This window comes from Rhyacophila brunnea, unplaced genomic scaffold (assembly GCF_057557595.1).
Source record: "Rhyacophila brunnea isolate RB1 unplaced genomic scaffold, BYU_Rbru_1.0 scaffold_14, whole genome shotgun sequence".
NCBI lineage: Eukaryota > Metazoa > Arthropoda > Insecta > Trichoptera > Rhyacophilidae > Rhyacophila > Rhyacophila brunnea.
The window spans coordinates 14808288-14952466 of NW_028232796.1; positions in this window are offsets into that span (position 1 = coordinate 14808288).

Genomic DNA, 144179 nt, shown 5'->3' on the forward strand with positions numbered 1-144179 from the left:
AAATTCGATCAATGTCCATTACTTATATAAAATTTTGGAGACAGCGCGTGGCTGTACTTCAGCTGAGGCATGGTCTAAAAAGATCGTGACTACACGACGCGCAGATTGTGTAAACGACGCGTGACGAACAAAACACAATTTGTCATAAAAATTCAACATGCGCCCATTTAATGTTATTTTTATTGTTATTTAAGTAATAATAATAATATATTCATTGACATATTTTGTTTTTCGAGTAAATACGTAACGGTTTTTAGTCATCTTTACACGATTTAAGAATATATTCCTCCGACGCCATCACAAAACAAATTGACGTGCTCACAGGTCGACTGTCGCTCTCCGATTGGCAACGCGTGTGATATTACGTCCCAGCTATTGTTGAAAATTATAGGCCGTTTCACTGTAGTATGCTCTTGTGAATTATTGAAAGGATCAACGATGAAGAAATAAAATTGTAATTTAAACAAGAGCGCCGAATAAAAGTGTTTTGGACATAATTAGAATCACTACGACTGACATGGTACAAAGCTTGGTTTCGCGTAAATCTTGATGGACAATATATTATAACAACAATATTATGATTAATTTGGCACATTAAACAATTTTTTCAGCTTTCAGAGGTCGTTCGCTTTTAGGACCGTTTCAGACGTTACACCTGTGTCGCGCTCGATATAATATAGGAGGCCTTTGTATTCGAATAAAGGGGCCTTTGTATTATGTTTATGAATTCCCCAGAGCTAATGAGTGAACGCGTGTCTGGTACTCTTTTCCGTCGGCCGCTACATTCTTGATACACTTGTTTTTATTACCGCAGCCAGTTTCATGTTCTAATTTATAACGCAAAATTATGCGTTGACTCATTAGCTCTGGGGCGTTCATAAACATAATACAAAGGCCCCTTTATTCGAATACAAAGGCCTCCTATATTATATCGAACGCGACACCGGTGTCCCGTCTGAAACGGGCCTTACTCTCGCACAGAGATTTATTTACAGATTTTTTCGACTTTTTCATTTTTGTAATTAATGCACAATGCTATTACAATATTCGATGATTCTGAAAAGGCTTTGATTCCACAAAAGATTTGATCGTGCATAACATTGAGCGCGATAAAATAAAACATTTTTAAATAAACCATTATATCTTTAGATACATACTGACATTGACTTATTTACATCACTGTGCCTATACCTTAAAACTATAGAAGCGTATAGGTATTTGATGAGTTGGCGTAATCTTGGCAATAACGAATAATAAGTTAGCTAAAGTATCGTTGAATTCAATCAAATTACCCAAGTAATTTAGATATCTCCGTTTTATATTATTTTTATGGGTGAAAGGGATTCGTTAAATTCAAATATACCCACACAGGTAGTACAAAGATTTACTCTTAAAATGTAAAAGTTAAAGCTCTGCAACCTGCAGTAATAGCAATAATTAAAGTATAATAGTGATAGGTAACTGATAACTAATTAAAATCAACGTAATCATTGGAATCGATTTAATTGAATTCAAATTAAGGGGGACATGCTCAGCGTAGGTCAAAATGGAGCTTTTATTGCATTTTAAAAGCATGATCCTGGACATTCCTTAAACGTTGTAGATAATCTATTTATATAATTTTAAAGCCTTATTATCCTTTATATTTATTTTAAACATTTGATGACTGTATAAAGCGCGTGTTCCGTTTTACGTTCACGGTCCGTTCACGGTTTTACGTTCCGTTTACGGTCAACATGGACCGTAAAAAAAAATCGGTTAGGTACATGTTCAAACACGCGCGTTAACATGATCTTACTCCCTACTTCAGTTTTAGTTTGTCAATTTATGAGTACGGCCGTATGTTGTAGCTTAACCACTGGGGAATGCCAAAAGAAATGGCGTATTTCAAAAAAACACTACCTTATTCTTAGGTAAACAATTGTTATAAAGCAATCATTATTCGTAGGATGTTAATCACATTTGAATGGTCAAAGACATAGCTTATAATTAGTATCTTTAGAATTATCTTTAAATGTGTTAATCTTGCCCATTTTTTGAATAATAAAATGCCTAATTCTTGTCAAATTTGAGATCACAGAGATTATCAATATAATTTTTTATCGTAAATATTTCACTATGATAATGTCGACATAAATTATACTAATGGTTTTATAAATGCGTTTAAAAATTAATAAATGTAAAACATCTTACCACCACTGCACATGTATGTACTGAAATATGACTATATTCTAAAACATTAGAGCGAGAGGTTTAAAAGAATACTATTTTATGTAATGAAAATACGTTATGCAGTCATCAAATGTTTAAATTAAATATAAAGGATAAAAAGGCTTCAAAATTTTATAAATAGATTATCTACAACGTTTAAGGAATGTCCAGGATCATGCTTTGAAAATACAATAAAAGCTCCATTTCGACCAACGCTGAGCATGTCCGCCCTAGTGGAATATTAATAATATTAGATTATACAAGTAAAATAAATGTGTTTGCTTATTTTTATTAAGGTCAGTAGTAATAATATTAATTTCCGTATACATTTTCATATATTTCTTTTGCATTAATAAAAGCGAAAAAGGCAAACAAAATTATGCCTTCTTACATATTGTTTCATTAAAGAAAAACTTTTCCTCGGCTATCTGTCTATTTTATTGCCTTTTTACGTAATTTCATTAAATTAATCTGATTTGAAACTCTGAAACAATGAGTTTCTTTTCCAATTATCTCCAATTTGAAACTTTTCGTGTTATCAAAATATAATATAATTCCAGAAGAAACTTTTTCATTGTTTCGAAAATATTTAATAACAATTACCGCGGTTTTTTATTGCCATTCTTAGAAGATAAAGAAATCTTCTCAATTTTAAAGTTTTTCGAATAACAGATAGAAAGCTTTTTATTTTTTAATTATTCCGTATTTCCAAGTAAAACTATTCTGCTTGTTAATTTTCACCCTTTTTACATAACGCTGTTTATACAAATGTATTATTAGTTTCAGTTTCGAACATTTTATGAAAACTTCTCTAATTTATAAAAAAATTTCAAAGATTTAACGGACGATGTCAATTATCCGATTTATTTATAAATGTATTTAATACCTACCGTCTTAATCATTTAAAAAAAATCAAAATACTCAAGCCTCACATTACTAAGTAGGTATACTAATTTAATTTTTATAAAACTTCTTTTTTGTCGCTAATTCTACGATACTTGAGATGTGTAAATACTTACAGCTAATTTATCTTATAGTTAGGATCGTCCTGACGATGACTTTACAGTCTCCAACCTATATAATAGACTTTTACAACGTAAATTCGCAGGGAATATAAAAACATTCGGAAATGGATTACCTTCTTGGTGAGGGTTTTGTAAAGAAGTTTTAAATCTCGAGTGTGAAAAAATATGGGATAAACTTCAGACCAATAATATTAAAGAGATAGGATATTGTTTGGCTATATGAAGGCGTTTTCATTGCGAATGACGCACATTAAAACTTCTATGAAACGTAATTGCGTTATACTATCAATTTATTAATCAGTACGGCTACTACATTTGAACGCAACATAGTTAAACAATATTTTCTACTAATAAATAAAAATATTTACCACAAACTATATATTTCAGCAACACGTATTTGCAGTGTTTGCCATAAGCGCATATTATGTCAAACTAATATTTACCAGCTTTACGTTCTGTAATCTAACTCCTTTATTCATATTGTCTTTTATCGTACTCTAACGCATATTGCGATGAGTATATGCGTGTCGAATGCTTTCTCACTCGCACATATATTGAAGAATATGTTATTTTCAATAATGATGGCTGTGCTGTGTCATAATATGCATTAAAATTTCTTGTGATTTACCCGACCATCTTAAAGTTATAAACCAATTACGATTTCAAACCAATGTAAATGACTTTTGCATTACTATCCTATTAATCTGTTATGTGTAAATTCGAGTCCAGATAATATAATGTAATAAGTATGTAATATTATACTCTTTTCAACTGAGCTTTAGTATGTTGCCAAAGGGCTTCCGTGTCTGCTCACCTACTCGAGTGTTTGTGACGTGTTGTACCAATCTGGTTACCCCTAAGATTCGGCGAAGACATCGATTCTCAAAGGTCAATAGTCAATACCTTTGAAGCTTAGTAAGATTCTACGTCTCACTGCCATACAGGACCACAGGTAGAACACACGCGTTGAACAAACGACATTTGATCCTCAAAGAATACAGAATTCACATAATATATGCGACTTCAAGTTGGCTGAATGCTTGAATTGGTCATCGTCGGCAACTGTAAAACTTAAATATTTGAACCTGGCCACCAGCTCAACGGCCAGACTGGAAACCTGCAGAGGAGTACCGGCGTCAATGAATGCAGTCCTCGTCTTCGCCGCATTCAGATGAAGACCTACACGGTTCCAGTTCGCGGTGAACTTGTTCAAGGTTACCTTCAACTGTTCGATTGTCGAGTAAAATACGACTGCATCCTCTGCATACTCCAAATCGCAGTCAGAAAGTGCTGAAACTCCACATAACATTAAATTAAAAATAATCGATTAATAAACTCAATTTGTGGAATTTTATGTTATAGATATAAATGGTGTTCATGATCAATCATAACATGTATTTAATCACAAACTACTGATTGAATATTGCTACACTTATCAATCAGTAAATATCAGTACTTACTTATGTTAATGAAGAATAAAAGCATATCGTTTTTAATAATATTACAATATTTTCTTTAATTATTAATCACATGGTACGGACTACAGAATGCAATGCATTCTTCCGCTTCCTTCTTGGAGTTGCAAAAATGCACACAGCAGGGTGCATACTTCCTGCATACATCTTGCATCTCTACTGGTACCTGTTGCCTGCAGTTGTCTCAAGATGCATGCAATGATAAGATTGCCGAAACCCGCTTTTTCTTGTGATATTTGGTTACAGTCGAAAATCTTGGATAGGCAGTTCGATTCACATTAATTAGGCACATCTTCAGTATCTATATAAATCTATATTTATATTAAATTGAGAAATAATGTAATTTTAACTATTTAGAATAGCCCTACATGTCGTGTTGCTGATAATATAAAGTATTCAGAAAATGATTGTTGTCTTGTCTAGTCAATTCAATGGTAATTAATTAATAATAGTCCTTATATAAAAAAGCGTAAGCCTCGTTTCCACTGGTGCATTTAAAGTCGACCGAATTAAAAATCACTCCGGACGACTGCTATCTGAGAAAGGTATTGTAACGGCTGTTGAGCGCATCAGCTGATAAGATAACAATCGCTAAGAACAAATGATATTTTAAAAGCAATTTATAAATTAAGACCTGTATCAACAGACCACAACACTTTAAGCCCCCTTTCTTTTGAGGCACCGCTCTCCTGCAACGTCAGCATAATTTCTATGCCACACAAGGAAGGATTTATTTTTTCAAAACACTTCCTCACCCCCAAGTAACACAAAAATAATGGGAAGGTACCTCCTGGGTGTAGTAGTAAAAATATATAATTATCAAGGGGGGAGAATTATGGGATAAACTTAAACACGTTCATTAGTTACGTCTGTTTTATTAATATTAGACGGCATTGATATAATAATATTAACAAAATCACAGTTACCGTCAGAGTAACACAAAATAACTGGTAAAGCCTCAATCCATGTCAACACGTTTTCATCAGGTAGTCTCCAAAGGAAGGCATACAGAGCACAGGTCTCAAACATATTCACTCAGAAAAAGGAGAGAGGTTTTATCTCCATGTTATGTATGTAGGTAATAAGCACATCAGATATGCGGTTTAGGACTCCTGGCAGCTCTGCCATATTATCACGGGATTTATTTACCCCAAATAGGCGCTAAGATCTCCCAGGCTCTTTTTTCCTTTTAACCAGCTCCAGTTCTTGATCCAGAAAGGTTTCCTAGATGTTGATCAGCACAAGAGCGGAAATATCATATCGTAAAACTAAAGAGAATTAGAAAGGTGTTAATTGCGTTTACATTTCCATTATATTTTTTTTAAATCAAAGCATTGACCGTTTTAACGACATTTATATTATAATGACAATGTTTTGTTTTCGGTACCAATATGTCGGAAACGAAACCTCAAACTATAAGAAATAACCAAGAAGTTGTGCGTTGTATAAAAATCAGAAAACTACAGTACCTCGGCCATATTATGAGACGACAAAAGTATAACATTGCACAACTCCTTATCCAAGGAAAGATCAACGGTAAACGTAGCTGAAGAAGACGTCACATTTCGTGGCTTAAGAACCTCCGTAAATATCTGCAGCTCCACCGAACTGTTCCAGGAAACTTACCCGCAAACAAAATCTTCTCGTGTATGTGAATAAATTCGTTTTAATTCGAGGCAAGGGTCCAATTTCGATGTACCCTAACTTTGATGGAAAGGTGTTAAAAGGTGCCTCAATTCTTTTTTCACCTTATTTTTTAAAATACAGGTGTACCTACACCAACTGAGTGACGCTTTTGTGGGGTAAGGTGTTTTAAATGACGTGAAAAAAAAATCCGAAACATGTGATATTTTATGTTAATATAAAATTATTAACACCTATTTATTTCACTAATTAAGATGGTGTCAAATATAAAAATAGTCGCTTAAATAAAATCTATGTATAACAGTATACACACTATTTAAAAAATATATTTAATAAGATGTTTCAATCATTTCAATCAAATATCATTTTTAATTGTGCTGAATATCAAATGATATTTTATAAAATTATCCGTATTTTTAAGGTATGTATGCTTTGATTTTTTTACTTTCATATTCATTCCGACCATGTCCGATCTTAATAATATCATATTATGGGCCTCCACAGAATGGAGGTTCGTATTAACATATTTTTGTTTTTAAGAGAAATGGATGTCAGCCACTTGCTCAACCTATTAATGTCCATATGATACTCTGACTCATACACAAATTGAAAAACAATATGTGTACTTGCCAGACCCGGAATTCGAACCTGGGACCCATGACGTTATAGGCCGACGCTTAAGCCGCGTTTAATTACGCGTAATATGTTATACTATCGATCTAAATCGATCTTGATATTGGATGATAATTTTCAGATTGTGATATGTATTACAAATGGATCGACGATACGACATGATCCGTAGGTAATGTAATTACTATCATATCATTTTTATTTTCTTACCAATTTAAACTCTATCACAATTAGAATTCTTCAAAGACTTTGTACTAGACATATTTTAATCGTTTCAGTTATGTCTTCAGTTTTTAAAATTGCTTGCAGTTTTCAAATTCTTCCTTTAATGACATAATGCCTTTTAAATTAGAAAAAAAGTCCAGGATTTTTTCGTTATAATTTATACAGCATGTGAATAAATTTATACACATTTTAAAACGAAAAAAAGTTCACATACATTTTGGAATTTTTAACGACTCATTACATTCCTATCCAAGTCAACCATTTTTTACACCAACATTTATTATTCAGTATTATTAAAAAGGTATTATTGTAAACGCTGTGTTTACGTCTCTATAAAGGCATTAGATACTATAATATGATTCGTTCGGCGTAATTTAATAAAGGAGTGGACCCACGATCAGAACTATCATGGTGATTTCGTAATTAAATTGATCATCATCAAACTATCATTTTATTCTGCCTCAGGACAACAACACATAGCATTGCCATGGGAACATGTCGATTCAAGGCCCCAGCAGTGGCGTCATAGATTTTTTACACTGGGGTTTTAATCGGGTAACTTTGCGCTGTAAGTATTACTAATACTATAGATGAATCATATAGGTACACACTGTGTAGGTATTTCTCTAGTAAATATTATTGTATTAAAGCTATACTTCAGTTGAGGCATGGTCTAAAACGATCGTGACTACGCGACGCGAAGATTGTGCAAACGACGCGTGCGGAACAAAACATAATTTGTCATAAAAAGTCAACATGCGTCATTTAATGTTATGTTTATTGTTATATTACTAATAATAATAGTATATTCATTGACATGTTTTCTTTTTTAAGTACATACGTAAAGTTGTTTACTCATCTTTACATGATTTAAGAATATTTTTCTCCGACGCCATGACAAAACAAATCGACGTGCGCACACCTCGCTGTCGGTCTCCGATTGGCGACGAGTGAGAAATTTCGTCGCACCTACTGTTGAAAATTATTTGCCGTTTCACTGATGTACGCTCTTGATATGCTGAATAATTAAAAAAATATATATTTTAGCCAATAATGTACAATTTTATAAACTTATGCTAAAAACTTAACCATGTATGATTACCTTCTTAAAACATGACACTATGGTGACGCGGTTGAAGCTTTCGGTTTGCTGATTATGAGTTAAGTTAAATCTAAACATTGTTTATTTGTTTTTTGTAGCGGGTAGGTATATATTTATTATTTAGTGACATTTCTCATTAAGTAGCTAATTTTATTACATTTTCAACACGTTCGCTGGTACCGTTCAAACATGTTGACCAATGACGTGAAACCAATGTATGTCTGGCAGGGGGTGTAGGTAGGTAGGTATGTGATTTTAGAATTTGTTTTGTCTTTGAATGAATGAATTTCATTGTTTACACAATATAACGTAATCGTCTGGATCAGTTGAAAATTTATAGAGTTATGCGCATAAAATGGCCGCTGGAACGCAGATATCGAAGCTAGTATTTTTCCCACCCATCTCGCCGACATTGATGGTCTTTGCAATTTAAACTAAATAATTAGAAGTACAAACATATTTTTAATAAAGTCATAAACTATTTTAATGTTACACTTCTTTGTACATTATCGATGAGCGGTTAGTGACCTACCTTACCAAATGCAAAGAGAAAACTTTGTTTAATTTTTTTTAAATGGTTATACGTTAAGGGTGGAGGTAGGCTGTTAAGATGCACCATAAATAGTGCACACTATACTTTTTCAGTCATACTTATTTGTTTTCATTGAACTAATAATACAATTTTCAGATTGTGCTGGTTAGTTTTTAAAATATAATTAAACCCTGCCTAAACCAAACCATAATAGTTTAGGTATGCTATGGGCGATCCGATAAAAATAGTGCACACTTTTTCAGTCATACTTATTGGTTTTTGTTGAATTAAGAATACATAAACTCTGTGTGACACCCCCGTATGGTCCCCATTTGGGGATGTCTTTGTGTATCTGGAGACGCCCGAATCGGTATCAAAGCCAACAAATAATAAAGCGCTGATTACGAAAATTAAATAATAATAACAGAGCCGAGCCGGCAATGCCTTAGAGTAGATTATAATATGTTGAATGGCAACAATGCCATAATATAACCGTTGACGATTTGCAACGTCGCCTTCTTTCGCCAACGGCTCTCGTTGGAAAAAAATCACAAGATGGCGCGGCAGATCGCGACAAGCAGCAAAACCGCGAGCACGCCGATTTCGTACAGATAAAATAAAATATTCAAAATGTAACCATATAGTATAATATTAACGTAAATAAACTCGTCGTCTTCCATCATAATTCCGGTGTGTCAATTATCCACCTTCATCCCAAATACAGACGATAAGAAAACAAAACACAAAGTGACAGTTGAGAAAATTTCACATACGAAAATGGAGGGGAGTGATATCTGCCTATGCACAAACCGTAATCGATAAAAAATATTCTTCTGTCTATAAAATAACTAAAATTACATATGGTTTAATTTCATAATTTTAGATATTTCATATAATATATTTTGACTCTTATCTACTATGGCTCCGATTAGGCAGGGTTTAATTGAATTATAAAAATAAACATACACTATCTTCACATTGTAGTCTTAGATCAATGAAAACAAATACTTTTGACTGACAAAGTTTAGTGTGCACTATTTATGTCGGGTCTTAACAGACTACCTCCACCCTTCGCTATTAATTGCCGTGAATATGTATTCAAATAACCGATAGCAGAATAGCGTTGGGGAAAAATGACAAGTTTTTGATCTAACTTAGCATCTTACCCTTTCTAAAAAACATATGTATCTGTATGAACTACAATGATATCATAGGTGTATATATTATAAATATTTTGTGTGGGTGAATACGTACACTTTTCTCCCTCCATCTCCCACGTCAATGAATGTCGATGTTGACTATCTGGCTAGGAATTTTCGGAGAATGAAATTATATCACTCGCGCAGCTAACGGGGGGACATGCTCGTCGAAGGTCAAAATTGAGTTTTTATTGTATTTTCAAACCATGATCCTGGACACTCCTTAAACGTTGTAGATAATCTATTTATATAATTTTGAAGCCTTATTATCCTTTATAGTTATTTTACACATTTGATGACTGCATGAAGTATTTTTGTTACATAAAATAGTATTCTTTTAAACCTCTCGCTCTAATGTTTTAGAATATAGTCATATTTCGGTACAGAACTGTGCAGTGGTGTTAAGATTTTTTACATTTATTAATTTTTAAACGCATTTATAAAACCATTAGTATAATTTATTACGAGATAATTTTTGTAAAATATTCACGATAAAAAATTATTTTGATAATCTCTGTGATCCCAAATTTGACAAGAATTAGGCATTTTATTATTCAAAAAATCGGCAAGATTAACACATTTGAAGATGATTCTAAAGATACTTATTATAAGCTATGTCTTTGACCATTCAAGTGTGATAAAAATCTTATGAATAATGATTGCTTTATAATAATTATTGACCTAAGAATAAGGTAGTGTTTTTTTGAAATACGCCATTTCTTTTGTCATTCCCTAGTGGTTAAGCTACAACATACGGCTGTAGCCATAAAATGACAAACTATAATTAAAGTAGGGAGTAAAATTATGTTAACGCGCGTGTTTGAACATGTACCTAACCGAATTTTTTTTATTTTTTTTTAAACGGTACATGTTCAAACACGCGCGTCAATATCATTTTACTCCCTACTTCAATTATTGTTTGTCAATTTATGGCTACGGCCGTATGTTGTAGCTTAACCACTGGGGAATGACAAAAGAAATGGCGTATTTCAAAAAAACACTACCTTATTCTTAGGTCAATAATTATTATAAAGCAATCATTATTCATAAGATGTTTATCACACTTGAATGGTCAAAGACATAGCTTATAATAAATATCTTTAGAATCATCTTGAAATGTGTTAATCTTGCCGATTTTTTGAATAATAAAATGCCTAATACTTGTCAAATTTGGGATCACAGAGATTATCAATATAATTTTTTATCGTGAATATTTTACAAAAATTATCTCGTAATAAATTATGCTAATGGTTTTATAAATGCGTTTAAAAATTAATAAATGTAAAAAATCTTAACACCACTGCACAGTTATGTACCGAAATATGACTATATTGTAAAACATTAGAGCGAGAGGTTTAAAAGAATACTATTTTATGTAACAAAAATACTTTATGCAGTCATCAAATGTTTAAAATAACTATAAAGGATAATAAGGCTTCAAAATTATATAAATAGATTATCTACAACGTTTAAGGAGTGTCCAGGATCATGGTTTGAAAATACAATAAAAACTCAATTTTGACCTTCGACGAGCATGTCCCCCCTTAGAATTACGCTGAGAAGCGCTAAAATTAAATGTTTTTTCTACTTTCCTGGGAATCAAGAGTATATCGTGCCTCGTAACAATTATTTATTATATCAATGCATTAGAGTTACGATACTTAAGATTAAAATGCGGCCTTTTCGTCCAGGCGGAATGATTCATTAAGAAGATTAGCATTATTGTAGGTAAGTCATTGATGAACCAAGTTTAGAGTATAAATAAATGTTTTCTTCAGTTTATTTGAACCTAAGCTTATACAAAAATTCTACCATCAGTCAATAATTTAATAACAGTCTAGTCGACGAGTCACTGGGAACTCAGATAGAATGGGAACTGGAATAGGTACCTAACAGGGAAGGAGAAGCAGGCAACCGATCTAAAATAAGATACATTTAAACACGTGTCAAGAATACATCATACATCGAATACTGACAACTGCTCTTGGTTTATGCATTGATGCTCAATTAATATTTACTTTAATAGGTATTTCAGTTCCTATTATTTCTGAGTTAATAATACTTAAGTTAATCTTTCTATTGATTTTATATAATTACTTATTAATTATTTAAAAGCTTCCCTAAAGTTCTGCGGAATCACATAGCAATAGAGTTCGAGGGATTAAGAGAAATAGAATCATCTTGTAGAGGCCTTCATTCGGCTGACAATTTACTGGTCCAGGATCATGGCCCCCACATCCTGAAGCGGGCCCCCAAGCTAGGATGTTTGACGGCCCCCCTACCTATCTCTAAGGGTAAAGGCAGTGTGACTTCCATGGTGTACGCGGTAAAATTAAGGTGTATTTTTAGCGATTTTTGTATTTTTAATATGTACGTCTATTTGAATTATGGAGTTGTCGAGTATCGGTACACAGTTAAAAATTGCATCCTACAATCAAATATTTTAATTATTACTAATTTTTGAATTAAAATAGCACCACAGGCGACTTTTTTTACTATTAGAGCAAATTTGTGGTCTGTGTTTATCTCGGTATCTGTCGCTTATCGGCCGACTCTTCACGCCGGGCCCTTCCTGTGCCCGGGCCCCTAGGCTAGAGCCCTGTCAGCCCCTATTTGCGGGGGCCATGTCCAGGATGATGAAACGTTAAATCGCTCAAAAAAATAATTATTCGCTTTTATAGGAAAATCAATGTTTTATATTTGAGATAGATTATAATAATCTGCCATAGTGCCGTGGACGCTTCACAGATCCACATAAATTATGACATAATAGCTCAAATGGGGAGAATCTCAGAATATCAAGCTAATGGCATCATAAAAAACCACAAAAAATACAGCCTTTTTGTTGTCTTAAAAGGGGGGGCAGTCTCTATTCTTTTTCTAAAGGCTTTAATAAATTTCAATTGTACTCACACGTACTTGGCTATTATTATATTTTAAACATTATTATTACGATGAGTCAAAATTTTCTAGTAACAATTTAAATTGCACGTTAAAAAATTTGTATGATTCACTTAAAATAATTGTAGAATAATTAATTTTTAGCATAAATATTGCATTTTATGTAGTTCCGCAATATTGCTAACTAGCAATTAAGTCGTTATTTTCACGGCAGAGTTAACAAATTACGTTGTGTTATGATGATATAAACAAGATAATTAATACGAAACAATGGGGCCGTCATCGGCACGATAATCCGTACTTCTCAACCACTTCAAATAGCACACCGGTGTGTCGCGATGTATTTTAACATACTTCTATAGACACACTAGCTGAAAAATCAGGTCAATAATAGAGCATGTAATTTTTCGACTTTTTTGATGCGGGATGTTTATTAAAAATTAACATTCGAAATCGGTTCATTGATTACCCGAGATTTAAAAAAAAGTCTTATTGTAGGAAAACATTCGTTGTGAAGATTTTAACCATTCAAAAACAATGAGTAGGTACTTTTTACAATTTCCTAAATAAATATAGATTCAAGATTTCGTAAACGAGAGTTAATGGAAAGTAACTGGTTATTTCTAAAGATTTCTCAAGACGTAAATAATTCTCGTCAATATGTATCGATTTTGTGCACACGCTGCCCTGCTCTGTCTGGCAGTGGCGAAGGGTGGATGTAAGCTGATGAAATCCGACATAAATCATCATCATCATCAGCCTGAATCTATCCACTGCTGGATGAAGGCCTCTTCAAGCTGCTTACACTTCTCTCGGTCTTGTGCATTGCGTTGCCACGTACTTTATCATTTCATCGATCCAGCGGCCTCTAGGTCTACCTTGCGGACGTTTTGTATATACTTCTTGGATACCACTGGATGACTAGATTTGTCCAACGATTGTCTCTTATTCGAGCTATGTGTCCAGCCTATCTCCATTTAAGGCTTTTAATAAACTCTATTACATCGCAAACCCTTGTCTGCTTCCTTATCCACTCATTCCTCTTTTTGTACTTTCGCGTTATGCCCAGCACGCACCTCTCCATACCACGTTGTGCTACTCTAAGTTTCTGGATCCCTTTTTTACTTAGGGTCCATGTTTCACACGCATATGTGATCACGGGAAGCACACACTGGTTGAACACTGCGCTTTAGGCACAGTGGAGGGTCACTTATGAAGACATTATTCAGGCAGCCAAAAGCACTCTACCTTAGCTTTACTCTGCATACTCAATACTCCGACAATAAATACTCCGACATAAATAATGCACACTAGTTTGTCAATCATACGTATTTGTTTTCATTGAACTGTTGGTTAGTTTTAAGAATTCAATTAAACCCTGCGTAACCAAGCCATAATAGATAAGAGTAAAAAATATTCATCAATCTATAAAACATCTAAAATTATGTCATTAAATCGTACATTTTAGATATTTTATACAAATAATAATATTTCTATCTATTATAGTTTGGCTTAGATAGTAGGTAACATAAATTTAAAAAAAAATTAACCAACACCATCTGGAATTGATACTCTTACTTCAAACAAAAGAAACAATCATAACTCACAAAGTGATGGATTGGTTGGTATAGGTAGTTAAGCGCATTAAAATATTTTAGAAACTAACCAGCGCCATCTTCAATTTGATTTTTTAGTTCAAAAAGTTTAACGTGCAATATTTATATTAGATCTCTACAGCCTACCTTCACGTATGCGTTTGATTCAAAATCCTGAAATCTGAATAACAAAAATTGTAATAGCGTAATAGTGTATACTCATAGATACTTAGTAGATTATCTATTTACAGACGATATGTAAAATTTTATTTTTCAAAATTTCAGTTTACGGGATTTCAACTTTCATAACAACTCATTGATAGTATTAATTGATCTGTACGCATGTCTTTAATATCTACCTTTACCTTTTCAATACGCTTAACTAATAAATATCTATACCTTTATTTCACTTGGGTGAGAGTAAGCAGAATTCATGAAATAATACATTATATTTTTTGGCTCACTTATGCCTACCATTTTCGTATATTATTTACATTTTTTTAATCACACGAGAGAAAAGCATTACAATTTTCATATCCCTATTATTTCAACCAAGTCCAATAAAAACTGCTATCTCAGCCTGTTTAGAGAAAAATATTAAATTATTCTCTTTGTGTTTTTCAAACGCGTTTAATTTTAATATAAACCAAAATTACAGCTCATTAAAATGTACAACATTATCAGGCATATAAAAAGTTTGGCCATTATCCTTACAGGAATGATTGTTGTATAGCTTTTATTATGAAACTTTTGTTGAGCAACGTAAAAATAAAAATTATTACACTCCATTGTTTTTAGTACATACTTACATTAAATTATGCTTATTAATATAATATATATTTCATTCATTACTATTTTTCATTAAACTTTTAAATACGTCATAAAATACTACCATTATTACTGTCAGAAAGCTTTCAATTCGTTAAGATTTAGGATTAAGAGTGAGAGGGTATAGTAACATCTACCGAGATAAAAATAGAGCTAACGGTATTAGTCGATAACAAAGTACTCGTCACAAAAACAGTCATAAATTATAAAACGTCATAAATTATAATGTCTAGTCGATATCAAACCTTTCAATCAAGCAGTTCACAATTGCATAATCGTTCCTCGCATACTGTGTTTGTCCACAATGCACACAAAACTACCAAAATAATAAAGACATCTTATAATTATGTAATATTAAAATATACATGAAACAATAAATGAAGGCGTCCCTATAAAAAGGGTCTTTATAAAACTTACATTGGTATCAAAAGTGATTGTATTGTATTTAAAGGGCATATTACAGTAGGTGTACAGTTAAGTACACATCATAGGGAATTTTATTTTTCATATAATCTTCAAACTTATCAAAAATCGTTATAAAAAATTGGCTAACATGGAAGAGGGATATAAATCCGATGTACAATTTGATACTTTAAATTTGATTTTATGTTTTTATTAATACCTAATTACCTACGTGTTATCTTAAAATATTATTTTTTTAAATAAGAAAATGCTTATCTTTTAAAATATACACATAAAACATTGATATTGTTGTATTTATTTCGCTAACTGTTTTTCTTCTCTCCTGAAAATTTTTGTTTTTGCATATAGACATTGATCACATCAATGCATATAGACCCTTTTTATAGGGACGCCTTCTACAAACATAAACACAGTTACATGTATATTAATCAAATATGTATCCATATAAAAATAATTACAAGATAAAAAGAACTTTTTACATACAACGTTTTTAAATTTTCTGTTGAATCATAATAATTATAAACTTGACTTGACTAGCTTAAACGATCAAAAAAAATTTATACTTGATAGAAATACTGATTAATGAAATGTCATTTCATATTGATTTCCATAGTAAGGCACGTATATATTATTTAATAATTTAGTTGCTAGGACCCCCTAGCAACCAATAATGGTATCGAAATAACTTTTCATACAAAACAGAATTAACTGAAAATGAATTCAATTCTACTTTAAGATGGCTAAAAGTATTAAAAAATGCATTGGCATCGTGTTCTGATATATTCTAAAAGTTTCAAATGTCTAGCTTGTCCGGAAGTTAAAAATCGATTGCAAGAATTGTACCGGACAAACAACTACCAGACAAATAAGAATACAAGCTAAGAAAAACGTTGTAATAACATACTTAAACTTAGTAGTTGAAAAAATAAAATTGAGAGATAAAAATAAATTGATAAATGAAAGTTGCAATTTGTTAACTTTTTTCATTGTATTTAAAAAAAAAAAAAAAAACATATTATCACAATCTCTAAATCATTCATAATTTTAACTAATTTGTTTTTACTTATTTTCCTTTTTAATTATATCAAAATGAGCGTCGGTATAGTCATAGTGTGCTCTTCACCTCAAATGGTGAAATGAATTAAAAAAAGAATATTTTTTTTGTAATAATTTGATAATAGTACATTCTTCGGTAGAAGAAAAATAAACAGAAGTCAGTACTCGATATCAAATGATTCTTTATTACCGATTTCATAAACTGGAAAATAATTAAGATTTTTACTAGAATTTATAAATACAATAAGTGTGTATGCAATTAACGGCAAACAAAAATGCTGCCGTTAAACTCCATCCCGCCGATTTCTCATATAAAATAAAAAATAAATAATAATAAAATTCTATAAGTAACACGGTTTATTATTAAAAAACTGGATATACGTTATAATTAAGATTACAAATTAATTTAATCTTATTAAATAAATTGTTTTAAAATTGACTACTTATTTCAAGACGCCGAATAACTCAACAGATTTTACAACAGATTATCTATAATTAATGCGAGAAAATATCATCTAATGGGTGTCAATTATAAAAAAGGCATTTTGTCGCTATCAGTGTTAGCTACTGAAATTAGCATACAAACAATATTTTATGTTAAACTCCGAAGTATACTTTAATGATAGAGATAACGTTGAAATCGATAAAAAACGAATATTAGTGTTCGATAACGTATTGAATAAATTCAATTTTGTCATCAGATCTCCAATAACACTAAAGTTCTTATTATAAATCACAGATTACCATGCAAAATGGTAAAGTTTTTTTTTGTTGTTTATTGTTAAAGACGTGTGTATAAAAACATAACATCTTAGTTGTTATGTTATTAATTTATGTTTGTGAATTTATATGAATTCTTTTACGTCGTTATGCTCTTAAATTAAATATGTAAAGTATAAGGAAACATATGCTAATTTAAATATGTAGTTACACTAGCTTATTTACAAACGAGCTTATAAGAATACATTTGCATGCTTATTACAAGATTATAATAAAATAAAAATAATATACTTACGTAGTATTATTGCCTTCCTTATTTTAATAATGAAAGTCATTCAACTAAGATTGTTTTTCAAACATTTTTATATATTGTATTAATATAGTAAAGTTATAATAAAATGTAAAACTTACACCAAATTTTTTTATTCAAGAAGCGTGCTGACAATTTAAAAATAAAACATTTATATTATTATTAACACTAATTGTTAAGTTTCCCGACCATGTCCGAACCTAATAGGATCATATGGGCCTCCACAGAGTAGAGGTTTGTATTAACAGATTTTGTTTTTTACGAGAAATGGATGTCAACCACTTGCTCAACCTATTAGGTCCATACCCTAACTCACACACAAATTGAAAAACAATATGTGTACTTGCCAGACCCAGGATTCGAACCTGATACCCACGGCGTGATAGTCCAATGCTTAAGCCGCGCGGCCACCGTGGGTGGTTAAGTTTACTGTAATATTAATAGTCTTAGTAGAGTACTTCTATTATTGATAGAGAGATCGATAATATGGTAATGAATAAATTGCAATCCCGGTTATATATACACTAAAGAACAGATTAATAAATAAGAATTTCCCAATACACTACATTTTGAAGCATGGTATTGAATGTGTGAGTGTCCTACGAAAATGAAACACACATTATAGACGTGCAATAGTGTGTATTGCAACGTTCAAATACACTAATATTAAATGAGCATCAGTGCATAAACCGAGACCAGTTGTCAGAACGAAATACAAGCGTATTCTTAACACGTGTTTAAGTTAATCCCATATTCTTCCACACTCGATACCAGTAGCCTGTTTCTCCACACTCGATAGGTATTTAAGTTCCCTGACAAAAACATATTAATCTTTGCCCATTTTGTGTCTGGTACCTACTGCCGTAAAATTATAAATTAAACACAAACAAACCTGTTATAATTTTATAATTAATGTTTCATTTGACTTTAATAATTAATTATATTTATCCGAATTTGCGATTCCGTTATGATTTCTTTGTGTTTATGACTTATTAAATTCTTTTAAAAATCAAGTAAAAACTACCATCTCACAATTCTAACATTTTAAATACCGGGATTTAGTATTCTAAAACTCGTGGCGAATCCCGGGATATATTGTGTATGCCAATGACTATAATATATTTGTCTTCGATATTAGCGCCAAAAATCTAACAATACAATTACAATACATGATAAAGAAAAAATATGAAATTTAAGTTGGAAAAAAAATTGAATGAGACAAACCAACATAGTCATACAAATCTAAAGATGTCTAAAATAATAGTAACGTAACTATCATTGTATTTAGATAAATAATAATTTAGTAAACTCGTAAACAATAGTAGGTACATAAGAAATTAAATCAAATGATATCGACAGCAGCCAATCGCCATTTGCATTTTTATTTACAATAAAATATGATCAATGGTGTAAACTAGTGTTGATTCTGGTAACATCACTGTTTTTATAGTTATAAATTTGATTTATTGCACCGGATTTTTTTTGAAAGGGTACACATATTACCTAAAACCGGCACTTGTACCCGTGTCCGGAAATTCACAGTTCACATTGAGTTGTTATATCAGAAATAGATGGCCGCAGGTATAGTATTAATACCAAATACATGTATAAATAAAACACTTACAAAATGTAAGCAAATGATAGAATAAAATTTGTAGGTAAGTAAATTAGAAATACAATTATAACGTAAATATTAATATAAAATTCTGGTATGAGCTCATAGTACTCATAAGTATCAAGTCGTGCCAATCAAACTATTGTTCTTATTGAATTAATACAATTAGAATATTACTGTATGCCAGTGATTTCCAAACTGGGGGCGCGCTTCCCTGGGGAGGGGCGGACTGTTGCAAGGGAGGCGCGAAAAGTTTAACACAATAATGTAGCCACAGGTTTGCAGTTTGCAAGTGCATAGTTCATAAAACGGCAGCTAGTTATAAACTACATAAAAAACAGTCCTATAAAAGTTAGATTGTTTGCAAACTTGTATGAAGATATAGAGACTAATCATTTTATTGTAATGTACCTCATTTCTATACTAATGTGCATGGTCCCCACAAGAGGGGGCCCGGCGTTGCGGTACGACGAGTTAAGTAAGATAAACACACACCATAAATTCGTTCTATTAGTAAAAAAGTCGCCTGCGGCGCTGTTTGAGTGTGTCTGATTGTTGATAATTCGCATGTAAAATTTTATTTTATAATAATTTGTATTGTTTTCCGGACTAATAAATATGGCTGTATGGAAACAAAAACCTTTGTTCAATTTTCGTTGAATCGAACCGAAGAATAATTCAAGAAAAGCAATGCAAGTAGGTACTGCTACCATTAGTAACATCATATTTATGCGAAACAGAATTTTCTGCATTAGATGCAATGAAATCCATATATCGAGCCCGTTTATTAGAAAAAATCACTTTTTGTAAAATGTATTTGATGAAATAAAGGGGGGGGGGAGGCGCAGTAACGTAAAGTTTGGAAAAAATCAATTTTTGAGACCCCTTTATTTGAGGTTATATGGATACTATCTGTGGCTTTATCCAACTGACGTTCTCTTAGGTATGCTTACATACTGTAGTTTAAGTGATAGAAGATATCAATATTTGGCCACGTATTTTTTTCGACTTATACGTGGTGTGAGTGAGAACTCTGCCATTCTTGGTAGTATTGACTTGTGTGTCCCTGATAACTATCTTAGAAATCGGGAGCATCAGTTGTTTGTTCTCCCGAGGAGCAGAACTAACCTGCCATTGGTGATGCCAATTGGGAGGGCAATAACTCTGTTCAACCAAATCGCTTCGGATGTTGATATATTCCATCTACGTGAGGATGAGTAAAGGTCGACGTTATTTTATAAATTCTTAAAATAGGGTCTGCTTAACTCATCCGGTGTACTTCCTTGTACCTATATATTTTTTTGTATTTAGACATTTATACTGTAGAATAACTTAATACTGATCTATCTCTTTTATTATGTACCTAATATTGTTATAATAATATTTCGTTGTTTCTAAATGTCTTATTGTGAACGTCTTAAACTTATAATTTGTAATGTCCACAATATTTAAAATAAATGAATTGACTTGAATTGAAACCACTGCTGTATGCAATGCTCATCGACCAACGCGTTATTTTATAATCTCAATACTTTACGATTATATCTTTCAGGTAAGATAACTCACGGTTAACTGTGCTACGGGGATATGAAATGCGTACAATTTACATGTAACTACTAGCACTAACTACCAACAGATATAATAAGAGTATTACTTTCCTATCATTTCCATTACCAATTCACGGAGTGTTTTTGTGAATGAGGCAAAAACAGTGTAAATACCAGAACGTCACAATTAAAACGAAATAAAACGAACTGTCATTCAGTAACAAATAATGTAAGTCATACATTATTGCTAAATTCCAATGTATATTTTTTAACTAATCAAAAAGTCTGACTTATGTGTTTTTCATTTCTTTTTTAAGAGGTATCTCTTACGACCTTATGTGGTTAGGTTTGTTTGTAATATAGTAATATTGTATAACAACATTTAAAACATATACGTATATACCTAAGCACAAATTTATATAATCGTATTTGCTGATTGAACCATTGATAAAACTAAAAATGCAATGTCATTATTTCTTTTTACAAACAGAAACAATATGTTCCGGAGTAGCCTTCAAGTATTATATTATCTACTATAACGAGTTTGCAGAACTTATGTACAATTTATATTTTTCGTGTTAAAAATTCCTATTAAGATTTCAAATATCCATATATCGCTTATCGGTCGAAATATTATGGCAAGGCCTCCTTGCAAATGTGTATATTCCGTCTTTGAAAAGACAAGAATAATTTGGTTAAAAAGCAATTTCTGCTTTTTTCATCAATTTTAAATGGACCCAACGATCTGAGACCGCATGAAAGAAGAATGCCCATCAAGAAAATTGAAAAATATTATAAGAAAAGGTTATTGAAAAGCAATTCGCAAAAACATATCGATGGCCTCTGGCAATACATCAACAAACATGAAGTATACACCGAAAATACACATTTTATAATATTTTACGGAAAACGAAACATTAAATTGCTAGTAAATTATTTATAAAAAAATTAAATATATATTTTGACTAATTATTCAGTGGCCATCGACCAACTATTGCTGATTGATATATAGCTATCTAATTTTTATCATAGCTTCTGCGATCCGGATCATCAACAGATTTAAGTACAACCTTGAATCTGAAATTGATCAGCTAAAATAGGATGCACATGATTTTTTTCATATTAGAACACATATAGGAATAGTTCTCATTTCACCATTTATAATATCAATTTATTTTGGTTGACAGTCAACGAATAGTTAATGATACTGTTAATATATTTTATTTTCAATAATTTTCATTATATAAGTAATTGGTTTTCATCTAGAGTTGAAAGCATAAAAGATTTAAAAGCACCTGTATCTTAATATTAGTGGTATCCAAAATGTGCACCATGGCGCATGCAATGACATTATTAATGGACAACGTACTCAATACAGTAGCTAGCAAGTAAATTCGCGCATAGCTACATTCGCACATGTCACGCAATTTCTATTATGCGATATCACGCATCGGGAATATATAGCAATATCACCTTTATTATAATGGCGTTAGAACAGTGTTTCTAGAGTCAATGTTCATTTGAGCGAACCCGTTCGAACCGAACCATTCGGCAGACCCGACAAAAAGCATCGGAAATTTATAGCAATATCACCTTTATTGTAATGGCGTAAGAACAGATTATGCCATTCGGCAGACCCGACAGAAAAGTGAGTGTCATTTTTTTCCAGATGCTTTGTCCATATTAACGTCATTGGCCGCATGCTATTAAAAAAACAATACAGATTGTCTAAGCTCATTCGCTGCTGACTAGATAATGATTTTTTAATTACCACCTTTAAAATGCACGTTAATTACATCGATTGGCCGCCTGGTCATTACGCGCCAGGTGCGTCTTCAGCGTCCAAAGTATTAATTCAATGCGCTGATGGATGCATACAGTGATAAACTCATGTATGCCTTGGTATCGACCACGGGATTTCCTCAGATTAAATCAAAGTGTAAATTGCTGAGATAATCTGTTATTTTAGAAACTGCCCCATAAATTTATTTTGTTTGAAAATCCTAAATTTTATTTGCCTTCTATTTCGACATCCGTACATTTTCGTTATTTTTTTTTTAAATGGAAACGTAATACCCAAAAAAATATATGCATGGTTTGACACGACGAAAAACCTCTTATGTCCACAAATGATAAGGACACATTCAATAACCATCTCGAAAAAAAAACAAAAGCTCCCGAATGTGATTCCGAGTAAAAAATATTTGATTGGTAGCTTAGAAAAAAAATGAGTAGGTATTTATGTAAATTTTAGGTCACTTGAAATGAAAAACTTTAATACTCATGTTCATGATAGTAAAATGTCATCATAATCAGTATGATTTTTCACTTTCTTATGTCCATTAATTCATAAATGCCTTCTGAAACATTTTTTTAATCCAACAGGTAAACAGAACCACATGTAACAGATAATTAAATTCTCAGCAAGTACTAGGCCACCAAAACTATATTTGTAAATAATCCTGACACCATCTATGAATCCATTTAATTACCTTTATTTAAATTAGGAAGATGGTTCCTAGCCATTATCAACGAAATTTAAAATCACCATAATAGCTCAGTATTCGGTAGTATCTTTAGCTATACGGTTAACATATCGGGATGGGTTGGGTTTTTTAGTATTTTTATAATAGGAATGATTCTGAGTACTAATCCAACTTATGTAAATACAAAATTGGAACCAACGAATCAAATAAATAATATAGTGTTTCATTATTGTCATTAAATTAAAATATATGTTAGAAAATAGTTATAAGAAGTAATTATAAAATCTTTGAATTTAAATTATACAATTTAAACAATTCTAATATAAGTCATTTTTTTTATTTTCGACTATTTTTAAATTACATAATATTAGGTTGAAGTATTAAAATATTTTTATTTTTATATATTTATCGAAAAACTAACCTAATTAGCATTATGAAGTGATAATGTAGGAGAAATATATTAATAATATGATCGTAGCACATTACACAATAAATATAATATTATAATACGTAAAATGTAAATACATTTTTAGTTAAGATACATTTTAAATGTAAGCCAATGATTTACATAACATCCTAACTAAGAAAAAATCGTAATATGAGGATTTAAATTTGTGCGTTATTCAGTATTGACTTTCAATGTTGAAGTGCAGTATTTTTATTAGATCCTGAATGTATTATTACTTACTTATCGATCATGTTTAGGAAAAAGGGCGTAACCCACAATGAATAAATTTTGCAGGAGAGGCAAAAAACGTTTTTTGAATAATTTTGGTTTAATAGTAATAAAAAAATAGACATAGACATTGGGTGCATGATGATTGGTGATTTGGTATAATATCTTTTCGATTTACTAATAATTAAAGAAGTTATTACAGAAAATCATTCAAATTGAGGGTAAATGCTTTTTTCCTTGAAGTAAAACCTAATTAAAGCTCAATTAAAACCTAAATTTAGATAAAAAATCGGCATTTGCGGCTTACTTCCTTTTTACAGAACGTGTATTTAGTTGTATAGGTACATTGTTAAAATCTAATAAAAGCACTTTTTGAAAAATCGAGGGTTACGCCCTTTTTCCTAAACACAGTCGTTATGTAAGTGTCGGAGTAGGTACATGTGAATTTATTATGAGAGGAAATAATTAGAATTTATAAAATTTTGCATTATGAAAATGATGATGGGAATTAAATATGTTGGTCACCTGCAATAGGCCTTTTACCGCGAAAGAGAAAATTGTTATGTAAAGATTCCCAGACACCCGCTATGTGTCGCCATATCCCATAACAGTGATGCACAACATTTTTATTGTGCATACAAAAGAGCGACTGTTATTGACTTTTATTATCGGTCTTTTAATTAATACTGTTGTACGTTAGGGTAAAGGTGTATACATATATATAGGTATATGCAGAAAAGTGTGAAATCTCTTGAGAATATTCTCTATCACTATCGTTCCAAGTAGACTCCTATAATACTTTTCCTGACCCATTCTTCTCGTTTTCCAGTCTGTTTCTCATAAGTTAACGTTTGTTTAACCTAAAAAAAGAACTGGAATTATCTATGCGCTGTATCTCGGATATTTTTATGGTTGTATTATATATTTCATTTATAATATATATATATAATGTATAATAATATATGAAATTCTTTAATCTACATTGTACAAGGGTCCATTACCTTGCTCTATTTATTACGCAATACGCCAACTTTTTCTCAGCGAATACGATCTGATACTGATGTCCCAATGTTAGTATTAATGTTTTAAATCTCGCTTCAAGTAGGTAGCACATTAAAAAACATCGCGCCTGACAGTTTATACCATATAGGTATTAAATTAAAAGAGGGGCAAGGAATCGGCTTTCTCATACAGCTGAATGAAGCAGGCCAACAATAGCCGATAATTTACGAAAAATAGCGACGCGATAAAAAAAATTCAGGGCATCACAGAGGATTTACTTTGGTCATTATAATGTACCCATATAATATAATGTTAACATTCAAATTTTGCCACAAATTGATTACCACCCCGCACCACCATACTTTTTCGCCATACTAGCCGGCTTCACCACACTTTCATATAACCTGCCCCCCTAGGTTTATACACTGGAATACGACATAGCATATTTATTTTAATTAATTTTGGATATAAGTAATATGTTAGTATAGCCATGCTGAAGTCGCAAAATCATCATAGACCCATGAATATTAGAGCTATTTTCATATATACTGGCCCATTTATTGTACAGATACAATACTTGTGTTCATGTGTGTATAATATTTAATTAAATACGATCCACTCTAAAAAAGTTTGCCATCTACTGCCGTAGATAATGTAGATAATGGATTCGGGCGGCAAATTTCGCTGAGTAATCTTATCATTATTAAATATAAAATACCCCATGCGTCGTTACCCCGCCACTGACTTAGCCAGACGCCATTTTATTTCCCATCGATTGCCCTTCATTTTACATAATTTTATTATAATTTTTTTATCTACTTCCAATTTTAATCTATTTATAATAACCATTACTTTAAACTGCTGAAGTTCCTTGAATTATTTTTTATCTATAATTGAGTACCAAGAATATACTTAGTAGAAAAAAACATACTAAAACAATAATAATTGAATTACCATTTACTTGAAAACAAGTTCATCTACTTGAGATAACACGTCATCACCGATGTCCATAATAACCATCTTAGAGTACCTAGGGGAGCATCATTCAGTTGTTTGTTCGACTGAGGCACAGGGCTAACCTTTCATTGATTCTTTCCAGGGCTCGAAATGGACCGGAGCGCACCGGAGCGCCGTTCCATTTCATAAAATTCCCAAAATTATCGCTCCGTCTTGTGGACAAAATAATTTGACCGTCTGAGGTGGATAAGCCATATAACAAAGAATCTAACACACTTATATTTTTAAAATACACATAAAATTAGAAAACTATGTCCTTATGTATATATTTATATTACCTAATGTAAATATTTTCGTAAAATTACCGAGCGCTCCGGTTCGTAAAATTTTCCATTTCGAGTGCTGATTCTTTCAATAAATAACTTACCGTATTCAGGATGGCCGCGCGGCTTAAGCGTCGGCCTATAACCTCGTGGATGCCAGGTTCGAATCCTGGGTCTGGAAAATACACACATTGTTTTTCAATTTGTGTTTGAGTCAGAGTATGCACCTAATAGGTTGGGCAAGTGGCTAACATACATTTCTCGTAAAACAAATCTTTTAAAACAAACCTCTACTCTGTGGAAGTTCATAATATGATCGTTCTAGATTGAACATGGTCAAAATAAAAAATCCATCAAAGCTTCGGGTATTAATAATATTCTATAAATGAATTTAGCTCATTTTCTGTATTTCACTGTGATCATGAATTAGTTATAAATATTTTTTTAATGAAGTTGCTGTATGTACTTATTTTAAATTTGGTTTTATTTTTACAGTATAATATTTTTTGATTTATAATGAACATGGAAGTTATATTATCATGTGGTGGTTGAACGTTGAACTGTATATTATAAAGTATTTTTGGTAAGAATTTGTATGCATGGAGAAGGCTCCAATAATCGCGAGGTTTATATTATTTCGAAATATGTCATTAAAATTAATATTTCTAATATTAATTATTAATTTTTAATGGTTAATTACATGATTTATTTACAATAAGTCAAGATAAACATTTCTGCACCATGATACGCTCCATACTACAGCATACAGCAAGCAAAAGGTCGCGCCACATTATTTGTTCCATTGCTACGTATCAGCGGATCCCACCATGTGAAATCTGCAGTGCGAAGATCGCTTTTGTAGCACCACTGCAGGATGACGAAGATAAACATTAAATGCTTAATAATGCTCACTTAGTAACCAGTCTTCGTCATTGGCGCTGATGATGATGATTGCTATTAAATTTAATAACCTAGATTCGCATTGTTGCAAAATATTATGATTAATAAATATCTCGTAACCAACATTTATCAATCGATCGACACACTAATGCAATTTTCCTCGCATCAAATTTTCCCCGCCGCGTTGGTTGAAACGGTAATTGAGTTAGCGTTGAAAATTAAATTGAGTCCATATTGAGTCCAATGCATAATACATCTAACTTTGTTCTGAATCTAGTATAAATGATTGGACACGGGAGCCATTTCTTCTGGTGGAACCGTCGATTATTCTATATCAGGGATGGCGAACCCATGGCACGCGAATGTTTCATTTTGAAGGGAAATGATATTACTATGTTATAATATTTATTTACAAAAGAAAAATGATTTTTTAAAGCTTTACGAATAAATATATACCTAAATACTTACTTATACAATATTTAAAAATAATGACGACATACTCATGCGGATTTTCTTCGGTTTTTCATAATATTATGCTTACCAATTGATGTGCAAACGGAAACGACGAAATTCATGCATAAATAATAATATGACAAATCGTATTGTATAAAAAATTGCAGGCAAATCACTTTCAAGGATAATAAGTAATAAGAAGAATTAAAAATAATAATTTTCAATCAACAAACCTTATGAAATTAATTATTTTGCAGTCATTCAAATATAATAACTGCTTGCTATTTTGTGACAAACATAATCTCTAAAAATAGAAAACCGTTCAGTGATGGAGAATATAATAATAATAATATGAAAGAAGAGTGGTTTAAATGCTTCCACAATCTTTTTGACTAACTTGAAAAGAAGGGAAAAAAGTTCATAAAATAAAAGATATGCCTTCGGCTAGAAATGCGATGAAAGATAGAATATCAAGAACTCAATTGTAAATTTTAAAATTTTTTAATAGAATTCTTAGAAATATTTTTTTAGAAAACTTTTTTTCGTCATGAAAAAGTGTTTGGCAAGTCAGACAGTCGAAAAATATTATTTGAAAAATTTTGGCACGCGCACTTATAAAGGTTCGCCAGCCCTGTTCTATATCAACCGTTTAATTGTATTAGCATGACACAGAAATACTTATTTATATATTGTTATACAATGACGTTAACAAACTTCTACAACAATGGATAGGTAAGAATATTTCTACTCAGACGATTTTTTTATTTTTATATCTATTCATTCAGGCATTACAATTCAATTAAATTAGGCAAGTACTTACCTAATTATATATTGGATAGCAAAAAAAACATGTATAAGGTAGAGTTTACGCTTCATAACTTTGCACTCCGGATCTAGGATGAAAATGATGTAAGTAATATATTCTAAAACCTATATTATCTATTTATTTATTTATTTATTACTACGTGAATACAAGTGAATATTGATCTAATTTTAAGAGAGGTAATCAGGCAAAGATGCGTATCAGTGTAGTAAAAAGTCCAAAAGTTATATAACTTATATTCTATCAAAGATGTCATTATATAATACGGAATAATCATTTTTTATTTAATAGCTAGGTAGGTACTTCTGTTCGATTCTTTTTTATAGAAAACTCTCAGAAACGTACTTATTACAAAAATAAGTTAAACTGGGTGAGATTCAAACTCACGCCTGTCTCTTCCGGATGAGTGTCTTCGCCTCTAAGCTATGATTATTTAACTAGGTATGATTTATTGGGTCTAAGACGATTTGGCGCCGGGATATCTGGATGCCACGCAATTCGAAATCAAATAGACGTTAGGTACTTATAGATACTTAAAAAATATTTAATATTATTATTTATATTTAAATTATTATATTATGATTTAATAGTTGGTGTGAATTTCAATATGCACACGTAAATAATGATTTAATCGTGCAAATGTTTAAGTTCTAACAAAAAAAGAGATTTTTATTTTATATAAAGCCTTAGGCATGGTAATTCTCAATCCGCAATAAAAAAAACATTATGTTAAGAGTAAAATGAATTAAAACTATTTATTTATTAGTAGATAGAAACTGATTAAAATTCCTCGTCGACGTTTTGTTTACGTGTCTACGACAGTGCGGCGTCCAATTGTCCTGGCGTCCAGTTGTCCCATTCAGGTTTTTATAAAGTTTACCCCTATTCCCGGACAAATTTGAGTGAAATTGGTTTTTTCTAGTAAATGGTATAATCTTGGTTTATTGGCTTATTTGTGGGAATATTTAAATAAAACTTTCAGGAACAATCAAAAACAGTTTAATAATTACGAATAGTGTGATATTTCTGCCAGCAGATGCCTTTGTGAAGAGGAACATCACACTCTTTACACAAGTACCGAGTCTCGCCTCTTTTTTTAATCTTTGGCACATACCTTGCATAGCCTTGTTGGATATGCTTTTTCCGCGTCACTAGAATCGCCTGTAAGGTATGTCTGGACATGTCTCCAGATAATCTTACAGGCGAATCTAGCGTCACATGACGCCTCAGAGCCGGAGAAGACGAGACATCGGTACCAATAGACATTAAAGAAATTGAATACTCTACTAAAAAATCTTTAAATTCTAACTTACGACTAGGGTTACATTTTTTAATAATCAATGAACTGATTGAACGTCAACATTCACTTTTACACTTGGGTCAGCAGTAAACGGTCCAGGTGCTGGAGTGTAGTCTTCTGTTGACCACGGTTCAGTAACACTGGCACTAAACCTCGCATGTCCTCCTCGGCTGCCTCTGGGACGACCGCTTCTACTTCCTCTTCCACGCCGTCGACCCGCTCGACCTCTGGTTTCTGTCCGAAATGGGCCAGGGAGTAGGTCCTCGGACGTGTCGACTCCTGACACCATACTGGTTTCATCTAGCACCTCTGCAATGCGGTCAATGAAACCGTTGAAGTCGTCCTCAAAGTTGCTCGAGTGGCCGGCAGTGAAATGGGTGATGTCTGCGATATCGGTGGTGGCATCCAGTAGAACATCTGAATCAGAGTCATAAAATAACTCGAATGCATAATCCTGCTCAGAGTCGTCTGTTCCAAAGGCCTCTATTTCAATGTGACAATAGGCTGGAATCAAAACAAAATTCCACATTAGTAAACAGAATTTAATTCTTGGGAAACATGTGGCTTTATCAAAATGTTCGATTATCTTATATAAATTATATTTTGCGTATAAATTATTACCTTGTGACGTATATAATGTGGCAAATCGGTTGGTTTGCATTAGTTGTAAACAACAAACAAATCGCCATTAGTAAACGAATTTTGAATGTTGGGAAAACACGTGGAATTAACTAAATACTCGTTCAAACACATATAATTATATAGAATATTTATAATAATTCAATATTCTAGGCTTATAAAGTAATATATCGGCACATTATCAAGTATTTGGCAAATAATGCGAACATTCAAACTTTGCATTCGGAAATTTTGACAGTAAAGTATCGTGTACGAATAAACACGTAAAATTAATTTAAATTGCTAGAAACCATCAATAAACATATAAAATATCATAGATAAATTATTTATCTTACTTTATTCAATCTTTTTTTTGCTTATTTATGTCATTTTTGTCTTCTGTAGGCAAATCGGTTGGTTTGGAACACCTATGAACAACAACGAAATCGCCATTAGTCAACAAATTTTGAATGTTGGAAAAATACGTGAAATCAACTAAATACTCGTTTAAACACATATAATTATATAGATTATTCATAATAATTCAATATTCTAAGCTTATAAAGTAATATATCGGCACATTATCAAGGGATTGGTAAATAATGAGAACATTCAAACTTTGCATTCGGAAATTTTGACAGTAAAGTTACGTGAATGAAGAAACATGTAAAATTAATTTATATTGCCAGAAACCATAAATATTTATATAAAATATCATAGATGAATTATTTCTTTTACCTTATTGAATCCCTTTATTGCTTATTACTGTAATTTTCGTCTTCAAAATCAGTACATAATTCGGTAAAGTCACACGAGAGAATGATCAAAAATGGCGTCTCATAATAATAAAATTGTGATTTTTATTTAATAATATCACTGAAGGTAAAACAGATATCGATATTTTATCTATACCAGTCGGTACTGAATTTTATAATCTAACAGGATATGTCAAATGTTTTCGTTGAAAATACATAGATGTCACAGTAAACATATTTATTTAAAAACGCGCAACAAAACGAGGATCCTCGCGCGCGGTACTCAGCGTAATTATTGATATAACGAGGATTCTCGTTTGCGGTACCGAGCGTGTTAATCCACTGCCTTGATAAAAACAGAAACCTAAAATTTAGTTATGCGGGCAATTGGCAATATTAAAATGCTAAATGATTAGTCCTATTATCACCGTGATTCTTTCGTCAATATTGTATATGGGCCAAATAAGCTTTCTTTGTCGTTTTTCACATTCACAATACAACCTATAATATTCCAACCATCACTGTTTAAAACGTAAATTAACATTTTGCATTATTAACACATCGAAATGACTTACAGCATGCACAAATAATGCTTAAATGATGAGGAAAACAAACAATTAAGCGCGAGAGAGGATTTCAGTACACCAAGCTGCCATACATCAAGTCTTTCACACTCTACTCTTAAATTTATACCACCACACATCTAGTATTCACTGCAAGCATATGTAGTAGTCGAAGCTCGGTATCTCACTACCGTAAAGCAGCACCTTAATGAAAAGGGTGTTTCTTCAAAATCTTTGTTTATAACCAAGTAAACTACATAAAATATCGTTGATTTACCATATCAGATAGGCTTTTAGCTGATATGATTAAATGCGTGATTTTAAAAGTTGTAATAACCACATAATATGTCAGTTGGGACGAGCTTTATTCTAACTAATAAATGTAAAATATTAAAAATAATATTTATTTATTGTATTATTGTATAATACTATGCTCATTATGTGTATATTATAACATAACGAAAAATAATTTTCCAATTTTCCTTCCAATCAAAGATTAACCTTATTCACAAATGGAGTTATGGAACTGACTTGTTGCTTGCCTGGATACAAAAAAGTAAACTGTAAGGAATCCAGCGTTGAAAATTGAAAATTTTACGAACTGGAGCGCTCGGTAATTTTCCGAAAATATTAACATAGTTAATAATAAGTACCTACCTGACTTTAAGATAAACAGTCAAATTATTTTTTATACGAGATTTCATGAACCGGAATGGCGCTCCGGTGTGCTTCTGTACAGAGTCATTGTAATGTTTTTTTTTTAATTATTAATAACCATGTCGTTGCTGTTTCGTACAAGGTGGTTGTTAGTAATTTTGAACAATCACAAACACCCAGGCTTTGAGAAAATCACTTAAATAGTGTGTCCTCGCCGGGAATCGAACCCATAACTCTCGGGTGGAAGGCCAGCTCCTTACGCACTGCACCGCGAGAGTCGCCCATTATAAGTATGTACTATCAAATTCAACTTATTCAAAATATTATAATAAATAGACACGTCGGAAAAGAGCCGATAAATAAAAAAACAATTTGGTTTGAAAGTTTTTATGCAATTTGTGAATCATCTTTATTAAACTCGTGTAATTTTAATTCATTCATGATGCGTCAACCATGCTTAAAAGTGATTAAATAATCTACTGTTTTCATAAAAAAATACACATATTAAAATTATTAACTGCCAATTATTTTTCAATTAATACTATTTAAAAAAAAAAAACTTAATAATCTATTTTTTACACCTGTTTTATCTAGTTCCGCTTTATAAATTGCTTTTTAAGCAGCTTAAATTCAACTCTTTTAAAAAAATATTTAAGTGCGTCAGGAAAATTTAATATTAAATCACATCGGTGTAATGTCCCATTTTAAATCGACATTTCCGTGATGGAGGTTCTCCAGTTAATCTGATTCACGGTATCACGCAATCATCGTGATATTATTATTATTATTCTCGATTCTCATGCAACCAACAGTCGAGGTATTATGATATTTGGGCGGTATTTATAATTGGTGTATTAAATGCTGACTGTTGCAGTACTTGGGCGCTGGGCCGAATTAGTAATAATAACATAAATAAGCAAGTAAATATTTTTTTTTCTCAATGTGCAGTAGCAGGGAACTCAGAACTGAAATACCCAACGGGTAAGGAGAAGCAGGCAACCGATCTCGAGTAAGGAAGAATATTGGATAAATTTAAACACGTGTCAAGAATACCTCATTCGTCGAATACTGACAACTTCTCTTGGTCTATGCATTGACGCTCATTTAATATTGCACGTCTATAATGCGTGGTTCATTTCCATAGGACACACACATTCAAAAGCCTGCGTCAAATTGTACTGTATTGATATATAACGAAATTATATTCATTATTTGTTCTGTGTACAGCACTAACTAACCAGCCATTGGGAATATAAATAAAAAGGATTTCAAGTTATACACATTTATATTTTTTTAAAAATCGATGTTTTTTAAAATATATATAAAAAATATTAAAACGATGATTTAGTCAAAAATCTACACCACATAAAATCTAAAACTTAATAAACTAAATTTTAATAATAAATATGGCCATAAAATATAATGTAATAATAAGATTTGACCCTACAACGAATTCACATTTTATTACATTTTTTTACAATTGCCAGTTTATCTTTAAATTTAAAAAAAAATAAAAAATCTTTTTAGTGTTTTCAGATACATATTTATTAATTACTACAGTTGAAATTGTAAATTATCAAAAAAAATCTCAAATTGCAAGCTTCGTATTTTTCCGTTAGGTGCCTCTTTTCGCCTCTGATAGTATAAGCATCCCCCTTAAGGTCGGCAATATCTTTAGGGACGTCACTGACTAGTTTATTATTAAATTAACATTGTTGTGAATACTTTCTTATGTATTTAACTATAATATATAATAAATCAAGTGTTGATTTTATTTTTATGATCATATGCACGATAGAGTTAAGGAAATTGGTAAAAAAACTACCCCTCGTAGATAGTCTGCTTAGCTTAGAGTGTTTAGATAATCTAAGCTCTATATTATTTGTCCATATAATATTCTGCTTTAGAGTCCCATCCTATGACAATTTAACCGTTTAAAATATTAAAATTTTCATTTAAAGGCATTAACTCTAAAATATCTTATCCGCGAGCTTTATTACTTGGTGATAATATTCATTCAATGCACCCCTGGCTGGCACACAAGTAGATGTAATTCGTACGGCGTATTTTTTCTATTTGAATTCAAAAAACTAAATTAAGCTGTATGTAAGTGTGTTTTAATCCTAATGTGTTTATGCCTCAAAGCATTTTTACTTCTCTTAACGAGGCTTTTGATTCTGGGAAATTTTCTATTTGGTTTCGAGTTTGATTCAATGTTTACTAACTGTCTCAGTTAACCAAAAAACTATTTTTATTTGTACAAATATAGCATTTTTAAATAAAGCATCAGTATAATTAATTAAAAGGAATTATTAAACTAAAAGTATTTTAAGAGCTTTTATTTATATAAGTACGTACAAATAAATGTTGAAGCTTTTTAAAAATGTAATTATTACAATAGCTATGGACTAAATTAAATAATAAATGTAATTCAAAGCTTTCACAGTTATATTAAATGGAACATACTATAAACGCATCTATCATATTATCTCGTATCATCAAAGTATTGTATTTTGTCTGGACCTAACGCCCCCCCCTCTTTCTGCCCCTTGTGTACGCATCTAGTATTTTTTCCGACCATGTCCGATCCTAATAGGATCATATGGCCTCCACAGAGTAGAGGATTGTATTAACAGATTGGTTTTTTTTTTACGAGAAATGGATGTCAGCCACTTGCTCAACCTATTAAGTCCATACCCTGACTCACACACAAATTGAAAAACAATATGTGTACTTGCCGGACCCAGGATTCGAATCTGGGACCCACGGCATGATAGTCCAACGCTTATGCCGCGCGGCCACCGTGGGTGTACGCATCTAGTATTATCATGACTGAATTGTGTTTCTGTGAACCTGTTTCAACCATAAAAAATATAATCCTGGTAGGCAGAGAAATAAAAAAATATTTAAAATTTGTTCTCATGCCTCTTTCATATTAAGTTACTCCAAAATTTATGACTACTTAATTGTATCGGTTTTTAACCGTATTTTTCATTATTTGTACTGTCTGTCTTTTCTTCATAATACTTATATAGATAAAGATTTCTATGTTTTTAATATTTTTCCTATTTTTTGTGATTTATAATTATTTGTTTTTCTTTTTATTTAATCATTTTCATTTCTACAATATATTTTTTATAACCGATTGAAATTTAATATCTGATTTAATTTGATTTAGTATTTTTTTGAGTCTGCCTGTTACTAGGGCCATGACATATTCTTTATTTATTTTTATTATACCTACTTATTCTTTGTGATTGATCCTGTTGATTGACCTACATATATAATAAAACAAATAACAAATAATATCTAACCTACTAAAAATTGTTTCGTTTTCATCTCGTCACTGTCAAATCCGTGTGTCTTTTAAAGTAGTACTTATTCATACTAAAACTGTCTTAGGAAAGGCAAAAAAATATTTTCCTACATACAACATTATTTGGTAGGTAGTAGGTACCCATTTGTAAGCATCCAATACAGTGTTATGTTCAGGTGTATGGCATGTAACCCTCAAAGCAACGAACCAGCTAACCACAAGAGAGTCATGGTTGACGCCAATTTATGACAAGTGTGATGTCCTGCCAGCGAAGTTATTGCCGCAGTCGTATGTGCCAGCGGACGACCAGACTGAGTTATGGATATTGCTGAAGTGGGAGCCTATTTGAGAGGGTTCCCAACTAAAGAATCCGCATACATCAATTTGTTCATTGATTAGTTATTTATATAGTACGTAGATAGGTACCTAATTACTATGTTTCTGACTTAATATAAAGCATTACTATGACTTTATGTGTGTGGTTTGGGTTTCAATTTCAAAATTAATTTTCATAAAATAAACATTGGTCACAATACTTACAATTATTTCTAGTAGACTGTATGGAATGGGGATGTAAGTATGGCTATGAGGGTTCAGAAAGCGTGAAATCACAGATGGATGATACATTATCACTGGAACTTCTAAATGAACATTGGCCTATATTGATGGCAACCGTATGCACAATATGTGCATTTAAACACGTTGCGTGAAAAATACGATTTTTAGTACCTAGCTATTTAGGTCGTGGCGTGTAGGTATCTATCTCATTTTAGTTATATTTATGCTTTGAAATTCGATAACGCTTACATAATGTTCTGTTTTACAGTTATTGTTTAGTTAACAATATATTATACTGAAGGATATGTACACTTTCTAATTAGGTACTTCACATTGAAACTGGGATTACAACACAATATATTTAAGGAAAAGTGCCACAGCAAAACATCTTTATTGTATAAGCTTAAACATGATAGGTATTACAATAATGATTTATAACTTATTTACTACAAATTGATATTCATGCAATTAAAACATGTTATTACAAAAATAAAATATAGTTTTTACATCACAAAATTAGGTAAATTAAAATCCATCAAATTTTTATAACACTGCTTTTTGGGAAAGTATTACCTACATAAATAAGGTGGTTCATGGTAGTAAAATAATATCTATTAATATTTTTATTGCTATATTGAAATTAGCACATATTTACTAGTAATATTTTCAAAAGTATAACCTAAAAAATTAGCTGTGACGGTCAAAATTATAATAATTAATTAGTTGCCTACGCAACTTTCAAGATTTATTGTTAGATATTATAATATATATTCATAAATTAACTGTTATGCTTTAAGGCACTTTGCACACAATATATTCTAATCACGTTTGATGCATAAGTAATTAATTGTACCTAATCAGAGATAAAACCTTATGTATATAGACAGAATCAAATTTATGAAAGTGAAAAAGAATAGATAGGACTTATGATCAAATTTACTCAGAGTATTGTTATAGATTCATCTGTAGTAAACTTCACTTTCTGCACAACAGCGTAGGTATATAATATTATTTCGTCAAACATTTTATTAATATTATTAAGTTCAAACTCTATAATTGAGAATGTACCTATTATATGGGTACCTATATCATTGTATAATCATAATGCACAGTGACGTCCCTAGATAAAATGCCGCCCCTAGGCTACGCCAAAATTCCGCCTCATGTTTTATCATCCTTGCATGAGTCCAATATCTAAGAAATGTGTTGTAAGGACTAAAATTACATTACTGCATTATTAACCCAATGTTTACGGGCCGCATAAAATTGTGTTTTTGCTAATTACTTTTCAAATGCAAATACATTACATGCAAATACATTACTAACAAAAAATCAGACTAATTATTCGCAAATCTGCACGTGTCGTTAATGGTCACCAAGGACGTCGAAGGGCAACGGAAGTAAACTAGATATCGCAAACCCGACAAAACCAGTGTGCTAATTTTTTAATGGAGAGATATTTATTCTCGTTCTTAGTAAGTTTAGGTATCTATTTCTATATATTCCAAATGACTTTCTTCGATTTGCCGCCCTTCGAGTAACTGCCGCCCCCAAGCGACGCTCAATCTGCCTACCCCTACGGGACGTCACTAATAATGTAGTACTATAAACTGGTGTAGCTTTGGTTGCAGAGGACAGATTATTTCGTTGTAAAAATCTTGTCATTTCAGAGATATTGAAGAAAATCTTCTTCTATAGACATAAAGCCTACATAATATTATATAATATACTTAAGCAAAAAAAAAAAAATTGTGTATTCATTTTCATAAAGACTGTGAATAGTTGATGCTGCACATATAAATAGCACTTATACTTGTTTAAATTATTTTTATAAGGAAACACAAAAAGGGTCAATTTAATATAATGAAGGTTTCTATAACATCTTCGGTAAGATCGATGGTTAGAGATAACATATGACATATTTCTTAATATTTAGTCAACATTAAGGATGACACTGGATTTTTCCTACCAGTGTGCCAAGAATGCTGTGGCTTAATGAATAATGAAGAAAGAAGCCTGTCATGACATAACTTCCCAGCCCATAAGAAGAAACACTAATTAAATTTCCTATCACCAAAGAGAGTCAATTAGAAAGAAACTAGCTATAATTAAATTTGTATAAATGGATTAATAAAATCAATTCAGTCGAATAAGTTTTTCAAAGAATATCCTAGTTTATCATTTTTCGATATTTCAAAAGCTCGAGAAAGCTTTTTGGCAAAGATTCAGAAACAGCGAAACTAGAGCTGTAAGTACGCCTATTGCATAAACCCTTCACTCGATGTTCAGTGTTCACAGCGGTGCCAGGGACCACATTATTAAGACAAACTGGCCAAGTGCGCAGTTAAATTTAAAAGCATTGCAAAGTAGCTTAAATTAAAAGCTGTGTAGACCTGTCACATTAAAAGCTCGACTAACTTTAGCGGCACAGAAAACAAACCGAGTAGGTACCTATTGTAGAATTAGCTAATTGTTCTTGGAAATTAGACATTATTCAACTAATATTACGTATGTATTAATTCAGGTAAAGAATAGTAAATATATTCTAGCTTTACCTACAATAGCATTAATTATTTTCAATAAAATAGTAGTACCTAAGTATATTATTACAATAATGTCATATAATAATTTAAGTAGAGATATATTATTTTATATTGTATGATCATAGTATGCAGTGGCGGGTCGATGACTTTCTAGGTGATGGGGTGTATTCATTAATTGTTTAAAAAATATACATATCTACCTATATTTTATGTAATAAAAATACTTTATGCAGTCATCAAATGTTTGAAATAAATATAAAGGATAATAAGGCTTCAAAATTAAATAAATAGGTTATCTACAACGTTTAAGGTATGTCCAGGATCATGCTTTGAAAATAGAACAAAAGCTCCATTTTGACCTACGCTGAGCATGTCCCCCCTTAAGCTGAGAAGATCCACTGGATCAGACTGGGTTCATATAGGAAGACCCGGTAACTGGAGAAGTGTGGCGAGAGACTGGAGTGAGTGGAGAGCAGTTGTGTAGGAGGCCAAATCCCACCCCGGGATGTAACGCCGTGGAAGAATACGAAGAAGAGAAGATCCACTGCTGAATAAAAATACTCTCCTTCAATTCTTCTCGGTCCTTTGTTGAGTATTTGTTATTATCCAGCGGTTTTCGGGCGTCTCTGTGGACGTTTAGTGCCTCTTGGGTATCACTGTATGATGGCATTTGTCTAATGAATGATCACTCGCAGAGCGAAATAAAATATACATATTATTTTGGCAAAACGTGTCAGTTGCAAACTCTAATGTAAAGTTTACCGAATATAATATGTTACTCTAATATGTACATCGTTATAAATTAATAAAACTATAATGCACGAGGTTCAAAAAAGTTCAAACAATTCAAAAGGTGATATAAATACGGACATCAGATACCTATATCAGCATAATATAGTTTAATTCTGCGCTTTAAACTAAGACGTTGTCAATAATACCTTTTTATGGGCGGCTCTCGTGGTTCAGTGCGGCGCTTGCCTTCCACCCGAGAGTTCCTGGGTTCGATTCCGGTCAGGACACACAATATTTATGTGTTTTTCTCAAAGCCTGTCTGTTTGTTATTGTTCAAAATTACTAACAACCACCTTGTACGAAAAAGCAAGGACATGGTTATTAATTATGCTAAAAAAAAAATCTTTTTTATGGTATTCATATATTTTATGACCATGTCCGATCCTAATAAGATTTTGTATTAAGTAACATATTTTGTTTTTACGAAAAATTGATGTTAGCCACTTGCTCTCTTCTTTCTTGCGCTTGCATTCTGTTTTTTATAATTCATTTTTATTGTTTAATTTGTATTTTTTTGAATTATTGTTGTTTTTTATCATTTTTTTTTCTTTTCTATACAATTATTTTTTGCTTTGTTTTTTTTCTCTGCCTTGTTTTTTCCTTAGTTGATTTACTCAGTAACGTCCCATGGGGGTAGGCAGATTGAGCGTCGCTTGGGGGTGGCAGTTACCCAAAGGGCGGTAAATCGAGGAGAATCACTAGGTATATATAGAAATAGATACCTAAACTTAGTAATAACGGAAATATCTTTCCATTAAAAAATCACTGGTTTACAGTGTAGGTTGCATATATAGGTAGGTGAATATATGAAATAACAATAACCACTAACCACACTAAATACACATTTATTAAAGAAAAGAAACAAGTCGAGTGTGCAAACTGCTTTAAGTATCATGATCACAGTTTTTACAAACACTACATACACATTTGCACAATGATATACATGTCAAAGCCGATTTCTTATAACTACATGATAGTGTACGGCTGTAAGAATTACAAATAGTGGATCAGAAGAGCTTTTCCATAAATAAACTTGTGCTGAAGCCTTTAAACAGTGTAAATACAATGAATCATGATATGATTCATTGTGCATTGTTGTGTCATGATGCACATATTATGTGCATATCACTCTTGACAAATTTAAACTAAATCCAGTATTTTGGGAAATAAATTTATATCAAAGGTCATCCGCTGTTGTTTTTTGTTTACTACTTACTGTATAATAAGTAATTTCAAACTTTTTCCACGTCTTGAAACTGCTGTGGTCTCCAAAAATCCATTTCCTAAAGCTGAAAGTGCATCCTGAACAAAACTCTTTGGCGAGATGGTTAAAGCTTGTTTTTTGTATCTATGCAACTAGTGGTGTCGCAGCCGGTTACAGAATGTAATACTGGCAACATATTATTACAATTGTTTTCACCAAGAAATTCAGCTGCCAAATGGCATCCTAAAACACGGGATTTCTTTTGAGATCCCTCAAACCATAATCCACGACAACCAATCGTTGCAAGAATATTACAGAAATAAATGCCTAAAATTAAAACATCTGTATCGGGACTGTGTTAATCTCCAAATTTTGCATTTTTACAGCATGAAATATATGACAGAACATTCTAGAATCTAGAGTTAATTCTAGAATCTAATGATTTTGATTTTAAATTTTATTGAAAATTGATCACTACAATTTAAACAATTGTGTGGGGTCGTCAAATCCACCACAAATCTACAGCTCACTTTATTCATTGATTTTTGCAAATGTGGGAGCATTTTTGCAAATAAATTTAACAAGCTGTAATTTATTTTGAGGGCTCACAAAAGAATCATTTCAATTAATCCACCACATCTAAGGGACAATCTTCAAAGCTTACATATTAAGTATTAACACTGTTTAAGGGCTTCAGCACATCTCATCTGATACACTATTGAGCCTACTGATTTCCTACAACTTGGCTTTGAGTTACGAGAAAATAATTTGTATCAGTCAAAAGACGAACGAACCTCTACCATATTATTTAGTTAAGCCATGCAAATTTAATTCTAACTGCCGTACATTATCATGTAGTTATAAGAAATCGGCTTTGACATGTATATCATTGTGCAAATGTGTAAGTAGTGTTTGTAAAAACTGTGATCATGATACTTAAAGCAGTTTGAACACTTGACTTGTTTCTTTTCTTTAATAAATGTGTATTTAGTGTGGTTAGTGGTTATTGTTATTTCATATATTCACCTACCTATATATGCAACCTACACTGTTTCTGGATTAACCATAATACTAAAACTAATGTCATATGCATACAATGTGCTAAAGAAAGCAATCTGGGTGATTCTATACACAAATGCTTCTAAATAAAATAATTTAAGCCAAGGAGGATCCTAAGAATCGATAATTTTGAACACATTGCAGTACCCGCTATTTTTATTTCTTCAAATGGGACGAACCGTTCTACGACCGTGCCGATGGCATGGTACAATTATTGCATTTTCAATCAATCCCTGATTCGGTCTTGGGTTTATTGAAGAACTCAGAACAATTTTTGGTGGGTTATAAGAAAAAAAATTAAAACCTCAATAAAAAAGAATTGGCCACTAATATCGCCTGGCAACATCGACATTATATATCTTGGTGACCCCTAGAACCTATTCCAATTGTCAGAATGCGTTCCGCATATTATGTACACGAAAAGTCTATGGGATCCTGCACTAAATAATTTAAAAATAATTTGAGAGTTAATATAAGAAAATGACTCATTACAAATTTTAGCTTGACATACCTAAAAGCTCTGACAACTATATATGGAAATATAAAGTGATCGAAAGTATCTTTTTAATAATGTTCGATTATTAATATTGTAAAATTACATATTATTGATATGCAATTTTATAACTTATCTACATTTGAATTCGAAGCGGTTTTTATAATGATAGTATTTAGCTAATTCGTATTATAAAGAAGGTACCTGCCTACTTCCTATTGCGTACTAAATTAAGCGTTATTCACTAGTCTATCTTCATGATTTCACTATAAAAGATTAGCAAAGTTTAATATTTTCTTGGAAATGTCTTTAAAATAATAATGCAAAGATAAACTTCACTCACCGCATAATATGGATCTCGAAAAAACTGACACAAGTAAATACGTAACGAATCAAAACACCCAAAATGTACGATGATAATATAACTTTTTAAATAATAATTAATTTTACATATTAGTCATCTGTTGTATTTTGCGATAAAAAATGATTATGATTGCAATATTGAAGTGCAATTTCTCAAAAAAATACACTGTTACCTTTGATTAACTCGGATTTCAATAAAAAAGACAACTATATTTTTTTTACGTTTAGTCGATATTGATGCTATTAGTATATAAAAAAAACCTTAATTCCGATGACTGGTTTACATTTTTTACAAGTAGAGATATCTTATTGTTGATTTAAGTTGTTTTGACATCGCGATTGTATATATAAACCTATTGATTCATTTTTTTTAAATCTTTATTATAATATTTTATTTAGTAATACTTAGTGCTTTAAGTATATATTTTTTATTTATTAAAAAGTTGCGTAATATCTATTTTGCAGAAAAATTTTCTTTCAAAATTTAATAAAAATATCGAAAAAACACATTATTAGACAATTTCTAGAAATTGTCGAAATCAGAAAAGTCGTTAGTTTAAACAATCGCCCACTCAGCGAACTCAATCTTAAACCATTTCTAGTATTTTTTTAAGTATATTTCTTAGTCTGTACCGTGTTATTCTTTAATCTTGTGTAGGTATGTATATTCATTCTTGTTTTTTTTTAATTACGTATCAAATGCAGTCAAAGAGAAATTCTTGTTAAACTTTGATTTTATAATTATCTAGAATCTAGAATAAAAAGTGTAGACTGGAAGATATTTCTTTTTATACCAGCTCATAGTAGGGTCTAATAAAAATTAGTGAATTCAAAGAATTTGTTCTCGGTAAACAACAAAAAAAGGCTATAATAAAATGATGCCGCCTATTCTATCTAGATTGCGGGTAATTTTTAAACAAATTTACCTTTTGGATTGTGGTTGAGGCATTTATTACGAAGGTTCATGATTATCTTGATATGAGATAAAAACTCTTATGACCCTAGCAAACTTTTTTTATAAACTCCTTAACTTCGATAGATTTTAATAGCTTGAGAACTAAATGACATTATGAAATATTTCGCGTAAATAAATATATATTTTTATGATTTAAAAAAAACATAAATATTATCACTATGTCATTAAATTATAATGAAAAGCATTAAAAACTAATAAAATGATCGGTTTCACCATTCGGTGCTTTAGTGAATTTAAAAACATCGTAAAAACAAATTGGATTCTCTCTTGTGTGTCCACTTATAGACAGATATATTTGGTCCAAACCACTGGAATATGTATGTCGAACTTCAACAAGCTTAAAAAAGTCTAACAAAACATACATTACCCGCTATTTATAAATGTTAAACTTTGTACTTAATTGTAGCGGCTACTTATTTTGTAATGGATAACCTGGTATATTCACACCTTTATATAGGTATTACTGTGAATTCAGTCTTTGATTACCCAAACATTTGAGCGAGATCCAATTTTGTGTTCCTAGATTAAGGGGGACATGCTCAGCGTTGGTAAAAATGGAACTTTTATTGCATTTTCAAACCATGATCCTGGACGTTTCTTAAACGTTGTAGACAATCTATTTATATAATTTTGAAGCCTTGTTATCCTTTATATTTATTTTCAACATTTGATGACTGCAAAAAGTATTTTTATTACATAAAATAGTGTTCTTTTAAATCTCTCGTTCTAATGTTTTAGAATATAGTCATATTTCAGTACATGAATGTGCAGCGGTGTTAAGATTTTTTACATTTATTAATTTTTAAACGCATTTATAAAACCATTAGTATAATTTATGACGAGATTATTTTTGTAAAATATTTACGATAAAAAATTTCAATTTCAATTTCAATTTCAATTTATTTATTTTTACATATTGTGGACATTACAAATTATAAGTTTAAGACGTTCACAACATGACATAAAAAAAGAGATAGATAATATGTTATTAAACAGTAGAAATATGTACATACAAAAATATTAATTATATAGGTACATGGAAATACACCGGATGAGTTAAGCAGACCCTATTTTAAAAATTTGTAAAATAACGTCCACCTATACTCATCCTCACGTAGGTGGAATATATCAACACCCGAAGCAATTTCGTTGAACATAGTTATCGCCCTCCCAATTGGCATTACCAGTGGCAGGTTGGTTCTGCACCTTGGGAGAATAAACAACTGATGTTCTCTATTTCTAAGATAGTTATCAGGGACACACAGGTCAACACTGCCCAGAATGGCAGAGTTCTCATTTATACCTCGTATAAGTCGAAAAAAATACATAGCTAAATAAAGATTTCTTCTAAATTGCAAACTGCAGTATGTAAGCATGCCTAAGAGAAAGTCAGTTGGATAAAGCCACGGATAGTATCCGTACAACCTCAAATAAAGGAGTCTCAAGAATTTCTTCTGAACCCTCTCCACCATAAGGCCATACTTCAACTGATGCGGTGCCCAAACAATAGACCCACTCTCAAGTCTGCTTCGAACTAAAGAATTAAATAAAAGTTTTAATATCGTAACATCCGAAAAGACCCGGGAAGTACGCATGACGAAGCCCAACATTTTAAGCGCCTTGTTACAAATGGTAACTATATGGCTAATAAATGTCAGTTTACTCTCAAACGTAATGCCAAGATCCCTTACAATCTTACTTGATAATTTCTGTGATCCCAAATTTGACAAGATAACATATATTTTGTTTATGTAAATACCTATAATATTTGACTACCGACTATATTCTTTTATTATTAGTTTATGTACTTTTGTTATTTTTATTTGTAAGAATCTGAAACTGTATGTGCCGTTTATAAACAAATCGCACTGTGAGTGTTAAACCAAAGCATCTGCAAATTTTTCAATTTCGAGATTAAATGCAAAACAACTGCAAAAGTCGTGAACTTGATAACGTAAAAGTGAAGTAACTGAAAGAACATGCAATACAATTTAGATTTAAACCAAATATTATGTTTTTTTTAGAAACTCTATTTTTCCTAACAAAACGAAGGCTTCAAACCCTAATATATCCAAAATATGTATTTTGCAGATGCCTTGGTTTTACACTCATGGTGCGAAATATTATTGCATAAATCTTAAATATTTAATGAAGTTCCTACTACTTATGACTATCATAATAATATAATACCTACCTGTATAATAGCACAGGTATGCCTAATAGAAATTTTGTTATGCAATACACCTGGGAACTAATCACTCAAGTTCTATTCTAATCAAATTATATACTTAGAACTAATTAGCTGTTTATGCGCGCGTTTCCCACAATATTGTGATTTTGATTAATATGCGAATTTGTAGGAAGACATCGTTGGGGTTGACGCCAAAAGTTGTTAAGTCAATATTTTAGATATTTTAAGTTAATGGCCATGTATATGTACTTATAATGATAAACATAATATATGCCTAAAAAATTGCATCTCATTACGGAAAGATACTTTTTTGGGCTGACAAAAATATTGATAAAAGTTTGTGACTGCTGATTTTTCAATATTTGGTATGGTGTAAAACTGTGTAAGTGGACACCAATATTTTTAGGTTCAATAATTATTGTTGAAACTTTAAGCTTTAAACTTCAGCTGGGGCATGGTCTAAAACGATCGTGACTACGCGATGCAAAGATTGTGCAAATGAAGCGTGCAGAACAAAACATAATTTGTCATAAAAAGTCAACATGCGTCCATTTAATGTTATGTTTATTGTTCTATTACTAATAATAATAATATATTCATTGACATGTTTTCTTTTTCAAGTAAATGGGTAACGATTTTTAGTCATCTTTACACGATTTAAGAATTAATTCCCCCATCGCCATCACAAAACAAATTGACGTGTTCACAGCTCGATTTTCACTCTACGATCGCCAGCCAGTCCGAAATTTCGTCGCACCTATAGTTGAAAATTATTTGCCGTTTCACTGAAGTACCTACTGTCTTAATAAAGGTCTGTACAGCAAAAAAAAAAATAGATCAAAAAATACAGTACCTATTTTTGTATTATCAAACTTGGTGTTATAATAAAGGATTTTTATTTAAATAGTGTTAGTATGTCAAAAGCTCGTATGTTCACGTAATAAATGCATATCTTCAATGAATTTTGCCATATATGGAAGACAGTTCCACAAATATAAACATTATAATACGGTTGATGTAACTTTTCTGATTTAACTATACTGACATTGGACATTGGACACGACCGGAGTCAGACAGGGTTGTGTCCTTGCACCGTTTCTCTTTATCATTCTCTTTGACTTCATACTACGGAAGTCAATACCACCCGACCGAGGCATACCTGTTACCCCCACGGTGAAGCTATGCGACCTGGAATACGCCGATGATGCTGTCCTATTCGACAACTCAATCGAGGGCATTCAAGAGACAATCGACAGGTTGCATAACAACTCCTCTCGCGTTGGTTTGAAAATCAACGCGAAGAAAACCAACGTCTTGTGCAATAGCACCTGTCCTGATCCAGATTTCCCTCTGATTAGCGATGGACAGAGCATCGAGAGCGTCGACAGCTTCAAGTACCTGGGGGTACACATCACGGGAGATGGCATTTTGCAGAAAGAGCTCGCTATCCGAATGGGAATGGCTGGAGCAACATTCAACTCGATGCGAAATGTCTGGGACTCACGATTGTACTCGGTCAAAACCAAATGCCGCCTATTCGACGCTTGCATTCTGACGGTGCTGCTTTACGGTAGCGAATCATGGCACCTTACGAAGGCTCAGAGCAACCGTATACTGAGCTTCGAAAACAGATGTTTGCGACGAATACTGGGTGTGCGGTGGTATGACTTTAGGAGCAACGAGGAGATAAGAGAACGTACCAAGCAGCCTCTCATCACGCTGAAAGTGAAGAGGCGACGTTGGACCTGGCTCGGCCACGTGCTGCGGATGCCAGAAGAGAACTTTAACCTGGCTTGCCTGTTCTTCAAGCCGACCGGATTCCGGCGTCCTGGAAGGCCGCTAAATACAATCTACAGAGTGTATACGGCGGAGCTACGGGATGCTGGTTTGACCTGGAACGAAGCAAGAAGACTGGCGAGCGACAGGGATTCTTGGAGGCGCCGCGTGGTGTCCATATGCTCCAGTTAAGGGGCGGATATGGGCAAAGAAGAAAGAAGAAGAAGACATTGGGACCAAAATGATAATACTTTTGATTATTTTCCAATGATTCCAATAGGAATGTAGGTATGTGGCACAAAAAAATACGGATGTAACTATCTGACGGTTTTACTACATTCAGATCTGTTTTTCCTTATAATTTTATCCTGACCATAGGTATGCTTGCGAAATCCTGTACCTATGTGTTTTTTTAATTTAATTTTGAATCCAAGCGATATCTTGATAACTTAAAATGTCTAACCGTTGTCAAACAGTTGAAATCAACTTCACGCGTCATGTGTCAATCAAAAACAAAATAAAAAAATACGGTGGCATGGGATCACCTATGAATATTTTTTTTTATTTTGTATTAATAGAGACTATAATAAATAGAGAGACAATAATTAAAATATGGAACTTTTAATTTTAGTAAATTACCCTCCAGTATCCCAAGATGATTTTCATAGAAATGCAGGAGGCTCCCACGTCGTTAGAAAGTTGCAAAAACATAAAAAGATTTAAATTTTTTATAATAATATAATGTTTTATGTGTAAAAATTCATTGCGTCAAATTTTTAGTACTTTATTTTAACACTCAACAGTGGCTGAACTCGCAGGTTGAATTTCACAAGACGGCCTCCAAATTTTTCGTAAAATAATAACAAATATAACAGAGAACAGATGCGTACGTAGGTCGATAAATATGTATTTGATTGCAGTAAAACCATTGATATACTACTAGATGAGGAGTTCCCATACAAGTGTCATTTTAAAAATGTACCACAAAAGAAGATATTACGAATATCGTCTTATAATATTTCCTTGTAGGTATAATGCGTTAAGACCGTTAACGTGGATTCCCGAATTTCACCCGTATTGCCCTGGCTATAAAACTAAATTTGCGTTCTTGGAATAGTGACCCTAAGGGATCTGCAACCCAAAGCTTGCAAGCTACCAAAAATTCATGTCTGAGCGGACAGAGCAAGTCGTCATGCGCTGACTATTAGTTAGAGTAAGATGCAAGCTAGATCGGGCTTACTCATAATTATTGCCAGGTCGTTTTCGAGACAAATATTAAGTGAGCTTATATCGAGTTAAGTCCGCTGATATTAAAACAGTAAGTTTTAACACTGGCCGAGTCGCTGAAAATCAGGCGTCATTTTAAGAAGCATATGATTCATCCAGTAGTATATCAATGAGTAAAACTAACTTTGTAAATTAAGTATGAAATTTCTAAAAAAAATATTTGTCATTATTAAAGGTTAACTGGCATAATTGCTTTACTTTTTAAGTCAATCAGTCCATGGGGTCTCCACGTACCTACTTGAATCCGGTATTGAAAAGATTTATCGTTTATTTATATCACTGGAGCCAAATCTAAAGTTCTGATAAAATATTATTAGGTAACTATAGTAATCCCATAATAAATATTTTGTATTTAAAACATCAATTCTTTTCCATCTATAATGAAAGTATAAAAGTATAGTAGTAGTAAAACTAGCAATTATGTGCACTTCATCCAAAATTATAGTACAACTTGTATGAAGGGCGATTCTTTTTAATCACGACATGGTATAGGTCCGAATGACTATATATACCTAGGTGGCGTTTGTATGGTAGTGTAAAAAGCATGACAATAATCTCCAAACTATTTGTAGCAAACATACCACTCAGGATTAAATGAGTGACACACTTTAGTATGTATATATATTTTGTTGTCAATAGTCATCACTTCCTCAATCATAACTAGATCAGTAGAGTTTGATATGACCCGTTAATTGCGACAATATCTCTGGTAATATAATATGTACTCCATTTGCATAAATTGGAAGGACTGCGAATCTTCACTCGTTCATCAAGTCTGTTACGGGAAACACTACTATCGTCACGAGTCTTACACTCGACCGCCAAAACTAGTGATCCCGACATGATAAATTTAAAGTTTCATCATTGTACTTACATTGAACACGTTGATACCTATCCCAATATATTATTTTCTCTATGATTTTTAAAGTCAACCAATTACATTAATGTGACATCAATGTATGTATAATTATTAAACTATGCTAACAATCATATCTGTAAGTTATTTATTTAGTCACAATCTTATAATATGCAGAGCGATGAGACTGTACCATTCTCACACAACCAAACTTTTTAGATTCATTTTCAGGAGTTTAATATAAAATCAAATGCACCACAATTCCAATCAAGAGACTATTTCGTTAACAATGCATCCATAGAATTGGTAAAACGAATGTGGAAACAAAAAGTGGATTACCTGTTCGATTTAAACACTAGTGTGAAGAATTTAAACTTTTCTACTGAATCACACATTGTTTGTCAAACTACAATATTAAAAGGGTTTAATTAATATACATTTAAACAAAAGATATTTTCAATGTTTTTTATAAGTATCTTTTTATGTAGGTATACGATTTTTTATAGAAGCCAAAAATGAAAGAGAGAATGTGGAATGACTTTTTACTACTAACTATTATAATTTTCTTTACAGAGATACCATCCTTGTTGATCCATCTTAATTTATAAACCCATATCTAAACATTGTATGACAGTTCCAATATTTTTTATTTTATATGGGTAGATAACTCTTATAAAATATTTTTACTGTATACTATACGGTCACCAATTTTATTAGATTCAATATCAACATTTATTCAATTTTCATAGCTGATTTTGGCAAAATTCATGAATTCAAGAATGAAAACCTAACCTAACCTAACAAATAATCCAGTATATCGGCTATTTTCAAATTTTGTTTGTTGCTGGCTTCATGTAAAGTGTAAACCGACAAGAACCGTGTTTTATTTAGACATGAACTTTATGTCAGGACTATACGACCCAAAGAGGTTGGACGGTGTTTAATATACGGCCATAAGTATAATATGTCTAATACAAAATTTCACGGTGAAATGTGATACGGCTAGCTGCATATGTACACGTTTCCGTACACGAAAAAATGTATACTAACCTATTTAGTAGGTGTTACTTTCGTGTTATATTAAACGATAATTTATTTATACACACTGTTCGGATCTAAAATTAAGAGTTTTTAAATCTATTTCTGCTTCTCGTAAAATACCATCTATTGGTTTATATACATAGCTTTTCCTACTTATATATTTTTATGTTATAGTTATGTTTCTAAAAAATTTCAAACGTGTGTATTTTTACATATTTTTGAAAAACTTAAATTTCTTTTTCATACAATAATATAACTATATTTTAAATATTGGTAATAAAGGCCGCGCGGCTTAAGCATTAGACTATCACGCCGTGGGTCTCAGGTTCGAAGCCTGGATCTGGCAAGTACACATATTGTTTTTCAATTTGTGTGTGAGTCAGGGTATGGACCTAATAGGTTGAGCAAGTGGCTGACATCCATTTCTCGTAAAAAACAAAATCTGTTAATACAAACCTCTACCCTGTGGAGGCCCATATGATCCTATTGGGATCGAACATGGTCGGAATAAAGAAGTGCAGGGACATCATACCAATAGTGTAATGGAACAATGACGAATTCAGTGGCTTACAAATCTCCGTCATTGGTGCAAGTTCAGCTCCACTGAACCGTTTGAGCTAGCAGACGATAGAGAAAAGATCGCTATGATGGTGGCTGACCTTCGATGCACGATATAAAGAAGAGATTACAAAGCTTGTTAATGACCTTAGATATCGTAGTGATTACCAATTATTAGTAATACAAATCTTAAAGCATAAGATCACTCATCCAGATAATGAATGATGTGAGTTTGTATCCATTTGTTCCAATTATTTATCTAATAAATTTTCTGAGGGTTTTTTAAAACTATATCTTCTTCTTATTGTTGCATCCCCTAGCGGAGGTACGCCACCATCAAGGCGATCTTATCTTTGTCGTTTCCTACCCGGAACAGTTTATTGGAGCTGCACTCGTACCAATCACGGAGGTTCTTAAGCCACGAAATGCGGCGCCGTCCTCTGCTACGCTTACCATTGATCTTTCCTTGAATGACAAGTTGGGGGATGCTGTATTTTTGTCCTCTCATAATGTGGCCGAGGTACTGTAGTTTCCTGGTTTTTATACTACGTAGAACTTCTCGCTCCTTCCCCATTCGATTGAGAACTTCAACGTTTGTCACCCGGTCAGTACAAGGAATTTTGAGGATGCGCCTATACAGCCACATCTCGAAAAACTATATAATACTTTCAATAATATGAATCTTATCATTCTTAAATCTTGTTTATATTTAGGTATTTTAAAAAAGTATGAATATTTTAGTATGGTAGATTTAAGAAACACTGGTTTAAGACTAGAAGATCTCTCAAGACATTTTGTCGGTTTAAATTCCTGAATATTTCTCGTTAGTTTTTTGTCTAAAACACATCTCGTCTGTGGCAGTCCGCGATGAATTTCACGCATTTCATTGTTAATCCGTATATATAGTGATTCGAGATAAAACGATCACATTCTAGTCTAGAATACATTTTTTGTTTATCTACGTCGTTAAATGCTTCCACCAGAGACTGGTGACCATAACACAAACGTTTTATTAGCCCTATATTTATGTACCTGAGATCCGGTGAATCTTAAGGCTATACCTCAGTTAAGGCATGGTCTAAAAAGATCGTGACTAGGCGATGCGCAGATTTTGCAAATGACGCGAGCCAAATATAATTTGTCATAAAAATTGAACATGCGTCCTTTTTATGTTATGTTTATTATTATATTCGTAATAATAATAATAGTATATTCATTGACATGTTTTCTTTTTTAAGTACAGGCGGAACGTTTTTTACTCATCTTTACTAATATTTAATTATATATTCCCCGACGCCATCACAAAACAAATCGACGTGCAAACAGGTCGACTAGCGCTCTCCAAATGGCAACGCGGCCGAAATTTCGTTCCATATACAGTTGAAAATGATTTGCCGTTTCACTTATGTAATGTCAAAAAAGAAAAATTCTTGAAAATGGAATTTAAGATTTTTTCCTTTGTCCTTGGTTTATAATATTCTAATGCGTTTACGGTTTTACGAATTTTGTATTTCTGTTAGCATGTCTAGAAAGTTTTTTTTCTATACCACAGTTCACCGTCAGCTATTGTATAGAAAGCGGATGGCCATATACTATATGGCATATAGCATTTAGATCAAATTCATGTAAGTACCTAAAGAAAACACCTAAAAATGCGTAATAAAAACCACCAAAATACAAAGACAGGTGAAAATAGATGAGTAAATAAATTCACTTTATATATTAGGTATGTGGGAATAAGCAAGTTCTTTGAGAACCAAGCATTGTCAGCAAAATCCATGAGATACGTACGAATCGATCGCGAAAATATTATTTAATTATTATTTATGTATATTTTCACACGGTTAGTGCTTACTCGGTGAGAAACGCTAGGTTGCTTGTTGACCTATACATTGACAACTAATTACATACACATATCCAATCAAACTACATAAAATTGAATTGCAGTATTTTTTATTAATCGATATAAAATATTAAAACAATCATATTTTTATTTTTTCTGCCTCGCGCATATGGTTGGGAATTCCTGCCATATAGACATTTTAAGATAAGATACGACGAAGAAAAAGAAAGTAATAGATATCGAAATTAAAATTAAATTTGATATAGGTACTCAACTCATTGAATCTTTCTCCGAGAAAGAAACCAGAGAGACCAGAGATTAACACTTTGGAGGAGGCCTTCACCCGAAGAGGGGTTCTTACAAACCAAACAAACTAATTACATACCATTGTTCAATGTATAAACATTATCTAATAGTATTATACACAAAAATAAAAAATCTTAATATATATAATAATTATGTATTATACAAAAAATATAAAAAAATAATAATAATTAATATTATATAAACTATAAAATAAGTAGATAATACAACCAAAGATAAATATATATATACATAATAGATATATTCATAGGGTATATAAATATATATATTCATTAGAAATAGTCATTTAACTGTCATTTACTTTTGTTTGTAAGAAATAAAAAGGCTTTTTATATTTATAACTCATTGAATAATCAGAAATGATATCATATTATTTGATTGATGAGTTCATATTATTAAATCTTAACACTTTCAAATAATACCTAAGGCTTTCACTTCCTGTTGAACATTTTCCTTAAATTTGTAAAGAACCTTATGATATTTGTATGATTAAATCATTCATGATTCACTTCTCAGAAGTATGCTTGCCATAATATGAAATTTTAGGTCATGCGTAAGTATTAATTTGTAATAAAACATCGTGATCTTCTTATAAAGGCCAACAATTTAGTAAATAATAATTATTATTATGATTTTCTCTTTAAATAATGTCGTGATGGATTTTTGAAAACCGCAGTCTGGTCATTGGCGTGCAACCAAAGTCGTCTAGACGTTTATTTTGAAGCTAAATTACTGTCGACAGCGTAGTTATTTGTATCAAAATTTTGTTTTGTTTCCTACTCCAGACTAAATAATGTCGTGAGACGAGCATTTGCGATATTATGATTGTCCTACTGCACTGATGCTTATTTGATGGCTCTTGTCATAATTTTTACATTGGCTGACATCTGGAATGTCTTTATCATAAACAATTTGGCATTCTTACAAAGGAAAAATTTCAGATATAGCGAAAAAGACTTTTATGAATTTTATGATAATCAAAATATACCATTATTATAGTAAGAACAATAAACGTTTCTAACTATCAATCACAAAATATGTAGGTACGTTGGGTAAAAAATATGCTAGTAAACTGCTTCAAAAAAGTGCTTTATTCAAAAATTTTTAAATGTCAAATAGGATTTCAAAAAAATATTTTTTAATTATTCACATTTCTTTCACAAAAAAAAAACATTGAAAGCATTGCAGGTAGACCTATACGTTTTATAACTTTGCACTTTTTACTACACTGATACACCTCTTTACCTGATTACCTCACATAAAATTAAATCAATTGATATCCACTTATATTAATATAATGTACCAAGTAATAAATATTTTGTATAAAAAATATTTTTAGAATATATTAAGTAGGTACATCATTTTCATCCTAAAGCCGGAGAGCAAAGTTACGAAGTGGCAACTCTACTACTAAATCTACGGAAATTATTTTAATATTGGTAATGCTACGAGATAAAGGTTTTAGTGATAATTAGAGACTTTATATGAGATAAATTTAAAAAAAAAATTATTGATTTCGTAAATTATTTTTCACCAACAATCGTGACGAAAATAGTTATAAATATGTTATAAAATAACGTTTTGCCGACACGTTTTCAGAATACAGAGGATGACATTATAAATAATCTAACCATATAATATACGTGCGTTACTATGGAAATCAATATGAAATGTCAAAATTACATTTCAGTATTATTTCTATCAAGTACATTTTTTTTTTGATCGTTTAAGCTAGTCAAGTCAAGTTTATATGAATCAACAGAAAATTTAAAAACGTTGTATATAAAATGCTCTTTTTATCTTGTAATTATTTAAATTCACACAGTCACTTTTTGAAATATTCAAATTGCACCAAAAAACTTTAAGTAATATTTTTGATTTAGATAATGATCAAAGTAGTCCAGTACATACAGTATATTAAGGCGAAGTCTTCACTGAGCCTTTTTTAAAGAGGCACCTAGCGGAAAAATACGAAGCTTGCAATTTGAGACATTTTTTTGATAATTTACAATTTCAACTGTATTAATGAATAAATATGTATCTGAAAATAAAATATTTATATTAATATAAATAAAAAGGATTTCAAGTTATACACATTTATATTTTTTATAAAAATCGATGTTTTTTACAATAGATATAAAAAATATTAAAACTATGAATTAGTCAAAAATCGCTTAAGTGATGCTTAGAAAACTTAATAAACCAAATTTTAATAATAAATATGACCATAAAATATATGTATTAATAGGGTGCGGTCCGATACAACAAATTCACATTTTATTACATTTTTTACAATTGTAAGTTTGCCTTTAACTTAAAATAAAAAATATTTTTCTTTTTAATGTTTTCAGATAGGTACATATTTATTCATTAATACAGTTGAAATTGTAAATTATCAAAAAAATGTCTCAAATTGCAAGCTTCGTATTTTTCCGCTAGGTGCCTCTTTAAAAAAGGCTCAGTGAAGACTTCGCCTTTAAAACTTCCTAAAATCTCGTCAAAATTGTGTCATTATCTGTATGCGCATAATATCTCAATGTGGCAGTGATGAGAGAAGCTATTTTTAAAATTTCGGTAGTAGCGACGACTGTGTAACGAATTAAAGATGAATAATATAGCATATGAAATATTAATAATACACACTTACTTAGACAGTGATACACATGATATAATTTATCCACAGAAAATAGCTACGCCAAGTTATATGAGAAGAATGGTCCTGGTATTTTTTTGAACATATTATTTAAAGCATAATATAACATTTAAAAACCGAATAATTTAATAATAAGTAGGTAACCATTTAAAAGTGTCGCTAGTTTCTTACTTATATCCAAACGTTGGGTGCCATGATAGATCCGATTAGGTCAGGTGTGGTGCGGGGCGCCTTTAGCGCTATTAACTACAATGCACCTACTGCCGGATGGAATAATAAATCTATTCAGCATGTTTGTGTCAATTTCTTAAAAACGATGCTTTACATCGTGATACGCTCGATTTAGATCAAATATGGTGAGGGTCGTTTGGTTTGGAGGGGTCTTAATTATTTATTTTGTGTATAAAATTTTCGTATCTCTATTTTTTTTAGCTTAAAGTAAACGTCAAATAATCTAGTACATACTTAGCTATTATTTGTAGGTACATACTGGGTTCTGTGATATTTTTTCTCACAATAATTATAAAATTATCGTTTGTAACAAAATGTGCGATATTGTCCAATTAACTAAATTCATGGAAATTTTCAATGAATGAATCATATAGCTCAAATTAAATGTGTCAACTTTGTATTACATTAATAAGTACACCATTCTAAATTCAAAATAGTTGGACAAGTGCATAATGTAGTTGCATGTCTGACGTCACATCCAGTCAAGGCGCACGCGCAGATCTAGCAAGTTATTGCTGATGGAATGCGCCTGCGCGGACCTCCGCATAATTGGAAATCTTAAGTTATGAGAGGATCGACTCGTTTGAATATAAGAAGGGCATAACTTTTCCACTAAGTGCCGAGAATAGGATACGATCGAAATTGGAAATGGTGTCATATATATTTTACACGGGAATAAAATGGCATACGTGCGTCCATCTTGTGTAAGCCTTAAAGCTGTGCTTCTCAATAATAATAGTGTATATATTTATATCGACAGATTCAATATTTAATTAGTGGTAATTAATTCACGGTGGTTTTATAGAATGCATCTTCCTGTCACATTAAATATTAACGTGCAACGTTGTTGGAATGATTAAATTAGCCTCAATCTGGGCTGTATTTTCTTTAAGGCCATGCATTAGTTGAGGCACGGTCTAAAAAGATCGTTGCTAGGCGATGCGCGGACTGCGGGTCGCGGGTGCAAATGACACCTGTCAAACGAAATATTATTTTTCATATAAATCCAACATACGTTCATTTTATGTTCTGTTTATTGTTCTATTAGTAACGGACTGGCTTTGCCACAAACTCTCGAGTAAGACGTACATCGTGTAGCTCCCGGGTCTTTTGTGCTTTAAAAATCGAAAAGTCATCCGATTTTGAAAAAAAAAAGGTTTCTCTGTTTTGGCTCATGAATGTCAACCTGGTGATACAAAACTTTTCCGAGAGATTCCTCCGGAAAGCCGTAAAGCCGGAAAATCTTTTTGAATGTTAGTTTTTTGATAAAGTGTCGCGAGAAAGTGTTTCAGAAAAGTCGGTTTTTGCTCCCAGGCGTCGACGGGAGCCCCCTTGCATTCGAAGTCGTCGGAAAGTTTTGGGAAAATCTCAAGGTTCTTCGTGAATCGAGTGAAAAACCATTTTTTTTTGTCTTTTTTGTGCTATTTGTGACATTGTGAAGGCCCCCTTTGGGCTATAGTGATAAATTGTTTGTGGGATACAGGCGTATGTGCCCTCAACGTTTTGGTGTTTGTCCGAAGAAATTCGGTTCAGACCAACCGATTCTAGCTCCAAAAAACCATAATTTGTATTGTACCATTCCCCGAACACGTGCAAATTATTCATGTTTTGATTTGAACAATTTCCAGAACTTTCTCGAATGATCTGGAAGAATCGAATTTCGAAATCCGCATAGCAATTACACTTAACTGCAAATCCTTCTAGAAGTTTCTCGAAACTACTGGAGCAAATCAAAAACTTCGAGGGACTTTTTTATTAATAATATTACTTGCATATATATTTTAAGTTTAAATTTAATTTAGATTATTTTATTGAATTGAATATTATCATTTACCTAGTTTCTTTAATAAAGAATATATATTTTATATATATTTTTTAGAAATATTTTTTAATTTTTTTTTATAATTCTAAAAAAGGATTTTTTAAATGGTTTTTTAATATTTTTTTTAAATAACTTTTTTTTTTTTTTTCTTTAAATATTTTTTTCAATAATTTGAAAAAATATATAATTTTTTTTTTAATTTAAAATTTTTTTTTTTTTACTTTTTCTTTTATTTTAGTCATTTACTTATGCCACTAATCTTATATATATATATTATATAATAAGCTTCTCCACAGCAACTCCACAAGAAAAGCAACGGCATGGGAAAACCTGCAGTCGATCCGCCCCCGGGAGGGGATAAGCCAATAGTTCCCGAGGACTGGTACAATACGCAATCCGACCCCTCCTCCGAGGACTCTGACACAGATGCAGTGCTTGACACCACCAAATCCGAAAAGGAAACGGTGAGAACTAGGGCGGAGGCTGCCACAAAGGCGAAAATCCTTGCTCGAAAGGCTGCGGATCTGAAAGCGGAAAAAATCCTAGCGGAAGCTGCCGTGAAAGCCAAAGCATCCGAACGCCAAGCGGCCACAGAAAGAAAAGAGAAGGAAGAGGCGGCAGCCACCAAGGCCAACAAGAAGGTCAAAAAGGTCAGGAAGGAAAGACGTTCCCTGGCTGAGGAAATACCACAGGACTCCGAGGAAACCCCGAGGCCAAACGCCAAGAATCCAAAGAGCGTTGCCCCTCCCGGGGATAGGATAGCCGACTCGGATGTTACGGACTCACAAAACGGGGCTACTAAGGTTGCTCAAGCAATCCAAAGAGTGAAAGAATTACTCACCGGCGACGGAAATATCCCCGCATCGACAATTAAGGCGATAACAATGGAACTGGAGGCAGTCGTCGCGGAGACTTGGTCTCTCGCAATCAAGCTTGAATCCAGCAAAGCCATACTGGAAGATCGTGCCTCCTACATAAACGCGGTTGCCGCTGCCACTGGTGACGCAGTCAGTGAAGGAACCAAGTATTCTTGGAGCGACGTCACTCGAAAAGGCGCCAAGCCGGTCAGACAGACTTCTCCGGAATGGCCAATTGTGCCACCAACAACCGCCGCAAGGCCCGGCGTGTTCTTTTTTCCTACACAAGAAGGAATGGAGTCTCCGGCCACTAAAGAAGTCGTCAAGAAAGCCATCGTGCCCGCGGAACTAAAAGTCCAAATAACGGGCTTGAGAATGGTACGTGGAGGTGGGGTAATCATTCACCCCAGAACCGAGGAAGAGGCCAAACGACTGGCCGCCGCTCCTGGTCTAAAGGAGGCCGGTCTCCGGGCTGAAATCGCAGGAAAAAGGCTCCCGCGGATAATTGTATTCAACGTGCCGGTCAAGACGACGGAGGACGACCTTAAGAAAGCCATTAAGGCCAACACTCAAGAGGTCACGGGTCTCCCCTCGGAGGCATACCGCCATGTTAAACTGAGCCACAGGGCAGGCCCCAGAATCGGAAAATGTCACATGGTGATATCAGTCCCGGCAAAGGTGAGGGAAGCGCTCATCAATGACGGGCGCATATATATGGGATGGGAATCCTTCCCAACCAAAGACTTTTGTGGCGTCGTCAAGTGCACAAGGTGTCACTTATACGGCCACATGGCAAAGAATTGTTCGGCGAGAAGCGCCACATGCGGCCATTGCACCGAGGAAGGACACGATAGGGCTGAATGCCCTAATATTAAGGCCCCCGGAAAGTGCCCGGCCTGCGCCAGGCACAAGAAGCCGCATCAACATGCAGCGATCGACCCTGATTGCCCAGCGCGCAAGTACGCAATGGCACAGGAGCGGAACCGAACGGATTATTCGATTCAATGATTCGGTTCGGTCAGTTAAATGCGGGCAAAGGGAAGGCTATAACGGCGGAGCTGATCAAGACGGTTCGGGAAATGGACATCGATTTGGTCCTGGTGCAGGAGCCTTACTCCTACGGCCCCAACCTGGGTTTCAGTGGGGGTCGGGTAATGCACCACGGCCTGGGGTCCATGGCCTGCATCTTCGTTGCGAATCCTACCCTAGTGGTGCTACACCTTGCCCACTTGTCGAGCGAACTCTTTGCCGTAGCGGAGGTCTCCGACCGATCGGGGAACTCCATTGTGGTGGTCTCTTCTTACTTTAAATTCAGCGTAAACATCCTGAAATGCGTCGAGCAGCTCGATAAAATTCTGGTTGCATGCCGCGGCAAACAGATTATAGTGGGAGCGGACGTCAACGTTCAATCATGGCTGTGGGCCCCCCGGGGGCCGCGGTCTGGCCGGGACAATCCGGCGCCCCTCGAGGAACTCGTGGCAACTCACGACCTGACGGTGCTGAATAACTCTAATGGTCCAGCCACATTCTCTACCAACAATGGGGAATCTCACATTGATGTCACTTTGATATCCAATGGTTCTGCCGGACGCGTCGTGAACTGGACTGTCCATTTGGAAGCGTCAGCAAGCGACCACCGTCTGATCACGTTCGCCTACAGGACCGAGAGGGGCCACGCGTCTCTCGCTCCACTTGTGAGCGAGTCACTGCCGAGGCGTTTCAGGACCAAGGGAACCGACTGGGTACGTTTTGACCGCGAGTTTGCTGAGGGTCTGGACAGGATGGCCTCGCGCCCTCCGCCAAAGGACATGCACGCTGCGGCTGAGGACCTCACGAATCTCATTATTGAAAAAGCGGAGGGCACTATCGGAAGGACGACCCCGAGACCGCCGAACCTCGCACCCTGGTGGAAGCCGAGACTGACAAGACTGAGAGACACGATGAGGAGGGCCAGAAGGGCCTTACAAGCAGCGCGAAGATCGCTGGAGGGGCCGCTGCACGCGGACCATCCGCTTGCGGTCACCTACAGGACCACTAGACTCAAGTTCAAAAAGGCAATCAGTAAGGCTAAGAAGGTGCACTGGAGAGAGTTCGTCACTGAAATGGGTGGCAATGATCCGTGGGGCCCCCCCTTCCGCGTGATGAAGCTTGGCCTACGGCCCGGAAAAGTCATGTCGGCGGTACGGCGCCCCGACGGATCGTTCACCAATAGCTCTGAAGAGTCCGCCACAGTCCTGTTGGATGCTCTTATCCCGCGGGACAACGAGTCGCTCGACATTGACAACGACCGATTTCAGCAGCTTCGCGTCTATGCGCTGCTCCCCTTAAACACTCCGCGATCCGCAGCCACTACCATGTCCGAGCTAGGGATCCTGTTTGCCAGCCTCCCGATTGGCAAAGCCCCGGGGCTTGACTGCATAGATAACGCGCTAGCGAGAAGGGCGTGGTCTCTTGCCTCACACGAGATCACGCAACTCTACAAAGAATGCATGAGTAGTGGCATATTCCCCGACTGCTGGAAAAAGGGTCATCTCACGGTGATCCCCAAAGCCGGCAGTCGCCCTCCTTGTGACCCGAAAGCGTATAGACCGATTACGCTCCTTCCCGTCTTCGGGAAGATATTGGAAAGATTGATAAACAGCAGGATTGAGTCCCACCTGTCGGAAAACTGTCCAATCTCGCAAAGACAATTTGGGTTTAGACCCGGAAAGTCCACCGAGGATGCGATTCGCTTTGTGATCGATTCTGTGGAGAGCTCTGGCAAGGACCTCGTTGCCGGGATTTTTCTCGACATAGCGGGCGCGTTTGATACTGCGTGGTGGCCCTTGGTTCTGGCAAAGCTTAGGCTGAAACAGATCCCCGGGGACCTCTTTGCCTTAGTTCAAAGCTACTTCAGCAATAGGGAGATAACCTACGACTCCGGCCCCAGCCTGATTCACAGGAGGACCACCATGGGGTGTCCTCAGGGCTCCGTCCTGGGACCCCTTCTGTGGAACATTCTGTTTGACGACGTTCTGTCCCTGCCACTGCCTCCGGGCTGCACGCTCGTTGCGTACGCCGACGACTTGCTCCTGCTTGTTGGGGCGACCAGCCGACCGGCACTTGAGCGTGCAGCCACGGACGCCTTGGGCAGAATCCTTAATTGGGGGTTGCTGAACAAGCTGACCTTTGCCCCGAGCAAAACGGAAGCTGTCCTCCTCAGGGGTAGTTCTCGGGTCAACATAACTCGACGGCCGCCCACGGTTCGTTTTGGCCAGACCTCAGTGCGTTTCTCCGAAAGGGTTACGTATCTGGGAGTAATTCTTGATGACAAGCTGTCTTTCGTTCACCACGCCAAGACGGCCGTCTCTAAGGCCAATTCGGCCTATCAGAGAATGGCCCGAATGGCGGGCAGCAATTGGGGACTTAAGCCTAGAGCCCTTAAGGTTGCATACGGCGCAATTTTCATGGGAATTGCCGGTTACGCCTCCAGCATTTGGCATTCTCGAGTAAACTCCTTAACTCTCGTGAGACGCGCACTATTAAGCGGGCAGCGACTTGCGCTGATCTCGCTTACCAAAGCCTACCGCACAACTTCTACTGACGCGCTTGCCGTACTCGCGGGGGTGCTACCCCTCGATCTGCACGTCCAAGTCAGAGGATCGATCACCCTCCTCTTGAGGGGGATCAGCACAATACTCGCCGGTGTCCATCTGACACCACCGCAGAGATCCGAGGACGTTCCTTACAGGAAGACTGTAAGTGACATTGTGTACAAGACCGCATTTGCGGCATGGCAGGCGAGGTGGACCGCCTCCCCCAAGGGGCGGCACACTTACCGTTTTTTTCCAGACGTATTCTGCAGGCACCAAACTAGAAGACTCCAACCTTCGCACTGGATTAGCCAGTTCCTCACCGGCCATGGCAACTTCGCCGCCAGACTCCACGAGTTTGGCTTGATAGTAGATGGGCCGGGTTGTACCTGCGGGCATGACCACCAAGATGTTGAACACATCCTCTGGGATTGCCCGCTTATGGAATTCGAACGAGCGGAGCTGTTTGCCAGGGTCCGTCCTCACACGGGCCCAATTGGTCATGGAGATCTGGTAGCAACCGAGGCCAACTTTGCGGCATTTGAGAAATTTGCAGCGTCGTATGGGGAGCGGGATAGTCCCGACTCTTCTGTAGACTCATCCATTTCAATTCGTGACACTCAGTATGCGGGTACACAAAGCGCTTAACGTCAGCGGACAGCAGAGCCAGTCCAAAAACAAACATTTTCTTTCTTAACTTTCTTCTTTCAGCACTACGGTGCATGGTTGCAGCATCAGTCCCGTGCGGCTCCGTCTCGGGACGGAATGAGCACTTAAAATCACTTCTTTCAGACACGTTTAAAGCGTCATAGAAAGCGGCCGTGCATATCCACGGTTGTGCATATATGACGGGTGGTGGTGGGCACTTTAACGTATGTTCTATTAGTAACAATAATAATATATTCATTGACATGTTTTCTTTTTAAAGTAAATGGGTAACGTTTTTAGTCATCTTTACACGATTTTAGAATTAATTGACCCGTCGCCATCACGCAGCAAAGTGACGTGCTTCTGGCTCGAGATTCTCTCAGTGAATGGCAGCGAGTCCAAAATTTCGTCGCGCCTACAGTTGGAAATTATTTGGCGTTTCACTGATGCGTCACCTTAAGGCTATACTTTAACTGAGGCATGGTCTAAAACGATCGTGACTACGCGACTCGCAGATTGTGCAAACGCGTGACGAACAAAACATAATTTGTCATCAAAATTCAACATACGTTCATTTAATGTTATGTTTATTGTTATTTCAGTACTAAATAAGAATAATAATTATATTCATTGACATGTTTTGTTTTCCGAGTAATCACTTAACGTTTTTTAGTCATCTTTACACGATTTAAGAATTAATTCCTCCGACGCTATCACAAAACAAATTGACGTGCTCACAGGTCGACTATCGCTCTCCGACTGGCAACGCATGTGAAATTACGTCCCACCTATTGCTGAAAATTATTTGCAGTTTCACTGAAGTATGCTTTTTTAAGTCAATGAGATTTTAGAGATCCTGGATACCCGCTAAATTGGTGTTTAAATACATTTTTGCCAGTGACGAGCCATCCAAACATTTGGTAGATAAAAGGTAAATATCGATCCAGCAAGTAGGTACGTATGTTTCAAAGGCTTTTCAAAATTATTTTAAGAATCTAACATTCTTAATACTTTACGAATATTCAGTATTGAATAAAAAAAGAATAATTTCGACTTTATATATATTAAAGCATTTAAAATCATTCGGTATTCTTCCACCCTGTCATGACCCAGTATTGGGCCATAGGCAAGCACAACTTCACACCACTTCCCTCGGTCCATCGCCAACTCTTGCGCCTCCCGCCATGTCAGACCTGCAGCACGTAGGTCGCTTTTGTAGTACCTCTGCTTGATGCTGTGCCACAAGGGTACGAAGTGTCGCACTCTTTGGAGGCATCCGGAACACTGCGAAATATAATTTTGATACTAGACTAGTTACTTAATAGCACTTTGCCTTAAATTATGACTATTAGGTACAGGATTTTTTTTTGTAAAGCCGTAAATGAATCATTTGATATGATTGACGTGTGTCACGTCTTATTACTAAGCTTTTTGAATCATGCGGAGGCTTGACCGGTGATGCGATTGTTTTACAATCATAAACGGGAGAAACTTTATGTGAACATTTTTAAACGGAAAACAAAAACACATACTAAGGTGACCGCAGAAAAAATTTGCCTATCGATTGAATTTGGAATTAAAATCATAATAAATTATAGTTGAGAATATGCCTAAATAATATTAGTTATCCCCAACATTCTGAAAGTCATAAAACTTTCTGAAATCCCTGATGTGTTAATAGCGTATTATAAAAAAGCGTGCCGGGAAATTTGTACGTATGCAGTTCGCCGTACATACTTCACCGTGAAATGTTGTATCGGAAATATAATATATGGTAGTATATTAAAGACCATCCAACCTCTGGGTCGTACTGAGTACTGAGAAAAAATGCATGTCTAAATAATACACGGTTCTTGTTCTTGAAGCCAGCAGCAAAGCATTTTTTAAAATAGCCGATATACCGTATTATTTGTTAGGTTAGGTTAGGTTTTCATGCTTGAATTCATGTATTTTGCTAAAATTGGCTATGAAAATTGGAGCGGTTCCCGCCTGGCTTCCTGAACAAAATACGTAATAACAAACTACCAAAATACAAGGGAACAATGATTTTATATCATTTCAAGGGAAATACAGTAGAAAATAGGTATACAATTAATTATAAATACAGAATAACGCGTAATTTTTCATCTCTTTCCAATAAGAAAGCTCACGGCGAACTGTGGCTACGGTGAAATCTCCTCATATTCCATCAGAATATCTAAAAATATTTTTGGTTTAATCAAATATCACCAAGAAAAAAACACTAAGAGCACATAGTATGTCATTCAAAACAAAAATCTCTCAAGTCGAGTTATTTAAGATTATCGTTCAGAATTAGCATGTAGAAAAATACCATCTCAAGTTACGTGGTACTTTTTTTTGTGAAAAAAATAATAATTACGTGGAAAAACACACCAAATATAGATATATACACCCTCTAAAAAATATAAACGGGAAAAATCACACCAAATCTAGTTGTAATATTTTAGTTGTCAAACTTAACGTGGAAAAATACATTTAGGGTGTTATTTCCTAAATTAATGTCGTGCGAAAGTTGATTGTCTGCTTAAATGATTCGCTATTTAAAGATATAAATAATATTTGCACACAGTAAACGGCTTTTGCTATACATTTTTTTGAATGGGTTTTTTGCTCTCCTGAAAAGTTGATAATTTAGATTTAGGGTGTTATTCCATGAGGTAGTCGGTGTAACCATAAAAAAGAATTGAGAGTGACAAAAATGTTTGAAAACCACTCTATAGCGATATAATTTTAGAAACGGTGCAATAATATGCATTTAAATATTATGACCATAAGAATATGCAAGATAGAGTATTGTGACTCAGAGTATTGCGATGGACAATATCATTGATTATTAAAAGGCTCTCATATGCAGACTCTTCGCATGTAACTTATTATACCTACCTACTCAAAATTGAAATTAAATATTGCAAAAGGATTGTTGACTTCGAATTATTTATTGAGATAGCATGTATCTACTTAGTAACATTCTATTGTATGATTAGTAAATTAAAATCTACATTAATTTGTACGTATGTAATACAAAACGAATTTAAAATTTCACACCATTATCGAAACCAGTCATTCCACCGCTGTCAAATTCACTATATGAAGGCGTCCCCCGAAAAGGGGTCTATATTATGCAAAAACAAAATTTTTCAGGAGAGGTAAAAAACGTTTAATTAGATCATGCGGACTTTTAGAGTATATCTGTGATAATAATTATATTCATGAAAGCACTCATTATCATTGACAATTTTTATTTTATTTTGGATAATAAAATAATGGGTTTACAAATAAACGAGGCAAAAACTTAAATACATGCCTGTCTATGTCACACGATAAGTCGCAACAAATTTAGATATTGGTGCATACAAGTTTGATACGGTCGACAGTTTCATATACCTTGGATCTCTTGTAACTCGACATAATGATATTACAGAAGAAATCAACAAGAGAATCATGTCTGCGAATAAATGCTACTTTGGTCTGTTAAGACATTTTAAGTCCCGCTTACTATCTCGTCGAACTAAAAGCACTCTTTACAAAACACTTGTAAAGCCAGTGCTCACCTACGCATCGGAAACCTGGACATTAACTCTGCGAAATGAACGAGCCCTGAACATCTTTGAAAGAAAAATTCTCCGCCGTATATATGGACCGATCAGGGATGGCACCAATTGGAGGAGAAGATATAATGCTGAGCTCTACGGGCTGTACGAAGATTGCAGCGCAGTTCAATCAATTAAGATTGGGAGACTGCGATGGCTAGGTCATGTGCACCGTATGAATGACAATGAACCGGCAAAGAGAGTGATGTCCAGCAATCCAATAGGACGTAGAAGAAGAGGGAGGCCAAAGATTCGCTGGTTAGATGGAGCTGCCAGTGACTGCCGTATTCTGGAGGTACCAAATTGGAAAGCAGCCACACTGGATAGGGACAGGTGGAGGGAGCTGTTGGAGGAGGCCAAGACCCACACCGGGTTATCGCGCCCCTGATGATGATGATGATGGATAATAGAATAATCATAATATACACCCTTCTTCTACTGTAAGCATTTTAGTATTGCTAATATCTCAAATACTGTGGCAGATAAAATAATAAAACTTTCCAATAACATGAGCAATGCTGTATAGTGAATTTTTAGTACCTAATTAAGTCAATAAAATCACTTTTTGACATGATGTATTATAATATAGACCCCTTTTCCGGGGACGCCTTCATATATTAAGTGTGACGTTTTCATTAATCTTAACGTTTGTGTAATGTACTGGGACAAAATATAGTCATTGGAATGCTATTCTTTCGAATGACAGCATATACTCTTAAATCACGTTTTTTAGAATCATTATATTATTACGATTGCAATTAATTGCGTGAAAGAAATCTGCAGATTGACGACGATGCACACAATGTTCCGGATCAAAGTCGGAAAGGGCGTAATGGAACAAACGCATGGGATTCTATAAAAATAGTTCCAGAACAATGCAATAATTATTGTAATATTATCGATATAATTTCGAAAAGAATCAAAATATAAAATAGTTAAATATTATATCAAAAGGAAAATATTATTACGATATAGTAAGAATAAATAACCAGTCGATAATCGCTTTTATTTCTTTGATATTTCGACGTAAACGTTTGGTATTTTGTTTGCGATGGGTTATAAAATATCATCTGAAAATTGGATATTTCGACAATATTATTATAATAATATGTACTTACTTATCTTAAATGAGATTTGTTATATTTCACTCGTGTAAATTAAATTAGTTTCAAAAACCCACTATATTATATTCTACACTGCTGATACAAATAAACAACACTCATCTATGACGATGATATATTGACTGTAGAGTAATCAATGTTTAACATTTTACTTTCATCTTAATCTCATCGTAACCTACATATTGATTGAATAGGCAAATATATCACTTTTTATCAGATTTTATAGACATATTATTAGTTTGTTTTATTGAAAACTAAAAAATTCTAAGTCATCCACTAGTCCACGGAGTCATATTACTAGCATAGGAAGAGAGTAATAAAAATAACATCGTAATACACCCATCATTTAGTAACGTTGTTCTTGGATGTTCAAAATGCGATATTAAATGGACCTAAGTGGATTTTAATTGGTAATGAAAAGTGTATAATTGATCCCCGGGCTGGTGGAACTTATACCTGCTAATGAAAGGCAAACATAAAAAAAACAATGCGGCTATTTTACCTGGATAGCTTCAATTTGTAGTACCTAATACTAACTTTATAATATTATCAATTTCACTTGGGCGCTATATAATAACATACTTACCTACTTATATATATATATATATATATATATATATATATATATAAATAAATATATAATATTAATGTATTGTCTTCATCGACCGTCCCTCACCCTGTGCAGCAGTGTTTGCAGGTCTGACATATCGGGAGGCGCGAGACGTGGCGATGGATATTTTTATTAATAATTTATAATATTAAGTATACTATTTAGTGTAGCCAATGAAATGAATTGTAATAATAAGGAAAGAAAAATATTAACTACATTTTATTTAATCGAACTTCTGTATTGGACGCAATTCGTTAATTTTGAAGGATTCCGTAAAATATCGGTACAAAACTTCGATACCACACCATAGCCTTAAATAATACTTAATATGTTTTATTGTACATATTAAATTATTCAGGTAAATATTACTTATTGTCGTTTGGTTTAATAAAACGCAATTTTTTTGTAGTACCTACTTATTCCACTTTAATAAGTTGGAAATTAAAGTGGAATAAGTACTACAAAAAAAAATAGCGTTTTATTAAATCAAACAACAATACAATGCAGTTCCACCATGAATTGACAGTTAACAAAATAAAAGAAATATTACTTAATCTTCTGCTTTGTCGGGATCTCATCACTAAGGATTGTCACCGGATGATTTTTGGTGGTCGAACAGCCTTCTCAACTGGTTGGCCCCATTTCTCGCGGCATTCTGCGAGACGGAACGCCTATGAGAGACCCGTGGCATACTGACTAAAAGACTACTGCCGTGATAAGTAAAAAGAGTGTTTTTGATTTTAGTGAAATGAGAACCCTAGTTTTAAACTACCGTTTCTATTATATTATGTAAAAAAATATTGGATTATTTTGACATAATCTCTTCACTGTATATTTAGAGATTATGACAAAACAATCCAATAATTTTACATAATATCGTCATTGTTCTGGCAGAAGACACTAATTCGAAAAAAATACATATTGAGTTAGTTATACCAAAATGTTCTTTATTTCAAACTTAACCGTCTGGAAACCTTCTTAATAAATAAACAGTCTTTATTTTAAAGTCATCCTTTTTACGATTACTTAATAAACTCACACGATAGACCATTTCAAACATTTTAACAACTTCAAAGTGAAATTACTCAAAACTAGTATTCTCCAGTTAGTGTGTTCTGCCAGAACAGAGACGATATAAGAAAAAGGGTAGTTTCAAACTTTGGTTCTCATTTCATCAAAATCAAAACCAAAATCAGGGCAGACTCTACAGCACAGACTATACAAACGGACACTAATGCCACTAATGTTCTTAATAATTATAACCAATAGGCTACACGCGTTCGATAACCTCTTGTGAATTTGATATTTTACAATAATTTCTAGCTTTGAGTGTCTTTATATGGAGAATATACCCGGGAAAGTACAGTAGGGAGGGCTCCGCGGTTGAAGCGACGACATAACCTTTTAAGTAGAGTAAATATGGAAATCTGTTGCACGTGCTAGATTTCATTGATCCTGCCCCCTCCCGTGGTTAAAAAATCAACAATAAATTATTATAGATATTTATTAAAAATAGACCGATACCGTTGATCTGCGTTCGCGGCTGATGGGGTGAATTATTACTATAGATAGACTGAGGATACTTACTGCTACCTAATTGAATTTAAATTTACTTGACGTGAGTTTAATCCACATATTATTATAATTATTAGACAAAACTCACATAAACTAGAACAGTGAGACAAACTGACATTGATACAGTTTTAATGGATTTTTTTTATCATAATACTGTTGTGCATAAAATGTATATTTTTATCTTTCGTTCAATTAAAATTATTTATATTTTTTGTACGATTCAACAACATTCGTGAACTTACATACATAATTATTTTTACGGAAATAAGTACAAAAGCAATATTATTTGTATCTAGTTCAAAAATAGAGAAATAACAACTTAATTTCTTTACCGTTAAATTTTTTGTTGTTAGTGGAACATTAAAACAAAACCCCGTGCCATCATCATAAGACAATCAAAGTCTCATAATAAAGTGACGATATGTTTTTTTTCTTGCTTAGACATCACTCAATGGCATTAGGCTGGTCCCCTATATTTTTATGTCGAAACGTTATTAAATTATTTTGTAGTTTTTTGTGAATCCTAAATTAAGTGGATATTATTATGAATACATTTGCTATGTCGTCTATATTCAAAACTCTCTTTAACTTGTTGTAAACTAGTTTAAACTAATATAATTATTAAAATGACACACAGAATTTAGGTATGAGAAATTTCATAAAATTAATATTATAATAATAAATGTAAAATTTGTCATCTTTTTACTCAATAATAAATGCTGTTGTTAGACATTAAATACTACTTGTAAAATGTCAATAAAATATGTATATATAATATTATCATATTATTCATTATCTCTTTGTTAACAAATAAGCGGTTTTTGGACATAGTGAAACTGTAATAATTCTAAATCGAAGTGGAACGAAAATTTAAACTGAGGGGTTGCTGCTAGTTGTTGTATTACGTTCCCTCAGTCTTATTCTCAGTATGAGTCGGACGAGAGAGTGGCTAAAGTCTGCATCGCACATTGCGGACCAATGATTAACCAATAGTTTGCTACGATTCAAATGAGGTGGACTAAAATTAATGCAGTATTCGCTTGATATTTATAATAATTTCAATTAATTTAATTGTTAGAAAATGGAGCTTCAATTTTATATGTCTGGGTGTTGAATGTGAATGTATTTATTTCCATCTACTTCTTCCAGTTATTTTCGAATGCCTACAACTTGAATACGCATTCTTCCATTTTTACAGTTGAATAGACCCTACCAAGAGTTTGATTGATAGCTTGTCTACTTTTCTAGCAGCCACTATTTTATTATCGATAAATTACTTTTAAATATTTTTCTTTAGTATCTAATTCTAAACATTCAAAAGCACATTATCACATAGTTTTTTGCATGACACGCCTCCTCAACTATGTCTCTTTTACAGTGACCATTTAACGAGATTGTCAAAGCTCCAGGTGCTGACTAATTTTGAATTCTCTATACAAAAAAATTGAATTTCGATACAATAATATTTGTATTGTAAGCTTTTGTTTCATTCAAAAGCTTCAGCTTGTAAAATATCTCGAATCAACACTTTGATGGAAGTGCACCCTATGCTTCCTGGAAAACAGCCACTGAGTTTTAGTTTAAGTGGTAAATACATCTCAGCAAATAAAATAAATAATTGACAATATATAACATTTATATAAACAACTCGCTTTCATTGGATGCTCTCGGCTAAAAAAGCTCTTTTGTGTCGACTCCAAGTCTTTACTACTTGATTATTCGTTTTATTAAATTACATGTGAACTATATCGAAAACAGACACCTTTTACGTCATATTCCCTAGTATTTTATACTTTATATACCTTGCCGGGAACCGAACAGTCTTAAAATTTTAAAGTATGTTATTTGAGACTATCAATTTGGTACGAGGCAATTATTGTCGCCTGCCGTCCGGCTTACTCTAATGCACGGGATGGATCGTTAACACCCAAAGGTTTCAAAGGGAAAGCCATTCAGAATAATATGTGGGATGAAGGTTCTATCGAGGTGTATCGAATATGTCTGGAAATCCGTAAAGTTTAAAGGGCATAGTAAAAGATATAATATTGTCTATCTTACAGAGCTTTTAGTTTATATTAGGTATGTAAAAGCTTTGCAAGTTAGACTTAGACTCTTAAGTTAGACTCTCGAAAAATATCTTGCATTATGTCGTATTCAATAGCTATACTGATAAACATTAAAAAAGGTATAAAAGGTTGTTCGTCAAGGATGTGTCCTCTCACGTATGACAAATAAATTATTAGTATTAGAAGAACATTTGCGAATTACAAAATCGGCTTCGCTGTAGGAGGTTAAAAGCTTTCAATTGAAGATACGGAGACAAACTATTACTCAATGCAAATTTCCAGAAGAAAAAGCTCATGGTCGTGGACGGTAACAATAAATACTAATACCTACTTTCATAAAAGAATAGTATTTGAAAATTTTCATAATTATACGGAAAACTGTATATTGGGTTATATTTGAAGGTAGGAATAAAAAAATCCGCGAAATTTCAAAACGGTACTACCATCGGAGTATGTAATTCGATAACCTAACCTACTATGCCGCGTGCGTACTGATAAACCGCCCGTTCGCTCCAGACAAATAATATCTAATCGCGGAGAAGGGGTGAAATGTTTTTGGTGGGTGGGGAGGTGTTGCTTCAGGATGAACACTGATTATGCAAAAAAAAAAAATTGAACGCAATTTTGTAAAGGATTTCAAAATGTTAAAACTACTAGTTAATTTCGTTGCAATTACATATGACGCATATAGCTTAGTTGGTAGGGCACCTTGGCGCGAATCAAGTGAATACAAGTTCGAGTCTCGCTGGGCGTCGTATTTAAAAAAAAAATCTTCTATTACTTATACAGTCGAACTTGGTTATTACGAGGAAGATGGGACCGACTAAATTTGCTCGTTATAAGCATTACTCGTTATATAACATATTTCGTGCTACGCTATATTTATTTATTTATATTTAGTTATATTATAGAACATAAAAAATATGGAAACCATCGTAAAAATTCCCGAAACAAGCATGGCATTCATAAACTACAAAATAAGTCATTTATTATAATGAAGTGCTGAGCCGACGGCGCTGGTAGGTACCTACTGACTTCACAAAGCTTGGATTTTATACATGCAATTTCAACCATATTCGTGGATACTTTTTCAATGTTGTCGGCGAAAACACCAATTAGGTACTTAGACAGTTAACTAGCGCGATACATTAACAGTTTTGCTTGGTATACCCGAAAAATAGCTCTTTATAAATGTGAATAAATGTATGGAGAAAATCGTAAACTAAAATGTCAACGAATGTTTCCTCATTATATCCGAGATCACGCTATTTCCGTGATAGTAATAACCAAGTTCGACTGTATATGTCTTTATATGACTGTATATATGACTGTATATGATTTATGTTATATTAATAAATATTTCATTCTCAAATCAAGTTGAATAAGAAAAAAAGTTTATTATAAAATAACAGTGCTCAAAGTGTTTCAGGTAATGATGTCGGGCACCGGCCTACGACAATTTCCAAATCTCTATCCTACATGTTCTCGCTTTTTGTATCTAAATTTTACCTGGGGGGTTAAATTATAAAACAACGTTACATGGGTGACCAGCAATCATCTCACGCATCAATAATCTGACTACATACATAAAGTGTATTTTTAACATATTTATCGGATAGGTACTATGGAAGGGTCTGACTAGAATAATAATGCCTACGCAACTATAGAACATAAATTATTCACTCTTCCATATTATATGCTTATTTTACTTTAGTACAAGGATTAAAAATTCAAAAATTACGATTGTTTAAATTAGCGTTTCCCAAAATGACAATTGGTAGATAGCTGGTACCTACCCAATTTTCGAATCATGAACCCTTTTTTACGTCACTGCAAAAACTGTGCGAATCATCATTACAATATTAGACTGTTAAAAGGAAAAAAGACACAAATCAAGGAGGCACAAAAACGTTTTTCGAACATAGTTAAAATATACAATAAACATAAACCTTCAGTGTACGAAGATAATTATTTTGGTGTGTTATTTTCTCAATTTGATTGTAATTACAGAAATAATTACAAAGATTATTAAAGAAAAACCAATAAAAACTATGCTTAAGTTTTTTTCCCATTTCACTTCCTTATTTTATTTTTATATATTATTTCTATATATATATATATATATATATATATATATATATATATATATATATATATATATATATACTATTTCACTACCTAAGCTAAATTAAGATAACAATTCCGCACTTGCAGCTAACATTCTTTGGACATTAGTCGTTTTCAATATTATTATCAAATACAACCTATATTATTCTGAAAAAAACTGAGGGCAAACTCCTCATCCTCAAAAGTCATCAAACTATTAGTCAAATATGTTTAACAGCGTATGTTTTGGCACACATATTACTTAACGTTTCGTAGCGAATGGAGATAAATGCGCTAACTACCCTCAATTCTTGACCGGGCATGTTTCTCTGGCAAGCCCCAAGAGCTTGTAATTATTCTTGCCCGATCTACATGTCCGTGTGGCGGGGAATTAAACGACATCGTCTAGCAACGTCTTAAATTAATGTGTAGGTACGGCAAGGGATGAGTTGCTCCAACGAGTTCAACGACCTTTTAGGTCAGACCCATTGGGCTGTCCGACCTGGTCGCCACAAAGGCTAATCTTATTGATATTAAAAATGCATCATCATTCGTCTGACGTGAATATCTACTCATTTAAATTGTTTTTGTTATAAGCTTTTTTTTATTTTTGATTTTACATCTATGTGCTTTTCTTTTCCTTAGGTCCACATACTTCTAACGTCCAGTAAGCTTTGCCAAAGCATAATTTAGACCTTCCCGATCTTGGTATTGTTTAACAACTCCTGAGACATTTTCAAGCATAAACGACTTAAATTCTTCACATCAAAACACAGTGCCTTGTAAATAATATGCTCGATTAAGATCGGGAGTGGTACGAGCGTGGAGGATTATTAATATATTAGGTATATATTCTTTTTAACACTGCAACAGGTCATGATGCCCAATGATAGTCGTATAGTGAATCAGTAGTATAGTTAGTAATATAAGTGAAACAATCACAAACACCCAGACTTTGAGAAAATCGCATAAATATATTGTGACCTCATCGGATCGAACGCGGAACCCCCGGATGAAAGGCCGGCTCCTTACACACTGGAATACGAAGGCCATTACATAAGGTGACGTAACTATTCAAATACGATCTATACCTACTATTAGAGGTACGTACGTATATCACAGTTTTGGAAATACCAGTCTAGTGCATAATGAGAATATTAGGAAAGAGTTTACAGAAAATAAAATGTATCACAATAGTTTGTAAAATTTGGTTGTAATTATAAGTTGTAAGTACGGTACGGCTATGAAACTGTATTGAAGAAAGCTACCACAATTATTATATATAGATACCACTCTAAAAAAAACTATCGGTATTCCGTAATCAGTCTGAAAAGTGCGATATATTCTTTTTATTTATAAATTTCATAAAATTAAATTTAGAGGCATTTTATTATCAATGAAATACCTATTCATAGTTCTTAGTCCTTTTTTACAACGAAAAAATCATCTATCCGTGAGTATTCTTTTTTTTCAAAGATTTTTGCCGAAAACTTTTATTGACATTGTAAATTAGCCTGAGAATTTTTGACCTAATTCGAAATTAATAGGCGTGTATTAATGCCTATCCATCATAAAATTTCGCCAACCTTAGTGGACCTAATTATTTTCTACCTGTGTAGTCTACCCGATTTTTTTTAGGATACCTCACTATTCCACTGTATCGACATTCGTCAGATTATTGACCGATATTTTAGAGTAATAATAATTGATATGTACATTAAATTAATTTAATTTTATGTAAAATTAACCATGGAGCAGTTTCTACTGGTTTGTGCTTGTGTGGGTCATAACCCCGAATCCCATCGATATATTATTATTTGGATATGGAACGAGTGAGCTTCTAATTCACATGTTTTACTTTCCGGGTGAATGCTATTATTCTTTAAGCTATTATTCCGGCATTCATACCAATTGTTACTTAAAACTATGATATTTAGTGTATTTCAATTTTCGCCAAATGAAGGACGACCAACTTTGTAATAATTTAATGTAGGTAGGTAAATTGTTTTTTTTTTAATTATTTATATTCTATATTTTCAAAAAATCTAATCTTAAAAAAAACTTGTGTAATGTAATAAACAAATATAATTCAATCATACATAATGTAATATATGTGTTTACGGATACAGTAAATGAAACTTCAAAACTCAAATACGCGTACATAATATATCCTATATCAAAATCTGAAGCGCAGTTATTGCTCGCATTATCACCTACACGAAAATGAGTTTAGGACAATTTTATTTATGTGAACGTTGATTAATACATTCTTAAATTATGGTCTATCATTTGGCGTACATACTTCCATGTACTTTGTTTTTTACTTTTTAATAATAGATATTGCTTTTGTTTTTTTTTAATATTGTTTTAATACTGTTTCTTTGTTTTTCATGTCATGTGATTTGTAAACGTCTTGTATTTAAAATTTGTAAAGTTCACTACAGGTATATAAATATGAATTTGAATTGTTTGCCATTTTTATTTATATTATAACCCCCCATGTTGTTACAACATTAAGAAAAAGAAATACCTTTTAAAGCTATAGTACGAGTATATCTCTAAAAATCTATGTACCTAAAGGAAAAAAGGAAAAAAAAATGTGTGTGTATGAATAATAATTATAAAAACAAATCATTACAAAATTAGCGTTATCTATGCGAATGGCTTAACATAGTAGGTATACATAAAGATAATGAAACTCTTCAATCGAACTGCAACCTTAATAGGAACATGCAATTTTAGAAGTACAATAGAAATAAATGATCAATACAGTGAGTGTCAAGTAATCAAATCTCCTACGTAAATTCCCTCACACCGAGAGTTCGCATCTGCACTAAAATAGGCGTGCACTAAACGCAAACCCACGTGTAACATTTAATTCGGAAGTGCGCTTGAAGGGGGGGATTAATCAATTTGTATTCTGGCTCCCCCCCTTGTCCGACACAGTCGTAATTATCACTGTACCCTACGTGCATTATTAATTGCACGCCCAGGAGACCGCGCCTCTTGACTGATCGTCTATTGTGGATAGTGCTTACAATTATTAAAAGACTTGTGGGATCCAGGCACCCATTAATTACTCACGTGTGCGTACCAGTCATTAAAATTTAAATCACATTATTCCTCTAAGGAAAAGGCCAACAATGGGTGAACTTTTTATACTGGATGTGTATGGAGTACCTACATGAATCACGCGTATTATTTTTTCACTCTCTATTGATCAAAATGACCTGAAAGTTAATCCGTAATAGTTGCAATCATCATCTGGACATGGAGGTAAAGTGACGTATTGGAAATGCTAATATGTTCAGTAGAGATGAAAAACAAATTCGGATTTTTTTAAATTTTGTCATTCATCTTTTTTCAGTCCAGTATAAAAACTTAGGTACTCATTCCTAACCTAGTTTAAAAGTTAATTACCATGGTCGTTTCCAATCAGATAATGTGAGTCTTTGTATATTTATTTCAGAGTGGAGGTTGTATATAATAATATATTAACAAACTATTAGTTAGGTCCATTACTAAAAATACAACTCGAAAAAAATCACACATATTTTTTGCCGACTCCGGATTCAAACCATAGACCCACGAAATTATAGACCGACATTGACGTTATAGCCCCACCAAACCATACCCGCCCTGCACCACACCCGGTCTTAGAGGGACATATCACGGGACCCTGCGTTTGGATGTGAAACATCATTTTTTTGTGACTGGGAATGTCTCAGGAGCAGTTACCCAAGAATATGGTCACCATGCACTCAACTGTGCTTTGATGCAATTTACATGACTTTAAGTTAAAGTACCCATGGGAGAGATGAGCACGTAGAGGAAATATTAAAAATTGTAGTAAGTAAGAATTTAAAGCTAATACAAAATTGCCGAACATTCTAAGTGAAGAGGTCTTTACGTTGGCAGTATGACGCCGCTAATTTACTAAATGCAATAAAATTGGCCTTTGTGGCGACCGGGTCGGACGGTCCGATTTGTCCAACAGCTGGTTGATTTGACTTGAGCAGCTCTCCCCTTTCCGTACACATACATTCCCAGAGGATGTGGTTTTCATTCTGTATTTCTCCGCCACATGTGCATGTTGAACGGGTCATACCGACACGCTACCGCTAGACTATTCAACGAACCCATTGGATCCCTGCTATCGATTTAATACACATTGAAAAAACAACGTGCATATTCACCACCTGCGGATTTGAACCTGCTTCATACAGCTTCCGTACATAATATTGTATAAAGAGACGGCCATTCTACTAAATTAACTAAATGAACCAACGTAGATAATAGATAATAAGTATGTAACAGATTTTTTTCATATTTCGAAACATTTTTTTGCTACAACTCGATCCAATTTTTTTCTAATGTGTACGCTTCTGAGGTTTTTCAAAAAAATATGTTTTCCATCATAATCATAACCATATCACAATCTGAGGCAAAAGATCTTGGAATATTTTTTGATTCTTCATTGTCTTTTCACTCGCATATAACTTCTACGGCTCTACGTGCGAGTAAGCTTCTAGGATTCATCATGCGACAATCCAAACCATTCAAGAATCCAAATGTATTACGTACACTCCACGTCTCATTAGTGCGTAGCATTGTTGAATATGGGTCGATTATCTGGTGTCCTTATGAGGTTTCCTATAAGCTTATTTTAGAACTCGTCCAGAAGAAATTTCTTCGGTGTCTTTATTTTAAAACATTTAACTATTTTCCTTTCGATAATTCGTCAGATGATTATTTTCCGACTGCCTTTCTACAAGGCATGCTTACTTTTCACTCTCTTGAATCTCGTCGGTCTCTTCTGCTGTTGAAACACTTTTGCCTGTTATCGCGATAGATGGTTTCCAATCCTGGTGTCCTAATGAATTTGAATTTCCATGCGCCTGTCAATTACCTACGTAGTCGCAGCCATGATTTATTCTGGATTGGAACCGTTTCCTCGTGTCAAGCCTATCAGGTACCATTAGCGAGGGGTTCAAGATTAGTAAATGCGCTCCCTAAAGATATAGACATTTTCAATGATGTACTTTGCATTTTGTTTTTGAAACTATATTTTTCTGTATAAAATTGTAGGTTTTTCGTTCTCAAAAATTATATTTTTCTGTATTAAATTGTACTTAAGTATGTTTTGATTATATTTTTTTGTTATTATTATTATTGTTATTATATATATATACATATTTTTCTATATTCTCTTCTCTTTTGTGAGGGTAATGTTTGACTTATAATGTAAATCTCATGTTGTGTACGTCTTGAATTTAGATTTGTTATGTCCACAATGTTTTGTATTCTTAAATAAATAAATAAATAAATAATGAATCTGACATTCTTAAAAACATATCAAGTATAATATATCTATATTATTCAGTATTAGATAAAAAATAATAATTTTATATAATATTATCCCTAATTCGCAAAAATAAGACATTTAAAAACATGTCAACCTAAGCCAAAAATGCTGGGTTCCCAGAATCAAGAAATATATGGGTTTCTGGGATTGCAGACCGTAATAGCGATCATTTAATTGGCATATTATTTCAGTTGATGTATTTATTAATAATATTATGCAATGAATGATTTTTATCATTATTCTTGAAATACGCATAAGCACAAAAAATAACACAACTGTGTAATATAATTAATTTGGTACCTAGGTACCTGCACGTAATATTATCATTTTTCTATGTAATTTAGAAAACTCGTTTATTTCTAATCCAGTCGTAAGTAACATAAATCTAAATGAAAGTCACATGAAAGTAGACGCTATAGTCACTATAGTATAGACCAGTGGTGGCGAACCTATGGCACGCGAGATGATTTTGCATGGCATGTGTTTGAAGAGAAAATAATTACAAGATAAAAAGAACTTTCTATATACTTACCAAGCTTTTAAATTTTCTGGTGAATCATATAAACTTGACCATTCTATGTATTAATAATTTAGGACAAATAAGGCAATTGTCAACAAATCATTGTTTTGCTATTTTGCAACAAACAAACAAATATAGAATACTTAAATGTCATTTTGATTTCCATAGTAACGCACGTATATATTAATAATTTAGTTGCTAGGACCACCCTTTAGCAACCAATAATAGTGGATTGGATTACAGATTTCTCCCGAAATAACTTTTCATACAAAACAAAATTAACTGAAAATGAATTCAATTCTACTTAAAGATGGCTAAAAGTGCATTATATATTATTATGCATTGGCATCGTGTTCTGGTATATTCTAAAAGTTTCAAATGTCTAACTAGTCGGAAAGTTAGTTAAAATAATAATAAATGACAGAATGCATTGTATAAAAAACAGCAGGCATATACTCTTCAAGAATAAGCATTACGTTTAATGTAGGTACATAATTGCAGAGGTCAGTCCTTAGCCTTTATGTGTCACAAATAACCTAACCTGACCTAACCTCATCAGGTGGCGGGGGATGCCGCACCACGAACCTCTAATTTTGATCGATTTACAATGCTTGAGACGACTGTAACGACAGAATGCTTTATCTGAACAGAGCAATTCTGATGTCAATTTGTACATAAAGAAGCAACATAATTAATACATTGCACAAAAAAATCGGTACTGTTCGGTTAAAGCAGATACAGCGGAAAACGCATTTTGAAAATAGCCGATAAACTGGATTATTTGTTAGGTTAACCTAACCAAACCTAACCTAACCTAACCTAACCCAACCTAGCCTAACCTAAACTAACCCAAACTAACAAATAATCCAGTTTATCGGCTATTTTCAAAATGCGTTTTCCGCTGTATCCGCTTTAACCGAACAGTACCAAAAAATCATTTCTACTTACAAAAAATGACTGCACCAAATAAGAAACAAAAAACTTGGTGAAAGTAGTAAATCTGGCAGAAAGTTTGAAAATTGGTGGCAAAATTGAAAAAAGTGATAAAGCTATTCTGTGAGTGTTACAAATCTAGAACATCATCATTTTTAATAGCGCTTCCAAAAACTATTATTCCCCATAAAAAAACTGCTGAGCACGTCAAACAGTCGAAAAATAATATTTGGGAAATTTTGGCACGCGTACGTAAAAAGGTTCGCTAACCCTGGTATAGACTATTCTATTCTAGTGCGCAGAAATTAGACAGGGCTAATAATATGATTATTGCTATTATATTGTCGACTGTACTTACCCCAAATCTTATTGCATCGTTTTGTAGGGATGTGTATTGAACCTCACGGTAATGTAGTATGTTTATACATGCTCAAGTATATTGAATATTAGGTAGATATGTATAATATTAAATTATTTGAATTAGGTAACTTATTCCTCGGTATATGCTTAAGTAGGACATAACCAATCGTCTACTAAATGCAGAGCTGTTCTAACTCACATTTGAATTATTATTTGAAACAATCTACTTAAAATATTTATATTATTTGTATGTATAGATAAATGTACACATAATCGTCTCTGTTCTGGCAGAACACACTAACTGGAGAATATTGGTTTTGAGTAATTTGACTTTGAAGTTGTTAAAATGTTTGAAATGGTCTATCATGTGAGTTTATTAAGTAATCGTAAAAAGGATGACTTTAAAATAAAGACTGTTTATTTATTAAGAAGGTTTCCAGACGTTAAAGTTTGAAATAAGGAACATTTTGGTATAACTAACTCAATATGTCATTTTTTCGAATTAGTGTCTTCTGCCAGAATAGTGACGTAATATTTTAGAATAATGAATTATGAGTTTTGCATGAATTTGTCTTCTCAAAGTACATACTCTACTCTTCTTTTAGATATTCCAATTGTAAGTTAGAACAGTTCTGCATTCAGATTTCGCTAATTTAGTGAATTGTATATATTATTTTAGTGCTACTTTCTTTAAATAACATATACTTACATTAAATATTTTGTTTTGTTTCCATATAATGTACCTGCTTATAAAAATGTGGGAAAGTAACTTGCTAAACAGATTTTTATATTATAGGATTATGAAGCACGCTATCCCGTGGGGAATAAATATACTTCGCAATAATTAAGCATTTTCAACAAGGTGAACAAAATAGTAGGTATGTTAGTAATTAAAGTGGGACAATACGCCATAACATGGAAGGCATTCAGGCGTCTCCTGCCAACCAAGTAATGAAGTCGTTCGCCTGCCATTCAGGGCCTCCCAGGTTCTCTACACACGGCTTCGTACGCTATTTTGTAGTCTAGTTTATTAGACAAAAGCTATGTTTTTTTGTTTGTTTACAAAACTACTAATTATTCATTTTTGGTATCTCCCAGAATTGATCCCGGCCTCTTCAAGTAGTAGACTCTAAGAGCGAATATGTATTATGGTTTTCTTTAGGCAGGGTTCAATTAAATTTTAAAAAATCCAGTCAAATCTGCAATTTTTATTCTTTGGTCAAGTAAAACAAACAACTATGACTGACAAAGTGTGCACTATTTTTGCCGTATCTCTACAGTATATCTCTACTATTACAGTTTGCTTTAGGTAGGGTTTAACTGAAGTAAAAAAAAAAAACTAACCAATACAATACAATGTGTAGCAGTGGTGAAGGGTTGGGGTTGGCTATTAAATCCGCCATATATAGTATCTACACACTAAACTTTGTCAGTCGTACGTATTTGTTTTCATTGAAATAAGACTACAGATGGTGTTGGTTAGTTTTTAAAATTATAAAAATCTAAAATTATTCAATTAAATCATACATAACTTTGAATATTTTATAGATAAAATAATATTTTATATCTATTATAGTTTGGTTTAGGTCTTAATGAATATAAGAAAAAATGAACCAACAATATGTGTAATATTATGACGTAGTCTTAATCAAAAGAAACAAATAAGACGCATGAATGAAATAGTGTGCACAATTTTGTCGTATCGCCCAAAGTAAACCAAAACTATTATGGTTTGGTTTCGGCAGTTCGGCAGTGCAGCAACACCATCAGTAAACAGTTGTAGTCTTAGTTCAATTAAAACAAATACGTATAACTAACAATTTATCAGGTGCACTATTTATGTCGGATCTTAACAGCCTACCTCCACACTTCGCTACTGATGTAAAGTACCTATTAGTTTAATGAAAACAAGTGAGTATGACTGTCAAAGTTTAGTGTGCACTATTTATATCGGATATGAACAGCCTACCTCCACTCTTCTTCACTGCTAAATGTACATAGTTGATATGGATAAGAAGCATCATCAATGCTTGTGTTTCACTTATTGGTCTCTTTACTGTATTCATCAGCACCGATCAGGTGTCGCAAAGACGACTATAAAATTTTGTTAGCGTGGGTGTCGATAGAGTCGGCGCGCGAGCCGACTTTCAAACCTTTCAAACTAAATGCATAGGTAAGTAAGGTAGGTGTCCGAAGCGGTAGACCGAGCCGCATTTATTAGTGCGAGACAATAATAATTTTTATTTTGTATCCGGATTACCCCGCTTCACCATCGCCCACCATCAAAGAGGGGAACGTGTTAATTGAAATGTGACGTCACTATGCCTTTGATATGGTTGTATGCTTATGTGTGTTCAGGTAATTACAGGTTAAGGTTGTAGGTGCTTTCACTGATATCTTCTCTCTTCTTGGTTGTTCCTTCATGGCTAAGTATGGTGACTACCTTGACCGTCCAAGACTTAGCACCTTAGACTATAGATACATCTAGACGCCACCCATTGCATTGCTAAATTAAGCTGCGTGTCGTGCATTTGGTTTGTGGGCGAGCGAACGCATTCGTATACAAAATGTTCGAGACCATATACCATTTCACTAGTGCTCGCACTAGACGCTCAGAATTAAAATATATTTTTCTATTTTTTTACGTGTATTTTTGAGCGGTCAAAATGCAACCATTAGGTAAAAATATCCATAATTTAAGTTATTTTAAAGAAACACGGTCACTTGATATTAAAATATACAATAATATACAAATAAATTATCACGAACATGTATCAACTTACCTATGAAACGTAATACCATTTTCTTGCTTATCAGTACGGCTACCACATTTTAATACAGCACACAGAACCATCTTTTCTACTTACCTAATTAACTAAAAATATTTACCACTGACTTTATGTTTAACACAAAAAATATCAATTTTAGCAACAAGCGCTCGCAGGTTATCGACGTTTAGTTAAACAAAAAACTAAGATTTGGCGGCTACACCGACAACAAAATCTTCTACACATCTATAAACCTTTTATCTTACTCTAGCGCGTATCGCAAAGATTATAAGGGTGCTGAATACTTTCTCACTCGCACTTATGCATCGTTTTTGTTCATGCCTTGCTTAGCACCCATCTCGATCTTCTGCTTCTTTCAAGGCAGAGTGAAGGCTGACCCCCTTAGTTATGCACACGGTGCAAAGCGTTGTGTGTATTTCCTGTTTCAACACGTCACGAAAAAAAGATGTCAAGAGTTTGATAATTTCGAATGCCCTAATAGTCAATTAATAAAAAATTCAAAACATTAAAATTGTCTTTCTTTCATCTTCAGTTTCAACGGTCTACCCAACTTCCGGGCGCACTGGTGCTCTGATGCTCTTCATCTGCTTTGCCTTCCCTGAAGGTTACCCAAAACTACCAGTCTCTCCAGGTTATCCGGTCCACGTCGAACAATATGCCCATAACCGCAGAAAACGTCTCAAACATATTGTTCCTTTATCTGTAGTATCTGGATGATTGATCGGTTCATCCTATTTTCTGCACTACATTTATTTTCGAAGGCATCAATTGCTTTCCGCTTCTCAGGGTCCATAGCCTGACACCGTACAAAAATATGGAGGACACTAATGTTTGCACAAGCATCATTTTCGTGGGAATTAAATGTCCCCGATCCTTACATATTATAGTAAGTAATAAGAAGTGTAATTTTTCTCAAACTGTGCCTTTTTACCTCTGCTTCACATCCGCCTTGTCCACTAATAGTCAATCCCAGCGCATTTATTCTATATATCGGAAGCTATCGAAGGTAGTTTTGTATTGAAGTATTAGCACTTACTGTAACATTTACAATAAGTTAGTTGTAATTGTTACAATAAGTGCTATGTTTTAACAGCCTATAGGGTGTGCTAAATTTTAAAGCGAGATAGACAATTTTTACTGTTTAGACGGCTCACTTATTATAACAATAATTTTAATACTTCGATACAAACATAATGTGTTATATTACGCTACGTTCGCTGATATACAATCTCGTCCACTGTTTCTAAAGTTTGGAGTACCTATAGGTACTTGCTACTGGTTCAGTGAGGTCGCTAGATAAAATGCCGCCCCTAGGCAGTGCCAAAATGCCGCCTCATTATTTATCATCCTTTCATGAGTCCAATATCTAAGAAATGTGTTGTATGGATACATCACTAACAAAATATCAGACTAATTATTCACAAATCTGCACGTGTCGTTTCTGGTCACCAAGGACGTCGAAGGGCAACAGAAGTAAACTATATATCGCGAACCCGAGAAAACCAGTGAGTTGAATTTTTTAATGAAAAGATATTTTCGTCATTACTAAGTTAAGGTAGCTATTTCTATATATTGCAAATGATTTTCCTCAATTTGCTACCCTTCGAGTAACTGCCGCCCACAAGCGACGCTCAATATACCTACCCCCACGGGACGTCACTACACTGGTTAGCCCGATAGATAACCACTGATATCTTAAATTGATAATAATATGCATAAAACGCAATAAATACAAATTTCACATTAATATTCTCATATATCACCAAGATTGAATCCTCGTTTCCTTTACGCGACAAACTTCACTTAACTATTGAAAATAAATATTATTTTTTAAAACGTTTATAAGTTTATCCCATATATCTCCACACTTGATAATTAAACCATCTTACAACCTCAATCGAAAATCAGTCCATTATTTTTGTGTTCCCTGTTCCTGCCCATTTCCATTGAAGTTTTTTCGCATCATTGTTTGTTCCCTTCGTCAATCCTTCAATTTATATCATTTATAATTATTTCTCACTACATATTCTTATTTAATGAGTAATACACAAGATTTAAAAATGTAGCATTCTTTTTTTAACATACATAATTAAATTTATATATAAGTATAATATATTTATGTAGTGTTCAAAAGTATTTATATCTTACCATTCTACTTATAATGTACTTATATATTTATCAATTAGTATTTTTGGAAAAATGTTATATGGTCATACCATGTTTGGACCACCGGCACATAGGATGTATTTTGATCGCATTAGCATATATGTACTAAATTTTAAGTCTTTACCTAGCTTGTCAAATGACGAAATTTCGTTGACAATTTAAAACGAGATTATTAATATTACATATATCTATATATTACCTGCATTTATACCCCAAATGAAGTTGATAATAGAATTGGTAAAAAATAATGAAGTATACCTACATTACAAAAAGGTAAATAATTATTTAAAATCCAGTTTAATGCACTTGACCTATTCTGATAACGTGTTCATTTTAATCTTGAGATTTTCTGGTATAGGAGTGTGCTGGTATAAGCCAATGGCATCCATTTCATAAACCAATATATCACGTGATGTGAAAACCGATTGGCATCCGAATGACTTGTACCGTATCTTCCATTTCGTATATATATATTATGTTATATTACATTTGCGTGGCGCAAAAAATGAACAGGTCTTGACACCAAAGGTCCCCACAACACAATGCACCTCAATAAATCATACAATTTGTTCGCTAACTGCTAAGAATGCAATATATTATAATATCATATATATACGTGAATATGATGTATGCAAAACCATTTGTCAAACTCGCCGAGGAGCTGAGTGTCTTCGTTTTTACTGTAAGTGCATTCAGAATACCTATCAAATTATAGGTATATCATTATATTGTAAGTTACCCATTTCCAAAACCCTTGTAACAAAATAATCTAAAAATGTAAATAATTTTCTATGGCTATCCAATGATAATAAAATAAAATGATAAAACTGTGCTTAAACCATAATATTTCCTATAGAAAAGTTAATTTAAATAGGTATGATGTTTAACACCAACCTTAATTATGTTAACCTTGTCCAATATGAGTAATGATTTAATTTATGTTTCAAACCTCTATATACCCCAGTATCCGCTGCATGGCCCCCACATCCTGAAGCGGGCCCCAGCCTAAGATCTTTGCCCCCCCTACCTATCGCTAACGATAAAGGCAGTGTGACAATCTACAGTAGCGTTTTCCAAATGGTGGTAAAATTAATGTGTATATTTAGTTTTTTTTTGTATATTTTAATACATCCATTTGAACTATGGAATTGTCGGGTATACACAATTAAAAATTGTATCCTACAACTACGTAACTTTAAATAATAATATTATTGAAGGAAAATAGCGCAGCAGGCGACTTTTTTTTACTAGTGAAGCAAATTTGCGATCTGTGTTATCTCACTTATCTGGTCTACTCGCCTCGCCGGGCCCTTAGGGTAGAGCCTCAGCAGCCCCCCCCCCTTGATCCATGATCCATGATCCACTGAATGAATGAAACTCTCTATGTCAAAAAATAATTTACCATAATTTCTTTATTTTATAACTCGTGATGTTTTATTGAATAAATAATTCTATTCAATCTCAATGACACTTTTAAAATACAACAAGATCAAATATATTTTTTTCCGATGGATCAACTTTTGCCAGACTCTTGCGACATTTTTATATTACGCACGAATATACATAGATGTATAAACCACGTAACTCCATTTTTTATATTCCAAAATATTTTAAAACAATGTGTCGACATACTTACAAATTAATTCTTCCCAAATTAACAATCTGTCAAAGCCTTTTATGTTTGCTAACAGTAAATGCTCCCATACAGCTTAGTTCTTTTGAATGGGACGTTCCTACACCATAATGTAATTTAATTCAAACTTCTAATAAATACTTTATACAAGATTTAACTATTGTCCGCGACGAAAAAAAAAGCGCTCAATTACAATCAACCGCTTACATTTTTTTATTCATTGCTCACAATACCTGCTATTTTTTCCGAGGCTTTCATATGCAAAACAATTTAATTTGATAATAGAATTCTATTTGTGATTTAATATCGTTTTTGTCATGTTAAATTAATAAAATTATGTTTTTATACTATACTTAGTTAGTATGTATTCAAATCTTTCTTTAAATTATACTCATCGTCCAAAATTCTCTTCTTCTCTCTTACCTTCTATTGTTACATGTAAATTGTACGTGAATCATTTCACCGTGGCACATTTCGCCGTGAGCATTCTATCGGAAAAAGATGACCGTATTACTATACGGTCTCCAATTTTATTAGATTCAATTCAATTTTCATAGCTGATTTTGGCAAAATTCATGAATTCATGAATGAAAATCTAACCTAACCTAACCTAACCTAACGTCACCTAATCTAACAAATAACCCAGTAAATCAGCTAAAAGTCATATTACAATGATTGACAAGTAATCGCTCTGAAAGGTGACAATGGAACTACCTCTGTAACTCCAATTTCCAATTATATAATGAAATATTGTATTAATATTGATTGCATCGTTTATTCTAAAGCCCATTCTTGATAATATTAGGTACCTAGGTATAGTTTTCATTCTCGCAGAGATTTTGGCAAAATTCATGAATTCAATAATGAAAACCTAACCTAACAAATAATCCAGTGTGTCGGCTATTTTCAAAATGTGTTTAGTGCTGGCTTCCTGTAAAGTGTAAACCGACATGAACCGTGTTTTATTTAGACATGAATTTATCTAAATAAAACACAGTGAATAATCAGTAGGTACTATACGACCTAAAGAGGTTGTACGGTTTTTAATATAAGTACGGCCATATATTTCCGACACAACATTTCACGGTGAAGTGACACGGACACGACCTTCTATATCTTACGTCTTCTATTATATTCTCTCTATTATTAGAATACTATATTTTTTGTTTCTTTAATTATATCAAAGGGTAATTTTATCTCTTGGACGTAAATCAACAAACCATATATTTTTTTACTAAGTTGTTCTAAATGGTTTTATCATCCATTAATTTTCTATAGTTTACAGACTTAAAGTCGTATACGATAATAATAATATTAAAATACGTTTGAAATTTGAAGACCAGTTTATTTTTTTCTCTACAAAATATACGCTGAAGATGTTTGCTCAAATCATACGAACAAAAGCCGTCCGACTTGACAACAAAAAGCTAGCTAAAAAATCGATTCCTGACCTCTTGTATGAGAGGCGAAAATTATTGCAAACCAGCCAATCATAGCCAGTAAGTCACAGATAGTGCAACGATAATAATGGCATACCTACTATAGAACTTGACATTGGAATTATAATACGAATTAAAGTTAAAATGATTCGAGGCCGTGTCAAATAAATCTAATCTAAAATTGAGAGATAACAACATTTTCAAATATCTACTAACTATATTACCAACCGACGTCACGAATCACTCCAAGATTTTTTTGTTGTAACTTACTTGAACTTGCCAATAATTTATTTTATTTTTTTTTTATCCAACGAATAATTTATTTACAAGATCTATGAATGTAACATTAAAATGTATTAATTAAAATAATTACTTAATACCGACGCTAAACCAAGAGATGTCACGGAGAGTTGAAGCTTTCGAGATGGGGCCGTATAGACGCATCCTCAAAATTCCTTGGACTGACCAGTGACCGGGTGACAAATGTTGAAGTTCTCAATCAAATGGTAAGGACCGAAAAGTTCTGCGTAGTATGAAAACCACGAAACTACAGCACCTCGGCCATATTATTATGAGAGGACAAAAGTACAGCATTCCCAAACTTGTCATTCGAAGAAAAATCAATGGTCAGCGTAGCAGAGGACGACGCCGCATTTCGTGGCTTAAAAACCTCCGTGATTAGTACGAGTGCAGCTCCACTGAACTGTTTCGGGTAGCAGATGACAAAGCTAAGATCGCCTTGATGGTGGCCGACCTCTTCTAGGTGATTGAACAATAAGAAGAAGACTTAATACCTACTTTGATTTAAAATACAAAAGCCGATCGCCAATAGTAACTCAATTTGGAAAGCGCTTCAGAGAGTATTATAATAGCCATTGATTTTAATACCTAGGTACTTTGATTTAAAATACAAAAACCGATCGCCAATAGTCACTCAATTTGGAAAGCACTTCAGAGAGTATTGTAAGAACTATTAGTTAAAATTTGTTAGATTTAGATAGGATTCCTATAGAATTGTGTCCAATGTGCGTGGGCGTGAAACCAGAGAGACGCAGGTTCGATTCATGCTGGGTGTGTGTCGTATTTTTTTTCAAAAAAGATTTTTTATATCGGTTATATATATAGAAGTGTTTTCAAAATGATGAATGTTCAATAAAAATAATGTTACATTCCACATTAGTGGACATGTTGGCTAATTAATACATGTTAGTGATATGATACATACTAAACATTTAATTTTTTAAATTTTCGATTTAAATATAGAAAATGAGTTAAATCTTGAGGCGATATACTTCAGCTGGGGCACGGTCTAAGACGATCGTTACTACGCGACGCGAAGATTGTGGAAACGACGCGTGCAGAACAAAACATAATTTGTCATCAAAATTCAACATGCGTCCATTTAATGTTATGTTTATTGTTCTATTAGTAATAATAATAATATATTCATTGACATGTTTTCTTTTTCAAGTAAATGGGAAACGTTTTTTAGTCATCTTTACATGATTTAAAAATGAATTCCCCCGACGCCATCTCAAAACAAATTGACGTGTTCACAGCTCGAATTTCGCTCTCCGATTGGCAACGAGTCCGAAATTTCGTCGCACATATAGTTGAAAATTATTTGCCGTTTCACTGAAGTATGCTCTTAAGATTCGACACCATCTAATGGAAATATGTTCGCACCGGGAGACAAGTAGGTAGATAGGGAACATAGTGTTTTAATCCAAAATACGACTTCCATATACGTTGTGTCGTATAACGTTGTACAGTACAGTACAGGACGTCTATAGACGTTCTGTCATAAAAAACGACGTCTATAAATAGTCTATATTCGTTGAATAAAAAAATAGTTACCCAATTGAATTCATAAGAGTTATGAATAGTGGTATTGCTAAAGAAAGATTAGTATTGCTAATGAAGATTATTCTAATATTTTTTTTATGTTTCTAATATTGTCATAATTTTGTTTTTTATTTATTAATAGACAATGTACTATATCGGCTTCCAAAAGTAAATATCATTCTTCTACCATTAAGGTAGGTATGGAAAAAAAACTAAAAGCAAGGGAGAAAATCGAAGCCAAGCCTTTTAGTGGTAGCAACGGCCCGTTAAACGGAAGGGGTGCGCTCATATCCCGCCGGAACTATGACAAAGTTGTTTTTTTTGTTTATGTCATAATGTATCCACATTATTATGACAATGACGTGATATTAGCCCAAAAAGAGAATAATTCTGCTTTGATGTGTGATTAGAATGAAAGATAATAATTAATATTTTCCACAATTAATTTGATGGCGTCGTGCCAATCCCACTTATAGTTAGTCCGTGACATTAAACTATAAACTTCGATAGTAGTGCTAGTTATTAGTCATAATTCTAATGTGATATGGTGAACTATTTGTAGATAATGATGATCTTCATTTCTTGCGAAAAGGACATGGCATTTGAATATAATTAATAACAAGCACTACCATCGTAGTTATCATTTCAGTGCCACGGCCTAAATAATATCGGTCTTGCATCGTGGCTCAAGCGACATGAAAAAGTGATATTATATTTATGACTAATTCCAGTAAACAATTCAAATTTATAATAACCATGTAAACATACAAATCACACTCGATGGTCACGCAGCTTAAGCATCGGCTTACAGCGTCAAGAGTCCGAATCCTGGGTCTGGCAAGTACACATATTATTTTTCAATTTGTGTATGAGTCAGAGTATGGACCTAATAGGTTGAGCAAGTGGCTGACATCCATTTCTCGTAAAAACGAATTCTGTTAACACAAACCTCCACTCTGTGGAGGCCCATATGATTTTATGAGGATCGGACATGGTCGGAAAAAAACATACAAAAATATGGGTCCAGGCCCAACTGGACGCCCGACAATTATATGACGAGACAACTGGACGACGGTAATCTGGGCGCCGTACATATGAATGAAATGTGCGAAAGAAATACTAATATGTTATGATTTGTACCAATAAATAGACAAGCTACTTCAAAATAAACTCATCATCAGCTGGGAACTATTCGATATATTACTATATAATATTATTATGTATTTATTGCATTCTAAACTTAACTTAACTGCACCTACTTCTTCTAAAGGTTCTAGATATGTAGGTACCTATATTAAATAATATATTAAATAGCTTGAGACTTTTATTTTCTTTTGTACGAGAAATACAGTAAAGCTACCCTCTGTAATACCAATCACTATTCTATCTAATCAGGCATAACCAAATTTGTTATGGAATTCTAGAATAATACATTTTTTTTCAACAGAAAGCATGCAACCAAAGTTAACGGGCGCCATTAGTACTCAGGTGTACATAAAGTGCAGGTCTACTTGTTATTCGCTTAAGTTATATTTTTTGGTGCTTCATGGATTACATTTGTAACCGATAACCCGGTAAGTAATTCTTGTTACTCTAAAAAGAATTCCGTATTCGTTACTCGGTTAATTTATTATATTCGTTACTCAGTAAACCTTACAAATTGATATGTTACATAAATGTCACGAGGCGATTTGAATAAATAAATAGCGGGAGAGAAGATCACAATGGAAATAATAAATATCTGCGCGATGAATATGGTTTAATTTAAGGGTAGGATTCACCCTTCGGATTCATTTATCCATGGACACTCTATAAAGGCGTTAGGGGCGGCTTATGTAATACACTGTTTCTAAATCCGACAATATATTATAAAATATGTAATTTTATTTTATAGTGTATACATTATAATATTTCAACTAGGCAAAATATTGATTACTAATGTATAATATTATATTAATATTTTTAGTTAACTATTTCTTTCATTCAACGAATAATTCACAAGATTTAAGAATGTACCATTCTAATTATTGAACATACACAATTCTGAAAAACACTTTCTGAGCAAATATATTATAACCAATAGAAAAAATCTTTTTTTTTTTTGAAAAAAGTAAGCCACCCCGGCAGGGAATCGAACCATTCGTCTCCCGGGTTTAAGCTCCATTAATATACTACTATATATTACTACATTACTTCGAAGCCCCCCCAATTTTAGATTCTTCATAGTATTTTACATAATATTATATTTAATATCTTTACAATACATATTTATTTTTGATACTTATACCTCATTAAAAATACGTTTAATTATCTAATAATTAAGAGTAGTTTTAATATTTGAATTGTATAAAATATATAGACACTTACATTAATTTATGAAACATAATTGAGAACCATTAAATTTAAATGACGACCCCATGAAATATTACAGAAAGATTATATCGACCGAACGTTTCACAAATCAAAATTATTGTTCGTGCAATAATTCACCTTCCAATGCAAGTTTTCTTGTACGGGATAGAGCTTTTGTATCGAAGCTTCGAATCGATTCGGACATGATGTTCGGGCATTCAGAGGTGACATACACGTCCATCCACATAGAATGAAAGCTAATTGTTACTATTCTATTGTGCTATCTGGGGGTGAATGTCAAACTGTAGAACTTGTTCAGTGCCAGGTATAGTCAACTTGCATTCAAATATTTAATAATGCAATATTTTAATAATATTATTGTTTTAATTTTTGACAGCCTAACACAAATATTCCCGCTCTACAACACACCTGACCTCAATAACGCGCATAACAAAATCCTAGGTCTACGACTTGGTCCTTTTCCCTTTTGTTTGAGAACGACAACGTGTGTCACACTATCTATCCAAAGAATTTTCACGATTTTTACGCTATCTATAGGTACCAAAGAAACTGGTTGAAATTTTGACAAATTTAAGTAAGAAATAATCTAATCTTACTAACCACATTATTTAATAACTAGCAAATTTTTCACAAGGCTGCCTCCAAACCTGTCTGCACCATAAACTAATCGGGGGGGGGGGTGTTCTACGATGTAAGGTTACCCCCTATGTTACGTATATTATGTTCCGATGGTTGCGTCGTATATGTGTAACATATTATGTTCGGGCAGTGATGAATAGAAACACGAGTTGGTATTTTCTTGGTTTTATATTATGCTAATAATGTTCGGTAACACGGCACTATGAAATACATTATATTAATTATAGTTTGAGTGTAAAGGTTTAAATTATACTTTATTAGAATTTAGATATTAAGAAAGAGTGTCGACTACATTTTAGTAAAGTTCAGTGACGACTGTTATTTCCATTGCGTCATTGTCTATGGTCTGTAAATGACCATGGATAAAAACATGACAATAGTAGGGTTATACAACCTCTAAAAACTTCTACGTATCTAAAATCACCACAGTCTGAAGGTAGATACCGTGGCTTTATGCTACCTATCATAACGGAGTCAAGTTATTACGATCAGTTAATTACATATAATAAATAAACAAAAATCCAGTCTATACGTGTTTTAAATGAAAGAAACATTCGCACATAGCAGTTACACAAATGAAAAATAAACGAAAAGAAAACTGAAAAGAGAATAAGGTTATCTATTCTGTCACTCTACAGTGACCGTAAGTAAACACTCGTCAGATTGGAAAACGGACCGGACATCGCCCTCGGGCCCTTTCTTTGACACCCCTACTCAAAGTGAACAAAGCGTTGCACAAAGTGGTGGGTACAGTAGATTTCAAGTAATAATTCCAGTAGCGATTCAAATACTCTACCTAAGTAAGAATAAGCACATTAAAACAAATATTTTTGAATGAACTAAGATAAACTCTGGTGGACGAAAAGCGTTTTTAAAAGTTTCATCACCGATAAGTTAATTTGTATGGAATTATTAATGTTAAATTTTTAAGTGCAGTTTGAGTGGTAGGAATTGTTCAGTGAATTGGGTTGTACAGTGCAACGACATAGCGAGTGTAAGCTGGCAGGGTGCAAACAAAAACTCGAACCAACCCGACTGGCTTACAAAAGGATTTAATTTAGTGCGGTCGCCTCTTGGAGGTGTGCAAACGAATGAAAATGAAAAAAATCATACGTTTATATTCAATCTACAAATAAAGAGCTATTAAACGTAATAATATACCAATTTTATTTTTAGCACTTTGAGTATTTAACAATGAGCAGTGGTGATTTTTTTTTGACGTATATGATCCAATCGATTTATCAGAAAAAATAAAATGAGGCTTTGAAACAGTCCAAACCAGTCGCAATTATTAAATTAGATTTTAGTAACACAAACTGAATATAAGGACAAGGTACTTATAACATAGCCACTCAAACTGATACTCAGTGTGAACTTCAACAATAATTATTTTTTATTGGTTACATGTCATGGTTTCGGGAAATATTATTATAAATAACTACATATTTTGATATTTGTACTAAATACCAGGTGTGTTAATAGTACAAAAATGCAATAAGATTCAAAATTAATCGATGTTATTTTATTTTCTACCATGGAGGGTGCCAAATTCATTCAGTTTATCAGACATCCATGACTTCAACAATTTTAATTTTTTTATTGGTTACAAGTCGTCGTTTCAGGAAATATTATTATAAATAACTACTTTGATATTTTTACGAAATACCAAGTGTGCAATAAGTTTTAGAATATTAATAGATTTTATTTTATCTTCAATCATGGGCGCCAAATTCATTCAGTTCATAAGACATCCATGTCCCTAAACTTACCTCTGATAATGAGTACATATATGAATTATTCACATAGTACATGCCTGGATGAGCTGCTTTCTGAAGCAGCTTTCGGATGCGAGGAACTACTTCGTAATAATTCCGGATCCACCAGACGATCTTTCTGGCTTTAGGCTTTTGCGTAAATCTCTGAACCAAAAATACTGTGTAGGTATTCCAGATGTGCTTATAAATTAATGTTTGAGTTTGAAAGAGTCCTCACATTGCGAGAATGGCAAGTTTCAGACCACGTAGCACACTGTGGAGCATTCTCTTCAGGAGTTTCAGTCATATACCAAGCCAAGTTTGATTGATTTTACATGATTTTACATGAATTGATGCATTATGGGTTATTATGTAGACTATTACTTTAATGTTATCAATAAACATACTAGAGTTCGTATTCTTTATGCTGGCGTGCGGTTTCCCCCCGATTCATCATGTTAACACTGCATTCCCTCTCGTTCAGTCCCATTGAAAACTTGGAGCAGTCGAGCGTGATGACACAATGCTGTCCGTCCGCGAGCAACGTGACGTGAACGCCAGCATAAATAATACGGACTTGTACCTACCATCGGTATGTAATGTAGGTAAGTATACTGAAATGCATTTTTATATACATAAATATAAAGTATTATTATATTAACATGAGTAGCTCACGTTTAATGACGTTTTCTATAATAATAATAAGGTACTGACATACGCTTTTGATTTGGACTTAATACAAACACAAGGGTTATTTGTAAAGGTTTCGTAAAAGCTCAATTTTATACATTCTATGTATTTGCATTGTTTTCAGCGGAGAATGGAAGAAAATGTAGCTACCCTTATTTGAAGAAATACATGCAACATGCATGATGAATGAATGATACTCTTATATCAAAGCCGCTATAAGAATTTGATAAGAAGTAAAAATATAAGCTGACCCTTACATGTTTTGACCACAGATTAGTTTTCTTTTCAGCTTATAACGGTTTGTTCTACAATGTTTACTGATTAATGTTTTGATTGATTATGAAATGACTTTTTTCTGTTTTTTGAAAGATTTAATTTTTAATATTTATTTAAAGTCAATATTTCCTTTTATATTGTAATCTCTAATTAAATATAGTTAATCTCTTTTGCCAACAAAATATGCTTGAAACATTAACTGGGTAGTTTAGAGTTTTATGAGAATATTTCAATTAAAGTAAGGGCTGAAAACAAACAGAACCCTTGAAACTTAAGCACCACTTAGTGAAATCACTAACGAATTAAATTCAAACAAATTTAATATTATGTACCCCACACATTTTTATCATAAAATGCGCAAGCATGCCCGGGAAAACAGGCCCAAGCTAACGTGGAAATGATGGTAGTATCCACTAACTGTATTCAAGTAAATTTGTTTTATTTGTATTTATATTTCAAATATCTCACTAGATAATACTGCTCTAAACGACGATATACGTCCAAATTTATATTACTTATCTACTTCACTGTTTATCAATTTTATATTTATTTTTTATTTAATTTGAGATGATAAAGTTAATGTTTTTTTGACTGATTTTTGATTTATGTCAAATTTAGACTACATTGATAAATTACAGTGGAACGTTGATTTTAAGTATCCGAAATTTACGTTTTCCCGTTTTTTGCATGTAGTTTATGTAGTCTTGTTTTATAACATCGAATATCCAGTTTTACGTTTATATTTCCTGGAATTAACGTCCAAAATACATTTTTTAAAAACAATGAAATCTATTTTTATACTTTAAATTACGTGTATAAATGCACGGCAGTAATCATTTAAATTTCCTGTTAGAGACGCATTTCTTTAGCCAGCGTTTTTCGTGGTTGTTGTTGTTTACATAATTATTACGTTTTGTAAAATAAAGTTAAATAAGTAAAATTAATTGTTTTGTGTTGTTTTTTTTACTTTAAAAAATTCAAACCTTTAAGTCAACAATAATACTGAAAGATATTTATATAAGCAAGCCAAAAATACGTACATACCTAACAAATTTGAATTATTTTTTTAGGTACCTTACCCACAATTTACATTGTCACATTATTTACGTTAGATACAATGGATCGTAAATTACTATGGCCAGTAGATATTACAATTAACGTCTTAATAATACCATAACCAACATTCATTCGTGTCAATAGTCGTAGTGTATAAAAACACTTGTATGAAAGAAAATTGGCAGAAAAAGATGAACGAAATTTTCGTCGATGATCTTTTTTTAACCATGCTCTTCCGTTCACCACCCGCCACTTCTTCACACCCGATATGCAGGCGTATACTATGGCGTAACGAACGTTAGACGCTCTTCAAAATTGTGCCGAAAGTGTCCCAGGATCAACTTCCCGAGACTTTGGTTAGCGTGCACTAGAGTGTGCGTGATTTTATTGACCAAGTAATTTGCATGATATTTAAAAATAATTACCATTTATTGTACTAAATAAATTGTAATCATATTAAAATACGCACATGACCACACCAGCATTCAAAATAAACTATAATTATTATTATGAAATTTCAAATAATTTCAAATTAATGTCCGAACCGATTCACTAAATTAAACATTGTATTGTATTACAAATGTCAATCTGAAACTAATCAAACTACATTTTTTTATTCGTACAAATTATCATATTTCTGAATGAACCTACCGATCGATCAAAATTCCACATGGATTGACTTTGATGGCTAATTGTCATTCGGACAAGTATTTTCGTACAACTTACCGGCCACGATATGTTTCCACTGATGCAGAAACAATCGAATAAATGGAGTAATGTAAAAAGTAGCGCACTTTTCCTTCTTCTGTCTCTCTTTACTATCCATAATCTCTCGCTTTTTTCCTCTCGTTCTTTACTCCGGCGGTCGGACTCGTATGTGCGGGCTTCTAAAAATAAAAGGGACTAAACTAATCCCACGCGCTCGCTCCAATACTCAAACGTGAATCTTCGAGGATTAGCGTGATGAATCACAGTTTCTGGAGCCAGTGGCTGGTTACTACAGAGAGATACGACGAATAATCCAGCCCACATTTTTGTTTTACTGACCATGTATTCCAGATTTTTTGTACATACGTTTTGGTGAAATAAAATAGTAGATATACACAACGAAAAATGCAGTAAACTCTAATTCAATGTTTTTTTTATTATTTTGTGTTTTTTTGTCATAATTTTTATACTACATTTTTACACATAAAAAAAACTCATATTTTTATCAAAATGGATGTAGCGAAGGGTGGAGGTAGGCTGTTAAGCTCCGCCATAAATAGCGCACATTAAAATTTGTTAGTCATACCTACGTATTTGTTTTTAATGAACTAAAACTACATTTGACTGATGGTGTTGTTAGATTTTAAAATCGAATTAAACCCTGCCTAACCAAACCATAATAGTTTTGGTATACTTTGGGCGATACGACAAAATTGTGCACACTTTTTCATTCATACTTATTTGTTTTCGTTGAATTAAGAATACATATTACGGCCATGCATTAGTTGAGGCACGGTCTAAAAAGATCGTTGCTAGGCGATGCGCGGATTGCGGGTGGCGGGTGAAAATGACGCCTGTCAAACGAAATATTATTTGTCATATAAATCCAACATACGTCCATTTTATGTTTAGCCGTAAAGCCGGAAAATCTTTTTGAATGTTAGTTTTTTGATAAAGTGTCGCGAGAAAGTGTTTCAGAAAAGTCGGTTTTTGCTCCCAGGCGTCGACGGGAGCCCCCTTGCATTCGAAGTCGTCGGAAAGTTTTGGGAAAATCTCAAGGTTCTTCGTGAATCGAGTGAAAAACCATTTTTTTTTGTCTTTTTTGTGCTATTTGTGACATTGTGAAGGCCCCCTTTGGGCTATAGTGATAAATTGTTTGTGGGATACAGGCGTATGTGCCCTCAACGTTTTGGTGTTTGTCCGAATAAATTCGGTTCAGACCAACCGATTCTAGCTCCAAAAAACCATAATTTGTATTGTACCATTCCCCGAACACGTGCAAATTATTCATGTTTTGATTTGAACGATTTCCAGAACTTTCTCGAATGATCTGGAAGAATCGAATTTCGAAATCCGCATAGCAATTACACTTAACTGCAAATCCTTCTAGAAGTTTCTCGAAACTACTGGAGCAAATCGAAAACTTCGAGGGACTTTTTTATTAATAATATTACTTGCATATATATTTTAACTTTAAATTTAATTTAGATTATTTTATTGAATTGAATATTATCATTTACCTAGTTTCTTTAATAAAGAATATATATTTTATATATATTTTTTAGAAATATTTTTTAATTTTTTTTTATAATTCTAAAAAAGGATTTTTTAAATGGTTTTTTAATATTTTTTTTAAATAACATTTTTTTTTTTTCTTTAAATATTTTTTTCAATAATTTGAAAAAATATATAATTTTTTTTTTAAATTTAAAATTTTTTTTTTTTTTTTTTACTTTTTCTTTTACTTTAGTCATTTACTTATGCCACTAATCTTATATATATATATTATATAATAAGCTTCTCCACAGCAACTCCACAAGAAAAGCAACGGCATGGGAAAACCTGCAGTCGATCCGCCCCCGGGAGGGGATAAGCCAATAGTTCCCGAGGACTGGTACAATACGCAATCCGACCCCTCCTCCGAGGACTCTGACACAGATGCAGTGCTTGACACCACCAAATCCGAAAAGGAAACGGTGAGAACTAGGGCGGAGGCTGCCACAAAGGCGAAAATCCTTGCTCGAAAGGCTGCGGATCTGAAAGCGGAAAAAATCCTAGCGGAAGCTGCCGTGAAAGCCAAAGCATCCGAACGCCAAGCGGCCACAGAAAGAAAAGAGAAGGAAGAGGCGGCAGCCACCAAGGCCAACAAGAAGGTCAAAAAGGTCAGGAAGGAAAGACGTTCCCTGGCTGAGGAAATACCACAGGACTCCGAGGAAACCCCGAGGCCAAACGCCAAGAATCCAAAGAGCGTTGCCCCTCCCGGGGATAGGATAGCCGACTCGGATGTTACGGACTCACAAAACGGGGCTACTAAGGTTGCTCAAGCAATCCAAAGAGTGAAAGAATTACTCACCGGCGACGGAAATATCCCCGCATCGACAATTAAGGCGATAACAATGGAACTGGAGGCAGTCGTCGCGGAGACTTGGTCTCTCGCAATCAAGCTTGAATCCAGCAAAGCCATACTGGAAGATCGTGCCTCCTACATAAACGCGGTTGCCGCTGCCACTGGTGACGCAGTCAGTGAAGGAACCAAGTATTCTTGGAGCGACGTCACTCGAAAAGGCGCCAAGCCGGTCAGACAGACTTCTCCGGAATGGCCAATTGTGCCACCAACAACCGCCGCAAGGCCCGGCGTGTTCTTTTTTCCTACACAAGAAGGAATGGAGTCTCCGGCCACTAAAGAAGTCGTCAAGAAAGCCATCGTGCCCGCGGAACTAAAAGTCCAAATAACGGGCTTGAGAATGGTACGTGGAGGTGGGGTAATCATTCACCCCAGAACCGAGGAAGAGGCCAAACGACTGGCCGCCGCTCCTGGTCTAAAGGAGGCCGGTCTCCGGGCTGAAATCGCAGGAAAAAGGCTCCCGCGGATAATTGTATTCAACGTGCCGGTCAAGACGACGGAGGACGACCTTAAGGAAGCCATTAAGGCCAACACTCAAAAGGTTACGGGTCTCCCCTCGGAGGCATACCGCCATGTTAAACTGAGCCACAGGGCAGGCCCCAGAATCGGAAAATGTCACATGGTGATATCAGTCCCGGCAAAGGTGAGGGAAGCGCTCATCAATGACGGGCGCATATATATGGGATGGGAATCCTTCCCAACCAAAGACTTTTGTGGCGTCGTCAAGTGCACAAGGTGTCACTTATACGGCCACATGGCAAAGAATTGTTCGGCGAGAAGCGCCACATGCGGCCATTGCACCGAGGAAGGACACGATAGGGCTGAATGCCCTAATATTAAGGCCCCCGGAAAGTGCCCGGCCTGCGCCAGGCACAAGAAGCCGCATCAACATGCAGCGATCGACCCTGATTGCCCAGCGCGCAAGTACGCAATGGCACAGGAGCGGAACCGAACGGATTATTCGATTCAATGATTCGGTTCGGTCAGTTAAATGCGGGCAAAGGGAAGGCTATAACGGTGGAGCTGATCAAGACGGTTCGGGAAATGGACATCGATTTGGTCCTGGTGCAGGAGCCTTACTCCTACGGCCCCAACCTGGGTTTCAGTGGGGGTCGGGTAATGCACCACGGCCTGGGGTCCATGGCCTGCATCTTCGTTGCGAATCCTACCCTAGTGGTGCTACACCTTGCCCACTTGTCGAGCGAACTCTTTGCCGTAGCGGAGGTCTCCGACCGATCGGGGAACTCAATTGTGGTGGTCTCTTCTTACTTTAAATTCAGCGTAAACATCCTGAAATGCGTCGAGCAGCTCGATAAAATTCTGGTTGCATGCCGCGGCAAACAGATTATAGTGGGAGCGGACGTCAACGTTCAATCATGGCTGTGGACCCCCCGGGGGCCGCGGTCTGGCCGGGACAATCCGGCGCCCCTCGAGGAACTCGTGGCAACTCACGACCTGACGGTGCTGAATAACTCTAATGGTCCAGCCACATTCTCTACCAACAATGGGGAATCTCACATTGATGTCACTTTGATATCCAATGGTTCTGCCGGACGCGTCGTGAACTGGACTGTCCATTTGGAAGCGTCAGCAAGCGACCACCGTCTGATCACGTTCGCCTACAGGACCGAGAGGGGCCACGCGTCTCTCGCTCCACTTGTGAGCGAGTCACTGCCGAGGCGTTTCAGGACCAAGGGAACCGACTGGGTACGTTTTGACCGCGAGTTTGCTGAGGGTCTGGACAGGATGGCCTCGCGTCCTCCGCCAAAGGACATGCACGCTGCGGCTGAGGACCTCACGAATCTCATTATTGAAAAAGCGGAGGGCACTATCGGAAGGACGACCCCGAGACCGCCGAACCTCGCACCCTGGTGGAAGCCGAGACTGACAAGACTGAGAGACACGATGAGGAGGGCCAGAAGGGCCTTACAAGCAGCGCGAAGATCGCTGGAGGGGCCGCTGCACGCGGACCATCCGCTTGCGGTCACCTACAGGACCACTAGACTCAAGTTCAAAAAGGCAATCAGTAAGGCTAAGAAGGTGCACTGGAGAGAGTTCGTCACTGAAATGGGTGGCAATGATCCGTGGGGCCCCCCCTTCCGCGTGATGAAGCTTGGCCTACGGCCCGGAAAAGTCATGTCGGCGGTACGGCGCCCCGACGGATCGTTCACCAATAGCTCTGAAGAGTCCGCCACAGTCCTGTTGGATGCTCTTATCCCGCAGGACAACGAGTCGCTCGACATTGACAACGACCGATTTCAGCAGCTTCGCGTCTATGCGCTGCTCCCCTTAAACACTCCGCGATCCGCAGCCACTACCATGTCCGAGCTAGGGATCCTGTTTGCCAGCCTCCCGATTGGCAAAGCCCCGGGGCTTGACTGCATAGATAACGCGCTAGCGAGAAGGGCGTGGTCTCTTGCCTCACACGAGATCACGCAACTCTACAAAGAATGCATGAGTAGTGGCATATTCCCCGACTGCTGGAAAAAGGGTCATCTCACGGTGATCCCCAAAGCCAGCAGTCGCCCTCCTTGTGACCCGAAAGCGTATAGACCGATTACGCTCCTTCCCGTCTTCGGGAAGATATTGGAAAGATTGATAAACAGCAGGATTGAGTCCCACCTGTCGGAAAACTGTCCAATCTCGCAAAGACAATTTGGGTTTAGACCCGGAAAGTCCACCGAGGATGCGATTCGCTTTGTGATCGATTCTGTGGAGAGCTCTGGCAAGGACCTCGTTGCCGGGATTTTTCTCGACATAGCGGGCGCGTTTGATACTGCGTGGTGGCCCTTGGTTCTGGCAAAGCTTAGGCTGAAACAGATCCCCGGGGACCTCTTTGCCTTAGTTCAAAGCTACTTCAGCAATAGGGAGATAACCTACGACTCCGGCCCCAGCCTGATTCACAGGAGGACCACCATAGGGTGTCCTCAGGGCTCCATCCTGGGACCCCTTCTGTGGAACATTCTGTTTGACGACGTTCTGTCCCTGCCACTGCCTCCGGGCTGCACGCTCGTTGCGTACGCCGACGACTTGCTCCTGCTTGTTGGGGCGACCAGCCGACCGGCACTTGAGCGTGCAGCCACGGACGCCTTGGGCAGAATCCTTAATTGGGGGTTGCTGAACAAGCTGACCTTTGCCCCGAGCAAAACGGAAGCTGTCCTCCTCAGGGGTAGTTCTCGGGTCAACATAACTCGACGGCCGCCCACGGTTCGTTTTGGCCAGACCTCAGTGCGTTTCTCCGAAAGGGTTACGTATCTGGGAGTAATTCTTGATGACAAGCTGTCTTTCGTTCACCACGCCAAGACGGCCGTCTCTAAGGCCAATTCGGCCTATCAGAGAATGGCCCGAATGGCGGGCAGCAATTGGGGACTTAAGCCTAGAGCCCTTAAGGTTGCATACGGCGCAATTTTCATGGGAATTGCCGGTTACGCCTCCAGCATTTGGCATTCTCGAGTAAACTCCTTAACTCTCGTGAGACGCGCACTATTAAGCGGGCAGCGACTTGCGCTGATCTCGCTTACCAAAGCCTACCGCACAACTTCTACTGACGCGCTTGCCGTACTCGCGGGGGTGCTACCCCTCGATCTGCACGTCCAAGTCAGAGGATCGATCACCCTCCTCTTGAGGGGGATCAGCACAATACTCGCCGGTGTCCATCTGACACCACCGCAGAGATCCGAGGACGTTCCTTACAGGAAGACTGTAAGTGACATTGTGTACAAGACCGCATTTGCGGCATGGCAGGCGAGGTGGACCGCCTCCCCCAAGGGGCGGCACACTTACCGTTTTTTTCCAGACGTATTCTGCAGGCACCAAACTAGAAGACTCCAACCTTCGCACTGGATTAGCCAGTTCCTCACCGGCCATGGCAACTTCGCCGCCAGACTCCACGAGTTTGGCTTGATAGTAGATGGGCCGGGTTGTACCTGCGGGCATGACCACCAAGATGTTGAACACATCCTCTGGGATTGCCCGCTTATGGAATTCGAACGAGCGGAGCTGTTTGCCAGGGTCCGTCCTCACACGGGCCCAATTGGTCATGGAGATCTGGTAGCAGCCGAGGCCAACTTTGCGGCATTTGAGAAATTTGCAGCGTCGTATGGGGAGCGGGATAGTCCCGACTCTTCTGTAGACTCATCCATTTCAATTCGTGACACTCAGTATGCGGGTACACAAAGCGCTTAACGTCAGCGGACAGCAGAGCCAGTCCAAAAACAAACATTTTCTTTCTTAACTTTCTTCTTTCAGCACTACGGTGCATGGTTGCAGCATCAGTCCCGTGCGGCTCCGTCTCGGGACGGAATGAGCACTTAAAATCACTTCTTTCAGACACGTTTAAAGCGTCATAGAAAGCGGCCGTGCATATCCACGGTTGTGCATATATGACGGGTGGTGGTGGGCACTTTAACGAAATGTTCTATTAGTAACAATAATAATATATTCATTGACATGTTTTCTTTTTAAAGTAAATGGGTAACGTTTTTAGTCATCTTTACACGAGTTTAGAATTAATTGACCCGTCGCCATCACGCAGCAAAGTGACGTGTTCCTGGGTCAACATTCTCTCACTGAATGGCAGCGAGTCCAAAATTTCGTCGCGCGTACAGTTGAAAATTATTTGGCGTTTCACTGATGCGTCACCTTAAACATATTGTTGGTTCATTTTTTTTAAATTCGTTAAGTCCTGCCTAAGCCAAACTGCCTATGATAAGTAAAAAAAAAAATTTTTAGATGTTTTATAGATAGTCGAGTATTTTTTGACTATTATCATTATCTATGGCTTGGTTTTGCAGGGTTTAATTGAATTTTAAAAACTAACCGACGCTACCTGTAAATTATAGTCTTATTTCAATGAAAACAAATGCGAATATCTGACAAAGTTTAGTGTGTAGGTACTATTCATGGCGGATCTTAACAGCCTATCTCCAACCTTCGCCACAGAAGTTTTACAATACAAACGAGATATTTAATATCGCAAACTATGGAATTAGAGGTGAATGTTCTGCCAACTACTTCACGATGGCTTCTATAAATAATATACCTACCGGATTGCAGAAATTATTATCGAATAGTATTGAATAAACAAAATCACGACTGATTATGGAATGTTTAACTTCAATTATTTCAGAAAATATATTGATGGCCCCATATTTTCTTACATTAATGGTAAGTATCTGGAAACATAATCTATTTTTATTTCAAATCAATAGGTTTCATTAACAAATAGTTAGTTTTTTTTAAGAATGCGTTACCGAACTCCACATTTCGAATATAAAATCGTCCCCAAATTGCAATACATATATGTAATGTATTTTCACCACATATTATGTACAGAATTTTATGGAAATAAGTTAAGCTCCCAGTAAGTACACGTAAAAGTAGTCTGTTTTCAAAAACGATAATTTTACAAGAGAGAGGAATAACATTAGGAAAGTAATAATTCCAGTGTTTTATGGCTATTTTTTTAATCATTGATTTTTGCTTAACTTAAAAATACAACCATAAAACACTGCAATTCTTGGTATTTTACCAAGTGTATTTATTATCTTCTCTAACTCTACTATATTATAAAATATCCCTTTCATAGAGACACCTTCATATACACATATGTACATTATAGAGATATAAATTATGTTAATATAAGATATAGTAAAGTTAGCAAACAACATTTAAATAAGTAAAGATAACTACGTCTACGCCAAAATTTAAACATACTCTGATATTATGTTTATTACGGGGAGCTTTCAAAAGCTCACCCACGGACATTTCTGCGTCAACAACAAATAGGCACTTAGCAATATCGAGGCATATGTGCGTTCGCACGTCGCATTACCGCCACACTTTTAAATAGCCGCTTCAAAAACCGACAGAGTGTAAGTACTCACTAATCGCGGAAGGGATGATTCTACCCTTTGCTGAGGATTATCAGATTGGGTCACTTGGGCCGGGCGGTTTTTTGGGGCATGATTAGTCGCGTATCGCGCTGGGGCAATTTAAATTAGCATATTATTATTTTCAGATATAAATCACATTAAAAATGATCAAGAATAGTATAATACTTCAATGTTATCAGTATATGTAGTTGTAATGCGAAATCACATTAATCTCAATAGGGGATGCAAATTTACGATTGTTATCTGATAAAACGTATTGACAATAACATTTCTATTTAGTTTTGTAAACAAAATACAGTGCATTAAATAGTATTTCGCTATGACTACAATGCCTACCGAAAAACCTATAATACCTAAAATTAATGTTATTTCTTTTTGATTAGTTATGAATTGTTTTTAGTTGTACCCAGAGTCAATCTTAGCCTCTTCAAATAAATCTACTCACTCCATTTACCTTAGCTTAGCTATTTGTACCCGCTTTCAATTCGGTACTCCAACCATACTGAAGACACCAAATATCTGGCCTGTCTTTTCTTCTGTTTTTGTTATTTATTTTGTCTCTTTTCCGGTTTCTAAAATTGATCTTGCAATTTTTGTAGATACAGGCCGACAACTGTAGAGCTTATCATTGTATATTCTCCAAAATTCCATAGATACGTCAAATATTTTTTCAAGTTACTTTTATTTCGCAAAATTGTTCTAGAAGTTATTTAGAGCTAAAAGACCTTACAAGATTTCTCCTGATATTTACGTAAATGTAGGTAGGTAGGTAGGTAAGGTAGGTATGGGGGTGTTCGGATATTGCACACCACGCTGCCCGGGCAGGTCGGTTTGTGGTTTTATGTCTGGGATTTCTTTCAAGAAGATAAATCTAAAATAATTACAAGATAAAATGAACTTTTTATATACAACGTTTTTAAATTTTCTGTTGAATCATATAAACTTGACAATTCTATGTATTAATAATTTAGGACAAATAAGGCAATTGCCAACAAATCATTTTTTTGCTATTTTGCAACAAACAAACAAATATAGAATACTGAAATGTCATTTTGATTTCCATAGCAACGCACTATATATTACGCATTGTATATTAATAATTTAGTTGCTAGAACCACCCCCTTAGCAACCAATAATAGTGGATTGGATTACGGATTTCTTCCGAAATAACTTTTCATACTAAACAGAATTAACTGAAAATAAATTAAATTCTACTTAAAGATGGCTAAAAGTTTAAAATGTCTAGCTAGTCGGGAAGTTAGTTAAAAAACGATTGCAAGATTTGTACTGGATAAACAACCACCGGACAAACAAGAATACGAGCTACGAAAAACGTGGTAAAATACCATAAGCCATATTACGCTTATAATATTTATATATAATTATATATAATATTATTATGGAAAGGTGGATATTGGGCATAACGCGAAAAGACGATAAAAGAAACCAACTGATAAAATAATAGGCAGGCAAGAATTCGCGATGTGGTTGAAGTCGCCAAGCAGATGAAATGGCTGGACGTGTTTCTTGACACATTTGTTTATTGTTTTTATAATTTTAAAATCCCCCATATTGGCTGTGAAAATTAGCATAATACGAAGCGATTAATTATTTGCAAATATTCAAAATCTAAAATAACACCGCCAACCCCCCTGCTTGAGCTCTGAAGTTTAAAATAAACAAAAAGCGCCCGAAAGAGATATAAAATAAAATAATTGTTTGCGTTTCGGCTGGGAAATTAATATCGGGGATATCCCGCAAAGGGTTGACAACCCTCTTGATCATTTAATCACGATCTCTAGTGGTTATTATTGCCGAAGCGAATAGAAAAATACAGACATAAAATAAATATAATGTGGGCCGTTTGACAGCTGCACTTTTGGCGTATGCTACCAATAAGCATGAAGTGAGAAGAGATTGGCTTGGGACAATTCGAGGGCTTAGTGTCAAACAACACTATCTACAAAAGTGCAACTTTACAGGAGAGCTAAAAATCGTTATTTTAGATTCTTGTAACTCAACAAGGGAAATGTTTATTTAAAACCTAATGTTAATATTTTATAATTTATTGTGTATTCTACATTTATCTTGCTTATGATGATTATAGGGATAGTTTAAAAAAAATATGAAAACAAGGGTAACTTATGTAGTTAGCGTTAAACTTTACTGGCGATTTAATAAGAAATTAAAAAAGATTGACACAACGTTGTTTGACTATCATGTAGCCGTAAATGTAAAATAACGTTATCTCAAAAAAAAAAAAAGTTTTTTTTGTAGATAACGTTGTCTGACTTTAAGTACTCGAATTTACCCCTTCGATTGACAACTCAGATTAAAATAATAATTAGGAAAGTAAAGCTGAAGCGTTTATATTTTATTAACCAAACTACGGAATGACATGCAGAAACTGAGAAGATTCTAACTATATTATATAATTTTAATAAACTATTTCTTTTATTCAAGAAATAAAAGAAAAGATTTCAGAATGTAACATTCTATATACTGAATATACATCATTTGAAAACATCTCATGCATATACACACTAGAAAAAATCGTTTTGTAGAAAATAATTACATGACAAAAAGAACTTTTTATATACCACGTTTTTAATTTTTCTTTGTCTTTGAAAATATGTACTGAATAAATAATATAGAATACTGAAATGTCATTTTGACATTTCATATTGATTTCCATAGTAACGCACGTATATATTAATAATTAAGTTGCTACGTCCATCCCATAGATGTATTAAAAGTAGAGATAGGCAACGATTTGGCTTCCTCATATAACTGAATGAAGCATGCCGACAACAGCCGATAACTCACGAGAAATGGCGATGCGATAAAAAAAAATGCAGGGCATCACGGAGGATTTACTTTGGTCATTATGACGTACCTATATAATATAATGTTAACGTGGAAGTTTTGGCGCAAATTGATTACCAGCCTGTTTCACCATACCTTTTCACCATACTTGCCTGCTTCACCATACTTTCATATAACCTGTCGCCCCTAGGACCATCCCCTTAGCAACCAATAATAGTTTTACTTTTTACGGATTTCTTCCGAAATAACTTTTCATACAAAACAGAATTAACTGAAAATGAATTCAATTCTACCTAAAGATGACTACAAGTATTAAAAGAATGCATTGGCATCGTGTTCTGATATATTCTAAAAGTTTCAAATGTCTAGCAGCTAGCTAGTCGGGAAGTTAGTTAAAAATCGATTGCAAGATTTGTACTGGATAAACAACCACCGGACAAACAAGAATACGAGTTAAGAAAATCGTGGTAAAATACGACACCCGACGGGACTTGAACCTGTAAGTACCTGCTGGATTCGCGCCAGTATGTTTTACCAATTATTAAACTACGGGCGCCTTAGATAATTACGACTATTTTAACTAGTAGACATGAAATGCTTATCGAATTGCGTTATAAAGTTGGCTATCGGTTTTAGTATATTAAATTAATGTAGGTATCAATTAATCCCTTAATTACTAACCGACGTCGCGGATTTCTCCATTATATAAATATTTTAGTCCTGAAAAGTTTCTTGCTGGTGCTTAATGTATTGATAAAATTTAACACATGACATGAGTTGAACAAGTAATTCCGATTTTATCAACTCAATAGAACATCTGTTTCTAGTGTCTGACAATTATAGATACATTTGAGAAAATACCCGTTCGGTATAGCAATTAGATGTTGGTATGCTTAAAATAAATGAACTTAACTTATTATAAAAAAATGTCAAACACCCTTTGTGATTTGTGTTTATATAAAAGTCTTGTAATATTTTGTAATGTCAAAAAAAACATACAAATGAATTATTCATAATAAAATGTAATATACGCTTTGAAGTAAAACACCATAAAGACATGAAACGTTTCGCGTATTTTTCGAAAATTCGTTTTGCCAAAAAGTGAATCCATACAAAGACGTCAGTAACTCCTGTATGTATTTTTCTTTTGTCGTAGACTGATTAGGTATTTTCTGGCGCGGAAAAAACACACCCAATCATTCAGTCACAATGATATGGCTCTTATTAACATTTTGAAAGTCACACAGAAAACCGAGCTGGGGGAGGCTAAAGCCCCGTGGAAACAATACAGCTGCTGTCGACTAATTGTGAAAGTATTAGGTTTGAATCCCCCCCCTCGATTGACGAGTGCACACATTAGTCTTGCAGAGATGAATTTCAAAGTTTGCGAAAGAAAATACTTGGATGGATATAATTTTATTTTGTTCAAATCATTAATAGGTATTGAATGATACAAAATTTAGTACAAATTAATGAACAACACCCGTCCCTAATCCATTGCTGAATTATTCTTGTTGTTTATTCAATATGCATTCTTGTAAACCTAACTACCTGCTATATTTCTTATAATATATTATTATATAATTTGGATCATCTCAGAAATCTACCTATTATAGAAAAATATTTTGAAAAATACTGTAGGTATATTCATCGAATTCCGACCAATATGATTTATCAATAATTAAGGGGAGTGTAACGCTACTAGAAGCATCTAGCACTAGAAAATAAGGACGCGATTTAACACATTTTCCTAGTATTTAATTTACATTGTACTTACTTACATACATACTTTAAGCCTATCCGTCTACAATCATAAAAAAAAATATTTTTAAATTCAAAGATAAACTTACAATTTAAAAATGTGCGTCTGATTAAGGCTGTGCATTAGTTGAGGCACGGTCTAAAAAGATCGTGGCTAGGCGATGCACAGATTGCGGATCGCGGGTGCAAATGACACATGCCAAACGAAATATAATTTGTCATATAAATCCAACATACGTCCATTTTATGTTCTGTTTATTGTTATATTAGTAACAATAATAATATATTCATTGACATGTTTTCTTTTTAAAGTAAATGGGTAACGTTTTTAGTCATCTTTACACGATTTAAGAATTAATACGCCCGTCGCCATCACGAAACAAAGTGACGTGTTTCCAGCTCGACGTTCTCTCTCAGAATGCGGGCGAGTTCAAAATTTCGTCGTGCCTATAGTTGAAAATTATTTGCCGTTTCACTGATGTCTCACCTTTTAATTAGTACAAAATATTTTATGGATTGCTAATTAATTTCCTATAAAGTTGTAGAAAGATTTTTTAATAATTAATTCATCGTAGGTATTATGTAATGTATTTTTTCTTGAAAATAAAAACCTAACCTAACCTAACTTAAACCGCTTTTATTTAGTATATTGAATCGATATTTGGTGCGATTTCTTTCTATTTACATCTAATGGTTTTTCTCATATTCAAAATATTTTGTTACACTGGTTTTTCACCGATTACAATTATTCATTCATGTTTTTTGGTATGGTATATTTTTTACCACTCTAATAAAGAGAGATAAATAAAAATCCATTTCTACTCTCTGGGTCCCACTTTTCCTAGCCGGCTTCTTTTACAAATAAAGTACCATGCGTTGTAGCATTGTACCAGATTCTACAGTAAAAGTGGGACACTTAATTTATAAAATTAAAAACCCATTTATAATGCATATTTGAGAATCGCTACTTCTTTGTTTTGAAAAAAGTTTTAAAACCCCAGAATTATTATCTGTCTACCCAGCAGCCGCACGTGTTCATTCTCAAAAAAATTACCTATGCATAGGATACCGCATAAGCCAGTTTTACAATGAATGTCATGAATTGAAAATTCGAACTACAGCTCCGCGAATTGCTTTGATGTTTATTTTATATTTAGGACATCGGTTTTCTATAAATACTTTGGAGATTGATGTGATGTCGTATGCAATTACTATCAATAAAGATTTTCGTTTGTGAAGGTGATTGATGGAAGATACAGTATTATAATGTGACCACATAATACGACATTAAACTTCACAGGAATATGCGTAAACCGATAAATGACACTAAACTCTTAGGGCCGAGGCACAGCAGCCGCAAAATGAGGTCGAACCGACTAGAAAAACACGGCAGCTGTCAGCAAACGTCATTGTCATACAATTACGTTATTACGGTGTTGTTTTTCTAGCTAATATCGATCGCGTTTTATAGCTGGTCTATCTGATATGTACTTTTGTAAACAGATAATTATTTTAAATAAATGCAAAATACAAAAAAATGCACTATCTAATCTAAAAGCAAACATGTGAATAATATTAATATTGATACTATCGACCGAATGTACTTGATGGAATTCGAATTTAAATTCTAATGGATTCAAGCTCTGTATTATTCCATTTAAGTCGTTTTTTGCGACCCGGGTTTCGCCTTTCGGCATCTTCATATGGTCAATGTTATTGACACAAAATTTATATATGTATGTATGACATGATTTACTATAAATAAGTATAAGGTAGAGTTAAGAGTGTTCGTTGTCAGTGTGTGTTTGCCTTTGGTGAGTGTACACGACGCCTGAAGATGCCGAAAGGTGAAGCCCGGGTCGCAAAAAACGACTTAAATGGAATAGTACAGAGCTTGAATCTATTAGAATTTAAGCATGTGAATCTTTCTACATCAAAGTTAATAGCTCACCAAACCATAATTTAGAATACCATCGGGCTACCACGGAACTTTACGTTTTTATGTTAATCATTATTTTTATGACTGAGAATCAGTCACCCAAAAATAAGGTCCCTATGCACTCAAATATAGTTTTACTGAATTTACATGACTTTAAATAATTAATACCACACGTAGGAGAGAAGAGCACGTAGAGGCAAAATTAAAAAGTGTAATAAGTAACAAAAACTGATACAAAACTTCCGAACAATCCCAAGTGAAGATATCTTCATATTGGCAGCATGACGCTGTAAATTTTCTAAATGCAACAAAATTGGACTTTGTGGCGACCATGGGTCTAACCTAGCTGTTAGACTCCAACAGCTAGTTGAAACGACTAGAGTCTGGAGTGTCTAGACCAACTCTTCCCTTTCCGTAAACATTTCAGGATATTCCCAGAGATTGTGTATCATGCTGTATTTCTTCGCCACATGGACATGTTGAACGGGTAACAAGACCAAGCTCGTAGAGCCTTCCAGCGAAGCCATCTTATCCAGTCAAGAATTGAATGATGTAATGTTTCAGAGTCAAAGCGGTTATCTCTATTCGCCATTTGATAATTAGCATTTTCCATTTTATATATCCCATTCTTTATATATCACATATCCCATATTTCTGCCAGGTATTGATCTTACTACAAATGAATCTGTACCTAATTATCTAGCTTTTAGTAACGTTTTATTAATCCTCATACAAATCATTATAATTATAGCCTGACCGCGGCGTAAAATTGCGAATTCAGATCATAGTCACTTCAAATGCAATACTGTTAATAATGTAAATGAATATTTTATTCAATTTATTATGAAACAATAATTATTTTTCATCGCGTTCGAAGTAAATGTCATTACGATCGGAATTTGCAATTATTTCTATAAATCTTGATCTTCACAAAATGAGATTTTTTTCTGTTCCTTGATGCAGACCTTCTATTATATTTTGAATATCTTATTTCGATAAGTTATCAATGAAAACATCATCGTAATAACAATATTATAAATTGCAATACGCCAGTAATTTTGATTTGTAACGGTATTTAATGTATATTGTACTGTACATTATTAAAATAAGTATGTCTTTCTTTAAACATCAAAGAAAAAATCTATTGTCGCCATTAGACATGTACATACATTTATCACGTCTTGCTATTATCAAAAAAGTATTCCGATAAGATATTAGGTACATCCATGCGTTATTATAGGCCAATATAGAGATGATATCGAAAGGAAAAGTATCAATACTCGGTATTGGTACTGTATCCAATGTTCCCTCTAAGCTAAGGTGTGCGCGCGCACACCTAACAAAATGTGTCCGCACACATGTTTTCATCCCCCGCACAGTCCTCACACAAAAATATTGTAAAAGAAAGCAACAATACAAGTGAACAATACGATTGGTTGCACAGATACATACAGTACAGTTATACTTATTAGTTAGGTATAGAAAACTTATTCCCTAAAAATGTCAAAAAGGAGTGGATGTGATATTTCAAATGCGATCATTAAGAAGAAATCCTGCGACAAATTTAAATTAGAATGGCTATCTGGAATCGTCAAAACAGAAATGTCATCTTCAATGCATTCGCAAAAAGTAAGAATTGGTGATATATTTGTTTATTCGGAAACAGATGATTGTCAAATGCATCATTTATGCTTCGCAGCAATTATGCAAGAAGAATAATTCACGACTGGAAAGAAGTGGATTGATTGGAAGTTGTATCTTTTAAAAAGGCATTTAAGTCAAAAAAATACACCGGAATGCTGTTACGGAATTCAAAAATTTGAAAAGAGGTGGACTTTTCAAAACAATGTCGGAAACACCCGAAGAACGAAAGAATAGGATTGAGATCGCTTAGCGCAATAAATCTGGTTGCGATCTAGTCAAAGTGTTAATTGATAATGTACTATTGGCTATAAAAATAAAAGCTGCGCTTTCTGTAAAAGATTTTTTTGACGAATTACGGAATTCTGCCAGTTTAGTATTTAATATATTTTATCGACGAATACTATCGAATTTTTTTCTTTATTTCCTATTTTTTATTTACTTCAAAAATTATCGTTGTTTTTGTTATTATTATATAAAATCACTGATATTAATAAATTCCTAAAAATATAAGTTTTAATAAAATATTGTATGTGTGTGTTTATGGGGGGGGGGGTGTAAATTTACCGCACCGGGTACGCACGCCACTGCTCAGGTGCGTTGATGATCCGCACATACAATAGAAAAATTAGAGGGAACGTTGACTGTATCTACAACAAATATCTTTAGGTAATACATATATTTTTTAGAATATCATTTCTCTTTCAGTCATTCTTCTATGAGTGAAGATTGTGACCACGCTAAACTAAACTAAACCTAAGTCATCTTTTAAACGACAATGACTTTCCACCTCTTACAGATATTTGTATCTCTCAGAGTAGAGTAAAGGCTATCCCCATCTCTTTTATTTGTTTACTCTAGCGCATTGAAGGTCTACTTTGCTTTCCTTGAAGGCTGCCAAACCGTTAGCTTTTGATCCACAATAAGAAATATGTGTCTCAGATATATTGACCATTGTCATTTATATTTTGAGGAACAGGGTGACTCAGAGGTTCACAGAAGGATGGGTGGGGGGGGATTCTTGGGTCCGGACCCTCCCCAGGAATGAAAAAACACAAAACATTTAGGTGAATAGAATATGAGTTCTTCTTCCTCGTCGTCATAACTAAGGATCGTTCCCCGTATAATTATGGTCGTCGAGCAGTCTTAGCAGCATAGAAAGTACTTTAACGTACCTAAAATTTATTGAATTGTACTTTCGACCAGTGGCAATAGAACTATCAATATATTATAGGTAATATTATTTCCTGTCGCAATCTAGTGGAGAGCTGTATTTTCATTCGTTTTTTTTTCATAAAATGAACTACCTATATATACTTAAAATGTCGCCTGTTCGCAATTTGATACGAAATTGGTTAATGTAATATTATAGTGTCTGGGTATAATGAATGTATACGGAAGTCAGTGGCATCCTCTAGATTTTTAACACCCATCCCGCAGCCGTAAAAAAATATCTGCGCTTAGGCTAGGTGATCGATTCTTTCGTTCTGTGATTCATCCAAAAAAGGACTCAACGTCAACACCAGATTTCAAAGATGGCAATTGCGTTGTGTTTCCTTTTGGAGTCCAAGAATTATCAGCTTATAAACTTGTGTAGAGCGGTAATGTTTTAACAAGCATACTTTTCGTGGTATTTATGATACCTCGAACCTTTCATCTAATGGTAAGAATAAAATGTGACACGTGTGCACATATTAACTTCGGCTGTCAGATCGATTCCATATTATTACCTATACACAATCTTGTTCACTGTTCTAGATCTCGAAGTATACGTACACCACGTAGAAGAATGACTCGATCAACAATAATTATTAAATACATTTTACTTTTTATATTAAAAAGACGTCTACATTTGCAACTCTTTTCCTCTACTCATCGCAGTTACTCTGTGAATTAATTTTCTTCATCAGTGATCAACGTAGTACCTATCGTGTGAGAATTTTAATTTATTCCATATCCACCGAAAAAGTCTTTCAAGTCAAAATCTAGATGGAAAAGTATCAATACTTGCCGAAGTACCTATCAATACTTTTAGACAGCCATATCGGTATCCGCATTCGATCACATTGTGACGTGAGATATGTGTTTTTTTTTCCTTTTCACATTATCGTAGTGTAAAATCTCGTAATGTTCCCTCGCGATGTGTGTCAAATGCGCCTTAATGTACTGAGGAAGTTATCTCGCACGTCGCGTAACTAGGGGCCACGCAGCCGGGATCCCGGTAAATTTTGTGGTTCCGGGATTTTTGGAAAGCATTTTGAATGCTTTAATCGATGCTGCATTACTTTTAATAGCCTCCTTTAATTTTGTAATAATTACTATTGAAGAAGGCAAAAAACAACAAATAATAATTTCAAGATAAAAAAAACTTTTTATATAGGTACTTACAACGTTTTTAAATTTTCTGTTGAATCATATAAACTTGACTTGACTAGCTTAAACGATCAAAAAAATTTTACTTGATAGAAATAATACTGAAATGTCATTTTGACATTCATATTGATTTCCATAGTAACGCACGTATATATTAATAATTTAGTTACTAGGACCCCAGACCCCTAGCAACCAAGAATAGTGGATTGGATTACGGATTTCTTCCGAAATAACTTTTCATACAAAACAGAATTAACTAAAAATGAATTCAATTCTACTTAAAGATGGCAAAAAGTATTAAAAAATGCATTGGCAACGTGTTCTGATATATTCTAAAAGTTTCAAATATCTAGCTAGTCGGGAAGTTAGTTAAAAATTGATTGCAAGATTTGTACCGGATAAACAACCACCGGACAAATAAGAGTACGACCTAATTATAACGTTGTAAAATACTTATATATAAACAAAATAGGTGCTTATTTATAATTTATTGTTAAATCTAACTTTTTTCACGCGCACATTAAAAAAATAAACTCAGTTAAATCACGATTGACTGTTTGGTGACCATTATCTAATAAACATTCTAACAATCGGTAATCGCTTATCAGAAGTTGACCACCACCAAGACGACCTTAGTTTTATCATCTACTAGGCAGAATTTGGTAGAGATACACTCGTATTAATTTTTTTTGTATTAGTTTATTTAGCCACAAATTTGGCACGTTCTTGTTCTCTAATACGTTTACTATTGATCTTTCTTTGGATACTGAGTTGGTGAATGCCTCTCATAATGGGACTGAGCAAACCTTTTCGATCATCTTCCATTCGTTTGAAGTCGTCAACATTTACCACTATGTTAATCCAAGGAATTTTGATGACATGAGACGTATATCCACAATTCGAAGGCCTCGACGATCAGTAATAATTTTTAATTAACCATACATACCTCCGCGCCGTATAAAAGAATTGGGAAGACATAACAGCAGGCCATATGCAGTCTCATGTTTAAGGCTATCCTTCAGCTGAGGCACGGTCTAAAAATATCGTGACTAGGCGATGCGCGGATTGTGCAAATGAGGCGAGCCGAACGAAATATAATTTGTCATAAAAATTCCACATGCGTCCTTTTAGGTTATATTTATTATTATATTCGTAATCATAATAGTATATTTATTGACATGTTTTCTTTTTCAAGTACATGCGGAACGTTTTTTAATCATCTTTACACGATTTAAGAATATATTCCTCCGACGTTATCACAAAACAAATTGAAGTGCTCACACCTCGACCGCCAGTCTCCGATTGGCGACGACTGCGAAATTTCGTTCCACCTACTGTTGAAAATTATTTGCCCTTTTCACTTATGTATGCTCTTAAGGTAAGGTCTCGATTGCTAAAGAGACATAGTATTTTAAGAAACGCACTCCTTATCAACTCAATTATTCTAGTTGTTATTTCTTTGGATTGATTCCATTTCTAATTGACCCGTGACCAGGGAACTCAGAAATAATGGGAGCTGAAATACATAACAGGTACGGCGATAGCAGGTAACCGACTCGAGTAAGGAAGAATCCGGGATAAACTTACACACGTGTCAAGAATACGTTTTACGTCGAATACCGAAAACTGCTCTCGGTTTATGCATTTACTCTCATTTTATGTTGGTGTATTACACACACTATTGCACGTGCATAATGCGTGCTTAATTTTCCGTAGGATACTCACACATTCAAAACACTGCATCAACATGCGGCGTATTGAATATAGCCTATCGGTATTCTATTTATTATCTGTTTTATGCCCGTGACCCTAAGGGCCAAGACACCCACTACGCAGGTCTTACTTGATTACAAAGTAATCCAGTTGTAAGGAAGAACTACCACAGTTTGTGTCACTGTTCGGAAAATTACATTCAACCATGTCTCTTACTCCCTAATAATATGTAAATTTACGTGTTTTAATTGTAGCACCCACAGGGCGTGTTATTGATGGAATATATTATTATATTGTGATGAAACTGTTTCAAGTACCGACGTTATATTTTATAACCTGGCTTTTTTAATTTTATATAATCCCGGGTATTGTCAAAAACAGTCCCGGCTACATCAGGTCAATCGCGCCAAGTCTTCCCGCTTCGCGTCGGCTCTTTAATGTCAGTTAAACAATTTCTCTGATTCGTTCCGCGCATCACAGCCTTTTACAATGCCAAGGGCTTCAGTTCAACGCGCGTTGTAATGGAACATAATGAAAATATTTTATTCCATCATCTCCGTTGACTTTAAGATAAGTGTTGCTTACTTACGATTAATTAGGCTCTGAAATTGCCACCGTAACCACTAGCGGAGTTAAAAAAATGTAAAAATATAATGAAATGTTCTTAGTAACCGTTATGAATGCAACAACATGGAGCATTTCTGTCCAGCTGTGGCATCGATAGGTCGATTTACAAATCCGCGATAATTTCTATAGCTGATACTAGAGGTGAGGTGAAAATACTGTCATCAGTTTGTGTACTCAAGTTTCGGATGAAACTACCCATACTCAGTATGTGTGGCCCAATAAACTTATTCCAAAAAACTTGTGATGATGTTATCGCGAGTCGCTGTTCTGTGCACTCGCTAGCTGGTAAACTTTCAACACTATAGACATTAAATGCGCGCGAACGAAATAGCACTTGAATATAGGTATATTTAAATTTATTAGTCTATTGCGTTTGAATGTTTGAATAATAAGTCATAAATTTTGTGTCGCAGCACAGTGGTGGGATGACGCACAGGCTTAGGCTTGTTATACGACCGCTCAAAACATGTTTAATATTTAAAAAAATCGCTGTTGTTCATTTTTGTTAAGAATATTGTACCCTAACAGAAAAACAACTCATAAATTTAAAATGTGTTTAAAATAGGACTTTTCGACAAGCGGAGCTCGGCGTATTTTTAGCGATTTTATTGAAGCCGATACACAGTCTGAGTTCCCTGTGCCGATACGTATTTCAAATACTAATATGGAGTTGGTTTTAGTTTCAGTTGAGTATGAAACTTTTGTCGCATTCTCACGCCAAACGCTCTATATAGTATTCCAAATACTAGTAAGTATTTTGGAACAAGTTTCTATACTAAGTATTTTTTATACTGGTAGTAAGTATACTTAGTCTTCAAAATCGACCAGTTTTCCCATCTCTAATAGATACCTCATTATTGTCATATTCTGCCAATGCGTTTTTCACTGTATCGCCAGGTTCATTCATGTATGGTATGTCATTAAAAAGAGTGACTTTTACCTATTCTTTCTATCTATCTATAAATGTTTACCAACATGTTTGTCATAATCATCATCGTCGTCACTACAAACTACAATTGAGCCTGTTCAGTACTCTTCAGTTAACATCTCCATCTCCCTACACTGTTGTTATCACAGTTCACAGGGATGCGGTGTTTTTCTTTACCCAGTCCACCCACCTCTCTCTCTCTCTCTTACCATCTTGTCTGTTGAAGATTGGTCTCTTTGGTGGTTGTATGTATTTCGTCCACGACAACCATCCTTGAACATCCTTGGTTTGCCCGAAGTCATCGCACATTCACGAATGAGACAACTGAGGAAACATCATACAATGCGTATATGTAATGCTGTGAAGACCCTTCTTATTGTGCTCTTTTCACAGACTGAGGAAACATCATACAATGCGTAAATATAGTGCTGCGAAGACCCTTCTTAGTGTGCTCTTTTCAAAGGTATACAGTCTTTTCTCGTTTTTTTTTTTATAAGAACCAGTATTCCGACCCATGTATTATGGTCATCCATGAGATGAATCTTGATCTGAAGTGTCTCTGTTAACTGTAGTACAATTTGTTTTCCAGCGCACTTATTCTTCTGTAATTAACTTATCGCTAGTGTGATTTTGAGGGAAGTTCCGTGATCTCAAATATGTGAACAGGGGGGGGGGGATTTAACAGTGCCTTGAGTGCGCGAAAATAATAAAAATGGATTTTTGGATTATTGAAAAAGATGCAATGTCTTTAACAGTTTATTGATATGGTCCGCAAATACTATTCAAAATACAAATGAGTAAAAAAAATACAAAATATATCCCAATGATACTGAAGTTTACGGAACCTTTTTGTTAAATGAAAATGTTTTATGAAAATTAACACTGTATTTAACAAAGTTCTCTATGAAAGGACTTTATTTGTAACACATTAGTAAGTTGTAGGTATATTTTAAGAAAAGAAAATATTCGATTAAACTGCTATTTCTTCAAGCTATTTAAGTTATTTCAAGTCATTCTACATGTAATATTGATACCTCGAAAGAAAATGTTAATATAAAAAATATATATATAAATACAGTGAAACCCCGATTCTATGGTTCTCAAGGGACCCCTAAAGAAAAAACGATAAATGTGGGATATATAAAAACAATTTTTTTTTAAAACTCGTTTTTCTCCTGGATTTTTTTCGAGGTCTTAATTTATTTTCAGTTTCTCAGCTAGAGTTCTAGTTTTCTTCGTGGAGTGCATTTTAGTTGCGACTTATAAAAATTCGTGATACGAGATGCGAGGCAAGCCTATCATCTGTATGTATCATAAACAATTCTACGAAAGCGAAATGAAAAATATTCAACTAAAATCATCAATTGGGATAATATGTGTGACGGGACCATGATATTTAGATGATAGATCGAGGAAAACGATAAATCGGGGAACGGTTAATGCGGGATTATTAAATTTAACATTGTTCTTATGGGTGTTTGGCGGGACTTTCAAAAATGAACGATCCGTGCGGGAAAACGATTTATGCGAGAACGGTAAATCGGGGTTCCACTGTATTTACCTACTCATAGAGATTTAATTATTATATCGATTGACGAATTGTACATTTAAAGACGTAATTTTTAGGTTTCATTGTGTTCATTTCTATGTGGAGCCCCCGAATGTTTAAATCCGCCCCTGTTTTTGAACATACGTATTTTTTTATAATCGTAAAAGAAAAGTACAAAATAAATCTCTTCATGCATGCATACAGAAATAATGAAACATATTTTCTTCCATTATGTTATTATCATTTAGATTGACATCAATTTACACTTTCAAACGTTTTTTAACCTTTTGATACGAGATGTCTTTTACTACGCCGACAAAGGTGATTCGCGTGTTTTATTAAAATTCTTGGTGTACAGGTGTGTACTCTGTACTTATTCGTATTTATATGTTTGTATATTATAATATAATTTGAATTTGGCAATTAATTAATATGGCCATATTATATGAAAAAGTGTATAGATTTAAATAATGTTCAAATCGAAACAGAAAATGGATATCATTATAAAATTTAAATTAAATAAAAAACAGAACCGGTTTTGTACGTTTCAAATGATCATTTTCTTCTGGGTTAACTTTAACTATGACATTCAATTTTAGCCCAGTTGAAAATATTTCTTTGAATCGGACGGGAGCAGTCCTGTTTAATATACTAAATGGAATTAATACTAAGTACATAATAATGTAAATTTTATTGTATTCCTACCACAAATTTTCAGTTAACTATAATAGTAACACTATAATACATACTTAAAAACGTATAATATGTATGTCGTATAATATGCAAAATGCGTAAACGATTATCGCTTTCACTAAAAGCACGTTTTTCATTTCGTTCGATTACAGCTCCTAATGTCAAATTCATTTGAAAACGTAGTAGAAACTTGGAAAGAATTCAATGTATATATATAATATATAGAAGAGACTATTTTAAGTATGTTAAAATATTTTTATATTCAACATACACTCAACTAATTATGGAATATAACCAAAAGTTCACTATCTACTAACAAGTAATATTGTCAAGTAATTAATACTTATCTTCCCCTTAAGGAATTTACAGTAGTAACAACAAAATGATTAAATGACATTAAATTTCATCTTTCATCAATTTGTCTCGTATTTAAAACACTTATTCATGAAACTAAAATATTGGCTATCCCTTGCACATAGCGCTAATTAGCATGCTTTACTATCACTAACATGAAAATAAGGGTGAATTTATAATCGTTGGACAATAAAAATACTGTTTAAATTTTAATATTGTTTTTATCTTTATTTTAGTTCACAATTTGTATAGATAATTATGCTAACTCATCTTTGTCATGGGTGCGGATTATTAGAAGGCTTGATATTATGATATTATTCTCTTTATAGAGGAAAACTTGAAAAGAAATAGTAACACAATATGACACTCGTGGCTCACCCGTTTATTATTCTAATCTAAACACATTATTCCATACAATATCTGTACAGAATAATTGGAACTTTATCTAAAAAAGGTTATCGACATCTGACAAATATCTGCGAGGATCACCCTTATCGCAATTTAAGTAGAATTTATTTGTAAGTACATGTAAACGTATTTATAAAATTTCTTTTAAAAACATCCCATAACACGCAATTATTTCCTATAGGAATAAAAAGACTTAAGTATACAAATTAATGCATATTGGAATTTACTGAGCATGCACAATCCTAAATAAGTTCATATGGGCGTCCACAGAGTAGTGGTTTGTACTAATAGATTTCTGTTTTCATGACAAACGGATGTTAGCCACTAATTGTTCAACCTATTGGGTCCATACTCTGACTCAAACATAAATTTAAAAACAATACGTGTATTTGCCAGACCCAGGATTCGAAACTGGGACCCACAAGGTTATAGGTCGACGCTTAAGCCACGCAGCCATCGTGGGTCTAGATTGGAATTAATTAACCTTTATTACAATGCAGGTATAGCTCATTTTTTCATCCCTTTCATCTGTATGTATATGTTTTTATGAATGAAAACAATTTGTATGCAACAATTATTCTTATAGACTAAATTTAGAGCAGACTAAAATTGTGTCGTCTTTTTATTTTTTTGACACAATTCGTCCATATAATACGCCAATACCCGTAGATAACCAACTCGTTTTCACTAAAATGTCAATTATTCTTTTTTAACTCAGCACAGTAAATATGTATGAGAATTAAAATCGTGAATGGTTTTATTATTGCAAATTTCACAAACCGGTGAGCCGGACCGGTTGACACACTTACAGCCCGGGCCCTGGCTCTTGCAAATTGATGATACAAAACAACTACAAAAGAATATCCATACCAACTATACAAAGAGGTGAACTTAAAATACTTGGCATAGCTCTGAAGAAAAATAAAAAGACTGAAAAAATACGACGTTAGATTAAGAGCCGTAGCTAATTTGAATGAAATGACTTTACAAAGAAAACAAAAACTATTTTATGTTACTCGATGAATAAAAGTAAGACAGTTCTTTGGATTAAAAACTTGGTACTGACGTTGTAGTTTGGTTAAGAAGGAAATATATTATTTGGAAACGCTCTCATTTCCCTAAGTACCTATTAATATTTTTTAATTATCATATTACAATTTGTCATTCGAAGTTTATTTTCTATTGTCTAAATTTACAAATTTACACGTAAACAATAATCTGTTTTTAACAATCTATTACCGAGTTCCAAGATACTTACTACATATTTACATGAGTCTATATCTAACTCATAATGTAAGAACAGGTTGAGAGAGGGCAGCAGAAGCAGACAAGCTAAAAACTTTTTTTTTTGACCATGTCCGATCGTAATAAGATTATATGGGCCTTCACAGAGTGGAGGTTTGTATTGACAGAATATTTTGTTTTTACGAGAAATGTATGTCTAAATTACTCAAACACTAATTGAAAAACAATATGTGTCCAGTATTGTATTTCCAGACCCAGCATTTGAACCTGGGACCCACGACGCTATAAGCCGACGCGCGGCCATCGTGGCACTGAAAACCTTAAGGTACTTACCTAAAAAGTGATTTTTTGGCCAAGCAACCTCTATAATTCACTCAATCTCCAAGTTGTTGGGATCTGATATATAAATAGGAAGGTGTATTGCAAATCGATTCCCAACCTTCGATAAAAGAGAGTATGAAAATTAAAATATTTGTAGAGTCCGTTTCTGAAGCAGTGAGTCTGGCAAATTCGCATGTGCGTTTGGATCCATTGATCCATAGCATGTGGCGTAGAGACACAAACTGTGGCGGTTCTTGCTTGATTATAATCGGATACATTTGTAATTAAGAAAGACCTGCGTCGATTTACAGCACCGTGTGTCTTGGCCCTAATCTGTAAAAAAAACAACTTCGGGAAGCGGGCAACATCAACATCAGATTGTAGAGGCAGTGAACAAAATGATAATTATTGTCTATCAAAGTAGGTACTTAACTATTTTATGATTATTATTATTACTATAACTAGTCCAGTATAACCCCGATTCTACGTGCCCGGAATTCTCATTCCCCCGCGATTTGCGTACAGTTTCTATAGTCCCGTTTTATTTTAGAAAATTTTATTGCCGATTTTACGTTTATATTTTATTTCACATTTAATTCGATGGATTGTTTAAATTCCAGACGCATGAGTGCGTTCTATTTATAGACATTTTTGCAGTGCTCAAGGCCACGGTTATACAACGCAATCGTGTAGGTACTTACGTTTTTTTGTGATGTTTTCTTTGTTTACACTGCAAATAATGTAAGTACCATCAGTAAAGACTGTCATGAAAAAGTGATTACTCTCGAAAATGTGAAAGAATACCTTGATAAAATATGCTCTAAACCAATTTGTATCATTTTAATAATTACATTTTCAATTTACGCTTTCTCTTTATTTGCGTTTATTTTTCTGTCAATCCCTCTATAAACGTAAATTCGGGGTTTCACTGTGTTTGAAACGTACAACCATAAGTTACGATGAATATGAAACACAGCTACTGAAGAAGAGATCACTCATTCATTTTTTTTGTTTATTCGTTTTCTGAAATTTTATTTCCTACGTAACAATTTCACAGCGAATCTAAAACTGTCGGCCGTTTTGCATTTTCACGATCCACCGGCGCGGCGGCGGTTGCTAAAGTGTGACGCGCGCGAATATTTTTTACATAATCTCGCCATCTGAATGAAAATCGCATCATTCCAGAGGGCCATTACTGCGTCACATTTCCGGCGATGTTTTTATATTTATTCCTTTTCACAACTCGCTCAGCCGTTTATTGCTGCTTTGTATGTAACCAGCGGAATATTCGCTGTTTTTTTTTTGTTTCTCTCTCAAAGTGAACAAATAATAATTAACAAAGGGAAACAATACAATGAAATTAATTCACACTTTGTAATTATTTTTCGCTCACCTTTCAGTACGATTTATACACCGCATAAATTTAAATTTAGGTACATATTTGCAACCCTATTTTATTAATATTAAGAGTGAGTACATACTTAATAACGAAACATAAATTCTTTTCAATCTATAATTTTCGATCGCTTAATTAAAAAACAACATCATTATCAATCTAAGTACATATTATAATTATTACAATAAATTAGCCATCTAAACAGTCAAAACCATAGAGATATTAAATAAAAAGAGGGGCAAAGAATCGGGTTTCTCATACAACCGAATAAAGCAGGCCAACAATAGCCGACAACTTACGAGAAATAGCGACGCGATAAAAAAATTCAGGGCATCATATTACTTTGGTCATTATAAAGTACCCATATAATATTATGTTAACGTGGAAATTTTGCCGCAACTTGATTATCAGCCCGCCTCACCATACTTTTTCACCATACTAGCCTGCTTCACCATACATTCATATAACTTGCCTCCCCTAGGTCAAAACTGTCTATCTCGCTCTAAAATTTAGCACAGTCAAGAGAGGTGCTGTTAAAACATAGCACCTATTGTAACAATTACAACTAACTTATTGTAATTGTTACAATAAGTGCTAATACTTCGATACAATACTACCCTTGACAGCTGCTGATAGCAGTCTTGTGTATAGAATAGATGCGCTGTTCCCATTATTTCTGAGTTCCCTGGTAAAAATTCTTGGATAACTTTCTATAATACTACAAGTACATGGGACATCTAAAGTGAATAATATAGTGTTCAGATGAAAACATTAATGACAATTATTTTTTTCCAGGTATACTCGAGTGTAGCTTACCTGGCGTATTCGACATCTCACACCGCTCGCCGAAGTAATGAGAAAAATTACTCTCCCACGAGGTCAAAAATAATCTCTAGAAAGTGAAATGGGCTCGCTTTTTTGTTTGTGTGAATTTTTATTATCGTCAAATAAGTATTTCAAACAGTCTCTCTGTGTCTCTATCATTATACAGATTATCTTAAAGATTTATTTATGCTCACAAAACAAAAACGTACTCAAGCAGAGTTTTTATATTAATTTATTTTACTTCCTGTTTCCTACTTCTTAATAAAAAGGTCAACACTTCTGACGCGTGGAAAAAATCTTATCACTGTTATAACTTCCCTTTACCGATTATCTTCCACTACAGCGGCGATAGTCAGTAGATTAGATTTAATTTAGAAGTCGGGTGAATTTAATATTAACATTTTTTTCCGCATAATCGGTTGACCAACGTCATAAACATATGTATTTATAAAATTATTTGAGAGTTTAATGAAGCTCAAATGACTCGTATGAAACCTAACTTATTACATCGAGACTAAGTGCCGTGTGTATGAGATTCCCAAATTCTTTACAAGCTATTTAACCGATTTTCCATCTAACGTCACAGTAAGTAATCTGACGTCACACGTCATTTAAAATGGCTGCTTCATCTGTCACTTTCAAATGTCATTTTAATAATTCATTTATTACAACAAACGTTTGCTCTCTTCGTTCATTTTGTAGACTCTATAAAACATTTGCGAACTTTAAAAACAGTTCCTAGTCGTGCTGTTTACAAAATACGTATAATTTTTATCCATAGTCTATAATCTAGATAGTAGGATGGTAGACAGATAGTAGGATAAGATGGATAAACGTAAGATTACGATAAAATACCTCCGCTAAACGACCGCAAAGATAGGTACCTACTGCTGTATCTGTATAATATTATACAGAGATCATTACAATACATTCTAAACTAAATCTATTTTCATTTCTGTCATTTCTTATTCCATTCTGACATCTCATAATAATATAAGTGATTGAAGTGAAGTTAGTCATAATATAACTGTATGTATTGCCACTAAATGGGAATGTTTATCGGGAATACTTTATCCTTTCGTACAGTAGAATTATAAAATATATGTGATAAAATAACTGATAAATTATTTAAAGTTCATAATAATTATTCATTTATTATTATTAAATTTATATGGTACCGTTCCCACACTTTCAGACATATTTACAATTTCAAAATTTTAAGTTAATGATCGGGGAATGAAATTTTATAAGTTTGCCATTATATTGGACACCATCACACATTATGACGTCACATCGTGACGTCGCTAACCAACAGATTACATTTGCACTCATGCATACAAATGAGCAGTATTTAGCCTATAAAGTATTTGGGAATCTCATGCATATGACCCTAAAGAGTTCATTATTTAGCCCTGTGAGCATGGACGGAATAAATTTACGTAGTTAGTTTACACTTAAATAAAACTGGGATTTTGAAATGTATGTAGGTACAGACAGTAGGGTATCAGATGGACAGACAAAGTCTCGTATGTCGAGATGATGTCGAAGATGGTAACGACCAAAGAAATAATTATATAAGTAAAAACCAGTCACCCAAGCGGTATCCCGAGAGTATCAGCATCTAAAATTCTAAAACATAATTCAGGGAAATATTTCAGGTTCGTTCATTCATTAAAGAATAAAGTTCTCTCAAAAGAATCTCAGATGCTAGTTTGAGTTCAATAATTCCTGTTATATTATTATATTATTACATATAACATAAACTTCTATACTTCATAGAATCTTCCATTTTCTGCCTTTATTTAATTGATTTGTGTCACTAACTCACAAGCTCACACCACTAACATCCGTCACCTGTGTTCCACTTATTGTTGGTCTTGGATTTAGCAGTTTTCAAAACCTTACAGCACGGTCTAGGAGTGAAGGATAAACCTTTTCGGTACATTCAAACTTTCACAGGGATCTACTTATCATTGTTAACTCAATATGCGAAATTTGTGCCGCTTATCGTTGTTCGGTGTTCGAGGGGTACCTTTAATTAATAAAATAAGAGGTTCAGTTTTATAATTTAATAAAAAATAAATCCTGAACACCACGGGAGTTTTAACAGGGTAGAAAAACTTACTTGCAACTTTTACAACGTTTTTCCTAACTCATATTCTTATTTGTCAGGTGGTTCTTTGTCCGGTACAAATCTTGCAATCGATTTGTAACTAACTTCCCGACTAGCGAGACATTTGAAACTTTTAGAATATATCAGAACACGATGCCAATGCATTTTTTAATACTTTTAGCCATCTTTAAGTAGAATTGAATTCATTTTCAGTTAATTCTGTTTTAAAGTTATTTCGACACCATAATTGGTTGCTAGGGGTCTGGGGTCCTAGCAACTAAATTATTAATATATTTCAATTTATTTCAATTTCAATTTTTCAATTTATTTATTTTTTAACATATTGTGGACATTACAAATTATAAGTTTAAGACGTTCACAACATGACATCAGAAACAAAGATATATAAATATAACAGTATTACATAAAAAAGAGATATATCAGTAGATAAATTAGATAGGTACAAGGAAGTACACCGGATGAGTTAAGCAGACCCTATTTTAAGAATTTATAAAACAACATCCACCTAAACTCATTCTCACGTAGGTGGAATATATCAACACCCGAAGCAATTTCGTTGAACATAGTTATCGCTCTCCCAATTGGCATTACCAGTTGCAGGTTGGTTCTGCACCTTGGGAGAATAAACAAGTGATGGTCTCTATTTCTAAGATGGTTATCAGGGACACACAGGTCAACACTGCCCAGAATGGCAGAGTTCTCGTTTATACCTCCATACGTCCTAACGTGCAATACTATGGAAATCAATATGACATGTCAAGTACAAATTTTTTTGATTATTTAAGCTAGTCAAGTCAAGTCAAGTTTATATGGTTCAACAGAAAATTTTAAAACGTTGTATAGAAAAAGTTCTTTTTATCATTTACTTATTATTTAATTATTTTATTGAAGCCTGATAATGAAAAGACTCCAACTTTGGGGGAATTTTCCGATCTTCAACGTTAATTTTCCGATAGATATCAACATATTAGGTATATACAAAAACATAACACATTTATATACGGATTATTACAACCTTTATACGCTGTATGTAGATATAGGTATTACGTCATTACGACAACTATTATATTATAAATCGATGGTTCTGTTAGTCGGTTACTAATATAATGTACTTACCTATCATATAATTCATTTTTTATTAAAGTAGGCTTAAAATAATTGTTTGACCACTGATAAATTAGTATAGTATTTGTTAAGAGGTCTAAAATCAATAAAAAAAATACACTCGGTGCCTACAAAATAAAGTAATAGGTAATGGTGAAACATTTTTGTAGTAGGGGTTAAAACAGAATAAACTAAACATCAATAATTCTACCTATGATCAGAAGTATGTACTTTACAGGAATAATTACCACTACTATAATAACTATTCTAATAAATTTAATGTTCACTCTGTTTCATCGTTCTTATGAATTATTATTACATTTTTCCTAATAATATAGTTGTTTTTTGCTTCAGAAAACTTTCTTATAATATTATTAAGAACAGCAAATGGTCCATAAGCAATCTGGTATTTAAGATTAAGAACAAAGAGGCAGAAAAGTGGAAAAACAAGTCAATTAATAATAAACAATATTAATATGACAACATGGCACAGATATGAAAAAATATTAAGTATTAAGATACTAGAGAATATCTGTAGCTTTATTTTGTAAATAAAGCGAATAATATCGATGGTCATATTAGTATTTAAGTAGGTGGGTTTATATTGCTAAGCAATAAGGTAGGTACCAGTGACGTGCGGTCCATAGATGCCGTAGATTCTCAGTATCCCTAGAAATATTTGGTTGGATAGTTTTTCGTATTTTTATTCTGCAATTCTTTAATGACATAAGCGTACTTATAGCATTATTGGTAATGTTCCTAAACAAAATATTATAATATCGCAGAGTTTCAATTCTATAAAAGCCCACGCTATACTAATAAATCTGCTGGCAAGATTCAATTCATTATACATTAGAACAGTGGTTTCCAAACTTTATGTTACTACGTCTCCCTTTAAAAAAAACTAATCTTGGCGCCTCCCCCCCCCCTTTATTTCATTAAATAATACAGACACCTTTTTAAATAGTCAACAATGTACTAATACAAAAATGAAAAAAAAAACAAGGTTTTACTAAGTACTTATACTAATAAATTAATTTGTTTTTCATGCGATGAATGTGCTTGTTTATTACCACAATCAATTTCAATAGTAGTCAATTCAATTTTATCATCGTTCATTGACAAATGGATTCTATCATGGGCCCCACATCCTGAAGCGGGCCCCAAGCTCAGGATCTTTTAACCACATATTTAAAATTTTGAATGCCTTCACTTTGTCTTTTTAAATCAGTGGACGCATTAGTGATCCTTGCATTGATTTATTCACTCATTTTTTTTTATTTCAACCAAATACAACAAAATTATCGTTCATAAACAAACTTGCATCAAATTTCAACATTATGATTTGACCCTTTTATTCAGACTTCATTTTTTCACGAGATAGCCAGCGCACTTCACAATAGTGTAGAAGTGAGGTATTATAAAATTTGTATCCATATTTTCAGACAGGTTTGCAAACAACCTTTTATAGGACTGTTTTTTTGTACAGTTTATAACTAGCGGCCGTTTTATAAACTATGCATTTGCAAACTGCAAATCTGTGGCTACATTATTTTTTTCTTCAATTTTAAATAAATTCAACATCTACATATTCAAATAAATATTTGTCACGTCACTTTCACTGTATGAAAATATAGCTTCTGGTTTTAAGTGAATTGTGTTAAACTTTTCGCGCCTCCCTTAGCAACACTTCGCGCCTCCCAGTTTGGAAATCGCTGCATTAAAATGATAATAAAGTATCAATTTATTTGTATGTAAAGGTATATTATGATTTATCAAGAGCATCCCTTTAAATGAAAGAAACCGCACACCATTGGTCTATTTTTTTTACGTTACTACACTATTTCACTGGCGTTTTCATATATTCACATATAAACTTTATTTGACGATGAACAATATTATTACATTACTAATAAATGTTAAATCTTGTGTAAGTGTGGTCTAATATTTCCATACAAGTTTCTTCTTTCTGTGACATGCCTATCCTTTATCGGACGTATGTATTGGTTTTAACCATTTTCCCCATATTATCTATCACTCTTCTGAACCATATCCGGATAATTTTAAGTATGCAGTTGTCCGTAGCATTGTTCACCGTGAGATATTGTATCGGAAACCGACAGCCGTATTTCATTGAGGTCAAATTATTCATGTCTAAATAAAACACTAAATAATTACAAGATAAAAAGAACTTTTTAAATACAACTTTCTTTTCTCTAAATTTTCTGTTGAATCATATAAACTTGACTTGACTAGCTTAAACGATCAAAAAAATTTGTACTTGATAGAAATAATACTGAAATATCATTTTGACATGTCATATTGATTTCCATAGTAACACACGTATATATTAATACTTTAGTCGCTAGGACCCCCTAGTAACCAATAATGGTGTCGAAATAACTTTTCATACAAAACAGAATTAACAGAAAATGAATTCAATTCTACTTAAAGATGGCTAAAAGTATTAAAAAAATGCATTGGCCTCGTGTTCTGATATATTCTAAGAGTTTCAAATGTCTAGCTAACCGGGAAGTTAGTTAAAAATTGATTGCAAGATTTGTACCGGATAAATAACCACCGGAAAAATAAGAATACGACCTAATAAAAACGTTTTAAAAATACATAATAAAACCACCAAATAATAATATAAGGAAAAGATAGGTATCTATATAAATAGGTTCTTACCATAGGTATTAGTTATATTTTTTAATTACTCTTTAATAGTCGTATTTTTACTGTTTAGTGAGGGTCACAACCTTATTTTACCTATGCTCCCAAAACACTTAAAAAAATACTCAGGTACCGATGTATCTCTAAAATGGTTATTTTTTCACAAAACAGATATCTACCATGTATACTGACACCAGTGGCGAAGGGTGGAGGTAGGCTGTTAATATCTGCCATACATAGTGCACACTAAACTTTGTCAGTCAAACGTATATGTTTTTATTGAAATATGACTACAATTTACAGATGGTATTGGTTAGTTTTCAAAATTCAATTAAACCCCGCGAAAACCAAGCCATAATAGATAATAGTCAAAAAATACTCATCTATCTATAAAATATCTAAAATTATGCAATTAAATCATACATAACTTTGGATATTTTATAGATAGAATAATAATTCTTATCTATTATAGTTTGGCGTAGGCAGGGCTCAATGATTTAAAAAAATGATCCAACAATATGTGTAATATGTATTCTTAATCCAACGAAAACAAATAAGTATGAATGAAAAAGTGCGCTCAATTTTGTCGTATCGCCTAAAATATACAAATACTACTATGGTTTGGTTTAGGCAGGGTTTAATTTATTTTTAAAAACTAACCAATACCATCTGTAAATTGTAGTCTTATTTCAATAAAAACATACACGTTTGACTGACTAAATTTAAGGTGCACTATTTATGTTGGATCTTAACAGCCTACCTCCACCCTTCGCCACTGACTGACACAGTATGAAAATAACACTTCGGTTAAAATATACTCGTATCTATCTAGTCATCACAAAACAAGACGTCTTATTTAACCCTGATATAAACTTTAGTTCTAAGTATAGCTGTTATATTCGAAGGTTTGGCATATTTGTGGATTAAACATCAACAATAGAAGATCGTATCCAATGTTGGACCTTTGAAACCCAAAATTGTATTTCGGGATATAGCTAGGTACTCAGAAGGCATCGTCAGAATTTTCCTTAGTTTCTGGTAGTTATATTGTCTTATACTTGCTATTTAAACTTTGTTATATAAAGACTACCCCTTCGTTGGATATACCTATAACTAAATGAAATGACATAATATATTTTGTATATAGTTTTAGATGTTAATTAGTTATATAAAACCACAATATTACTATTTAAATAGGTACTATGGTTTGTCAATTATAAAGAAAATTCAAAGTCGGATATTGGAAAGATTACCTCGCATACAATTAAATCAAAAATGATATTAACTTGTATTAATATATGTAGTAATAAATAAATATATAGATGATATATAGATGAACAATGTATTTTTAGAATAATATCATTTTCTTCCTAGAGCCGGAGTTAAAAGTAATGAAGCATATACGAGGGTAGCCGTTTATATTTCGGGAATAACAAACAAAAACGATTTTTTTATAAATGAAAACAGTTTTATTGTTTTTAAAAATATGTTACACGATAATTTATAAACTTTTCCGTGCGTTTGAATCAATCTGGAAAGCATTTTTGCCACTTTGCAGAAGGTTACTCCAAAACATGGTTTTCGAATGCATCAACCGGCTCTTCTAGTGTAAAAAATCGTTGACCACGCAATGTATCTTTGACTGTCGCGAATAAAAAGAAATCATTCGGTGCCAAATCGGGGCTGTACGGCGGATGACCCATCAATTTAATTTTTTAAGTCCTCAAATAGGCGCTTGTTTGAGCCGATGTGTGAGAGCTCGCATTGTCTTGATGAAGGATGATTTGACGCCGATAGTTGCTTTTCCTTATTTCACCAAAAAAATCTGGCAAAAAAATGATTTTGTACCATGCAGAATTGACTGTTCTACAATTCTCTAAAGGCATAGTTGCGATATGGGCCGTTTTTCCGAAAAAACAGGCGACCATTTGCTTCGAAGTGCTTCGAGCGCGAGAAATTTTTGTTGGCTTAAGCTCATTTTGGAATACCCATACGGTCGACTGCTGCTTGGTTTCGGGCTCATACGTATAGATCCAAGATTTGTCACATGTAACAATCTTATAAACGTTTTTGAAGCACCTCAATCGTATTCTTTGAGCATTTCCTAGCACCAATCGACATGCGCCTTTTTTTGTGCGATTATCAAATTATGCGGGATCCAACGCGAACATAGCTTTTTCACGTCTAAATGTTCATGCAAGATCGTATACGAGCTAGTGTCACTAATGCCCAGGGATGCTTCAATCTCACGGTATATCACATGATGATCTTGCATTATCAGTTCACGCACAGCATCGATGTTTTCTGGAGAAATAACCGATTTTGGACGACCTTCATGCGGCTCGTCTGTGAGCAAACGACGGCCATGATAAAATTCGTTAAACCAGCGATATACCGTACTTTTTGATGGTGCTTCATAGCCATATAAAACACTAAGTTCAGTGATGCACTGTTCCCGCGATAATCTACGTCGAAAGTTATGAAAAATAATCACACGAAAATTTTCACGAGTTAATTTCATTTGTTGGCTGAGATAAATTTTTCAAATGAATTTAAAAAAACAAAAAGCGTCCGTTTATTAAAACGTTCTGAGTACTTTTGCCGTTAAAAATGACAAACTTCAAAATACAGAAGTCAAATTGCACCTAACAACACCAGTGTTGCCAATTCCCGAAATATAAACGGCTACCTATGTACTCTACCACTCGTCCATCGCAAGCAGATAATTAGAAACTGATTATAATTCGATTATACCTATGTATTCAATATGTGTTTATAAAACTAATAATATTTTTTTATATCAAAGCGCGGATTCAAGGTCATACAATGTTCAATTTGTACCAGAAACTAATTTCATAGCAATAACATCACAGCTGAAATGAACGTTTTTAAAAAAATTGGATTACCCGAAACGGAAAAAGTCTGCGAAATATTGGCGCTTTAGTTGGATCGTGCCGAATCCCATCCAATATAAACCGCTCGCGTATGAACGTCACGTACCAGTGCCGTGGTAGACTCCACTTCTCGAAATAACAAATAAATTCGGGAGCAAGCCAAAACTAATTCAGGTTATTTCGAATAACGCGGTTAATTACATCCACAATACTTGATTACGATATTCTCTCGTATTTCTATTCATACGCCGATGTGCATTTAACAGGATACCGATATTCGCAAGCGTGCCCTGGATTAGCTGTGGGGCCCAATTCTAGATTTTCCTATATCAAATAATATGTCATTTGCGCACGAGTAATAATTATTTGCTTCCAGTAACATCACGTGGGGGTTGTCAAATCATTCGTTGCTTTGGGGCGGCATTACAACTTTTGAATGCAGTAGAGGTTTTCTATAAAGAGGACGATGCGGTTGTTTCGTTAGAAAGTGCTGATCGAGTGAATGATCACTCAAGCTATACTGCGTGCGGTAGTCTCTGCGGAGGATGTAACTCCTACAAGTCCTGAACAAAGTCATTTGACGAATAACGATGTATATGTTATATGAAAGTATGGTGAAGCCGGCTAGTATGGCGAAAAAGTATGGTGGGGCGGGCTGGTAATCAATTTGTGGCAAAATTTGAACGTTAACATTATATTATATGGGTATGTTATAATGACCAAAGTAAATCCTCTGTGATGCCATGAATTTTTTTCATCGCGACACTATTTTTCGTAAGTTATCTGCTATTGTTGGCCTGCTTCATTCAGCTGTATGAGAAAGCCGATTCCTTGCCCCTCTTTTAATTTAATACCTCTATGCTATATACCCATGCAACAACAGTAGAATTAAAGAGTAAAGCTACATTTTCGCTACTTATCAGATCCGCAGAATAGATTATAATAATATAAAAAATGTGGGTCTCTACTCTGGATAACAACTGAAAAAAAATGATTCGTGGTGTAGTGCGTAAGGCGCTGGCCATTCATCCGGGAGCTCCGGGTACGATTCCCGCGAGGATACAATATATTCATGTGATTTTATTGAAAGCACGGGTGTTTGTGATTGTTCCATTTATATTACTATAAATACACTACTGCCGGTGGACATATATACCTGAAGAGTGTTAAAAAGAATATAATATACTATATTTTTAATAAATGTAATTATGCAGTATTTGAATCCACATCAATCGTGGGGTATTTATCACGTATTTTAGCAGTTCGATAATAATATTATCAGTCTATCACTTTTTTTAAAATTTAGTTAAGTTTAAACAAAAGTTAAAAAATTAAATGATAAACCAAAAATAGTTCACAAAATAACAATAATAATTATTATTACTGGTTTTTGCGAGGTTTTTAATTGTGTTCTATTATATTGACACAAATTATGATTTTCTTTGGATTGATTTGACTTGTTATGGATGCAAAAATCATACACAGTAAGATATTTGATAATATTAACACATTCTTTAAAAGTCTCATTTTGACCATAGTGATATTCGCGAGTTTGACGTTATCTTCAATTAATTATTCTTTCTTTCAAGATAATAAATAGGTGTAAAATAAATGTCAACATTAATTACCCAAATATGAGGGAAATGTTTCTTAAAGCTTCTATATATAGACACCAGTATTCCATTCTGACTATAACGGCACTAATGATAAAATTGATAAACTCATACGAGCGGCGATAAACGTGATACGGCATTCATTCCTTAATGATACATGTTTCACAAAACAAAAGAGAGTCGAAACAAACGAACAACGTCAATGATGGCGGGTAATAAAAACAAAATAATAAAAAAAACTTTCATTTCGGAAAAATTACAAGCGTGTAAATGCATCGGACGAATGATAATGCCCGTGACCGTAAAGCCGCCATTTTTTGGAGTGAAAAGGTGGTCGGTCGTCTTGACCTCATGTGCCGAGACTTTTGTTGTGTGCGAGTCAAAAATGTAGCCAAATTCTGAAGACCGGATCAATGTTGATTGTTTATAACCAATTTTGTAAATTACATGATATTTCCTTAGTGGTTACTAGGGATTCCAATCCAGGGATCCCGGGATCCCGAACTATTTTCGATACCTATGAATCCCGGGATTGGTAAACATAATCCCGAAACTTTCGGGATTGATTTTTTTTATATTTTTTTATATAAAATACAATAAAAACGAAAATATAACAGAAAAAATACTTTTAATAACATATAACTATATTAGAAATAAACTGAGTTTGAATGAATTTTGATTTATTACCCATATGTTGCAAATACATTTTATTTTTTCACATAAATTAATAAAAATTAGTAAGATTTGAAAAAAACAATGCTTCACACTTTTAATCCTTACAGCGCAAACGTCACAGCTGTTGTGTCCTGATTAGGGGGCCATTAGATATAATTAGCATGTTATTTAAATGTGGTAATTAAGAAGTAATTAAATGCTCCGCAGCGAATTGGTGATTCCACCATGATATCATACGTTTTACGATATTTTCATATTTGGCTGACTTATTAGATTTATGAAGCGGAAAGGCCATAGTATAAATTATACTAGATTTATTTTTGTCCGATTTTATCAACTTTATTTGTACATTTATAAAAATTTTATATTAACTATTGAAAAAATGCCAATTGGCTCGGAATTGGATTCCCTAGTGGTTACTTTATCAGTGGCCAAACCTACAGTGTCTTCATTATTCATTATTCATATATTTTATTAATGATAATTACTTATGGCATTCGTTGATACAAAAAAATGTCAACATAATAATATATCGTCAGTTTGACTAATAAGGTCTTTCGAGTTTGCATAGATAATCGGTACTCAAAACTTTTTTTCTTTGTCAGCACACCAATATACGCAACCTACATGTGCTTACTTGTTATAAATAAACGCTATTATAACCATTATTTTACTAGCAACCAATGAGGTGAGATTTTATATCATTAAGAAGCAAGTGAGTCCAAACTGAATGTGGTCTTTATACAATTCTCATTCTTACGGGCCCAGTGGGGTAGTGTTGAATAAAATAATGGTGTGTTGCAGTTTTTAAACAAACCGAGTCTAGTCTAGACACTACTTTTTCTAAAGCACATAGCACATACATGCTTTAATTCTTTAATATCTTGACAGACACTTAATCAAAATCGAAGTGATAGGATACAAAATATCAATAATTTTTTTTAACATAATCACTTAGTAATAATTGAACTCACTAATCGCTTTTCTCACATTTTCACGTTCACGGCATAATTTTCCTTATCCACGTGACTCAAAACTGTTTCTAATAGACTCCGACTCTAGGATGAAAATGGTGTAATATATTCGAAATGTATTTTATCTCCATATTATATTATATATGTATTTATTTATTACTACATACATTAATTATTAATACAAGTGAATATCATTTGATCCAATTTTATGCGAGGTAATCAGGCAAAGAGGCGTATCAGTAAGTAGAAAGTACATTATAAAACTATACTTTAACATAATATTGATGACAACTGTCTGGAGAAGTTCTGGAGTGCCTCCGACCCAATACACCATTGGCAAGAACATTTCCAGAGCGCAGCGAAAAAAACAATCCCCTAACGAATAACGAAAGAATAGTGCTTAGTGGTCAGTAACATTCTATGCATCTGAGCCTTAGATTTTAATACGTTTTGCCATTTATTTAACTTTTTATAATATATTACTCTTGTAAGCATGGTCCCCACAAGAGGGGGGGGGACTGACAGGGCCCTAGCCTGGGGGCCCAGCGAGGCGAGTCGACACAATAAGTGAGATAAACACACATCACAAATTTGCTTCACTACAAAAAAAAGGCTATTTTCCTTCAATAATATTATTATTTAAAATGATGTGGTCGTACGATACCTACAATTTGTAATTGTGCATCAATACTCGACAACTACATTATTCAAGTGTATGTATTAAAATATACTAAAAAACACTAAATATACACAATAATTTTACCGCGTACACTATTTAGGAAAACGCTGCTGTACAGCGTCACACTGCCTTTATCTTAATGCAATAGGTAGGGGGGGGCCCGCTTTAGGATGTGGGTGCCATGCTTGTAGGTACAGTTTTTATAAGAAAACGGTAAGACAGTATCACAAGAAGAGTTCATCGCACAACTCTTACGAATTACAGTTTCACTTAATACAGTGTGAGTGGGTTTTGTTTTCACTACGTGTGTGTTTCTTTCTGTTTTGTACCTACTTAATTGGTGAGAGTATCGCACTTTTCGTGTAAAATTTTATATTACCGACATCATGTTTACACCAAACACATATAATCACAGAATCGTGGCATTAATCACTAATCGCCCGCGAAAAGTAGGTGTTAGTACTTAGCCACATGGAAATGCATTTTAGAACTTTCTAATGCTATACTATTTCTTATTCCATGGTTTATAATGAGTTTATATTTGAATATAGCCACCCAGATATTATTAATTTTATTCTCTGTGAGGGCTCAGACCTAGGGGCGGCAGGTTATATGAAAGTATGGTGAAGCAGGCAAGTATGGTGAGGCAGGCTGGTAATCAATTTGCGGCAAAATTTCCACGTTAACATTATATTATAAGGGTACGTTATAATGACCAAAGTAAATCCTCCATGAGGCCCTGCATTTTTTTTATCGCGTTGCTATTTCTCGTAAGTTGTCGGCTATTGTTGGCCTGCTTCATTAAGTTGTATGAGAAAGCAGATTCCTTGCCCCCTCTTTTTATTTAATACCTCTATGGCTCAGACACACGGCACTACAATTTCAGCGCATGGACACAGGTCTTACTTAAGGCTATACATCAGCTGGGGCACGGTCTAAAACAATCGTGACTACGCGACGCGAAGATTGTGCAAATGACGCGTGCAGAACGAAACATAATTTGTCATAAAAAGTCAACATGCGTCCATTTAATGTTATGTTTATTGTTCTATTACTAATAATAATAATATATTCATTTACATGTTTTCTTTTTCAAGTAAATGGGTAACGTTTTATAGTCATCTTTACACGATTTAAGAATTAATTCCCCCGCCGCCATAACAAAACAAATTGACGTGTTCACAGCTCGACTTTCTCTCTCCGATTGCTAGCCAGTCCGAAATTTCGTCGCACCTATAGTTGAAAATTATTTGCCGTTTCACTGAAGTACCGTCTTAATTCCAACTGCACATATTTTAATCTGAGATTGGATTTTTTTACCAACTGGAAATTCTAATCGGATGCATTTGGAATCAAGTAAAATCTACGTCGATGTGCTGCAACTGCAGTGCAGTGTGTCTAAGCCCAGTCGCACATTGGAATTAATCGTCTCGACTGGGATAATAGTCATAACTTAAAACAGGGCGCAACATGCAACTCTCGTATGTGCGTATAAGCAAGGTCGTGCGATGATAGTGACGTCACACGGCAAGCCAAAATGTATGAAGAAACGCGACATTTCGGGATTATCACCGCGATTTCCTAACTATCGACTCGTGTGTCAGCCGACGACATGACGTACCTAATTGTGACGTCAGCCAATACACGCTCGAGGCATGCCGCCCAGCACACAGTGCTCACCATATATATTATTATGATGAAACACCTATATGTGTATGGTGACAACTGACAATGAATAACGCCACTGTCTGACCAGCGTTATTTTCTTGAATGCTATTATCACTCCGGTGGTACGTCACAATGATGTCATATGACGCCATGTCGACCGGGCGGCTTGCACTCGCAAGTTCTAACATAGGGCCCTATATCTTCAAATAGTTTCACGTGACTGCAGCTGTTTTTTCAAACTAAAATGACGTATTCCACCAATGTGGAGAGTTCCATTTAGCAGCGTGTGTTTTTAAATAACGATGACGTCACGTTGACGTATACGACATGTTGCAGACGAGACAAGTTTAGATTTCAATTTATTTCAATTTTCAATTTATTTATTTTTTTAACATATTGTGGACATTACAAATTATAAGTTTAAGACGTTCACAACATGACATTTAGAAACAAAGATATATAAATATAACAGTATTACATAAAAAAAGAGATATATCAGTAGATAAATTAGATAGGTACAAGGAAGTACACCGGATGAGTTAAGCAGACCCTATTTTAAGAATTTATAAAACAACATCCACCTAAACTCATTCTTACGTAGGTGGAATATATCAACACCCGAACTAATTTCGTTGAACATAGTTATCGCTCTCCCAATTGGCATTACCAGTGGCAGGTTGGTTCTGCACCTTGGGAGAATAAACAAATAATGGTGTCTATTTCTAAGATAGTTATCAGGGACACACAGGTCAACACTGCCCAGAATGGCAGAGTTCTCATTTATACCTCGTATAAGTCGAAAAAAATACGTAGCTAAATAAAGATTTCTTCTAAATTGCGATGCGATGCTAAGCCCTAATGCGTCTGAAATCTCAACGCCAGGTGTTTATTGTATCAATATGTCATATTGTTTATAGCTGAACTCTGCATTGCAATAAGGGAGATTCTTACTAGACGTGTTTGTCAAATACTTGGAACGGTATATCATGTAGGTTCATGGGCGCTGGCAGCACCACTTTTGTTTCAATTTTTTGTTAGATACCTAATTATTGTATAATATAATAAATATAACAATAATATTTATTGGACCAAGTTCTACACATAAAAAAATCAAAGCAAGAATCATTTTAAGAGTACAAAAATTGAATTTAATTAAAACATTTTTGATTTTAATTACTACCGTTATAGTAAGGTTTAAGTAAGCGAATGCCAAAGGGTGGGTGACTATGGGATGGCTGCAAATTATAAACTACGACGCTTATGCGAAAAATCCAACATTTGGTGGAACAAGAATATGAGTTTTCTTACATGCACCACCTTACAGAAAATCCTAGCGGTGCCCATGTGTAGGTAGGAGGTACCTATATTAATGAATTCCAGCATTCAAAGAAGAGAGCACTTGAAGAAGAAGATACAATGCATTTTGTATCAGATAATTTTACACTTAACTTCGACCAAAAAGTTACGTTTTTCGATTAATTCACTTTAAATCTTTAGTTCAGATGTATGTATGACTAGACTAGTTTCACCACAATACAATTATTATACTAGTGTATAAGCAAATAGGTTAGTGGGAGTTCTTTTGTATGTCTGACAGGCGAAAAGGCCTGAGTAACGATAGTGAAAAACATTAAAACTGGCAGGTCCATTTAAATTATGTCTAACTATAACTGTTTTCATAGAATAATTTATGTTGAAATTGAGACCTTCCAGTTTTTA